The 144,179-nt window shown below is 42.9% G+C and overlaps 2 protein-coding genes and 1 pseudogene across 2 annotated transcripts; 1 reads left to right on the top strand and 2 right to left on the bottom strand.

The window, feature by feature from the left end:
* Positions 1-292: 292 nt before the first annotated feature.
* TXNDC17 (thioredoxin domain containing 17) lies at positions 293-14,251 on the bottom strand. Its single transcript, XM_077480454.1, has 5 exons — positions 14,016-14,251; positions 5,639-5,720; positions 3,999-4,074; positions 961-1,040; positions 293-446 (listed from the first exon to the last, which is right to left on the bottom strand). Exons 1-4 carry the CDS (start codon positions 14,158-14,160, stop codon positions 972-974), a joined length of 372 nt encoding a protein of 123 aa, XP_077336580.1. The 5' UTR covers positions 14,161-14,251; the 3' UTR covers positions 293-446; positions 961-971.
* An 816-nt stretch (positions 14,252-15,067) lies between these two features.
* Positions 15,068-77,986, top strand: KIAA0753 (KIAA0753 ortholog). Its single transcript, XM_077480455.1, has 17 exons — positions 15,068-15,204; positions 21,763-21,858; positions 26,874-27,558; positions 28,611-28,717; positions 30,204-30,266; positions 31,089-31,310; positions 35,085-35,292; positions 48,389-48,585; positions 50,224-50,381; positions 50,830-50,952; positions 53,962-54,051; positions 56,036-56,105; positions 58,375-58,524; positions 58,886-58,964; positions 59,069-59,189; positions 64,139-64,348; positions 73,808-77,986. The coding sequence occupies exons 2-17, from the start codon at positions 21,772-21,774 to the stop codon at positions 73,932-73,934; spliced, it is 2,697 nt and encodes an 898-aa protein (XP_077336581.1). The 5' UTR covers positions 15,068-15,204; positions 21,763-21,771; the 3' UTR covers positions 73,935-77,986.
* LOC143986366 (U2 spliceosomal RNA) lies at positions 16,706-16,838 on the bottom strand (annotated as a pseudogene).
* Positions 77,987-144,179: the final 66,193 nt, after the last annotated feature.

The following is a 144,179-nucleotide window of genomic DNA, read 5'->3' on the forward strand; positions in this document are numbered from 1 at the left end:
CCGCATAGGGCAGTGTGAACTGCCGGCGGGAGGTATGTGATGCGGGAAAACGCCGCGGATTTGCGGCGTACCCGCATCGCAGCAATGTGAACCTAGCCTTAGGCAGATTTAGTGAATGCTTTACTAATACTCTGTCAGCACATGGATTTTCAATGCCACAAAAGGGACTGACTGACACATCCCCATTTTTGTTCCTGTATATGCCTTCTAGTACATGGTATGCTCAGCAACAACCTATACAAGCTTAAAAATCCATTGGATTTGTTTTACTTCAGATTAATAAAGCAAAGAGTAAACTTTAATTAAACTTTATTTATGAGAAAAAAAAAAATATATATTTTAGGTATTCTCTTTTTTGAAATGGGTAACCTAGACAGAATGTACAGCTAGGAGTATAAAAAGTATATAAAGTTGCGTGGAATCCAGAAGCTCTTTATAAATTGATCCTATAAAACAAAAAGAAAAAGAAAAAAAAAAAAGAAGAAGAGTGAAATTTGCATTAATATAGGCACAGGTTATATTGCCCCCCCCCCCCCCAAAGGGAAAAATGAAATTCCGAGAGACTATGACCTCATGTACATGGACATTTAGCAGCTACTTTGAATGGAGGTGTAAAATCCCTGGCACTTTCTGGTGTCCAGGAAAGCACACACGCAGAGTACAGCAACCAATACAAGTGAATAGCTGTATGTGGCCGCACTTGGGTAAATGCTGAGATCTTTTGCATTAGTGTTTACCGGCATATGTGCACATGGTGCTTCTCCATGAACACGCCACTTCAGAGAGAAGCGGCATAAGCACACATGGGTAAAACGCTGATGCAGAAGCCATTGGCATGAGGCCTAAAACGTATGCAATGAAAGAAAGAACCAATGTACTTCAACCTTGGTAAAGCACACAATGGTTTTACTTGAATACATTCCTACTATAAGGCTATCAAATAGTTTCCCAAACACCCACTTTGCAAAAATTTATTCATCTGAAAACAGCATCTGGATTAGGTCGGGTTTAAAGCATTCTTCTTCTGTCAGTTTCTGTGCCTGGAAAAAAAAAAAAAAAAAAAAAAAAAAAAAAAAAAAAGGAGTTAAGAGATCAGCACAACACAGAACAGCAGCAGAGAAAAATCGAATTCTTCAGTGAGCGGTCTGATTTCAGATAAAAGTGGTCTCAGTGGTGGATTTGCCGAAAGATCACTTTTATTGGCTGTGGGAGAGGGCCCCCCCTGCCGCTCTCCGGAGCCCTCGGTAGCGGCAGAGGCAACTGGGTCCTCTCCCTGGCTTGGTATGGAGACGAGTGAAGGGAAGATGACCCCCACCCGTCTCCATGCCATTGCAGGGTGGAAGCGATGTCAAAACGTTGCTTCCGTCCATAGGTCTTAAAGCAACATTTTTTTTTGTTTGTTTGTCACACCGTATTTGCGTAGTAGTATTACAAGCACAGTGTTTTTGGAAAAAATAGACTTTTTTGAATAAATAAAAAAAAAAAAAAAAAAAAAAAAATTCTACAGCTTGCATGTTTTGAGTTACAGAAGAGGTCTAGGGCTAGAGTTATTGTTCGCGCTCTACCGATCACGGTGATACCTCATGTGTGGTTTGAACACCGTTTTCATATGCAGGTGCGTTCACTTCTGCATGCGAGCTCGGCAAAATGGGGCGTGTTAAAAAAAAAAAAAAAAAAAAAAAAAAAAAAAAAAACTATGTTTTTTCTTATTTTACCTTTCCTTTTACACTGTTTTTTTTTTTTTTTTTTAAATGTGTCACCTTTATTCCTTTTATGTAAACATCCCTTGTAATAGAAAAAAAAAAAAAAAGCATGGCAGAACCTCTTAAATATGAGATCTGGGATCAAAAATACCATAAACAAATATAAATAATTAAATAATAATAAAAAAAGTCCCTAGAGCTATGGGCGGAAGCAACATTTTGAGGTCGCTTCCACCCTGCAATGGTATGAAGACGGGTGGGAGCCATCTTCCCGTCAGTCATCTCCATACTCAGGAAGGAGAGGGATCCGAATGCCTCCAATAAGAGGCAGAGGGCACCAGAGAGCGGTGGGAGGGGGGAGTGGTCTCTGTGGTGAATCCGCTGCAGAGACCACTATTATCGGAAACCAGACCGCCCACTGAAGAAGAGGATACCGGGGTTATGGCAGCTAGCAGCGCCAATCAGACATTACCTCTTGCTGGGTATGGAGACGAGTGAGGGGGAAGATGGCCCCCACCCGTCTCCATACCATTGCAGGGCGGAAAAAAGGTGTCACTTCCGCCCATAGGTCTTCAAGGGCCATATTTTTAAATGACAAAATGTTGCATTTTAGTGTAAATATGAGATCTGAGGTCTTTTTGACCCCAAACCTCATATTTAAGAGGACCTGTCATGCTTTTTTTCCATTACAAGGGATGTTTACATGTAATAGGAATAAAAGTGACTTTTTTTTTTTAAAACAATGTAAAAATAAAAGGTAAAATAAATGAGGGGGGGAAAAAAAAAAAAAAAAAAAAAAAAACGACATTTTAAATGCACCCTGTCCCACCAAGCTTGCTTGCAGAAGCAAACGCATACGTGAGTAGGGCCCGCATACGGTATCAAAATGGTGTTTAAACCACACATGTGAGGCATCGCCGCAATCGTTAGAGCAATAATTCTAACCCTAGCCCTCCTCTGTAACTTAAAATATGCAACCTGTAGAATTTTTTTAATATTCCCTATGGAGAGTGTAAAAGTTTGTCGCCATTCCACGAGCGTGCGCAGTTTTGAAGGGTGACATGTTGGGTATCAATTTACTCGGCATAACATTATCTTTCACAATATATTAAAAAAATAAAATAAAAATTGGGCTTTCTTATTTTTTCATTTGAAAAAAAAAAAAAAGTCTATTTTTTCCCAAAAAAAGTGCACTTGTAAGACCGCTGCACAAATATGGTGCGACAGAAATTATTGCAACGGTCGCCCTTTTATTTTCTAGGAGAGATATAGATTATATACGGGGTGTGTGTATATATATATATTATATATATATATATATATATATATATATATATATATATATATATATATATATATATATATATATATATATATATATATATATATATATACACATACATACATACATACACACACATACATACACACACACACGATATTAAAACTGGCAGGATGTTGCACAACAGACCCACCTATCCTACATGTGAAGACCTTCTGACTTTGGCACAGCTCTAATATTTCCTGTTGGTTTTAGAAGGTTACTGATTGTTTTGACCGATTGCCTCAGACTGCTTTTTCAATATACACTATATTACCAAAAGTATTGGGATGTCTACCTGTATGAGAAGGCCTGGCTTGCAGTCTCCTCTCTAATTCATCCCAAAGGTGTTCTATTGGGTTGAGGTCAGGACTCTGTGCAGGCCAGTCAAGTTCCTCCACCCCAAACTTGCTCATTCATGTCTTTATGGACCTTGATTTGTGCACTGGTGCAAATCATTTGGTGGAGGGGAGATTATGGTGTGGAGTTGTTTATCAGGGGTTGGGCTTGGCCCTTATTTCCAGTGAAGGGAACTTATAAAAAGGTATCAGCATACCAAGACATTTTGGACAATTTCATGCTCCCAACTTTGTGAGAATAGTTTGGGGATGGCATCTTCCTGTTTCAACATGACTGGGCACCAGTGTACAAAACAAGGTCCATAAAGACATGGATGAGCGAGTTTGGGGGTGGAGGAACTTGACTGGCCTGCACAGAGTCCTGACCTCAACCCAAAAGAATGGCATTACAGTTCATGTAAAGACAGGTGTCCCAAAATTTTGACAATATACTATATATGCATATTTGTACACATGCAGGCTGAGTCCGCTGCTTAGCTTGCATCACACTATTAAAATCAACATGTCAGTGGGCATTACTTTTAAAAGAATAAAAAAGGGGGGGGGGAAGCATCTTGGCACAGTGCTTTCTGCTGTTCAAATGTAGAAATAAAAAATGAATGAGAACAAGCTTACCGTTCCAACTTTAAGAAGAGAGGGAACACCAGTAAGTTTCAGGATTTTTTTAAAATCATTATTTGGATCCTTCCAGCTGCATGAAAGAAACAGGCAGTACATTAATTATTGACAATATGGACAAAGACTTACAACACAAAGCCACAACAACAACTTTCATGTTGTAGGTAACAAAAAAACTGCTGAACGCTCATTTTAAAAATGCTAGTTGCCTGTAACCGATTCGCAGGCTTCAATACTTCAGCAGTCACTGACCTGGAAGGAGGTAATGCTGAATACATTGATCTGCAGGCATATGCCAGGCTTAAAAGTGTGAATAGCCCTCCATGCAAAAAGTGGTATTCCCCATCATACTTTTGTACTTACACTTTCATGCCAGACTTCTGTTTGTAGCCTCTCAATTTTTATCATTTAATTTCCTTTGAAAATATCACATCTGTCAGTTTCCCTGAATGGCCCTGCCGTCAGCGGAAGGAGACCAGACATGTCAGATCGCTGAGCGGCGATCTTACAAAATATACACAAAGTGACACCCTCTAGAAGGTTCACAAAAAAATGTTGCAAGTGCAACTTGATGGGTCTCCTTTACCATGAAGACAAAGTAGATCTGCCAGGAGTCATTTTTCTTGGGGACAGACAACTCTAAAATCTCAGATCAATTTTTCGCTCCATTGAATGAACTCTGCTGGATACTGAATAGTTTCATTAGATCCAAAGTTGGCAGTACCGAGATTGTATGGCCTCATTGTAAAGTGCGCGTTGAGCCTTAAGGCCCATACACACAATCAGACTTTTTGACAACAAACATGCAAATTAGTTGTTTTGGAGCAACATCCCACCGTGTGTACGCTCCATCGGACAAACTTTTTCAGTTTTCAGCGGACTTTTGTTGGCTGTGCGAACGGACAAACTTTCTGCCAACAAAAGTCCGATGGAGCAAAGTTTGATTGTGTGTACAGAAAACCATCGGACTTTTGTACAAGTTACAAACACGCATGCTCAGAACCAATGCAAAAGATCAGACAACAATACAGAAGTTGACCAAAGGTGGCAGTAAAGAGCAGAAAAACCACATGATTTGGTGAAAGTTGGCTGAAAAAGTCCTGCCGTGTGTATGCAATACAAGTTCTCGGCCGATGCCCTTTGTACAAAAATCCACAGGAAAGTTTGTACAAAGTCCGATCGTGTGTATGAGGCTTTAAGGCCCATACACATGATCAGACTTTTTGACAACAAACATGCAAATTAGCTGTTTTGGAGCAACATCCGACCGTGTGTACGCTCCATCGGACAAACTTTTTTGGTTTTCATCGGACTTTTGTTGGCTGTACGAACAGACAAACTTTCTGGCAACAAAAGTCCGATGGAGCAAAGTCTGATTGTGTGTACAGAAAACCATAGGACTTTTGTACAAAGTACAAACAGGCATGCTCAGAACCAATGCAAAAGATCAGACAACAATACAGAAGTTGACCAAAGGTGGCGGTAAAGAGTAGAAAAACCCCGTGATTTGGTGAAAGTTGGCTGAAAAAGTCCTGCTGTGTGTATGCAATACAAGTTCAGGGCCGACGCCCTTTGTACAAAAATCCAAGGGAAAGTTTGTACAAAGTCCTATCGTGTGTATGAGGCTTTACACTTACTATTGTCTCTCTCCAACGAAGCAGTATATGAAGACTGAGCCTTCTGGGAGGTGCTTCATTTCCCCACGAATGACTGGTTCAGCTACAGCAAAAGAAATAAAATGTACACAGGATGAGAAATATGATCGAATGATATTTTAATAGCTGTAGAATGTAACCATTACATATATTTACAATAGGAACTAGTTTTGATGTGCACTGCTAACATGACAGAACAGAAATTAAGACTTTAATGTTCTTTAACCACCTCAGTACAGTGCAGTTACACCCCCTTCCTGACCAGACCAATTTTCAGCTTTCAGCACTCTCACACTTTGAATGACAATTACTCAGTCATCCAACACAGTATCCATATGAAACTTGCGTCCTTTTTTCCACACAAATCGAGCTTTCTTTTAGTGGTATTTAATCACTAGTGGGTTTTTTATTTTTTGTGCTATAAATAAAATAAAACGTAAATTTTGTGAAAAAAATGCCTTTTTCTTCGTTTCTGTCATAAATTTTTGCTAATTAGTAATTTTTCTTCATAAATTTTGGCCAAAATTTATACTGCTACATATCTTTGGTAAAAATAACCCACATTAGTATATATTATTTGGTCTTTGTGAAAGTTATAGAGTCTACAATCTATGGTGCCAATCACTGAAAATTGATCACTTCTGATCAGGCCTTCAGTACATCAGGTGTATCTCATTTCTTGAGACTCTAACAAGTCAGGAAAGTACAAATACCCCCCAAATGACCCCTTTTTACAAAGTAGACATCCCAAGGTATTAAGTAAGTAGCATGGTGAGTTTTTTTAAGTTGTCATTTTTCCCCACAATTCTTTGCAAAATTAAGATTTTTTTTTTTTTTTTTTACTAAATTGTCATATTATCAGGTTATTTCTCACACACAGCATATGCATACAACAAATTACCCCCCAAAATACATTCTGCTACTCTTCCCGAGTACGGCGATACCACATGTGTGAGACTTTTACACAGCCTGGCCACATACAGAGCACTAACATTGATGTAGTACCTTCAGACGTTCTATGAGCAAAAATTACGCATCTCATTTCTCAACCACCCATTACACTTTTGAAGGCCCTGGAGTACCAGGACAATGGAATTTCCCATAAAATCACCCCATTTTGGAAAGCAAACACCCCAACGTATAATCTGTGAGGCATAATGAGTCTTTTGAACAGTTCATTTTTTTTCCAGAAGTTTTTGGAATATGTGGAAAAAAATTAAAACGCATTTTTTTTTTTACACAAAATTGTCAATTTATAAGATATTTCTAACACATAGCATGTATATAGCAAAAATTACACCCCAAAATACATTCTGCTACTCTTCCCGAGTACGGCGATACCACGTGTGTGAGACTTTTACACAGCCTGGCCACATACAGAGCACTAACATTGATGTAGTACCTTCAGACGTTCTATGAGCAAAAATTACGCATCTCATTTCTCAACCACCTATTACACTTTTGAAGGCCCTGGAGTACCAGGACAATGGAATTTCCCATAAAATCACCCCATTTTGGAAAGCAAACACCCCAACGTATAATCTGTGAGGCATAATGAGTCTTTTGAACGGTTCATTTTTTTCCAGAAGTTTTTGGAATATGTGGAAAAAAATTAAAACGCATTTTTTTTTTTTACACAAAATTGTCAATTTATAAGATATTTCTAACACATAGCATGTATATAGCAAAAATTACACCCCAAAATACATTCTGCTACTCTTCCCGAGTACGGCGATACCACGTGTGTGAGACTTTTACACAGCCTGGCCACATACAGAGCACTAACATTGATGTAGTACCTTCAGACGTTCTATGAGCAAAAATTACGCATCTCATTTCTCAACCACCTATTACACTTTTGAAGGCCCTGGAGTACCAGCACAATGGAATTTCCCATAAAATTACCCCATTTTGGAAAGCAAACACCCCAACGTATAATCTGTGAGGCATAATGAGTCTTTTGAACGGTTCATTTTTTTCCAGAAGTTTTTGGAATATGTGGAAAAAAATTAAAACGCATTTTTTTTTTTACACAAAATTGTCAATTTATAAGATATTTCTAACACATAACATGTATATAGCAAAAATTACACCCCAAAATACATTCTGCTACTCCTCCCGAGTATGGCGATACCACATGTGTAGGACTTTTACACAGCCTGGCCACATAGATGGGCCAAACATTGAAGTAGTACGTTCAGGCGTTCTAGGAGCATAAATGACACATCTTATTTCATTCCTACCCATCACACTTTTGAAGGTCCTGGACCACCAGGACAGTGAAATTACCCACAAAATGACCCCATTTTTGAAAGTAAACACCCCAACGTATATTCTATGAGACATGGGCTGCAAATAGGTACTCGGGTACTCTGATGGGCTGGAGATAGGTACTCGGGTACCCTGATGGGCCGGGACAGGTACTCGGGTACCCTGATGGGCCGGGACAGGTACTCGGGTACCCTGATGGGCCGGGACAGGTACTCGGGTACCCTGATGGGCCGGGACAGGTACTCGGGTACCCTGATGGGCCGGGACAGGTACTCGGGTACCCTGATGGGCCGGGACAGGTACTCGGGTACCCTGATGGGCCGGGACAGGTACTCGGGTACCCTGATGGGCCGGGACAGGTACTCGGGTACCCTGATGGGCCGGGACAGGTACTCGGGTACCCTGATGGGCCGGGACAGGTACTCGGGTACCCTGATGGGCCGGGACAGGTACTCGGGTACCCTGATGGGCCGGGACAGGTACTCGGGTACCCTGATGGGCCGGGACAGGTACTCGGGTACCCTGATGGGCCGGGACAGGTACTCGGGTACTCTGATGGGCCGGGACAGGTACTCTGATGGACTGTGATTGACAGGTACTATGAGGGGTGGTGACAGGTCCTCTTTATTGGGGGGGGCAATCAGTATGTTTGGTGTACACTGTATGCGGTAACGAGATGTTACCGCAATCTCCTCCTCACACACGATCGGTGTGTGAGGAGGAGAACCCGGTAACATCCCGTTACCGCGGTTTGTTTACATTTTAGTGATCGGCTGTGAAAGGATCACAGCCGATCACGTGGGTAAACAGCCAGCCAATGGCTGTTTACCAGTGTCGGTGACGAGCAGTGTTCCCGGGGAACACGCCGCCACCGACGTGCTCGCGCGCATGCGCCGTGCACGTAGGGGGTGTGACCATCTGTGATCGGTCGTGACTTCATCACGGCCGATCACGTGGTAAACAGCCATAACGAATGGCTGTTCACCCCCTTCGGTGGCGAGCGGTGTCTCCGTGACACGCCGCCACCGAAGAAACAGGGATGCGCGCGCATCCCTGTTTAAACGGGAGGCCGTCATATGACGGCCTCCCGCCACAATAGCTGCGCCGCCTGGCCGTCATTTGACGGCCGGCGGTCAGCAACTGGTTAAAATGCATCTAAACCTCAAAATAAAAAAGTTAAAGTGGGGTGCCCCCTAAAAATAAAAATGTAAAAGTCAGCAGCTACAAATACTGCAGCTGCTGACTTTTAATAAATCGGACACTTACCTGTCCCAGGGTCCAGCGATGCGCGGGGGGCGCGAGCGGCGCCGCACAGTCATCTGGGACACGTGACAGGTCCCAGATGACTGTGCGGCGTCCAGGGGAAGTTATGTCACCAGCCCGGCCACTGAAGGAGGCAGACTACGAGGGACCCCCTAGCAACAGGCATTTAGAGGCGAGTATAAAAAAAAAAAAATCCCCACTAAGCAGACAGATGACAAGTCCGTCTCCGCTCACTGTGCAGGGACGGACCTGTTAGAGCCCCGCTGTTCTCTATGGGAAGTTCAGATGAAAAGGGACAGCATGTCCCTTTTCATCCGATCCGCTGAACAGATGCAGATTGTATTGCCATCCTTCCGTTTTCAGTGGATCATGTCGGATCGGATGGCAGGTGGTTGTCAGCAGACATCTCCGTTGACATCTGCCTGCCCATACAAGTCAATTAGTGGCTCGCTCAGATCAGCCTAGAAAAAATAAATAAAAAATTGGAAAGGCGGATCTTTGCAGGCCAGTCGTGTGAAAGGGGCCCCAGGAGATAAAAAGAAACATATCTGTTTATTTACAGATCAAAGGGGATTAATTTTTGTCTGTAAATAAAGTCCATTCCCCTTCCCCCTCAGCCTATAGCAGATCAACATCTGCAAGGTGGCTCCATTATCCTGAATGGGCGTCATATGACGTCCAGCAGGATAAGCCACTCGCGCAAGCCCATGGGGGCTTGCAACGCGACGATTGGTGGTGCTGTGTCGCTCTGACGTAGGCTCTCAACCACACGATTAATCACACCGGTAACCAGGAAGTGCCGGTAAATCGGCTTTCCTCAGTTTGCAATGAGAAGGGAGAACCGATCGGTAGCTCTCTTGAAAAAGGGGGGGGGGGGTCTGATTATCAGCGCAGGCCCCATCAGAGGTACCCACCACAGATGCTACTCAGTAACACCTGTCAGTGCCCAGCACAGATGCCAACTAAACATTTTAGAACAGAAACAAAGAAACCCCCCCCCCCCCCAAATTTCGGTCTTTTTTTTTTCTCTTTCTGCTATACAAACCAGTGGTGATCAAATACCACCAAAAGAAAGCTCTATTTGTGAGAAGAAAATGATAAAAATTTAGTTTGGGTACAGTGTAGCATGACCGCGCAATTGTCATTCATAGTGCAACAGCGCTGAAAGCTGAAAATGGGCCTGGGCAGGAAGGGGGTAAAAGTGCCCTGTACTTAAATAAACATTGTCAAGTAAAAATAAATAAATATATATATATATATATATATATATATATATATATATATATATATATATATATATATATATATATATATATATTGAACTGTTCCTCTGTTTAACTCCTTATTAACCCTTAATGTACACTAATCAGCCTTATTAACTCCTTATTCTTCTTCTCCATTTATTATTTTCCTGGCGATTTTTTTTATTTTCTTATATTTTATAAACTATTAATAAATGAAACTTATTTTTTTTGTTTATTATTATTTTTTTTACATCTTTAAATTTACACATATTTACACATTTCAGATTGGAAAAAAAAAAAAAAGCACAAAATAAAAAAAACGTATTTCATTTGTATAAAAAAAAAAAAAACTTTGCTTTGTACTAAGGCTGACAGCTGAAGTGTAAACAAAAAAGTTGCGGTAGGTATCAGTAATTGGTATCAGCGAGTAAAAAAAAAAAAAAAAAAAAAAAAAAAAAGGGTAAAGAAGGAAGAAGAAAGAAGACCTTAAATCAACATTTAATGTTATTTTTAATCATTTCTTTAAATTTGATAGAAGCAAAGGGTTTTATGTCTTAGTATATTGCCATCTTGTTTGATAACCTAATGTTCAGGGGTTGTAAATCGTTTAAATAAAAAAAAAAATCTTTAGAATCTTTAATGCTAAGAAAAAAAAAAATATATATAGGATTCTCATTTTATCCAGAATCGTGCAGCTCTACAGCTTACCAGTCCTTGGATGTGGCGGCTGCATTCCTTTTCTTTTTCCCACCTTATGATCCTGTAACATTTCTCTTCCTAGGGTGACAATATTCATCTACCATGCTGTATCTATAGAGAAGTAGGGTTGTCACAGTAGGCTGCTCTGCTGATTTTGACTAAAAAAACCTCCTCCCTCTTCATTTTAATAACATAAGGTGGAGTTGTTGTGTAGTTCACTGAAGACTGGAAAGCTGATGGCATTGTTTGAGATTTCAGTTCAGTGAAAAAGAAGGCACTGGATATCTAGTATGAAACAACAGGTATTTATTCAGTACTTGCCGAAAATGTAATAGGCAGGGAAAAAAAAAAAAAAAAACGTGGCCACCACATCCAACAACTGGTAAACTGCTTTATATTACAATTTTGTTTTTGGGTTGAAATACACCTTAAAAGTAATTCTGTTCACTGCAAAACTGACGTGTTTCAGTAGGAAGAACGCCACTCAGCTCTAATGATTAATTTGGGAGATCTCTGAATAATTACGGGAACTTTGATACATTCCTCACCTCAAAAGGGACAAAGTCTGATGTTCATGTGGATTCGATCCAACCCACGTTGCTGGAATGTTTATATGCTGCATAACATCCGGCTGCATTTTATACAAACACTACAATCAGACAGCTGAATGTGTGCGGCTGCTGACGAGGATCAGTAGATTGTTGCTGGTGGTTGGAAATGTTGCAGCGACTGTCAGATTTGTACTCTGCACAAATCAAGGGCCGCACCGCTGCTTTTCACAGTCTTCTAGACCACTAATGTCTCCATAATGAGGACCTGTCATGCCTTACTTCTATCATAAGGGATGTGTTTACCTTTCTTGTGATAGGAATAAAAGTAATACATTTTTATTTTTATTTTTTTTACACTGTTCCATTTAAAAAAAAAAAAAAAAAAAAAAAAAAAAAAAAAAAAGTACGCGCCCTCGTCATGGCACTCGGGGCTGAAAGCAAATGTAGGTTGCACAAAAATATGTAAAATGGTGTTTGCACCATATATGTGAGATATTGCAGAAAACGTTATAGCGAGAGCAATAATTCCAACTTCCGACCTCCTATATGACACTAAACTGGTAGTGGGACTGCAACACTGTAGTGCACATATTGGACACCTAGCTGAAATTGACACTTTTGAGAACCAGTGACATTATTACAGTGATCAGTGCTAAAAATAAGCACTGATGTTGTACTAATGATACTGGCAGGGAAGGGGTTAACAACAGAGCCGATCAAGGGGTTGTGTTCCCTCACTGTGTTTCTAACTGTAGGGGGGAGATGGGCTGCCGGGGACACTACACAGATCCATCTTCCTGCATATCAGAAAGACAGGATCTGTGTGATCCCATCAGAACAGAGATCTGCCTCTGTGGGAAACGGTCGCGGGCGGAAATCGAGTCCACCGGACCTGATGATTGGCTCCCCCCATGGCCAATCAGCACGCACCCACAGAACCTTGCGCACGATCTGATGTACACCTATGGCGATTTGTGCAGCCTAACCAACTTGCCGCAGTATAACTGCAACAATCGGCAAGAGGTTTACGTTTTTTGGTTTGGAAGAAATACAAAGAAAAAATAAATAAAAAAAATGTGATGCGCAAATACCATGACACATCAAAAATTGCAATGACTGCCTATTCTCTGGGGTGTCTGGGAAAAAAAAAAAAAAAAAAGTATAATATATAGATATAGAGGATATTTTATAATATGTTTGGGGGTTCTGAGTCATTTTATAGCATAAAAATAAAAATACAGATTTTTACTTGTAGGAGAGAAACGTCAGAATTGACCTGGGTGGGAAGTGTAAATTGTACCACACTGCTAGTCACTGGACAAGCTCCGGTCACTCTCAGGCCCTGGCGGGTCAGGTCTAGATGTTGAAGATTAGACCCTGAAGACGGATGTACATGGTGAAGACATCACAGTACATGGCCATGAGAAAGTCGTGCACACAGGGTATGCTGGATGTGCCTGGGCACACCCTAATCACCTTGTGCACATTATCACTCTGTGCGCTGGCAGGGAGATGGGACAGATCTCCCTTATCAGTTTACACACTTTTCTTTCACTGTGCCCGTGTTCTATCAGATAGTTCCCGTTATCGAGATGTGCCCGGGACAAACAGCGCATGCGCAGCACAACAGCTGATTTTACGATCGACTGTTGAGACGACTGCGCCTGCGCACAATAGCTGTCGGGAAGAAATTTGTGTGTCAGATTGTGCCACGCGCTGCCGAGGCGTGTTCATGACGGTGAGGGGCGGATTAGTACATGATGGGGGCGGATTATTCAATGATGGGCAGTGCTGCTAAACACATCTTTTTCTGATATTCTTCCTGGAAACTTGCAGGTGTGTTTAGCCAACTGAAGGGTGGATTTTTCTATCAGAAAAATGTGTTTAGCAGCACTGCCCATCATTTAACAATCCGCCCCCATATCGTACTAATCCGCCCCTCACCGACATGAGCACACCTCGCCAGCGCGGGGCACAATCTGACACAAAAATTTGTGTCGGCTATTCTGCGCAGGCGCCGTCTCAAAAACGGATACTAAAACAAAAAAAAATTAAAAACAGCTGTTGTGCTGCTCCCTACGGGCAAATGCGCCGCTCGTCCCGGGCACTTCACGATAGTGGGCACCATCTTATAGAACACCGGCAGGGAGATCAATGTTCCGAGGTCACATACATGTAGAGACACACACACACACGTGTGTTGGAGCTCTGGGGGGCACACCCTAATCATGCAATAGGCTGGCACACCAATGGGCACCGATATGGGAATTACACTCACTACTGTCTTTATATGCCCATAAAATGGCAGAAATTCTGCAGAGGGTACAGTACCTTTAACACAGTCCGGGCACCAACTCACCCCCTCCTCATTCTTATCCCCACAGAACAGAGCGAATACCGTCCTCCCCCGGTAAGTCTCCACCTCCCTACAGTACTCCTCATAGCCGTGCACCTTCACCTCCGTATGGGCAGCCATGGCTGTGCGGTGCGGTGCGGTGCGGGACTATTCTATCACAGCTCAGCTGGAAGCCGCTTCACACCACGGACTCCCTTCACCTAAATGGGCGGGGTCATCACTTATCACGTGCAGATATCTTTTTATCACAACAAAACATCAAATAAACACCTTTAACTGATCTTTGCAGGTAGTAGCTAAAGCATGCGTCTAATTATTATATATTTGTATGTTTTGTAAAGCAACACTAACTGATTGAAGCGCAGATGGCCATCTTTAGTTAGGTACACGCTAGTTGAAAGCGTACTAAAACACGTGACACATTTAGCCAGCCTTTTTTCCCAGGTCGGCGATCACTTCACGCATGGGCAGAGGAGTTACAGCAGTGTTTCGTCAGATTCGGCGACCCATCCTAACGTGTAAGAGAAGTGACGTATGTCGTCGCCATATTACTACACCCCGCCCTCATCCACAGTAAGGATACAGAGAGAAGGGGGAAAGCGGACATCTTGTTACACCCACCGGAGTTTTGCATTTTACACGTATTTTTAACAGTAAAGTGAGTTTATATAGTGAAATACAGTAGTTAGAACTCCATCTGACTGTTAAATGTTGAATTTTAAAAGCAGCGGCAAGCCTGCTGATCTCACAGCTTTGTTAATCTGACAGAAGTTCGCTGCTTTTAAAATTCGACATCTAAACTGTCAGACGGAATTTTATGTACTGTATTTCACTACATAACCTCCGTTTACAGTTAAAAATAATTGTAAAATGCAAAACTCCCGTGGGTGTAACAAGATGTCCGCTTTCCCCTTTTCAGTGTATCCTTATTGAGCAGGAGTGCGGTGTATAGCAAGATGGCGGCGACGGAACGTCACTTCCGTTACACAGTCTGACAGGTCTCCAACGCTAATGAACCATCGACGGTCACCTTGCGCATGTGCAGAGGAGTTACAGCAGGTTTGGTCCATTGGTGGCCCCGTAGTTTCTGCCGGTTGTCATGACGCCGGATTTAGCGGTTGGCTGAGGTGAGGAAGATAAGGAAGGAGACGGCCGGGGATTCAGGTAATAGGCTGGTGTGGAGGTCACACATGGGAGGACTGAGCATCTAATTGGCGCTACTGTAGTCACAGCTTTGTGGTGGAGGACTGTACTGTGTCCATATCTCCTCCGGGTCCCTCCATTACTCTGTATTTGCATTGGACATTCTGTACAAAGGACCTCCTATGAGGAGCGTAGTGCACACAACTACAACATTGGATGTACGATCATCTCTGCAGTTTTATTTTTACCCACATGTAAGTTTATAATAAAGCTTATCTGTAGGTAAAATGAATATCTCCTAAACCCGGGGTCAGCAGCCCGTCAATCACAGCTATGTGATGGGTAGACTGGACATGCCCGCCAGCTCCTGCCACCTGTGTGATCTTTATGTGAAGCTGAGGAGGCTCTTTACCAAGATTGGTGGTGCTGTGTGTGAGACTGACACTCGCACCACCGATCGCCACACAGCGTGCCCCCTAGGGCACGTGATAGGGGCTTATCCTGCTAGATGTCATTTATTTTTATTGAAAAGCCTGTGGCGTGCAAAACACACCCAAAAACTTCCACCCGGTGCCAAAAAAAGTGCACACGCATAAAGAGTGTATCACAAAAACGTGCAACGGGTGTACCACTGTCCTCCACGAGGAAGGACCTTACCCTGATCCCCCAGGGCATTAGGCTCCAGACAGGGACTGAGGTACCATACTTGGTCCATCTGGCCGAAACCAGACAACCACCTTTCTCTGGAAGGTCTGCCAAAACAGACCCACCCAAGTACTTGGTTGGGGCTCCCCGAAGGGAGACCCCCAGAGAGAGAGGGCAAACCAAGCCAGAAGGCTTATGTACACCCCCTCCCAAGACTTTCAGGGTTGGCCCGAGGACCGACACCCTACTCATCACACAGTGACAAAACGTGACACAGGAAACAAAAAAATACAAAAAAGTGACAAACAAGGGCTAAATAAAAAGAAAGTGGGGAGAAGGAAGTGGGAGAGTAAGTGAAAGTGACCATTTTGAGATACAATGGCCGGCCCTCCGGCCAGGAATAAAAATTTTCCCTGGTCCTAGCCAAAAGGCCCGGCCCAAGAGGCAAGTGTGAAAAACGTGTGTTGTGGTGAAGTGACCTTGGTGCCAAACATCAAAAGTGATTTCTCACAGTGAAAGTACTGCCACTTCAGGGGCACATCACCACAGGCTTTTCAAAAGCATCCCTGACCCACAGCAGCCCCCACCCCAGGCAGAAAGGCATGGAGATCTAGGAGCTTAGTGAGAGCCCTTTGCCATCAGGCCTCACCCTCGCTCCCATCACTCCTACCTAATTACATTCGGGAAGTACTGGCAATTCCGCCAGTGGGAGAAAGGGGAACCAGCGTTCCGTCCCGAAAAACTGACCAGATCTAGAGCTGCCCCAATCCAGGCCAGAAGGCTAGGGTCCCCTCCCTTCGGTGCCGACCAGTGGTTCTCCATCCCCATCAGAAGGCTTCCCTTTCGGCTAGGAACCACTCAAGCTTACCTTCACGCCAGCAGGTTTTGCATAGCAACCGCCACCCCTGCTCCACCTCACCGTAGAGCAGGGACGGAAGCAAGCGCCACCTCCTGGTAACTGATAAGAACAGATACTACACTTGATCTTAGCCAAAAGGCAGAGAAGCAATATGACGCCCAGTCAGGATGACTCAACCAACGCCTGGACGTCATTTTGCTATAGGCCAGACGGGAAGGGGTTAAACTAAAGAAAACAGAGCTTAGTGTGAAATAATGTACAGGGTATCCCAAAAGTCTCCATATGTAGGAAAAATGTACAAACTCGCATAGCACCTCATTATGGTATCCATGTGCAGCGATGGTTGGATGAACAGTTTCCATGTTTGTGGATTGGGTGCACGGCCTTGTGGAATGGCCTGTGAGATCCCCTGATCTTTTCCCCATAATTTTTACTTGTGAGTCACTTAAAAGCCGTGGTGTACAAGGAAAAGATTAGAAACGTGGATCATTAAAAGGAACACATTCAAAATGCAATTACTTGCATAACAACAGACATCTTAGAACATGTTCACCATGAGTGGGGGAGAAGCAGCGGTGGAACTACCAGGGTCACAAAGGTTGCATTTGCAACTGGGCCCTGGAGTTCTACCACTGCGAGGGAGGGCTTGCTGCCCGAAGTTTCTTCTTTAGTTATGCTGGGGTCAGTACTCAGGAGATAGTACACTCCCCCCTGCCATTGTAACTGCACAGCAAACTGCTCACCCAGTCTCTCCCCCCATTCAATTTGTAGCTGCGGGCACATGGGGCATGCCGACGGGGAGTGGAAACTGGAGGACAGTCAGCTGACATGGTACAGTGAAGGGGGAGGAGATAGCTGTTATGTCACTGGAAACACATGGAGAGAGTCCACCCCCCACACCGGAGCCACTGATCCCATCAACCCCCCCAGCACTGCCACTGATCACACCCCAAAATGGCCATTTGGTGGGTATTTGTACTGTTCTGCCATGTTTGGGCTCCAAGAAATGAGAGGGAAAGAAATGTTGCAGAATAAAGTTTGGCCTAAACTTATGAAGAAAGATTATTTATTTGCAAACTTTTAGCACAGAAATCTAGAAAAACTTTTGTGTTTGTTTTTTTTTTTTTTTTTTTTATAAACTTTCAGTCTTTTTTGTTTAGCAAAAAAATAAATACCACCTGAAAGAAAACACTTTGCGTGAGAAAAATGATAAAAACCTCATATATGTACAGCGTTGCATGACCGCGCAATTGTCATTCAAAGTACAACCGCGCTGAAAATTGGCCTGGGCAGGAAGAGGGTGAAAATGCCCAGTATTGAAGTGGTAAAGTTCCAATCCTCAAATCAATATGAAAATAAACACGTGTAACACCCAACTGTGCAAAAAAAAAAAAAAAATCATAATATATAAAAGTCCACCGAAAGCATGTGTAAAAATCAGTGACTTTTTGAACTCCTCCATGAATCCCCTGGTGAGTTCCACCACCATTGCTACAATCGGCCTCTTACCTAACCGCAGAGACCCCAGATTACAGGAGGTCTTATCTCAATCATAGATGCCTGAGTTCTCTAGCAGCAACCCCATCAAAGGGATCGGGAACCACAGGATACACCAGCATGATTCTGGTAAGAGAACAAGTGACAAACACTTCATAGTGGAAAACCACCAGGTTTATCATTATATCAATGGAGAGATACTTGCAGAGATAAATAGGGAAGAGCACAGCAAAAAATTCTGCTGTCGCTTCCTCCGGTGATGTGATGATGCTACATGTATGCATTTTAATTAAACACACATCAATACAAGTCTATTGCTTTTTTTTTTGTGTGCCTTACAAGGATCTACACCACAGCCAATTTTCAAAACGCATAGCAATTTACCTAAGTATCGACCAATATTGTTTTTTTTGGTGCTGATACGATACCGATATTTCGGCCACCTCTCCTGCTAATATTTTTTTCCAATATTTTGTACATTTAAAAAAAAAAATAAAAAAAATTCACACTGTCATTTAATTTTTATTTTTTTTTATCACTGTTATTGCTGTCACAAGGAATGTAAACATCACATGTGACAGGTACTCTTTATGGAGCAATCAGGGGTCAATAAGACCCCAAACCTCTCCTCTGCACTTCAAAGTATTCAAAAATGTCAAGATCTGCATTTTTGAATACTTTATTTTTTTAACCGCTTGCCGACCGCCTCACACCGATATACGTCCGCAGAAGGGCTCGTACAGGTAAACTAACGTACCTGTACGTTGCCCTTTAAGAGGCAGCCTGCACGTGCGTGCTCCGTGGCAAGCTCCGTGAGTCGGGTCGCAGGTCCCGCAGACACTGAACACGAATCACTCCCCAGGACATACTTAACCCCTACACTGCCCCCTAGTGGTTAAGCCATTCACTGCCAGTGTCATTTACACAGGAATCAGTGCATTGCTATATAAATGACAATGGTCCCAAAAATGTGTCAAAAATGTCCGATGTGTCCACCATAATGTCGCAGTCATGATAAAAATCGATGATCGCCGCCATTACTAGTGAAAAAAAATCATTAATAAAAATTCCATAAAACTATCCCCTATTGTGTTAACGCTATAACTTTTGCGCAAACCAATCAAACGCTTAATGCAATTTTTTTTATTTTACCAAAAGTATGTAGAAGAATACATATCGGCCTAAACTGAGGGAAAAAAATGTTTTTTTAAAATATATTTTGGGGGTATATTTATTATAGCAAAATGTAAAAAATATGCGTTTTTTTTTTTTTTTCAAAAGTGTTGTTTTTTGTTTTTGTTTATAGCGCTAAAAATAAAAACTTCAGAGGTGATCAAATACCACCAAAAGAAAGCTCTATTTGTGGGAAAAAAAGGACGTAAATTTTGTTTGGGAGCCACGTCGCACGACCGCGCGATTGTCAGTTAAATCGACACAGTGCCGAATCGCAAAAAGTGCTCGGGTCTTTGGCCAGCAAAATAGTCCAGGGCTTAAGTGGTTAAAACTGGAAACTTTTTAAGATTCCGGTAATCCAGGAAGTGATGTCATGACATCGCTTCCAGATTACTACATCCGAGACCGACTCTGCCTCCTGAACAGGAGACCATAAAGCCTGTCCCTCCTGCTGGATCCCTTTTGTAGTGAATGGAGTAGAGTGGGATGCTGAATGAGGGAGCCTGGGATAGTACTAGTGCACACTGGAGGAGGGCTGCCATGGCTGGGCTCTGTGAGGGTTTTATAATTGGGTACTGGGAGGGCTTCATGGCAGTGATGTCATGAGGGGAGTCCACCCAATGACAGCCCGCAGGTTCTGTAATCTGTGGTGAATGACAGCGCTGGTCTTCATAGACCAGCACTGTGACACACAAATCAGTCTCCTTTCTAGCAGTGTCATTGGACAGCAGTGGAAAAACGGTCTAACTACACTACTTAGCATTGGCAGGAATAATGCTACATGTAGTTGGTACCCTGGGAGATTAAAGAATGAAATGTTATGTCCCTGTAAACCATTTTTCATGAAATAGTCACTGCACAAAGCACACTACACATCCCATAGTTTATCTCAGGACTAAGCAAGACGGGGTGGCTATGTTTCTACATACAGTGGAACCATGAAGAATGAACATGGCAACCTTCACAGCAAAAAAAAAAAAAATACATTTGGAGGAGGCCGAGAGCAATAGAAAGCACTTTTTTTTTATTTGGGTACTAAACCCTCCTTTACTTTACAGCCAAGGAAGCTGCCATCTAAGCCTGGCTGGTGTCATAGCTAATCACATGTGCAGCGCCATGGCAACTGCAGATCAAACAGAGGCAACGATGGCAGCTTTTTTGGGCTGAAAAGTATACAAGGGTTTAATTCCGCACTAAATAAAAGTGTAAAGGTTTTTGTGAAACATCTTCCTTAAACAGAACTAAACTCATCAATTTAACGGTTTCCCAAAACTGTTCCATTCAAGGCATGCCGTGAATGATAACTGTCACAGTTGCTTGTGCCCATAGTCAAACTATCAAGCCAACAAATGGCTGGTGTCACAACTGATCACATGTGCAGCACCATGGCAAATGTAGATCAAACAGAGGCTATGATGGCAGCTCCCTTTTGGCTGTAAAGGAGAGGATTTAGTTTCCGCTTTATTTAAATCCAAAATGTTTTTATTTTTTTATTTTTTATACCAGCTTTTCAGAATGAAAAATCTAATTTAAATGTTGGCTGGAAGGCTCAGCATAGTATAGGCTTGTTCAACACATGCATAAAAATGCTCAAAAAATGTATGTGCATTGCATTCTATTGACCGGTGTTGCGTGTTTATAAGCCGCAACAGATCGATCACACAGCCCATGCAGCACTGACTGATCATTTATGTTTGAGTGAATAAGCATCGCTCTCAGGACTGTGGTATAAAGCTGCTGGTGCCTTGTACGTTTACTAGAAGCCTGCAGCTGAATCACACAGCCCCACAGGGCTGATTGTTCATTCATAATAGAAAAATAAATGAAGCTTGGAGAGGGGAGCGGGAGCTAAGTGCTGGCTGTACTCACCCACAGGAATGCCCATAAATTGGGCTTTAGACTGGGGTGGAGCTAAAGACAGCATTAACATAAGGAAAAAAAGTTATATCCGCAATGCGGCCACCAATCAGAACAGGACCAAGTGGCGGAGCTGCTTTATCCGGTAAGAGCAACAATAAACCTTGCAGAATAGGTTAAAGAGGGGTGGTTCATATTTTGCAGGCAAAGAGGCTTTAATGAAAATCTCAACTCTTTGTAATTTGTAGATTAATGAACTAGTCCTGACCAGGAAACTATTTCCATAATATACCTACAGTTAAGGTTGTTAGGATTTGCCAGACACTGAACAAACTCCAAATCCAGCTGGAACCGATATCTGTCTCGCTCATCTAAAAGAAGATCTAATGGAAATGTCAGCATTACTTACATATGTGATTCCAATTTAAATAACTGGGGTGGGGTGTCTTTTGACTGTAGACAGTACACTGTGCTAAAAGCTTCCCCTCTTTCCCATTCCAAGTTAGGATGTTCTCTGTCTCACTGTAACATTTTTGTTATTTCTCTAGATTTTTAGGATGGCTCTGGACTCTCAGCCTGGACCATCAGATCTTTCTGGGGCTCAGCACTGCCTGCCATTCAGAAGTCATGTGAGAGAGACACAGGTGAGTAAACAAGTAATAGATTCAGGGTTTATACAGTGCCAACAATTTTTTAAGTGCTTTACAAAATAAAGGAAAACAGAATAGTTACAATACAATTTTATACAAGAGGATTAGGAGGCCCTGCTCATGGAGCTTACAATCTAAAAGAGAGAGGCAAGTGGTACAACAACCGTACTACTTAAAAAAGAAAAAACAGAGCTGATGAAAAAGATTGAAACACAGTTTTTAGGTGGAGGTGGGTAGGCTTCTCTGTAGAAATTAGTTTTTAGAGATTGCCTGAAGGGGGCAGAGTAGAAGATAACTGGACAGGCTGGGGTAGGGAGTTCCAAAGTATGGTAGAGGCTCTAGAGAAATCTTGGAGGCAAGCATGGGAAGAGGTGATGAGGGAGCTAAAGAACAGGAGGTCTTGGGAGGAGAGGTGTGGGTGATTGGAGTGATAATTCAAGGTGCGATTGGTGATATAGTTATGGACAGAGTTGTGGATGGCTTTGTATGTTGTAGTTCGTATTTTGATATGTGGAGAGGGACAGAGAGAGGCAGTAGCTGCAGATTGGTTAGCAAGGTGGACGGGTTTAGCAACAGCATTTATGATAAACTGAAGGGGGATAGTCTACATAGAGGTAGGCCAGCGAGAACGGAGTTGTAATAGTTGAGGCACGAGACAACCAGCGAGTGGATTGGTAATGCTTTGTAGTGTCGATAGAAATTTATGGAGGTTAAGGTGACAACATTTAGTCAGTGATTGGATGTGGGGCCTGAAGGAGAGGTCAAAGGATTGCATCTAGCACCTTGGCATGTGTGGGGAGGCTGATAGTTGTGCTATTGATTGGTTAAGTTAGGAGAGGGGGATCAGAGGAGGAAATATTACAGGCTCACTTTTTGAAAGACTCAGTTTGAGAAAGTGGTGTGACAGCCATACTGATATGTATTATTGGTAATACATGAGGAGTAAATACATTTGGGTGTCATCAGCAGCGAGATGGTATTGTAAGCTGTGGGAAGTTATCAAATGGCCCAGGGAAGTGTTGTTGTGAGAGTAAAAAAAATAAGGTCTGACGAGAGATCCTTGGGGGACCCCAACAGAAAGAGCAAGAGGAGATAGAGTTGTAGTTGACACTGAAGGTGCAATGAGGAGATAGGCAGGAGGAGAATCAAAAAGAGTCCTGGAGGCAAATTGAATGGGGTATTTTGAGGAGGAGTGGGTGGTCAACTGTATTAAGGAAGAGTACCAGTATACAGTAGTGGTCATTGGATTCAGCAGTTATTAAGTCGTTGCTGAGTTTTAGAAAAACTGTTTTAGTGGAATGTTGTGGGCAGAAGCTAGAATGTAGGGGGGTCAAGAAGGTTGTTATCATTGAGATAACGGCTCAGTCATTTGTGGGCAAGGTATCCAAGATGTTTGGAGGTAAATGGGAGCAGAGAGACAAGTCTTAAAGCGTAACTAAACCCTTTGATTTAACGGTTTCCCAAAACCGTTGCATTCAAGGTATGCTGACGGGCATTCCACAGGTATCCTTTTTACAAAATTTTCTCTTGCCTCTTACTTTCAGGACAACTTCAAAATTTTGGATTGCTCGTTGCTTTCTTTCTCAGTGACAGCAGTCACCAGTAAATAGGGGTGATTTTCCCAATGGAGACTAGGACAGGAATACAACTACGACAGAGGCTCTAACCCTTCCCCACTCTATCCAAAATAAATACACTTGGAGGCCTCATTCACACAGGTGGTGATATACAGTACATCCTATTATAAGTATTTATAGAACATTTCATTCACAATGCTTTTTTGTGCATTTAACTTCTATGCATTTAGAAAAATAAGAAATCTGTGCATCCAGAGGTATTTTTTTAATACCCTGAACACGTCTAAATGCATGATATAAGAGTTTTTGGATGGGAAAGGTTGTATGATTTTCACTACAGAGTGAGAGCTTCAAACTGCACCTTTAGTTTCCATAATATCGGTAAATCTTTATAAGGCTGTGTGTAGAATGTTGGTGCCATCAAATTTGAATGCGCACATGGTGTGTTCAGAATTCAGGACAGCTTGATGAGGTCTCAATGCAAAAGTACAAATGCTTCTTCAAATAGTTTCATAGTTAGGTTGAATAAAGACACCAGTCCATCCAGTTCAACCTGAGTGAGTGTCTACAATTATCCCTATACATTGCACACTCATGTTGGTCCCTACCCTCAAGGAGCCCAGAATCCAAGGTCCCCATTCATAAACTAGGGCCAATTTTGGACAGAAGCCAATTAACCTACCTGCATGTCTTTGGATTGTGGGAGGAAACCGGAGTACCTGGAGGAAACCCACGCAGGCACAGGGAGAACATGCAAACTCCAGGCAGGTATTGTCGTGGTTGGGATTTGAACCAGCGACCCTTCTTACTGCTAGGTGAGAGTGCTAACCACTACACCACTGTGCTGCCCTGAATGCAGTTGTGGTTTGCATAAAACATGGAAATACATATTTGTGTGTATATATACATGCATGGGGTGAACAATATTGCCAAAATATCTATTATAATATTAAAAGCAGAACAATATATTAGGTATCATATTGCAGTATCAGATTAGAGATACTTCTGCCATTTAATATGATTGTCTTTTCTGTAATCAGGTGTTTAAGAGTTATTTTAAACCGTGAGACCCATTCTGCTTCTTTTTAGTGAATAAAGTATATTGGTTTTATTCTGGTTCTGTTTGCTCCTTAGGAGGGGAGAAAGAAAGATATCTAGAATTTCAGATTATCTTGGTGTGGGGACAGTAGTGATTAGCTGCTAAAATCCAAATCATTTATTGACTTTTACCCAAGGGGGGTTGGCCAGGGGATTTTTGGGGGCGCTGCGGATTCTGCTTGGACATGTGATTGTTCCTATCCATAGTCGACTGTATCTGGAAAGACTGCAGATGTCCGCAGGCAGCATCACCCTTTTTAAAATTCAGAAGACTGATTCTATAGATCAGGGGTATTGAATTAAAAATTCATGGAGGTCCAGTGAGTAAAATTTTCTTCAAGCAGAGGTCCAAATCTAATTTTTTTTGTGATGATTCAGATCCTTCACATCACAGCCCTCTCCTCCTGTATCACAATCCTCTCCTCCTATATCGCAATCCTCTCCTCCTATATCGCAATCCTGTTCTTAGGGCTGCTTCACAGCAGAACGCAGTGCGAGAACGGCGTGTTCCATGCATGTTTTAAAAAGCACTGCCTGTGCAATCTGCAGTGGATGTCAGAATATTCTTAATGACATCCCAAGTGTAGGTCACAAACTCAGTATGTCTGCACCAGGCTGCATGGTAACGAAGTACCATGCCTTTTGGTGCGGTGTATTCTTGAAACGTAAAGCATGCACTTTTTTTGTGCAATTTGTTGTGATTTCAGCCTATTCAAATAATAGGACATACAATTGCATCACACTGAATCACACAGGTACTTGCTCCATTTTACTGTGCAATTCAGGTGTATACCTGCCCTCTCTGTCCTCATTCCCTCTTCACATCAAGATGCCCAACTTTACATCACAGTCCCACCATCACAGTACTATCCACTGCCGCCCCGCTTTAGTGTCTTCTGCCCCCCCCCATAGTAGTGACCCTCCCATTACAGTAGTATCCTGCACCCCCCCCCCCCCTTTCCTTCCCACAGCAGTATCCTCTGCCCCCTTTACTCTCCTCCTACCTTACACACATCAGAGCAGGGGGCTGGACAGTTCTGTTTGGAGGTTGGGATCTGGAGATGCCTGACTTAACTTTTTATATTACCAAAGTGGTGCTTGGTTGCTAGGACCGCTCTGCATCCTAGCAACCAATAACAAGATTGTTAATCTGGTGTCGGTGGTTACTTATCTGAGAGGCAGAAGATGCTAATTGCTCAAGGAACCCCTAGAAACCTCTGGAGGAACTCTAGGATTAAACGGAACCCTGTTTGCAAAAGGCTGGATTATAGAAATGCCCCAGACTCCCTCAGGCATTTGTCACTTTAATTCTCATATAAGACTGTATATAAAATATTATCCTATTTATGTGGGTGGGCTCTAACCAACAAGTCTTTAGACCAAGGGTCTCAAACTGGCGGCCCTCCAGCTGTTGAGGAACTACAAGTCGCATCATGCCTCTGCCTGTGGGAATCATGCTTGTAACTGTTAGGCCGCGTACACACGCGCGGACTGTTCGCCCAACCTTGTTCGTCAAACAGTTTCGGCAAACAGTCCGCTCAAAATTAGCATGGACGGACATGGCCACACACGACGAACGAACAGTTTGCTGAAACCGTGCGCGATGACGTGAACGGCACGTACGACGGGACGAAAAATACGACGTCCTATACACTGCATTATAACTTTCGGCGTGTAAATCCTTTCTGAGCATGCGCGGAACTTAGTTTGACGAACAAGCCTACACACGGGGGCGGACTGTTCGCTGAAACAAGGTTTCAGCGGACAGTTTTTCGGAAATTCCGTAAAACCTTGTTCGTCAAACTGTCCGCTGAAACTGTCCGCTGAAAGCCCACACACGAGCGGACTGTCCGCCCAAACACTGTTCAGCGGACAAAGTTGGGCGAACAGTCCGCCCGTGTGTACGCGGCCTCAGCCTTGCAATGCCTCATGGGACTTGTAGTTTCACAACAGCTGGAGAGCCGCCAGTTTGAGACCCCTGCTTTAGACCTCTGTGTGTGTCTCTTTTCTGCCAAGTCTACATGATTCTTATTAAGCTTGCATACTGGTCCAATAAAGAATACAAGTATAGTTGCAAAAATAAATCTAGGAGGTTTATTTATAAAGCAGTGAATGATATTCAACAAACATTCACTGAAGGTGTATTTTCCTGTTGCATGAATTTTAAATTTCAATGATTGATTTACCTGCAGTGAATGTTTGAATGTTACGTTTACTCCTTTATAAAAACGCCTCCTGTAAAAATGCATTACACATAATTAAAGAACTTGATATGTGCAGTTTTCTTTGCCTTCTTTATTTCCTTTTTTTTTTTTTTTTTTTTCTCTTTTGCAGCTGCGCTTTAATCTGGATGTTGATACTCATCCATCAAATCTGGCTACCCAGTTCTCAAATCCTTCTCCCATCATAATTGAGAAGATTTCAAGTCTTCAAAAGAAGCATTTACAAGATAAATTGGAGAGAAGACTGAAATCCCAGTTGTCAAACCCTTCTCCCATCACTATTGAAAAGATATCAAGTCTTCCAAATAAATCTTTAGAGAATTTAGCATCTTCCGATTTGCAGCGTAATTCCTCCCCCTCAATGGCTTTCTCTGCTGTATCGGAAGAACGATTGAACCTTGCTATCTGGCTCGTAAAGCGAGATCTGAAAGAAAAGCGATTACAGGAGAAGATGGAGGGTGAACTAAAATCGCAGCCAAACAAACCGCGTTCTCCTCCATTCAGAAGAGGAGTGATTATCGGCAGTCCTGAAAAGGCTAAAGCCAGAACTTTTGTAAAGGACAGGAAGCCTAACCGTTCAATAAAGCCTGAAATGACCAAATCAGGTGCTTTGGTATATGTGTATACACCTGACAAGAGTAGGAATAATGTAGAGGTGGCAGACTCCCCGCCTACCCATGACCCCGGGCCTGGTCTCATCCCAAAAACTGAAGCGGAACAGAATGAGCAAGAAGTAAGACGTCTGCAGAAAGAACTACATTCTTGCATGAGGAAAATTGAAGACCTGGCCAAGAAAGGTAAAGCTTGATGTTTGAAATGATATGTAATATATAAATATTATGTAATATTTAGTGAATGCACTCCTGCGCATGTGCAGCAGTGATGTCATACCATACAATGCTTTTGAGGCTGCTGAGACATAAAAAAAAAAAAAACACTTGTTCCCCCCTATAAATGTGTGTACTTTTTTTTTTTTTAAATCGCTTTAATATCGCTTTCAGTTTTCCTTGTTCCACGGTGTATTGTATGTTATTTTTACATCTGTCCTATGTTATGTGAACACAATCCTCTGACCATTCTCATGGAAACAATCATTTGGCTGTTGTTGCCTGCTTAACTGCTATAAACATTTGTATCCATACATGACTAGTCCCACAAACAGTTGCTGTGGTTAGATCTCTCTGTTTGTTAACATTAGTGTGGTACCCTAGGACCAGGGCTTTTTTTAGCGAGAACATGGGGGGAAGGCGAGGGAACACAGTTTTGGCACCTCCAGCACTGAGTGTATGTAATGGCAGGAAAAGCTGGGGTGTGCTGCTGGGTCTATTGATTGGGGGATCTCTTCTAGTTGGAGGGGGTCTATTTTTTCAGAGGGGTCTAATGTTGCTGGTGGGAGACCTATTGTTGCTGGGGGGGTCAGATGTTTCTGGGAGAGATCTACTGTTGAGCAATGGATCTATGGTTGTTGGGTGACAGAGAGTCTATTGATGCTGGCTGCGGGGAGATCTATTGTTGCTGCCGATAGTCTATTGTTAGTAGAGGGGATATTTTGTTGCGTATGGTCTATTGTTGCTGGCATGGGGTCTATTTTAGTGCTTTTCTTGCTATCATTACCAAATTCCATACAAATTACTGAGCACCACAAAATTTATATGTGGTTCTGTATTCTTTAAAAGGGGCGGTACTGGGAGCTGGGTAGGGGGTGGAACCAAGGGATAGGGCTCGGAGGTGGGTTAGGGTGGAGACAAGGGGTGACCCGGAAAGGGGGAGTTCCTGCACGTATTCTCTGAGGGGGAAAAAAAGCCCTGCCTAGGACAATTTAGATATCACTTTATTTTTTATTTTTTAGAATGCAATAGAGATACTTTGGATCCCTTAGAAGAGGCCAGGGGCCGAATACGCCAGCAGGAACGGGCAACCAGATTTAGCAGAATGCTTTATGTTCTGCGGCAACAGGTAAGAAATCTGGTTATTACTTAATGATCAGCTTCTCTTAAAGTGGGAGTAAACTCCCTTGTATGATTTTTACCTATAGGTAAGGCTTACCTATCGATACAGTAAATATCTCCTAAACCTGCACAGTTTAGTAGATATTTACTTTAGATGCAGCCGGTGACGTCCACCGGCGCATGCACTCTGAAGGAACACTATACCAGTGCCGTTCCTTTAAAGCCGTGCCATAAGCAGTCACTGCCAGCTATATACCATTCATATCGCCGAAGTCTGCAAACCCAGAAGGAAGACCTGGTGAAGATGGATGCTACTTCAGTGGTTATAGTGCACCCCTGGAGGGCTTTGTTTTCAGGTAAGTTTGTCCTACTGCATACTAGCACATTGTGACCTAATCTGCCTGGTGCCTTTTTTTTTTTTTTTTGATACAATTTACTACCTCTAACGTAATGTTTGCATTGCCCAAAGCAACAATCATATTCTTACTATTCAAAGTTGTGGTGGGGGAAAGAATTTTGTTTCACATGGGTGACACAGATAATGTTTGGGAAATTAGCTCATCTGTTAAAAAACATCAGTTGTAATTTTTTTTTCCTGCCCTGTATTAGTTCTTTATTAAAAACCCCTGTTCAGTGTTGCATTTAGGGAGGAAAGTTCCCAATTTTTAGTATTTCTTTGATTAAAGACTAATACCAATTTTGTTGAGGGGGGGGGGGGGTAGAAACTCCTCTGCGTGATCAGTGTAAATTGCAAGGATTTTAACAAACTTTGTAGGTTTCTGTTCTTTAAAGAAAACAAAAAAGTTCAACTATGTCCTTGGAGGTCTGGCTCCTGAATTTAGAGTCTCTATGTTCAATATAATCAGCTGATGCACTTACAATGTTCTAATGAGGAAAGTTGCAATCGATTAAGAATCGATTAACCAAAGTAATTCTGATTGCAGATGATACCTAAAGTTTTACTTGTATCTTAGTGCAGAAGTACCATGCAATTTGATTGTAGTGCGTTTTTAAAAGTAGTGCATGCATTACTTTTTGTGCGATTTCAGCCCATTCAAATGAATAGGCTGAAAATCTCATCACACTGAATTGCACAGGAACACAGAGTGGCAGCTGGCTGAACGAAAGAAAACAAACTAATTTCCCCCATCCACACAAGCGAGCCAGATGGAGGAATCCTCCTCACTGTGCTATTGTATTCTGACAGCAGGATCCTACGCTGTCCGAATATACTGATCAGTGCTGCAGCCGAATTCTGAAAGCTTCCCAGCAAGTTCATTCCACAGAAGTCGATCTACGATTCAGCTTCTGTCACACAGGGAGAGCCATACAAAGATCAAACTTCGGCCGGTCACTGCTGAACCATCCGAATTTCGATCTGTGTGTACCCACGTTTTTAGTTACAAACTGTAGCATTAGTAAAAAATGCGAGCATTTGTTTTAGGTTTTTAATATATATATATATATTTTTTTTTCTTCTTGATGCTAACCAGGTAAAAGAGATCCAAGAAGATCTAGAAAAGCTAAGCCCACGTAAAATAAAGCATACAAAGAAGGTAATGAAGAGAAGTTCTGTCTGTATATCTGTCAGTTGACTTGTGTGTGATGATAGCCAAACATTATTGGAACTTTTTTTTTTCTACTTCTTAGTATTTAGGTGTTTATGTAGCATCCAGGTTGTCATTAAAACTTTTATATAGAAGCTTACAGTCTAATGTCCCTGCTATATATTTATGCATACACATTTGACAGGCCATTTAGTGTGAACACCAGTTAATTATATTAAATGATTGTGGAAATACAGTACAACCAGAATACCGTCTGCATAATGTATACACTATATGGCTGATATACAGTAGGTCCCCTGATGGGTATTTCAGATTCTGAGCACTTCATGATTGTAGTGTTATGCCTCGTACACGCGAGGAGATTATCGGACGAAACATCGTCCGTTTTTCTTTTTCATTTTTTTTTTTTTTTGCATGCTAATCTCAAGTCGAATCTGATGAATTTACTAAAGTCACGAAAATTCTCATACGACAGAATAAAAATTGTGATGTAATGTGTTGTAATGCATTTGTATTGCATTTTTTCAACGACAGCTGTACTGATTAAAACGAAAATCACACAATCTGGTATCGTACGAAAAAAAATTCCGTGCATGTGCAATAGAATAATATCGGATGAACTGCCCCAATTGGCTCTGTACTAACGATCCCATTATCGTACGATCAATTCAAATGCAGCATTTTTCATATGATTTTCGGATCATGTGTACGGGGCATTAGCCAATGAGCTGCCTTAAAAAGTTACATTTTTGCTATTAGTCGTGGGTGTTTTTTTTCTTGTTGGTACTAATAATTATGTGTGTATGCCAGTCCCGAACCATGTCTAGATTGGCAGCAGTTCACCGAGGAGCAATTCGTGTTCTTCAGATGTTTATCACTCAGCTGAATGAACGTGGCGAGCAGCAGATACCGTCTCTCTACAAGGAGCTTGGTCATCTCATCCGCCAGCTTTCCCTGTGTTCTGCAAAGCTGGAGGCCGGAGGGGATCCAGCTGCTTCTGATATAATCATTTCAATTCTCCAACAAACTGAGGTACATAAATTCTTATTTTTTTTTTTTTTAATGGTGTATGACTGTAGAAAAATGTGTTACTAATCAGTGTCTCTAAAATAAAATGGCATCTGCTATTCTTGACTTGTTTTTAGGGGTGCCATCCATCACTACTTGTTGAGCCAATGTCTTGGAATAACCACATGTGTATCAGGTGTTTGCTTCTGGGTTATTAACTCGCTATATAATAAAGGTTGCGGATGGCAAGCCTAAAACTATAGAAGTTTCTATACTTTATTTTTTCTTAAATAGATATTTCTTTTAAAGCCAACACCATCCCAATATCAGCTGCTTCCAGATATGAGGGCACCTGATTCTCCCTGTAAAATAATTAGTACATATTTTTTCCTATTTATATTGCACCTTCATTGGGAAATGCATGATGACTAATGGGGTAAATCCCTGCATTCAGGAGATTTGACTCTTTTTTTTTTTTTTTTTTGTTCATACTGGTATACTTGGAACTGGTTCTGCTCCTAAATGCAGGCACTCTACTGTGATGAATTTCTTTTTTTATTTTCTAACTTGTTTAATAGCAAGCTGTTGAACATCGGATGTGTTACATTTTCTAGTTTATAATTTATAAATAGGTCTCGAATGCAAAGAAACCCTTTATTGTGTGCATTAGGCCCCTTTCAGATGGGCAGACTCTGCCAGTGGATCCACTTGCTCAGTGGGGAATCTGTCTACTGATCCCCCGCTGTGCAGACAGATGACAGGTCTGTGTCTGCTTTGCCGATGCAGAGTGGACACGGACACAGCCTGCTTTCCTCTATGGGCGGTCGGATGGAAATAGAACGCTTGTCCTCTTCCATCCAGTATGGGAAACAGATCCTCCATCCGTGTGTTTTGTAGCAGATAGGATCAGATGTCGGCAGGTGTCAATGAACACATGACGGTTGACATCCACGGCTTCTTAGAGAGCAGTGGATGGTCTGATCGGTTCCACCTAAAAAAAAAAAAAAAAAAAACTATCAGTCTGCTTGTATAAAAGGGGCCTCAGCCTGTTGGAGTCATTGGAACGCCGCACATCGTAAACACTGCCTGGACCCAGACTTTTTTTTTTGCTCATCTCTGCTTTTTGATGATAATTAAAAAAAAAAAAAAAAAAAAGATAAAAAAGTTGGTTGCAAGGAGTACTCGTTTTGCTGATACACAGAAGTTTACGACATGACAAGAGACTCTATTCACAAAACACCAGCCTAAGGCACTTTATTTTCAGTCATGTGACTGTAATTTTCAAATTTCATTGGGCTCAGCTGAAAATAACACTTATTGCAATTATACTTCTTGTTGTGTTTAGCTTTGTGAATTGAGCCTGTGTTGTTGTCTTTTTTGGACACCTTTTCATAGTTCCCAACTGTCCCTGATTTTGAGGGACTGTCCCTGATTTGGAGCAATGTCCCTCATTCCTCCTCATTTGTCCCTCATTTTTTTCTGATCCATATAGATGTATATAAAATGCACTTTTTATCTATCAGAAAGTGTTTTCCAGCGCTAAACATTTCATCTGATTTCTAAATTGCTGTGTTAGTAAAATCCAAAAGCCAATATAAAGGAATAGTAGTGGTAAAAAAAAGCACTTGTGGGTTTAACCAATCTTGTTTTTTTTTTGTTTTTTTTGTACAATTCTCCTTTTTAAAGGGGCGTGGCAAGGGGTGTGTCCTGTGCCTGCTTACTTTTGTTGATAGGTGTCCCTCATTCCCATCTCAAAAATTTGAGAGGTATGAAGTTTATTTATTTTCTTTCTGTAGCATTTGGTCCTCCTCGCCACTGGAGGAAGTGGGGAAACAAACTTTGTATTGGGATAAATAAGCAATCCATTTCTTGTTCCTCATTCAGCTCCCTCTAGTGGTGGCCAGAAGCAGCTAATGCAGGAAAAGTCCACACAAACTGCTTCCAGGCCAAGATCCTTGTTTTTGAACCTTCTGTTTATCACCAAGCAGCTACCCCTTGCAATTGCCTTTGTTTTAAGCAGGCTGATAAGACAAGAAATTTGTATAAGCATTGAAAGTAGTTTCATCCTTATAGTATAAATAGAGGCAAAAGTGTTTTTTTTTTTTTTTCATTTTGGATAGAGGGGAGATAAATTAGAACCCCTGTGCAGTTTTTTATTGCTGTCTGTGCCCCACATTAACGAGATTCACCCTCTCTAGTTCTCCTGTTTACCATTATCATTGAAAGTAAAAGAAAATCCCAAATGTTGGGTTATCCCCAGAAAAGTAAGAGAGGGGAAATCTTCCAATGGGGGACACTAGTTCTGGTGACTAGGGATAAGCCCAATGTTCAAGTTGAACGTACGTTTGACTCGAACATTGGGTGTTCGCCTGTTCGCCAAATAGCAAACAATTTGGGGTGTTCGCGGCAAATTTGAAAGCCTCGGAACACCCTTTAAAAGTCTATGGGAGAAATAAATAGTGCTAATTTTAAAGGCTTATAGGCATGGTATTGTCATAAAAAGTGTTTGGGGACCTGGCTCCTGCCCCAGGGGACATGTATCAATGCAAAAAAAAGTTTTAAAAACTGAAGTTTTTTCGGGAGCAGTGATTTTAATAATGCTTGAAGTGAAACAATAAAAGTGAAATATTCCTTTAAATTTCGTAACTGGGGGTGTCTATAACATGCCTGTAAAGTGGCGCATTTTTCCCATGTTTAGAACAGTCTCTGCACAAAATGACATTTCTAAAGGGAAAAAAAAGTAATTTAAAACTACTAGCGGCTATAATGCATTGTCGAGTCCCAGCAATACAGATAAGTCATTGAAACAAAACGGCATTGGATCCCCCCCAGTCCATTACCTTTGGGTCTGGTATGAATATTAATGGGAGCCCCGAACCAAAATAAAAAAATTGTGTGGGGGTCCCCCCAAATTCGGTCTGGTATGGATAGTAAGGGGAACCCTGCACTAATTCTTTTTTAGAAAATTGCGTAGGGGTCCCCCTCAAAATCCATACCAGACCCTTCAGGTCTGCTTTTGGTTTTAAAGGGAACCCCACAGCAAAATAAAAAATGGCATGAGGGTCCCCCCAAAAATCCATACCAGACCCTTATCCGAGCATGCAACCTGGCAGGCTGCAGGGAAAGGGGGGGGGGCGAGAGAGGGCCCCCCCAACCGTACCAGGCCACATGCCCTCAATATTGGGAGGGTGCTTTGGGGTAGCCAATAAGCTTCCCATCCGCAAACCCCCCACAACCACCAGGTAAGGGTTGTGGGGATGAGGCCCTTGTCCCCATCAACATGGGGACAAGGTGCTTTGAGGGGCTACCCCAAAGCACCTTCCCCATGTTGAGGGCATGTGGCTTGGTACGGTTCAGGAGGGAGGGGGGGCGCTCTATTGTCCTCCCCTCTTTTCCTGCGGCCTGCCAGGTTGCGTGCTCGGAGAAGGGTCTGGTATGGAATTTGAAGGAGACCCCTACGCCATTTTCTTAACCAGAATTGTCTCAGGGTTTGAGAGTGGGTTTACATCCGCTTTAACTGAGACAAATACAAACTATTGAGGGATATGGTTGGTTAATGTTCAGTGTCTGAGGTTTACAACCAGTTTAATGCTACTTTAGATTGAAGCCTAGTAGCATAAGCTATTGTAGTTTTTTTTTTTTCTGGTTTAAGTCTTTGTTGTAAATGGATATATCGTGCATGGGTCCATGGCACTAATTATTTTAATATGCTTTGCTTTGATGTATTTAATGTAGCTGACCATTGTTGCTCTGGGTCTGTGATCCTTTCATGTATGTCCTATACCATTGTGTGTTTAGAACTTAGATTTACTTCTTGAAGATAAAACGTCTTCTCATGCAAGGAAGGCATCCCCAAACGCGACAGCAAGTAGATCACCACACAACAGGAAGAATAATTATGATACGAGATCACCTGTTAGAGAGGGCCACCCTCCTCCACCTATCCTCAAGCAGAAAGTGTTGCCAGAACAGAATCAGAAACGTGTAAACAGGCGGCTTGTGGTTGGTAAGCACGTTTTTATCTTCCTTTAAAAAATGGTTTAGGCGAGCAATATCTTCTGTTTCCATGTAGGGACTCCTATTAGACTTATGTCAATATTAAAGCCTTCCAAGTAAGGACTTGGAGATTGGAGTCATAACCTTTTGTATTCAACATAAATATGGGATGTCCGAAGAAGCCACACACGTCACATTACATACTGTAAATACATTCACACACACACTGCTGCTGACAACAGAGACATCTTGTTTACTTAGGCCTATATTACTTTAATCACTTAATGACTCCCCACAGCAGATTTACTACTACAGGGCAGCCGTTCTGTGTAGAATCGCGTACATATGCGTGATTGTGCACTTCCTTGTAGGGGGCGAACACAGGATGAATCAGGGGGTTCTGGCATTGTAAGCAATGCAGGGTTCCATCCTGATGGGGAATGTGATGGATTTTCTTTCCCTGTGAAGGGAATGTGATGGATGTGTACATCTGTAATAAAATATAATATAAAAATCCTTAGATGGTTGTCTTTTGGGAAAAAAGGCCAAAAGGGGGGTAAAGAACACATGGTTTGAAAACCCCCTTTGAAAGGGGCGTCTTTTCCGGGAGCTGTGGTTGCAAGACTTGTATGCATGGCCCGTACAAAGCGACATCCAAGGACGCAGAATTCCCATCAGGACTGTCTGCAGGGTTTGACCATGAATGTGTCCTATGATTATCTTGAGGGACTGGCTAATAATAAATAAATGTGTATTAACATGTATAGCAAAACCCTATCGGTTAAGGTACAGGAAAAGTAAATAAATGTAACCAAGGTGGCGTAAGTGAATCCCAAGCCAGAAGGAGTGGGATAAAAATATACCAAAAAATGCTAAAAAAAAACACCCACTTAAAACGATGTAATTTTACATTCAACTATTCACATGGTAAGTGGGTGCTTGGTTTTTTATTTTTTTTGTTTTTTTTTTAGCATTTTTCGGTGTATATATATATTTTTTCCCACTCCCCGATCCTTCTGGCTTGGGATTCACTTAAGCCACCTTGGTTACTTTTATTTACTGTGAGTATGGTACATCATATCCAATGGGGGTTCCCCCCCCTCCTTTGGCCTTTTTTCCAAAAGACAACAATCTAAGGATTTTTATATTATATTTTATTACAGATGTACACATGCTTGCTCCTGAAGAGTGGATAAAATTCCATGAAACGCGTCAAGATTTTGTACCCATCATTTTTAAACTGATCATTTGTTTTTACTATCTGCTATTAGAATCATGTACCCTGTCTAAATAATATATGAATTTTGTGTATATTTTGGTATTTATTCCTAAAACTAATGGGAAGTTAAGGGGTGTTATACCCACAATCCTTCCCTATGGAAATGGGTCATTCATGCTTTTTATTGTATGTATATTGATTCAATATTGCCATAATAGACAGTACCATGTATTATTATTCAAATCTGAGACATAAAAATGGAAATAATTAATCATTGATATTTACTGCGTGCCTCATTTAAAGTCCCACCCTGCTTCTTTTCTCTTTCTTAAACCAAAACTTTTGTTTCATTTATTTTTACTATTCAAAGCAAACCCCCCCCTCCATCCATGTCTCCATGCTTTATTTTGTTGAGAAATCACTTTGAAAAATTCCCTAACATTCCTGGCTGTGTTCATCTTGAGTAAGTAAGGGTATATGGTTCAAGTTGCATTTACTTCCTGGAATCCATCTGCCCTTAGCGTAAGCATGCAGGCAGGGGGGTGTGCTTAGCTGAGAAAGCCCTGCATCCCCTTCTGAAGCCCCCTGGGATGTATGATATAATTTGTCTAGGCATGGAAGCCAGGAAGTGACTGAAGATATAAAAAAAAAAAAAGTTTAAAACCGATCCATATAATCTACTTTCTTATGCATTTACTAATGCTAGCAGTATAAAGGTTAAAAATAAATGATGGTGATTTAGATAGTGACGTTTCGCTTTAAGGAGTCTGGAGGTTTAACCACCGGGTACATTTATCCCCTCCTGCCCAGGCCAATTGTTAGCTTTCAGCACTATCTCACTGTGAATGACAATTGCGCGGTCATGCAACACTGTACCCAAACTAAATTTCTATAATTTTGTTCACACAAATCGAGCTATCTTTTGGTGGTATTTAATCACTACTGTTTTATTTTTTGCTAAATAAATGAAAAAATACAGAAAAATTTGAAATAAAACAAACTATTTGGCAGACAAATAATCTTTCTTCATGAATTTAGGCCAATGTGTATACTGCTACATTTTAAGTTTTTGGAAAATGTAAAAAAAAAAAAAAATATATATATTATAATATATATATGGGAAAATGAGAATCGCGATTCTTTTGCTTAGAATGAAGATCACGATTCTCAAAAAACTGTTTTATTTGAAAAATGTACAATCTCTGAGAACATTAGGTTATCAAACCCCAAATGGCAATAAAATAAGCCATACAGAAAAGGGAGATCATCACTATAACACTGGATAACACATGAATGTGATTTTGCATGTAGTGGCCACTGACCACATCACTGGATTGTATAGAACATACAAAGGACTGTTCCTCCCCCTTGGATGGGACTTTTAAGGCCACACACAAACACTGAAGTGCATTAGAAATTTGATTTATTTCACATATAGATCACAATGGTCAATGGTTAAAAAGAATAATTTGTTTTGCTTTGTTTGTCACATGTATTATACCACATCTAGTGGTTTATGCCTTTAACCATTGATCATTGTTGTATGATCTGTTTATGTAAAAATAAATCAATTTCTGACGCACTTCAGTGTTTGTGGCCTTAAAAGTTCCATCCAAGGGGGATTTGGAACAGTCCTTTGTTCTAAAATAACTTAAGCCATAATACTGGCTTCAATCAAACAAAATGTGAAATAAAGAAATTACAATTACTTAAAAAAACCTTCAAGTAACAGTTACTAACAGATCATCTTCACTGTCAGTGTCAGTGTTGCCTAAGAACAGATAAGAGTGTAAATCCAAGGAGACAAGCGTCCGAACGGTTCGGATTGTTGTTGCTGTGAGCCTGAAGCTGGAACTGGTGCCCCTTCGCTTTGTGCAGCTTTGAAAAAGCTACCCAAGGTTCAGGTTGTGAACGTACTGTAGTGGCCACATCCCTGGATTGTATAGAACAAAGGACTGTTCCTTCCCCCTTGGCCTTTGGATGGGACTTTTAATGCCACACTGAAGTGCAATTGATTTATTTTTTTATATAAAGATAGATCATCACATACAATGATCAATGGTTAAAAAGATAATTTGTTTTGCTTTGTTTGTCACATGTATTATTATGCCACATCTAGTGGTTATGCCGTTAAGTCTTTAACCATTGATCATTGATGTTGTGTGATCTCTCTTTTTATGTAAAAATAAATCAATTTTCTAACAAACTTCAGTCAGTGTTTGTGGCCTTAAAAGTCCCATCCAAGGGGGATTGGGGAACAGTCCTTTGTTCTAAAATAAGCCATAGTAGTACTCTGGCTTCAATCAAACACATTTTAAAGAAATGACAATGAATGTAATGAAAAAACAATGTGAAAGAAATTACAATTACATTCAAAAAACATTCAGGTAGGTAGTATCATCATGATACTACCTGAATGTTTTTGAATGTAATTGTAATGTCAGATAAAGATAACAGATTTAAAGATTTTTAGCTAGAAACACGAGCCTATCCACATTTTGTGGCTTCAGTGCAGAACGGCGACAAGTGACAATGTTGCCCCTGTGCTAAAAACCCTTTCTGAAGGGGAACTGGTTGCAGGAATGCAAAGGTATTTTCTGGCCAGTGCAGACAATCTCGTATACTGCTCCTTGTGAGTCTTCCACCAGACTAACGGATCATCTTCACTGTCAGTGTTGCCTAAGAACAGGTAAGAGTGTAGCTCCAAGGAAAAGCTTTCGGATTGTTGTTGGTGTGAGCCTGAGGCTGGATCTGGTGCCCCTTCACTGATTTGAAAAAGCTACCCAAGCTCTTTCGAGCCTTCTTTGCATGACATTGTCCACTAGGAGTTGTAGGGGGGCTTTCCTTAACTGTTGTTAATTTTGACATCTCCTCTTTTAGTCTGTTCTGGACAGCAGTTTTGTTATCTTCATTAACGTAAGTCATCTTAAATCTGGGATCGAGGGTATGTCGAGAAGGTCTTGTTCTTTTTTTGGTCCTGATATTTTTCCTCCAGATACCCCATTATCTTTGTGCAAATAAGATCAGAGTCATCTTTCTTAACAGCCAAAACAGAAGACTGAAACAGGTGTAGAGCAGGTTTCACAGAAGAGACACTGACATATTGCTCTCCTGAAAGAGCATCTGTGAAGTCTGCCAGTGGGGTGAGAGTCTTGTCCACAGCCTCCAGGATCTCTAGGGCTTGCCATGTTGGCAAGAGGTGCCTAGCCTTGCAGTCAGAAGAGAGGACATGGGTGAAGGCAGCTTGCTGCTCAAGTATCCTCCTCACCATAGCCTGCCTAGATCCCCACCTTGTTGGGCACTCTGTCTTGAGCTTGTGGTCTGGTAAACAGTTGTTTTTGTGCCTCAGAAAGCTCCCTCTTCCTCCTCCAACTATAGCTAAAACACCCGACAAGCTTTTTGCACAAACCCATAGCACGCTCAATTCGTGGGTCCTTCATTGCATTCTCTATTGCGAGATGAAGCCTATGGCCAAAACACTGCAATCGTGTCCAGTGATTTATGGCTATGGCCTTTAGGGCCGGTTCACACAGCGAGGCGATGCGAGGCGACACGGCTCGCCTCGCCTCGCTCCCGCAAGTCGCCCCCGTTCTGTACAATGGAACCGTTCTGAGAGGAGCGACTCGAGTCGCTCCGACTCAGAAAAAAGGTTCCTGTACTACTTCTGGGCGACTTCGGGGGCGACTTGCATTGACTTCTATACAGAAGTCCTCTGCAAGTCGCCGCTGAGGTCCCCGCAGGTCGCGGCGAGGCAAGTCGGAGACGCCTCGCCGCGCCTCGCTGTGTGAACCGGCCCTTACAATGTTGCTTCTGTTGTCTGTAGTGATGCACACAAGATTCTTCTCCTCCAATTTCCAGTTGATGAGAGCATCCTTTAATCCCTGTGCCAAAGCTTCGCCAGTGTGGTCCTCAGGGAAAAACCCAGTTTTTAGGCACCGACTTGTCATCTCAAAATCATCATTAATGAAATGGATTGTTAAACTCATGTATGGTTCCATTGCTCTGCTGGACCATAAATCTGAAGTTGCTGCAAAATTAACTACATCTTGCAATTCCGTTGTAACTCTTTCATGACATTTGACGTACAGACCAGGGATTGCAACATGTGAAAAATAAGTACGAGAGGGCAATTGAAAGGGCTTATCAAGGGTTTGAATTCATTTTTTAAACCCCTCTTTTTCAACAGTGGTCATGGGAGCCATGTCTTTAGCCAGGTGAAATGTGATTGCTTCTGTTATTTCTTTGCGTCTGAGAGAGTTTGTCGAGTATGGTGTTGCATTAAATAATGTTCCTTTAATTGACGTTTGTTTCGTATGCTTGCACTCCTTGCAGGTACTTTGCGATTGAGCAGTATTCTTTTTCCCTACCGTCTCATATTGTTGTATGTGATTACGTTTCAGGTGATTAAACAGATTGGTGATGTTACCCTTTGGTGCACAAACAACGGCTAAACATTGCTTGCAGTAGATGGTTTGCTGAGTCATCATCTGGTTTGAATCCGAAATAAGCCCACACGTGGGAATAAGCTCCTCTTTTTGGAACAAAAACATCTGGGTTTTTAATTTTATCAGACTCACTTGCGCATTGCTCTACCTCTGAGTCTGTGGCTGCGGCAGCCTCTGCACTGTCTGCATTGTCTGCACCGACCTCTGCTGCCTCACTCATTTTTCTACTGCAGGCGCCAGGCAGGCATCCCCAGTGATTTGTGCCGATACAGAAGACCCCACCTAGGCTAAAGAGTCCTGTGTATATTCTCCAAATTGCTAAGGTGCTGTTGCAGCTCTCTCTCTCTCTTTCCGTTATATTCAACTGGGTGTGATGTGGTGGACGGAAGCAGACAGATCTGTTGACAATGTTCTTGTTGTATGTACCTAGAGAAAACAAATTGAGAGAGCACACTGTCATTTGCCTTAGTTTGAAAACACTGTCTTAAGTTGCAGCTAGCTATATGCGCATTGCACATGCATGCACTATTGCACACAGCACTGACATTTAAAAGGCAACAAACAGTGTTTTTTTTTTTTTTTTTTTTTTTTTTTTTTTTTAAAGTCACACAACCTGGTGCTGTCATGGCTGGGCCCCAAACCGCTTGCAGATGACAGTCGGACAGGCTAGGCTATTAAAGAGGGGCATGTGAGGAGTGGACTTAAAATACTGGCAACAACCACTGTCCCTTAATATATTATGAATATTACCACAGTCAGTCAGCTACCCCCCCCAGAGGCCCAGACTAAGACTCTCTGGGTCGCACTAGCTGACTACTGTGGTAATATTCATAAATAGGGGGATATCTGGGGGTAGCTAAGGGGGTAATATGGGGGTAGCTAAGCTGACTCAGTCAGAGTCAGACTGTCACTGTGGTAATATTCATAATATGGGGTAGCATAGCTGACTCAGAATGTCACTGTTACTGTGTGTGTGCTGTGGTAATATTTATAATATGGGTAGCGTAGCTGACTCAGAATGTCACTGTGACAGTGAGTGTAACTGTGCTTGCTGCTGTGCTGTGGTAATAATAATCATAATAAGTGGCAGTGGTCCACTCCTTGCTCGGCTCAATCACTCACACACAGGCTCACACAATACATGAATATACAATATACATGTGGTGGAAGGAGGAATCGACACTCACGTGTTGGAATTGGAAATCAGATCCGCGGCGTGCACACACTGCTGTGCTGTGTTCATTTCCTGGCCACAGTGAGGGTACCGCCCATGCCCAGGCATCACGACTTCCAGTTCCACTCCAGCGGTGTGTGTGTGTGTGAACTGCTCCGCATCTCGCTCTCCAATGACTGACATCAGTTCCAGTTGCTGACGTCAGCGTTACACGGCGACGCTTACGTAGAACTCGCGGGAATATCAAAATGGCGGGTCATCCAGCCTGGAGATCGCGAGGGGGGGTGAATCGAGATTGCAATCTTATTATGATTAATCGTGCAGCTCTAATATATATATATATATATATATATATATACTGACAACAGTGTCGTCTTATGGCTGTGATCTGGGACACTAACTGGTGAAAGTACGAAGAAAGAAAAATGTATATATTTATATTGTCTTTTTTTTTTTTTTAACTCCCTTTGACCTGAGCAATATAATGTTACCATAGTAACATTGTACTACTCCGGGGAAGTGATTGGCCCAGTCTGTACCATGTGATCACATTGATCAATCACAACTAGCAACACAATTGTATACAGTGGATGGCTTGAAAGAAAACCATCCATTGTGTACAACTGTCATGTGACCTGCTGTGATTGGTTACAGCGGTCACATGGTACCGGCAGCAGGCTGGTGCAGTGATCTGTCATCGGCTTTGTCCAGTGGAAACATACGGTGACAGATCACGCTGCTGCGTGCAATCTGGGAGAATGTCATATGATGTCCACCCGCATCGATGAGAGGTTCCCACTGGTTAAAGGAGGCCGAGAGCAATAGAAGGTAGAGTATGGAAAAATACAGTCACCAGATATAGAGTGAACGGTCCCAAAAGCAGATTGAAGATTGCTCATACATTAGTAAACATTTGAAATGTAACAATGTTGCATGATTGCTAGAGATTGCTCAGCTTTTAGCATGTTTATAACTAGATATCAAAAGTATTCTATTTGATGATATATTAAGGTATCTGTGAAATATTTCTCCTTTTTTTTATAGTTTGCTCAGACAAGCTTTGCCCTCTGAAGAATGGGTTTCTTTCGGTGAATGCTACACTTGCTGAGAGCGACGTATATTTCCTGCTGCAGCTGTGGCATGTATACACCCATACCTGCTACCTCTGCAGCTAAAGTGGTTAGTGGTTGGGTGGCAATAAAAGTACAGCTTAACCTTTTATTCCAAGGGCTATAGTTATAAAAACAATATTTGCATAGCGGTTCGCCCTGTGAAAGTACATGTACAGTATCTCACAAAAGTGAGTACACCCCTCAAATTTTTGTAAATATTTTATTATATATATATAAAACACAATATCACAGTGGAAGTGATTCCCCCATCCACCTCAAATGAGTAGATTGGGGAATCGGCACATTTTTTTTTTTAGTATAGCCCTCTGGCTGAACAAAAAAGAATGTATAATATGTACAGTATTTCACAAAAGTAAGTATACCCCTCACATTTTAGAAATTTTTTTATTATATCTTTTCATGTGACAACACTGAAGAAATGACACTTCGCTACAATGTAAAGTAGTGGAGTGTACAGCTTGTATAACAATGTAAATCTGCTGTCCCCTCAAAATAACTCAACACACAGCCAACATGAAAAGATATATAATAAAATATTTACAAAAATGTGAGTGGTCTACTCGCTTTTATGAGATACTGTACACTAGTTCTGTGCAAAAGGGCATAAAAAACGAATGAATTTAGGCCACCTTCTTTGCTGGTTGAATATATTTATTGCTTTAACCACTTGTCTTCTAGAAGATTTACCCTTCTCCCCTTCATGACCAGGCCAGTTTTTTGTCTTTTTGGCACTGCGTCACTTTAACGGACAATTGCGCGGTCCTGCAACGCTGTACATAAATTTATTTTTGAAAAAAAATCACACAAATAGAGCTTTCTTTTGGCCGTATTTGATCACCTCTGGTTTGTTTTATTTTATTTATTTTTTGTTTTGTTCTTTTGCGCTATAAATGAAAAAAGACCAAAAGTTTTGAAAATTTTTTTTTTTTTTTCTGTAAACATTTTATTTGCACCCATTTGGACCTTTTCATGATTAAACCTTTTTTTTGAAACCCTTTTTTGAAAAGCTTTTTAAATCAATATGTTTTTATTGAATATTTCACAGAACATAAGTGAAAAACATATAGAAAAATAGTCACTCAGATATGCACTTCTTCAGCTTATGATACAGTCTTGATGATTATTCTATAACGGAGTCTAATAGACATGTAAACCAAGGTAAAAAATGTGATATATAAAGTACTATCTTGTTAGATCAAGAGTAAGGAACACCGCTCCCCTGACCAGGCACCCCAACTGGGAACACACTGTGCTCAGGAGGGGAGCAGCGACCCCAAACCCTCTTTGAGGGTTGTTGTGGTGTTTTCATTGTAAGGTAACGTTTCAGCGGACAATCCGCTCGTGTGTGGGCTTCAGCGGACTTTTTCAGCGGACAGTCTGGCGGACTAAGTCTTTCGGAATTTCCGTAATTTTGTCCGTCCAAACTTGGTTTCAGCGGACAGTCCGCTCGTGAGTAGGTAAGTTGGACGGACTAAGTATGGCGCTTGCTCAGAAAGGATTTACACGGCCGAAGGTTGCATTGCAGTGTATTGGACGTCGTATTTCTAGTCCCGTCGTACGTGCTGTACACGTCATCGCGCAAGCTTTCAGCGGACTGTCTGTTCGTCGTGTGTGGTCAAGTCCGTTCATTTAAAAGTTGGACGGAACTTAGTTGGGCAGACAATCCGCCCGTGTGTAAGCGGCCTAAGTCTAACACTAGACATTATCTAAGTAATATATGAAATAGACAATATAATTTATGGATACTGCTACAGTTCTGGACAAGGTCCATTGATCTACTAGGAATCGATAAATTTGTGAGTATGACCTGTGTGGTGAAGAAAAAAAAGTGAAGTCTTTCTCCTACATGAAGGCATCTCCAGGCGTCAAATAAATTTTGCTGATGTAGGGTGTTTTGAAACGTTTGGATTTCCTGATGGGGTAGAAGAAGAATCAAGTTGTGGGTTTGCGATAAGGTTGAAGTCCCCACATATCACCAGAGCTCCCTTTTGGTGGGACAGTATCTTCCGAAAAGCTCTGTTAAGAAAGCGTATTTGGTTGGAATTTGGGATGTAAAGGTTCGCAATAGTGTACGTTGAGGAGTTGATATCGCAAATTAATATTATGAACCGTCCTTGTGGGTCTGCAATTACTTCATGGAGTTGAGATGAGACATTGTCCCTTATTGCAATAAGGACTTTTTTTTTTTTTTTAATCTGCGTTTGCAGTAAAGATATGGGGAAACTGCTTATTTGTGCATGGGGGGGTGGGGGGAGACAAACTATTAAAATGCATTTCCTGAGCATATCATTTTTAAATTGTTGAGCTTCCTTCCATAATGATTTTACGCTTGACAGGATGGTTAAGTCCTTTGGTATTTATAGAAAGAAATGTCACCCCCATGAGGACAAAGTAGGTTTAAATGTTTGACATTCTGTGTTCATGTAAATTATTTTGTGAGTGGAGAGTGCCCTCAAGTGGTCAGAGCTGGTATAAATTATTTTGTTAGGTGCTAGTGCAGACCATAAATTTGTGCAGGCATCTTTCCAGCCTGGCTGTGCTGGTGAAGTCTCTTTGGAGGTGTTGACCTGGGAAACAGTAGTGACTTCCTTTGAGCACTGTAAAGTAAGCTGCAAGTCCTGACTGTGGTGGAAAAATATAACAAGAAGTAAAATAAAACTGACTGTGAACATAAAAACTTGAGATCTGAATAACATGTTTGAACTTTTCAAGTGAACTGTCCCTAAGCTTTTAATGCAAGCTAAAAATAATCTTTCTCTTGGAGAGTGCTACTGTATAAAATTAATCGACGAATATACCTGTCTTCGGGGATCCTGCTTGTTACAGATGTTTATTCTAAAATCAAAATCGATGTTACTAAAACTACAAGTCTCCTCCTGCTTGGTCCAAAGGTAGTGGTGGTAACTAAATGGTTAATTAAAGTAGCCCAGTGACAATCGCGCTCAAGCTGCTCACACCTAGATTGGGTCCGCTAGCTGGGAAATCTTTGTGCCAGGTGCACCTGAGAGTGGCATTGTTACGCAAGTGACAACATGGTGTGAGATTGGCCAGTCCTTTGTCACGAGTTAGCGAGGAGGGTAGGGCTCTGATACCCGCTTCTGTCACAGACTGTGCTAAAAATATGCACTGTCACTGTACTAATGACTCTGGCTGGGAAGAAGTTCAACATCTAGGGGTTAATGTGTGCCTAACCAGTGTTTGTGTGTACAGTGAGGTGTTTTGACTAAGGCATGTGCCCGTTTTTACTCCCTTTGCAGGAAAACAAAAACCAGAGGACACTAAGGATCATAGCCACTATCATTGGGAAAGCAGATTTGGGCGGTTCTTTCAGGAGTGCAGTGTAACTAAAGTTAGGCTGGCCATTCAGTGTACAATTGTCCTTTAGTTTTATCAAAATTATATGCTATGAAATTGAACACTTTCAATTTGTGTGCAATCAAACAGACCTTTGCACTATAGAGTTGAAGGTAAATCTAAAGAAAACTGAACAAAGTTGCACAATGTTGGACAGCTTTGGGCTGCTCCATCATCCAGTGCTGGCCACAAACAATAATATTGCACTCAATATACCTAAACTATAATTGGTGCAAATAAACAAATACTCTCTCATAATATATAAGTGACTATAAATGAAATAATCTAGTTGCTGCTCCTCATTCAAAAAGTGTTTTCAATCACTTCAGTTCAGAGAAGAAAATATGTATAGTGCAGCACAACTAGCAACAAACTAACCAGTGCTTAAGTGTATATATGTAAAAAAATGTGCAACAATTAATCCTAAAACATAGTGATTGCTACAATTATATAATAAACAGTGGAAATCAGTCCAAACAAAAAAAAAAGCAAACACTTGTAGTGACTCAGCAGTGCATTACGCTGTCAATTATAGCGTTTGTATACTTTAAGTATTCATTTTTACCTACAGGTAAGCCTATAATAAGGCTTAGCTGTAGGTAAAAGGAATATCTCCTAAACCTGTAATTTGCATGCAGCCGCTGACGTCAGCAGCCCATGAGCTGTGAATGGCGGGAAGAAAACTCTTGCGTGCATGCGTGGGAGTAACGTCATTGCGGCTCCGGCCACTCGGCGCTGGAGCTGCGAACCCGGAAGACACGCCGAGGGCAAAATGTCAGCTCCCTCGGCGTGGACCGGGATTAGATACCGAAGCCTTGTTCTAAGGAAAGTATTTCATAATTCTGCCATTTGCATTACAGGCAAAAAAAATAAAAACATTTTTCCCTGTGGGTATATAACCATTTTAAACAAGATGCTGTGATCTTCCATCTCTGTGTTATAAAATAATCTCGTGCTCATAAATAATCCTCCACCAGTGAATGGATGGCCACTCGCCTTATACTCTCCTTACACTCGGACCCCTGTTTTACCAACGGGTCCCAGTGAGCACTCCCCTAATAGGGGTAAGATCAGATGATTGCTTCTGCTCCGCTCTTTTAATCTCCAACACCTCCTGTCAGTGTGTCATGCTCTCGATCAGTGATATGTAAAAATGAATCGACATCTAGTGCTCTCTGTCACAATTTTAATGTAATAAAAAACAAAGGTAGCACACTCTCATAAGAGGCACTAAGCGGTGGCCGCGTATCTTACCGATATCGGGCTCCCTACGTGCTTCAGCATAGACGGTGGTAACCACAAGATAACTGAGGGTCTGGCTCCTCTAATATTATTGCACCGCTGTACATGCATAACTGGATACATTAATAGGCAAAAGCTGTGTACTATTGCAGCAGCTGAAAGCTAGTGTGATTAGCCAGGCAAAATAATATTTTCTATTACAGATTAAGACTGTGCTTCCTATGTAGGAGTACTACATGGTGATTGTGTTTCACTGCAAGTGTATGGCCTGCTTTGACCCACAAGGATTCGGTATGCTCTAGGTGGCCTGTTTTCTTACATACATACAACTGGTCACTTGACAGATAACCTAGAAATGTGTGTAAAATGTAGAAGCATGTGAATATGGCACAGCAGATTAATAGTCGATTTTTACAGTAAAAGCTCATAATCTACCCTCCTGAAAATCCTTGGTTTTAGTTTAGGTTTTGATGAATTGGTCTTTTTGTGTAACGTTTATGATGTTCTAAAACTGAATTATTATAAATTATGTTATGTAGATGATGTCCCAGAATCACTCAGTGCTGCCACACAGACTGACCCTGGGCCTGCACTAGAGACATCGCCACCAGAAAGGCAAGCAGTACTTCGGTCTGCTATAGAAACATTAATTCATTCTGGTCATCTGAAGGACCTGCCTAGAGCGGAGGCTGGACAGAACAAGAACAAGGGTGTGTTGATTCCTCAAAGACCAAAGGTTTGTGCTCCTAACCCAATATCCCTGTATAGTGTATGCTGTGATTATACAAATACACACAACAAACCAAGTCTAGCGCTGCCCCCACTATTCCTATTCCAACAGTAAACAGTCTGAATGTATTTGATCCGCTCTGGGTGTTGCAGCTCTCCCACAAGTCCACTGGGTGGTGGACATAAATCTGAAAATATATAGAACGAGAGAGCACACGTCAGCCCTAGCGTGTTATTGTTTAATTGTAAAGTTCAATATGTAAAAAACGAGGTTTGCACTCACAGACATCCGATGCATTGACAACTCCATAGTGACCTTCTCTCCTGGTCTGTAAGGATCAGTTCGCTCACTGAGACTTTGTTAAAGAGTAACAGCAAGCACAAGCCCCCTACTTCCTAGTATCACGCGCCGCTCAGGGCGCTCGCACTGACCAGCCGGCGCTGTGTGACGTCACTCGTGGCCAGGGGAGGAGATGCACAGTGATACGGCTGACTCCTCTCTTCAGCCATATCACTGTGCATTCCCTCTCCCGGCCACAAGTGACGTCACACAGTGTCGGCTGGTCCATGTGAGTGCCCTGAGCGGCGCGTGATACTAGGAAGTAGGGGGCTTGTGCTTGCTGTTACCCTTTACTATGCCGCAAGTCTCAGTGAGCCAACTGATCCTTACAGACCAGGAGAGGAGGTCACTATGGAGTTGTCAATGCTGTTTAACATCGGATGTCTGTGAGTGCAACCCTTGTTTTTTACATATTAAGCAATAACACGCTAGGGCTGACGTGTGCTCTCTCTTGTTCTATATATTTTCAGCTGTAATTATACAGGCTGCACAGAAGTGGGGGGCATTTATCAATTCTGTCGCACAATAAGGCAGTGCTAAATAGGAGAAGTAGGATGAATCATGAGACAAATTTTAGGAGGAGGTTACAGCCTTAGGCTGTCTATATACTAGTACATTTTCGAATGAATGTTTGTACGAACATTCGTATGGAATTTCTTTGTACTTTTCTATGGCTGGATAATTGTTTTTCTAAAGTATTTCAAACTTTCATTTGCTTTTAATGTTTGATTTTGGAATGACTATCATTTCCTAAGCTAAAGACATATTCCTTGTTAGACATTCATTGGTTTGCGAAGCGTTTTCCATCCTGATCCTCCGAATTTTCTCATCGTTGTGGTCAAAACTGAACATCAATTTGATCCCATGAATGTTCCTAACATGAATAATTTCAGACAAAATTCTACTAGCGTGTAGCCAGTTTTTGTCATAAGATTTTTTTTCTTTCCGCTGCTGTAAAGTTGCACTGCACGTGAATGAAACTTGACCCTTACTACTAACTTCTTTTAAAATTCAAATCTACTCCTCTTCAATATTCAGTTTGTCTCATAACTTTGGAAATCTGTGAAAGTTGACTGCCCAGGAATACAGGTGCAGGGGTCACAAATGTATTGTAAACCTGTCAAAGAGAATTTGCTAAGTGAGAGGCAGCCTGCTATTTGTCCCCTGTACTATGATTGCTGTCCTGTTTTTCCCCATTAATAGGCTGGCAGAAAACATACATTCCTGAACATTAATTCAGACTTCATAGACAGAGAGGGATATTTATTTATTTTTATGCAAAGTGTTCCCTTATGCTACTTGTAGGGATTCAGAATGCCTCGAAAGACTGGGCCCTCCCGACATGCACACTTCCAGGAAAAAACTGTGGCATTCAAGCTAAAGGAGAACCGCCCTGTTGTCAGAGAGAAGAAAACTCCTTGGGTGCCTCCGAACCCAACATCTCCACCAGCTTCTCCAAAAAGGTACAGTAGTAACCACTGGAAAATAATAAGTGACCTCATTCACTGTCTGATAAAATAGGATTAAGTCCAAAAGTTCGTAATACACTATACAATATGCATATTGTTGGATCTACCAATATTTATGCATTTTAAAGGTCTGCACAAATGGATTATTTAGGTTTGCCTTCATATTTTACTGTTCTGTTAAATTTATTGGAGCTTGCACAATAATCTTGCAATCAGGTTGTAGTGTGTATGGCCACACTGAAAGTTTCTGTTCTTGGCTCATTGGATAACTTGTCCTCCTGCTAGAGTCATATAAGGAAATCCGATAATATGAAGAGTATTACAAGTATGCTAATGGCTACCAAATACAGCCCATTATCATTTATAGTATTTTTTTGTGAGTTTACTTTTGAATAAAATCTTATAAGTAGTTTATCCTTTTAACTTTATACTGTCCAATTAGATTAAACTGGAGCACGGAACAGAAAAGACTGCATGGCTCTCAATCTAGATTATGTAATGAAATCGAGTCCGTAAAGGAAAATGAAAATGAAAAGGAAGACCTCAAGAAAAAGGATACTTCAAGGTATTTAACCACTTGAGGACCGGAATGTTAAACCCCCTTTCTGTCCAGGCCATTTTTCAGTTTTCAGCACTGTGATTCTTTGACTGACAATAACTAAGTCATTTAACATTGTACCCACATTCATTTTATATCATTTTTCTGAGACCGAGATCTTTCTTCTGGAGGTATGTAATCACCGGGGGGGGGGGGGGGGGGTTCTACTCTATAAAAAAAAAAAAAAAAAAACCCTGTTACTTTTGGTTTCTGTTATAAAACTTAAAATACTTTTTTCTTTATAAATTTAGGCCAGAATATATAGTCTACAAACTACCGTATATACTCGAGTATAAGCCGAGATTTTCAGCCTCTTTTTTGAGGCTGAAAGTGCCCCCCTCGGCTTATACTCGAGTCATCGCTGTCTGCCTGCTCGATCAGCGTGTCGAGCAGACAGACAGCGGCCATTCTATTCTAATTCAAAAGCCGCGCCTCCGGCTCCGCCTTCGCCTGTGATAGGCGGAACACTGAATTTCCCAGCAGCCTGTGTTCCGCCTATCACGGACATCCGCTCATCCTCGTACTACGGACGAGGATGAAAGGATGGCCGTGATAGGCGGAACACAGACTGCTGGGAAATTGTGTTCCGCCTATCACAGACAGGGAGGCGCGGCATTTGAACAGGAAAATGGGCGCCGACGAAGAGCGGTGATCCTGGGACGGGACCGGACGGAGGCTCGGCTCGGCTCGGGACGGGACGGGACCGGACGGAGTCTCGGGACGGGACGGGACCGGACCGGACGGAGGCTCGGCTCGGGACGGGACGGGACCGGACGGAGGCTCGGGACCGGACGGAGGCTGGGGACACAGGTAGGCTGGACACACAAGGCCACACACACACACACACACACACACACACACACACACACACGGATGGACACACACACAGGGATGGATGGATGGATGGACACACACACAGGGATGGACAGGCATATCTCACCCTCGGCTTATACACGAGTCAATAGGTTTCCCAGTTTTTTGGGGGTAAATTGGGGGCCTCGGCTTATACTCGGGTCGGCCTATACTCGAGTATATACGGTATGTTATATATGATTTAAATGAAATGACCCTGATATTCTGACTGCTGGCCTCATTTCTCGAGGTTCTAAAATGCCAGAATAATACAAACACTCACAAATTCACCCTTTGAAAATACACACCCCAATGTATTTAGTAAGAGGCTTGCTGAGTTTTTTTGAAGTTGTAATTTTTGCCACAATTTTTTTTTTTTTTTTTGTGAAAAAGGACAGTTAAAGTGGTTGTAATCCTAACAAAAAAACAAACAAAAAAAAAAAAAAACAAATCCTGTTCCCTCATGGGAGATTAAACAGCACAGTGCTTGTGCTGTCTAACCTGTCCCTCTGTAAGCTGTAAAAAAAACCAAAAAAAAAAAACCTGTCTGATCCTGCCTGGTTCTGCCCTCCCTTCTGTCAACTGACCACGGTTTATCAAGGCTGCTGAGCCCTGACACTGTGGTCAGTTTACATACCTTCATCATCCACTGTGTCTCTTCTCTTCCCCTCAACCCTCCCTCCCTGCTTGTCATTTACTGGGAGCCGTCTCCACCCTCCCCCTGCTGTTGCTATTAGTGCTAAAAGAAACTTTATGAATTGTCACTGCCAGCCCCTCTCTTTTATCCAGCCATAAAACATAGTGTAAGCGTTTTTAAAAAAAACAAAGCCTCTAAATACCTTTTCCAGAGATCTTCAGGCTGGTCTTGTGACTCCCAGCCGCTCCCAGCTGGAGGGGCTGAGCAGCCAGCAGCACAGTCACGTGACCTCCCTGGCTGATGTCAGATCGAGATCCTGGATTTTTAAGGTCACAACCACTTTAATACATTTTGAAAGAGTTATTTCTCATACACAACACAGGCATACTTACAATTGGACCCTAAAGTAGTGTTTTACTCTTCTGAGAATGGAACTGTCGCATACTTGAGACTTTATCACTGCCTAAATGCATAGAGGGGCCCATAACTCCTTCAGGCTTTTGAGGGGCAAAAATTATATATATATATATATATATATATATATATATATATATATATATATATATATATATATATATATATATATTTCCTAACTTGATTTTCAGATTTTTTTCACCAGAATGGTACTGCACAGTTGGTGCTTGCCAGCTGAAGTTCAGTAGGCTTTTCAGTGCTTGTTGACCTATTACACCTGACTCTTTTAGCAGGTACCCCTCCATTTTCTGAATCAGAGGTGGCTGTCAATGAACCTCTGCTTTGCTTAGGTTCATACTCTGATTCTAAATCTGACTGTGAGGTCTCCCTACTGTTATAAGTCATACTCAGAATTTGAACAGCGTTCTCCTTAGTGTCCATTTTCAACATTTTTGTCAGTGACTGTACTGGTACCCGATAACACTGTTAATGATGCTAGATGGTGACCTGGACACTGGCTCATTGATTCTGTACCTTACTTTGTGATTTGCCATGTCCAACGGACAAAAGGATAACAGAGCATGCTCATACATGCTCTAGACTGACTACTGAGTTGGTCATTTTAAAATGGCCTTCCTCTCCTAGGAAGCAGTTTTCTGGCCATTTTTATACAACAGCCAGATGGCAAGTGGTGAAACATGAATGTAAATCTGTAAGGTGTGCTGTCAAAAATGCAGACAGAGGACAAAGGACTAGCTATGAGGAAGTTTACTGCTTTTATTAAGTAGGAATTCCAGAAAAAAAAAATCATGTTAAGTTCCATGTAGTATGCAAGTGATACACCCTGCTGATGATCAGATCTGACACAGATGGTGGATCATAGATATCATGATTTTCTGTCTAGAATTAGACATTTTCCTGCTTTGAAAAACATTAATATTTGAGATACAAAGATGACATGTAAAGTATGTGAGGTCTGTTCGTTGTTGTGAATGCACAAACATCTAAATAGAACAAACAAAATGTATTTAGTAGATGAGAGTCTGTATTTGAGAGTATTTGTTTCTTGGAAGGTTGGCTTGGTTGGATTCCGAAATGGCAAAAAGGATGCATCAGCTGGATAATCTATACAGGAATCAAATTGCTCATTTTCAGGATCTAAGGTAAGAAGGTAGAAAAGTTTTTTAAGACTCAGAGCTTGACAGCAATGATATGCTGTAAAGGAAGCAGGTAAGAAAGGAAAACATGTTTATTTTTGTTCTGGACTCTGTTGGAGAGATTTTCCCATGCTTTATCTCTTAGTAAAAGATAGTTACTGGGACAGTGAGAGAGATGACATCTTAGCAGGTACACAACAATACAAACTTGGCCAAGGTTTGAGGAGATTTACCCCACTGCCTGTTTGGTCACAAAGATAGAAAGTGAGGGGAAATCTCCCCACCAGGGGACAGCTATTAAAGCGGAGTTCCAGGCTTTTTTAATAAAAAAAATAAAAAAAAGTCAGCAGCTACAAAAAGTTTATCTGCTGACTTTTAATAAACAGACACTTGCCTGTTCCACGGTCCAGCGATGCGCCCGCACGGAACCCCGCTTCTCTCCCCCTCCTCTCCTCTGCGCCTCCATTGATACTGTGGGCACCCGGCCATGACAGCTTGCAGTTTCACGGCCGGGTGCACACTGTGCATGCTCTCCCAGTGGACAGGCAATCTTCTGGTTTTCTTTCACATGACTTTTCTTGATTTTGTTTATTTTATTTAAAAAAAAATATAGAAAGTGTTCAATAGGGTAATATGCATAGCAGTTCTTTGCAGTGTACTGTGTCTGTATGTATGTATATATATGTATGTGTATATGTATGTATGTGTGTATATATATATATATATATATATATATATATATATATATATAATGTGTAACATAGTTTTAATGTCTGAAGCTTGAGATATATATACTGGTAGAAAAAAAAGGAACATTTGAAGGAAGAAAAAGTGAATAAGATCAAAACCCCACATTCCTATCTCCTCCGCTTGTGGGAACAGATTATAGTGTAATAAATGAAGGTATAAGAGTAAAAATCCGAAATAATTGGTAGGATAAGTATAAATGATCCAGGTTTGCCAATCAATTGGGGGGGGGGGTCCACTATAGAATACAAATATGTTATATTATATTTGGTTGCATTTGGAGTAACCTTCTAACATTTGAAAAACTGCAAGAAAATCATAAATACACACAGGACTAGAGAATGTACTAAAAAATAGCATAATAAGCAACCAGGTTACAATGTCAATCTACTCCAACCACCGTCTCGCTGCATTTTTTTTCCTATTCTGTCCAAACCAAAAAAGTGTTTTGTCTACACATAAGATTTGTAGGGTTTTTAGGTTTATTCTCAAAAAGCATTCTAAGATTGATGGTGTCTGGGACTCGATTAAAAGGTGGAAGCAAATAAAACAAATACTGGGGTTATTGGATGTTAAAGTGCAGAATCATATTTTATGCCTTGCGCTTTGTATTTAATACTGCTGCACACTGAATAGTAGTAAATTGATCAGCTTTCTGGCTCTCTAAAGTCCCAAAATATTGTTGGCAGCCTAGTATGTAAAGTGGACCTTCCACCTCTGTGAACAGCCCCCCCCCTTCCCCAAAACTCCATTAAAAGTACCAGTTGGGGGGGGGGGGGGGAGTAGCTAGCATACTCGCCTTTCCTTAAGGGGGTCACCTCATTCTCCTGCGGCTAAGATCCTCTGGGCAATGTGGAATAGCCAAAATTGCATGTCAAGTCTCTGCAAAACCGTGCAGGATTGTCTTCTCTTGAGATCTGGGTTTCTCAACATTCAAAGAGTCCAGGAGGCAGATATCACCCTTGGCTAGATGCTGCAGGAGGAAGTGAGGTAAAGGTAAGCATATGATCTGCTTATTTTTCTACCACAGAGGTACTTTTTATGCAGTGTTTTAGGGAAAGGGCAAAACTTGAATAGTGATGTGAGATAATGTGACCTTCCCACTGAGGTGGAAATTATGCTTAGAGATATTTAGTATGGGGTAGCTGAATTGATTGTGCATGTATTACTGAACAGTGTGCTCTACAGTACATGTATGTTATGGTACTAGGGGAGTCAGCATACTTTTTGTTTTGCAATTCAGGGAAGAAGTTCATGCAGTAAAAGAGTTGGTGGAGGACGATCTTGAAGAAAGGAATGCATCAAGACAACAGGTAAAAACTAAAAATGGAATAAAGGTTAAAATACCATATACAGTTGCTTTAATGCCGGCTACACACAGGCAGAATATCAGCCGAAATCAGCTGGTACAGTAGAAACCGGCCAACATTCGACCCATTTGTACAGCTGCCTTACTTCTGTTGGACAAGCATGCTGGTAAATCCGCAGCTGATCAGCCTTTGATCAGCTCTCTCCACCAATGGCTGCGAGCGCTGACCAGTGTTTTCTGGCTATGGACCGGTCCCCACCATAGCACAGCGGGGGAGATCGCTGTACTAACATTGCTTGTGTTAGTACATCGATATCTCCGTGTTTTTGTCCATTCAGCAAGCTGGGTGTTAGTGTGTACCAGGCTTAAGACATACTTTTTTGAGTGGTCATTTACAGAACTGGTGGTAAACCTATTCAATTGAAATATAATAATTCCTTCTTTGTGTTACAAAACTGAATTTTGAAGTTGAGCTCCAGGCAGATATCTAAATAATGAAATGCATATTAGGAAGCTATGTTGCCTGCCAACCGTTAAGGAATATAGTGGTGTAGGCAAACCATCCCCAGCCTACTGGTTGAACAGTGAAGAAGTAGCAGCAGACTGATGGAGTCATCTCAACTTTTTCCTTCTGTCAGCTTGTCCTGATTATAAAGTGTGAGCTGGCGATTGGCTTCAATTTGTTATTGTATTTAAAGCGGGAGTCCACCGGGACTCCGCGTTTTTTTTTTTTTTTTAAAAGCCAGCAGCTACAAATACTGCAGCTGCTGACTTTTAAATAGTGACACTTACCTGTCCAGCGCGCCCGCGATGTCGGCACCCGAAGCCGATCGCTCGCTCGGCTGCCGGGTCCCGCCGCCATCTTGGGTATGGGAATCAGGAAATGGAGCCTTTCGGCTTCATTTCACGGTTCCCTACTGCGCATGCGCGAGCCGCGCGGCGCAATCCGGACGGTCCCCGCTGCCTCTGGGAGCTGTGTGTTTCCCAGCAGGCAGCGGGGCACTTGCTGAAGGGGGCGGGCGCTTGCGGAACGGGGCGTAACGTACGCCCCGTTCCGCAGAGAGCTAGCCCGGAAGTGGGTGCAGTTACCTGGATTATCCAGGTAACTGCACCCCCCTCCCCCCTGAAAGGTGCCGATTGTGGCGCCGGAGGGGGGGGGTATTCCGATGAGCGGAGGTCCATTTTAGGGTGGACCTCCGCTTTAACACTCCCCTACCCCATTTGGACAATGCTGCTGTCTGCTGTGCTCTTTGTGCTCCTTCATCCAGCGTGGGGTCACTAATATAGAAAGTGGCCAGATGACTAGGTGACAATGGAGGAAAGAAAACAAATGCAGCCATAATGATTGATAAGCTGCAATATATTACATATTTGGTTTTGGGTTTAATATATTGTTAATAAAGTTTGCTAGAAAGTGATGTCATCAGTGTGTGGCCCGATGTTTGTACAGAGACAGTGCATGGAGAGGAAATGAGTTCCCTTTAACCTGCCCCCGATTCATTGAAAAGTCAGGATCTAGGAGGATCAGTGGAGCTTTGGAGCAGTACTAACATCTTTAAATGTCAAAAAACGGCTCTAATATCTTGCTTAGCTCAGCTAAATTGCACACCAACAGCCTTCCTAGCTTCAGAATTTTTTTTTGGAGTTCACCTTTTATTGTGAGCCTAATTTTGCATGATGACAGACCTTCCTTGAGGGTGTGTCCATGATGGGGAAGGTTCTCAAGAAGTGATTTGGATGAGGCTGTGTGTCTTTCAACCTGGAGGATGACTTGGAGAGGAGGGGAGTATGGCAGCATGTTGGGTGATAGTGTTTTTTTTTTTGTTTTTTTTTTAAAAAGGTTGAGTTGGGCTTTAAAGTTTCAGAACCAGAAAGACAAAGTAAATGGAGAATTTGGTCAGCTATAACCTTCACAGCTTGTTCTGCTGTTGGCAATAGTTTGGGAATGGTAGATAATTTATGTTGGATTTCTCTGAGTGAGACATTAAAGTATCCTATTTGCAGAACAGCAACTATTCATTAATACAATCATCTTTCTGGATACCATGCATACCTAATAATCTGTGATCTTGGCGAACAGGTTAAATACATTGAGCTTTTTTAATATCCATTTTACTACTCGAACATCTTAACTGATTGCTATTTATTTTGGGATTAGCACTGTGGTAGCGTTCCAATATATTTTAGAAGTTATCTGGGGGGGGGGGGGGGGCGTTATAAACGAACTGCTCAGGGGAATTTACTTATTGGTGACGTCTGCTGTGTTTTTTTAGCCCAAGAGACAAAAGGATGCCTTATTGGAAAAGCAGAGGGATGAGAGTCTACGGAAACTAGATTTATTTGAAAGAAATGAGTATCCCAACATTATCCCACAAGATGATATCAACTTGGAGGCCATGCTTGAGAGAGTAGAGGAAATAGAAGTAAGATTTAAGAGCCCATATTACTGTTATAGGAATCACTGTTTGAATACTATCAATTTTAGTAATACAGAAAATATTTGCATAATATATTTACATTAATTTTGCTTAACTTTCTTATTCCAAGCTCATTTTTACTTCTGAATTGTATTAATCCAGACTGGACACTCACAGCATGAGTGGAATATGAAATATGTCTGTGTATAGCTCGGACACCACACCATAATAAGCGTCATCATACTGAGTTTTCTCCAAATTATAGTCTGACCAGCAGAATCCATTTTCTCTATGTGACTTTGCTTAAGATTTCAGAACATACTCTCTAACTGTTCTAACTATTTGTGTTGTTTCTGGGGTATCTTAGAAATACCAGGAATCAGTTCGTCAGAGGTATACCAAGATAGTCTATTCAGACCCAGATTTTTGGGCACAAGAAGAAAAGGGTAAATATAAATTAAATCATTTGTGGTTCACATACAGTATTCACACAAATTTAAATTTTCCTTTGGTTATATATTGCCTTTATTAGGATGGTCTCTCATTACAGAAAGAATACATGCCAACATGGACAAAAATCCTAGCTCTCCCCATCCCATTATAATCACAAAGCCTACAGAGAAAAGGGAACCTATGGTGGAATTTTTTCTGGAGGAACCTGTAGAAGGAGAGTAAGTAGAAGATAATTTCACTAAAACAGCTTTTATTTATTTTTGTCATTTGTATGCTCTAGTCTCCCAGTGCTACCTCCATCTCTTGAAGGCCAACTCCAGCTGATATTTTAGTTCTGCACGGTTAAATCACACCATCAATATAAGACCTTTTTCAACATATTAGATTGAATCATAGAAGTGTGTCCAGAATATAATATGAATGAAGTTACTATGCTCCAGAAGGGCTCTGTGAAGGGAGACACTTGCCAAGGTCACTTGGGGTGGGGTGCCAGCCAGAACACTGAACAGTTGCATTGCAGCCTTGTCAGTCAACGTCTTCTTCTTATGACACTCTGTTCAACTGCTTCGTATTAATAAAAATGCAAGGGAGTTTGGAACAGCTGTACACGATAAGCATTTGTGTGAAATTGGGTAAACATGCATCAGAAATTTTGGAAATTGTACTGTACTGTACTGGTGGCACAAGAATTTCTAGGAAGGACGAAGGTGTTGAAGACAAAAAAAATGATCAGGATGCCCCTCTTTCTCAAAAACGTAATATAATGTGGATGCAGTGAGGTCTGTTCTCAACCGTGACCAATGGCACACTATCAGAATGATTACAGAGGAAACAGGATATACCAAGTCAATTGTTCATGAAATCACGACTCAGGGTTTGAACATGCAAAAAAGTGTGTGCAAAACTTGTCACCTGATCAGAAGGAACACCATCAACTTCTTTGCCAAGACCTGTTGGCCTGTTCGGAAAGAGAGCCTGATTTATTTATTTTTTGAGTCAGGTGATCACAGGAGATGTATTCCTGGGTGCTTGAGTATGATCCTAAGATGAAGAAACAAAGTTCACAATAGCACACACTAGAGCTGCACAATTAATCGTTAAAAAATTGTGATCTCGATTCACCCCCTCTGACATCTCTCCTGCAGAGGTTGCCTATTCTTTCATACAAACAAGTGGAGAAACTTTCTGCTCACTCAGCTGTCAAAAGAAAACATCTGGGCAGTCTGCCAAGTTTTTTGAACTTGCAACATTGTAACTAAACTTCCTTCTTAGATCAAAGGGATAGAACTTCTGTGTAAATAAATAATCCCAGGCAGACTGCCAAATTTTCAACAAGGTGTAAATGCAGGAAGTTTAACCACTTAAAGCGGGGTTCCACCCTAAAGTGGAACTTCCGCTGATCGGAACCCCCCCCCCCCCTCCGGTGTCACAATTGGCACCTTTCAAAGAGAGGTATTTACACCCACTTCCGGGCATAGACTCCCGTGGGAGTCTATGCCTCTTCCTGTCCTGCCGCGTTGTCTGCGGGGACACACACGGGTCCCAGAGACAGGGCGGACAATTCCTATTGCGCTGCGTGACTCGCGCATGTGCAGTAGGGAACCGGGAAGTGAAGCCGATTCGCTTCACTTCCTGATTCCCTCACCTAGAATGGTGGTGGCAGCAGCCGAGAGCCGAGCGATCGATCGGCCTCGGCTGCCGGCATCGCTGGACCCCGGGACAGGTGAGTGTCCATTTATTAAAAGTCAGCAGCTGTAGTATTTATAGCTGCTGGCTTTTAATATTTTTTTCCCCAGTACAGTCCTGCTTTAAAGTCTATATCTTTTTCTGACACTTCTTTCTTAAGTTAAAATCAATATTTTTGCTAGAAAATTACTTGGAACCCCCAAACATTATATATATTTAAGCAGAGACCCTAGGGAATAAAATGGCAATTGCTGCAATATTTTATGTCACACTGTATTTGCCCAGCGGTCTTTCAAATGCAATTTTTTGGGAAAAAAATTCACTTCAATGAATAAAAAAAAAAAAGAAACTGTAAAGTTAGCCCAATTTTTTTTGTTTTAATTTAAGAGATCATGTTACGCCGCAAGAATCGTGAGAGAATCGTGATCTATCTTCTAAGCAAAAAAATCGTGATTCTCATTTTAGCCAGAATCGTGCAGCTCTAGCACACACCCACGTTGTCTCTCCCCGAGCAAGCTCAAATGAGCAAATCAATGGTCATTGTCATTGTGTTTTTTTTTTTTTTGATTCACGTGTAATTGTCCAGAAGGAATTTGTACCTACTGGTCAAACTGTGAATCAAATATCTTACCTGGAATTTCTTGGTCACTTGAGACAGTTTTTCATGGATCCTTATCACAAAAATTCACAGAGTCTCAGTGCATTGGCTGTTAGAATTTTTGGCTGAAAAACACATCACCGTGCTCCCCCATCCACCCTACAGCCCCAACTTTGCTCCTTGTGATTTTTTTCATATTCTCAAAAATTAAGAAGGGTTTGAAAGGACACCATTTTGGTAGTGTGCATCACGTCCAAAGATCCACTATGCAGACTCTGAATGCCATCCCACTGAAGACTTCCAAGGAAGCTATGGAAGAATGGAAAAATAGCTGGGAGTGTCATGTACACTCACAAGGTGCATACTTTGAAGGAGACAGTGTTCAATTGTAACATTTTTCAGCAAAATTTTTTTTTAAAAATAATCATGCTAATTACTTTTTGGACACACCTTGTATCTCGTATATGTATTATATCTATTTAGCAATTTTTGTTATTTATTTTTAAACCTTATATGTAGAATACATGTGTATGTAGGTTTCTGGATACATGACTTATTTACTTTAAAAAAAAATTCTACCGATATCTACAGAATTATTAATGCTTCTGTCTGTCTACCATGCAAAGATGTGGCCAGAATATACCTTCTGGCAGCCTGTGTAGCAAGGTCACCTTAAAAACTTTAAACTGTTTTTGGGTCACTCTTGCTTTAAATGTCAGCTACCATTTTTTATAAGTTATTTACTTCCATATCTGAAGTTATAGACAGTGTCCTGTACATCAGGACAGGTTTACTGGCCATCCTGCCAGCATGCTTCACAGCTGAAATGAGAGAGGTTACTTGAGCGGTTTCATTTCACACATTTACATGCGGATCAAATTGCCCGTAACCTCCCTGGTGGTATGATTATGTCAGATTTTTGCATCTCAAATCGATACATTATTTTGCATGGAAATTTGGTGGTGGTTTATATTTTAGGCCTGTAATTATTATAATTAACTCGCTTAAATCTGTCCAAAACGAGTCTAGTAGACAGCCCGGGTATGATAACATTTGAAAAATAAAATCATAAATTATAATATCATAACTATAAATAACTATAATAAAATGTATTCAATAATCAAATCAAAAACACTGAAATTTGCTCAGTTGCAGAATTGTTGCTGCCATCACTTTCAGTGTCTGATGAAGAATTTGCCCACAAATAACTATTGCTCAGTTCTGCAAGCGTTTTAATTTTGTAACTGTGTTTTCTAGCTGGTATAAAACCGCTTTTGACACTTTTTGGATGACATGGACATTCTCAAGTTTCCAGGCAGAAAGAATAGTATATATAATATAAAACTGCATGCAGGGCACTAGACAAAGCATTAGGGACAAAAGGGATGTGAAATAATTTGATACAGTACACTAATCTGTAAGATTAAATTACTGTATGTGTTTTTTTATGTCGTGACGCTCACAGGGAAACGGAGCCTGGCACAGTGATGAATCGAGAGGAGTACACAGTCCGCAGACACAGCGGGAGGACATTTCAGTAACAGAGGCAGTGCTGGACAAGGTGTAGCCAGGTGCTGACTGACAAGCTATAGGCTTGTGCATCAGTGGTGGCAATGCTGATAGCCAAGCCACCCTGAAACATTTTTTCCCCACTGTACTGCAAGCAGACATAGCCCACATGAAAGTGGCACCTCTACTCCTGAATTCAGGAGCAGTGAAGCATTGTTGTCACACTGTCGCAGGAAGTGGTGCATTAGGTGGACTTTAGTGGCAGGATCAACAAGTATCTGTGTGACTATACAGGAGGACTAAGAGAAAACTGTAAGGCCTGATTCACACTTGTGCAGGTTGCAGTTTGCATATTGCAGGTGCATTTTGCGTTTTTCAATACATGGTTTTCGTCCATTGAAGTCTATGGAACCAAAAACCCAAAAAAGTCCCTGGCCCTTTCCATAAAATGCACAGATGTGAACTACATCCATAGGAAACCATGTTACATGGACTGTAGCGTGTTTCTGCAAAACTGAAAACGTGCTAAAACATGCATAGCTGTGAACCAGGCATAAGTGCACATGATTTAGAATATTGTGCTGCAGCACATATTTGTTTAAACGAATGTAGTAATTTATGTAGTATGTCATCAGTGTAGTATTTTGTATATTAGAGGTCCTTTTAAACACATTCCAGATGTTTTTATTTTTCTTTAGATCATAGTTATCACTTTGTATAAATTGGTTTGAAGTGACCAGTATGATCTCAAAATGGCCACATTTTTTTCTTCTAAACAGAGGATTAGTGCCTAACTATTGACTATAAAAGCAGTTCTATCAGAACATGTGGACTTATTTCATTCCCTTTTCCCCCATAAGACAGACTCCTTTCACACTGAGGCAGTTTTCAGTGCAATGAGTGCTTTCACACCCAGGCTGTGCGCTTGCGGGACGTTAGAAAAAGTCCTGCAAGCAGCATCTTTGGGGTGGTTTGGGAGTGTTGTATACAGTGCTAACAAAATACCCCTGCCCATCACAATGAATGGGCGGGGCTTCTGAAGTGACTGAAAAGCGCTTCGGAATTGTCGCAACACAGTTTTTTTAACCCCTTCTTTGGGGTTAAAATCGGCCGACAAGAACAGCTTAAACAGTGGTAAAGTGCCGCTAAAACAAGCTCCACTTTATCGCGAACACATGGATGGCCCCAGTGTCAAAGGGGTCTTAGTAACTTGAAGATAAGAGCTTTGTTGGTGCTCTTATATGTTGTGCATAAAGTGCTCTAAAACTGAGATTCCACTTTTTCTTGTTAAAGTGGACAACTCCTTTAATGAACTGTGAATATTGTCTCCTATTCAATACACAAGAACCAGTAATTGTGTTTTCTCTATCGTAGTTCACTCCAGATAAATAAAGAAGAGCTATCTCGATCCCCACCACTCCATTTTATTCAGCTTCCACCATCACAAGATAAAGGACTCAGGATCTCTGTTCCTCATCAGATGCTACAAAGTATTCAAAATTATAGAGAAAGGTTTGACAGACACCTTCGGCTGACATCTCATGAGGAAGTGGGTGCATTCAACCCATGGCACATTGCTGAGAAGTAAGTGATTAGTGTAGTAAATCACTGTAAGTAATTGGTAGGAAAGCTATAAGTTATATTTCTGAATATGTGGCCATTCAACAGTTCTCTGACACTCTGTTATGTCATCTCAGGGAACACCTAATAATTATTATATTTACAGATTGTGGTACATTATACCTATAGGTACTTTGTTGATGTATATAAAATGAGTAAACTTGGTGTTTTTCCCTTACCTGCACAAAGGTATAAATTATACTATTATAATTTTTAGGGGTTGCTCATTGTGAGGTTGAAAACCCCACTAGAAAGAAAAATGTGATGAACTACTATTTAATACAGCAGACAGTAAAGTGTGTGGGGGCAGAGTACATTACTGTTGGGTGGGGCAGGTGAAGTGAAGGGAGCACACTACTGTGATGGTGGGACTGTGATGTAAAGTTGGGTATCTTGATGTGAAAGGAGACTGAACACAGTGAGGGCTGAGTCACACCTGGGTCACACAGGAACGCGGAGCGATTTTCTATGCGATTCAGTGCGATGCGATTTTCAGCCCATTTATTTGAAAATGCATGCAATACTTTTCAAAAATGCACACCGAATTGCAGTCTGGTGCAGACAAACACACTGCGTTTGTGATCTGCAGTGGGTGGGGGGGTCATTATGAATATTCTGACACCCACTGAAGTGTGGTGTGGGAAACACGCACACACAGAACACGCCTTTCCCACACTGTGTTCTGGCGTGAACCTGCCCTAAAAACAGGATTGCGATATGAGGGGAGGGCTATGACGTGAAAGATCTGAATCATCGCACAAAAACGCGATTCAGACCTCTGCTTGAAGAAATTTTACCTATCAGACCTCCATGAATTTTAAAGTATGACCAAAGAAAAAACATTTTTCTCAAATCTCCTTCCAGGATGGCACCCTGAGAGATGACTGGTCCCACCCGACAGGAAATACAATCAACAAAGAGGTTAAACCCCCCCCAACCCCACCCCTCCCTGTACTCCACTGTTCTTGATTGTGTTTCCCCACAGCGAAACAGTTTTTTTTTTTCCCGAAAAAGACCCGAAACCTGGGGCTGATGGTCTCCCCTTGGGAGCTGGATCACAAGTTTGTGAAGTTTTCGGTCCGGTAGGATGTCTTTCCTTCCTGGGGGGGTCTCCCTTTCTCTCAGGTGGGCAGCAGATTTGGAAGAGCCCCCTGAGTACTGAAGGACCCTGTGTACAGTGGGGTACCCAGAACTTCAGGGACCAATTTCCTTCTCCCTCCCCCTTGCCTAAGTGGGCGTCCGTTCAATAGGGGGGCTGACAGTCAGTTTTCTCATGGGGAACGCCAGAATACAGCGATGGCTCTCACGGCATTTCCTGACTCCTGAAGGCTTCTGCTTGATCACCTGGGTGGATGTCAGTGAGGAGATTGCGCTGGTCGCAGGTTTCCTACAGAGGTGTGGAGCCCGGCACCATTCATCCGGCGTTTGGAAGAGGAAGGACGTGGCTTTCTCTCCAGCTCCAGAAATGGTGTGTCCGCGTCACTTCTGGCTTCCCGGGCTTCAGGAAAATTGCGTTTTTCATCCAGGTGTGGAGGTCTGACTGGCAGAGGAACAGGCGTCCACATCCTGCTCTCGCCACTCTGGTTAATACCTGCCCACTTGAGGACGCAGGCGATATGACAGTGAGAGGAGAGGCCCACAGCGGCTAAAGCTGTGGAGGAGACCAAAGGGGGTGAGTTGGCCTAGCTGGCAGGGGATATGATGGGGGAGGGCTCCCGACTCTTACCCCTGTGGGACACAGCTTTGCGCTTATTGTAAGCTACCTTGTGTGTCTTTTTACAGGAGAGGACGTCACTGCCCAGGGGGTTGCCAGCCGTCCTATAAAGGCTCCTTTCCGCTCTAAAAGATGCGGCTATTGTAATAAGTTACCCCAGGACCATTCTAAACTCTTTTAGTACAAATGTATTCATAAGTTAGTGGAGAAGGAAACATCTCAGGTCATGAGGGACTTTCTCTCTGTACAGACAGAGATGTTTTCAAGGCCTTCCAAGCATCCCTTAAGTCTAAAGAGCCAGAACCCCACACTAGCAGAGAGGATTCTTCCTCCCAGGAGGGGCTCCCCTTCTAACAGGGCAGAGGGCAGTAGAAGGCTCCCTGAACCCCTGAGGCCGCGTACACACGGGCGGACTGTTCGCCCAACTTTGTCCGCTGAACAGTGTTTGGGCGGACAGTCCGCTCGTGTGTGGGCTTTCAGCGGACAGTTTCAGCGGACAGTTTGACGAACAAGGTTTTTCGGAAATTCCGTAAAACTGTCCGCTGAAACCTTGTTTGAGCGAACAGTCCGCCCGTGTGTAGGCTTGTTCGTCAAACTAAGTTCCGCGCATGCTCAGAAAGGATTTACACGCCGAAAGTTATAATGCAGTGTATAGGACGTCGTATTTTTCGTCCCGTCGTACGTGCCGTTCACGTCATCGCGCACGGTTTCAGCAAACTGTTCGTTCGTCGTGTGTGGGCATGTCCGTCCATGCTAATTTTGAGCGGACTGTTTGCCGAAACTGTTGGACGGACAAAGTTGGGCGAACAGTCCGCGCGTGTGTACGCGGCCTGAGATCTCGTCCGTATCAGGATTCTTAGGAGGAAGATGAGGCTAAGGGTCCTGACCGCAGTTGTTCTGATGAGGGCTTAGTAGACAGTCAGGAGGAGGAGGAAGAGGACTCCAGACATGGCAGACATCTTTTTTGGCCAACGACATGGAGGGCATCCTTAGGTCAGTATATGCATCAGAGGAAATGCAGGAACCCGCAGCCCAGGTGTCTGCCCAGGACAGAATGTATAGAGGTTTGGTTAAGCCCCAGTCCAAAGTTCTCCCGGTTCACCAGGCCCTCAAGGATATCATCCTGTGGAAGTGGAAGAAGCCTGAAAGAAAACTTTTAAAGTTTAAAACGTGGAAACGTAGGTGTCCCTTTAAGGAGGAAGAAGAAGAAAGGTTCTTTAAAACACCTAGACTAGATGCTTTCGAGGCGCAGGTGTCCAAGCAGTCTCACCTGTCTTTTTAGGATGCAGGCAACATCAGAGACCAGATGGACCGAAGAGCCGAAACCCTCTTGCACAGGGCCTGGGAAGCCAATGCAGCGTCTATGAGCCCTGCATTGGCTTCCGCTTGTGTGGTGAGGAACGCAGACACGTGGGTTGCCATTGGCTAATGGTTCATGTGTCACAAACCTCCAAGTCCAAACAGGTCTTGGACTCTTTGGAGGTGATAGGTAGGGCACTAGCCTACCTGATAGACGCGGCAATCGAGAGTGCATACTACCACCAAGACTGGTGCCCTGTTAAATTCCATAAGGCGAGCTTTGTGGGTCAAGACATGGGATGGGAACAAATCTTCTAAGACTCTGTTGTGTGGTCTTCCATTTGAAGGTTCCCTGCTTTTTGTCATGGGGTTGGATCAGGCCCTTTCTAGGCCTACAGAGAAAGGCAAGAAGTTTCCCATTAAACCTAAAAAGGACAGGGGGAATTTTTTTTTTAGGCCCCCAGGCTAAGAAGTGGTTTGGAGATAAAAAGGGTACCGTTAACATTCGTGGGGGGGAGGCAAGCAGAAGGGAGGGCTCCTCTTCCCCAGCCAGAAGTCTGCCAACAAGGACACCAAGTGACGCAAGGGTTAGGGGGAAGACTTTCCCACATCCTCTCTCAGTGGGAAAGGATTACTCATCCTCCAGATTGTAAGAGAGGGCTACAGGCTGGCGTTTCTTTACTCTCCTCCCCTAAGTTTCCTTTTAGCCCACTTTCCCAAGGATCCTCTCAAGGCAGCGGGTATCTTGCACAGTGTCAGAGAGCTGGCAGAACAGGAGGTCATAGTGCCAGTCCCAGCAGGACAGTGCAGCCAGGGATTCTACTCACACATCTTCATAGTCCCAAAGCCCCCGGGAAGGTACCTCTTCATAATAAATCTAAAGAGGCTAAATACGTTCCTGCGGTACAAAAGGTTCCACATGGAAAGCATTTATACTCTCAGGAAGCACCTTCTCAAGGACATATTTATGGTAACGGTAGACTTGAAGGATGCCTATCTTCACTTCCCTATCTTTACAGAACACCAGGCTTTTCTAAGGTTCGCAATCCCCTCTGAGCAGGAGTGCAGCACTGGCAGTTCTCTGCCCTACCCTTCGGACTGGCAGCCAGTCCGGGAGTGTTTACAAAGATTCTGGTAGAGGTGGTTGCTTTCCTTTATCGTCAGGGTGTAACGCTGATTCCCTATCTCAACGACTTTCTGGTTTACAACCAGAATTGAGATCTCTTCTCTCCGACCTAGCCAAGGTAGGCAGTACCCTGGAGTCTCTGGGGTGGATCATCAGCCAGGAGAAGTCCTCGCTGGTTCCTGCCCTGAACAAGGCCTATCTAGGATTCCTAGTGTATTCAACAGCACAGAAGCTTGTTTTATCCCAGGGTAAGGTAGAGGGCCTCATTACAGCGGTAACATACCTTCTAGAATTAGAGGAGGTCTCTTGCAGAGGGATCATGAGAGTACTTGGACTGTTGGCATCCTGTATCCCAGCGGTTCCATGGGCTCGGCTCCATTCCAGGATTTTCCAGCAATTCCTCCTATCCTCCTGGGATGGGGAGAGAGGAGTGCTGGACAACAGGGTTCACGTTCTAGCAGCAGTAAGGGAGTCTATACAGTGGTGGCTCTACTCTCATAGACTGCAGGAGGGCCACCTTTTGGGGTCCACTCCAACCTCTCAGGACAATGGATGCAAGCACCTGGGGCTGGGGGGCCCACTTAGAGGAACTTCGAGCCCAGGGTGCCTGGAACCAGGGTCAGAGGAGCACTTCTTCCAACTTCCGAGAACTCTTGGCGGTCAGAGAGACCTTAAGGGCCTTCGAGGAAAGAATCAGGAGCCGAGAGGTTCAGATCCTTTCCGACAATGTAACCACGGTAGCGTTCCTGATTCTCGCGCTCTTCTGAACCTGGCTCTGGAAATCCTCGGGTGGGCAGACCAACAAATCCCCTCTATTTCATATAAAAGGGGCATACAACGTTGAAGCGGACTATATTAGTCGGTAGCCGATTCACCAGGGGGAGTGGGAATTGAACCTCAAAAATGTTCTCCCTTGTGTGCCCAGGGATCGAACCTCCTCGTCCACAGAAGGAACAGAAGAGGGAAGAGATTCAGAGGGGGTAGACGCACTGGCCCAAGTTTGGGACTTCCGCTTAGCATATGCCTTTGCCCCTTAGTTCTAATCCCGAGGGCAGACTGATTCTGATCAGCCCATGGTGGCCCAAGAGGACCTGGTTCCCTTCCCTGGGAAATTGGTCCATAGCTCCCCCTCAGCAGCTTCCAGTTTGGCATCTGCCACCCAGATCCCAGCTTCTTAAAGCTGACGGCTTGGCTCTTGAAAGGGAGAACCTATGAAAAAGGGGGTGCTCTGAGAAAGTAATCAACACACTTTTAAGGAATCCGGTTACCAGGCATATTTTACGCAAAAGTCTGGGGTGTCGTCTCACGCTGGTGCCAGGCGAAGGGAACTTCCCACCGAGAGATCCCTGGCACCCTAGACTTTCTCCATTATGGCGCGGATTAGGGTCTGGCGAACAAGACACTTAACGTTCAGGTTGCAGCTTTGTCCTGTTTTCTGGACAGGAGATTGGCTCAAGACCCCCTGATTAATAAGTTTTTGTCGGTCAGCGATAGACTGTCCCCGGTGCAGATGAGCAGATTTCTGCCCTGGGACCTTACTTTAGTTTTGGAAGCGCTAACCAGGGCACCATCTGAACTGTTAGCTCTTATCCCTCTTAAGTTGCTTACCTTTAAAAATAGCTTTCCTGCTGGTGGTTACAATGACCAGGAGGATAAGTGACATTCAGGCTCTGTCAATAAAATAGCCCTTTTTTCTATTATTTGATGACAGAGTTGTAATCAGGCAGGGCCCCCTGTATCTGCCGAAGGTAGCCTCAAAGTTCCACAGAACTCAAGAGATTGTCCTTCCTTCTTTTTGCACTAATCCTCAGAACGAGAGAGAAAGTTATTTTCATTGTTTAGATGTCAGACGTTGTCTGTTGGCTTATTTAGATAAAGTAAGAGTTTTAGAGGTCCAGCCATTTATTCGTTAATTTTTCTGGCCAGAAGAGGAGTCAGCAAGCGTCTAGAGCATCCATAGCAAGATGGATCAAGCAGACTATTTCTTTAGCTTATGATCAGGCTGGTAGGGCAGCCCCGAGTGACCTTAAAGCACACTCCACTCAGTCTCTGGCCACTTCTTGGGCAGAAAGGGCCAGAGCATTGGTGGAGCAGGTATGTACAGTGCCTTGCGAAAGTATTCGGCCCCCTTGAACTTTTCAACCTTTTGCCACATTTCAGGCTTCAAACATAAAGATATAAAAATTTTATTTTTTCTGAAGAATCACCAACAAGTGGGACACAATTGTGAAGTGGAACGAAATCTATTGAATTTTTGAAACTTTTTTAACTAATAAAAAAATGAAAAGTGGGACGTGCAAAATTATTCGGCCCCCTTGCGTTAATACTTTGTAGAGCCACCTTTTGCTGCGATTACAGCTGCAAGTCGCTTGGGGTATGTCTCTATCAGTTTTGCACATCGAGAGACTGAAATTCTTGCCCGTTCTTCCTTGCAAAACAGCTCGAGCTCAGTGAGGTTGGATGGAGAGCGTTTGTGAACAGCAGTTTTCAGCTCTTTCCACAGATTCTCGATTGGATTCAGGTCTGGACTTTGACTTGGCCATTCTAACACCTGGATACGTTTATTTGTGAACCATTCCTTTGTAGATTTTGCTGTATGTTTGGTATCATTGTCTTGTTGGAAGATAAATCTCCGTCCCAGTTTCAGGTCTTTTTCCGACTCCAACAGGTTTTCATCCAGAATGGTCCTGTATTTGGCTGCATCCATCTTCCCCTCAATTTTAACCATCTTCCCTGTCCCTGCTGAAGAAAAGCAGGCCCAAACCATGTTGCTGCCACCACCATGTTTGACAGTGGGGATGGTGTGTTGAGGGTGATGAGCTGTGTTGCTTTTATGCCAAACATATCGTTTTGCATTGTGGGCAAAAAGTTTGATTTTGGTTTCATCTGACCAGAGCACCTTCTTCCACATGTTTGGTGTGTCTCCCAGGTGGCTTGTGGCAAACTTTAGATTAGACTTTTTATGGATATCTTTGAGAAATGGCTTTCTTCTTGCCACTCTTCCATAAAGGCCAGATTTGTGCAGTGTACGACTGATTGTTGTCCTATGGACAGACTCTCCCACCTCAGCTGTAGTTCTCTGCAGTTCATCCAGAGTGATCATGGGCCTCTTGGCTGCATCTCTGATCAGTCTTCTCCTTGTCTGAGGTGAAAGTTTAGAGGGACGGCCAGGTCTTGGTAGATTTGCAATGGTCTGATACTCCTTCCATTTCAAAATGATCGCTTGCACAGTGCTCCTTGGGATGTTTAAAGCTTGGGAAATCTTTTTGTATCCAAATCCGGCTTTAAACTTCTCCACAACAGTATTACGGACCTGCCTGGTGTGTTCCTTGGTCTTCATGATGCTCTCTGCGCTTTCAACAGAACCCTGAGACTATCACAGAGCAGGTGCATTTATACAGAGACTTGATTACACACAGGTGGATTCTATTTATCACCATCAGTCATTTAGGACCACATTGGATCATTCAGAGATCCTCGCTGAACTTCTGGAGTGAGTTTGCTGCACTGAAAGTAAAGGGGCCGAATAATTTTGCACGCACCACTTTTCAGTTTTTTATTTGCTAAAAAAGTTTAAAATATCCAATAGATTTCGTTCCACTTCACAATTGTGTCCCACTTGTTGGTGATTCTTCACAAAAAATTAAAATTTAATATTTTTATGTTTGAAGCCTGAAATGTGGCAAAAGGTTGAAAAGTTCAAGGGGGCCGAATACTTTCGCAAGGCACTGTAGAACAGCTACATGGACAAGCCAGAGCACCTTCCTGAGACATTACAGGGGGAAGTTGCTGTCACCTCAGGATCTGACATTTGGTAGGAAGGTCCTACAAGCTGTTGTCCTGCCCTAAGCTAGGCCTGAGCTACTTGCTCTTCTCTGAGTGCCGTCCTGGAGGACAACTTGAGAAAATGACCAGTTACACTTACCGGTAACGGTGTTTCTGGGAAGTCTTTCAGGACGGCAGGCCTACTTCCCACCCACTCTTTTTGGTATGTTGGTTTTATATGGAGTTTTGAGGTTTTTCACTCTTGTGCACTGGTGTGGATCAATACTTTTTTACAACTGAGGAGCGCAGGGAGGGGCAGGGGTTTTAACCTCTTTGTTGATTGTGTTTCCTGTCAAGTGGGACTAGTCATCTCTCGGGGTGCCGTCCTGGAAGACTTCCCAGAAACACAGTTACCAGTAAGTGTATTTGGTAATTTTTTTGTTTTTTGAATGGAACGGAGAGAGATTAATCAGTCATTATTACTGTCTGTGCCCCCATTAAGATTCACTTAATGAAACTGTCCCCAGAAAAATAATAGAGGGGAAATCTTTCAATGGGGACACTAGTTTTGGTGACCTGGAGGTCCCCAATGCTTTTCCTTTAATTGCAGGGATTTTCTCTCACTTCCTGTTTTGGCTATGGGACAGGAAGTGAAGGGAAATCTCTGCAATGGGGCATAGATGGCGGAATTTTTTTTTTCCTATAGTTCTTTAATTCAATACCCCTGCTCCAGAGGAACCCAATGGTTTTATGGAACCCTTGCTGAGGAAGATGTCTCTGAAGTATTGTAGCCAGGTAGCTAGTGTTTTCACTAGGAGGCCATCAGTAGCAGCTTACATGCTTTTCCCATGCATTGTTCACTTTATGGCCCTTTTGCAGCTCTGTGCTTCATCTATTTCAATATGCATTTGTTTGCATTTAGTATTTGCTGCAGTGTTGTTGTTTTTTTTATATATATATATATACAGTAAGACCCCTTACTGTATACACCACTCCTTCACCGCTCCAAAGCTTACAGGAGTTTTTTTTAGTGTCCTGCAAGCGCACCACTACAGCGCTAAATATGGCGCCTGCCCTTGGGCTTTCACACTGGAGACACAGCAGTGGCTGTTTGAGGGCGCTTTGCAGGCGCTATATTTAGCGCTGTAGCGCCTGCAAAGTGCCCCAGTGTGAAAGGGGTCTAAACGTATATAGTGCATAGTCATTCTGTGGATATATATGCTTACTGGAAACTGCTTTATAGGTTAACAGAAAGGATTTAAAAAAAGCTAAAATGCAGTTTTTGCGAATAAAGATAACTGTCCCCTTGTGCCGTAGATGATGAAGTTTACAGTGCATTAAAATGCCTGCAGTGTGAAAGGGCTCTTATGTGCTTGTAAAAGTTTTTTTACTTGAACTGTGTAAATATTAATGTGTAAATTGTATTTTCTTTAGCCACCTACCTTACTTTATCTTCACTAATCCCATGGATGGAATTATGACACTCTCCTGTAATTCTCTTTTATTCAATTTTTTACAGCTTGGCAGAAGAGCTCATGAATGATGCCTTAGGGGAAGTAGCAGCAGAGCTGCATGACCTCTGTGATGAGTACGCTGAAGCTGTCTTCACTTCGGAGTTTATGGAACCTGCAGAAAACAACCACTAATTTAACTGGTTATTTTGTTGTCTTAATGATGTAGTTCACTACAGTGTGTGTATACAATACTACCCCTCTGCAAACCAAATGAAAAAAATGAAAGGGGTTCTCTTGTTGGCTTTAGCAGCTTGTAATGGCTTATGTACCAGCTTTGGGGTAAAGAACAGTTTGGAGGTAAGAGAATCATTCTATTAGCATCTTAGTGCAGAGGCACCATGTAGTGCCTGGGCAAGTCTTTTATGAGTGAGGAAAAAAAAACTTCTATGAGTGCCAAACGTTCTTTGGTTCAAATTTTGTGTTTGAATTTAGAAGTCCAATTCCCCTTGGCATCACAGTCCAGCGTAGGTACCTCAGTAACAAATAGAGGGGGACTCTTAAGCATCTATGGTTGGTTGGTTGTGGGATAACAGGTGCTTTAGGGACTGTACTTGGAGCTTAGATATTGAGCATTATGCATGATTGGTGGTATGTGTGTGTAATCTGTGCATGATCTAAAGTAACACTATTAGTTAAAGTGGCTCTGTCCAAAAAACAAAACATTTTTTTATAATATGTATATATGGATGTATGTGTGTGATTTTTTTTTTTTTTTTTTTTTTTTTAGATATATAAATATCCATCTTTTTTTTTTTTTCTTCAAAACGCCTCCTGCAAAAAAAGATTAATACTTACTAGTCTTCTGTGACCAAAACATTTCCTGGGGTGTTGGATCTGGTCCCATTCTGCATGTTGTATTTCCTTCTGCTAGCTAGAGGATGAAGCTGCAGCACTCAGCTGTCAGTCATGCAACACACCCAGAAGGTTGTCAGATGCTGAAGGATCCTCAGGGACTTTAGCGCTTTAAGAGAGTGAAGATACACTTACTGCTGGACAAATAAGTATTTCATGATTTGTTTTGCAGGGGTCAGAACTGTTGTACACAGGTTCATGTGGCATGACAAGTCACATTTAAAATGTTGCCATCATTTAACTGTGAAAAATACTTTATTATTTTAGAGAAATTTGCCATTTCTCCTATCTTTAATTTTGAAATATTGTTAAAGGAGGTTTATTTTATTTTTTTACACTTGTTTTTAAGCTAGGACTGCTGCTGTTTTGTAATTTTGTATCCTTCTACTTTTTATGTATGATCTACTCTATAAATGCTACCTCATCAGCTATAGGTTTTCTATTTATTTTTGTATTTGGTGTTCTAGCAGCCATGATTACCGTGGTCCGCACACAGAACAGGCAGGATCAACCAGGTATATTTCATACAATGGGACAATTAACACAGCACAAGCCCTATGTGGTTTAACATGCTTTAAAGGAACAGAATCTTTTTTTATTTTGGGGGTTACAACCTCTTTAAGATTAGTGGAGTGCCCATTATTTTTAAATGTCACACCAGGATCATGTCTTAGCTGCCTCAACAGTGTACATATCTAATTATTCATCTATAAAGTTCCATTTACAGTAAGGGCCACCCCTTGAAAACCTAAAACTCATGAACATTAAGCCCCAACCCCTTTAGAAAATTCAAATTTAAGGCTTTCTTCTATTTTGTATTCATGTACATTTCCCAGTCCTTGTATTTGTCACAGTAAATAATCCAGCTAGGAATGAGAATTGCAAATACAACTGGCAGGGAACTAAGACATTATTTGAAGGTGAAATCTTATTGCCAGAGTTCCGAAGAAATACAGAGCTGTTGGGTGTAGTAACTTTCTGTTATTTATACAAATCTGAAATATTAGGCTTTTTCTAGTGTATTTTTTTGCATAATAAAGTCTCTGGATCACATGATTTCTGCGTCGGGAGGAAGTAATCCATCCCATAAACGTAGCGACTATGACATGGCAAATATGAATATGAAAATCTTTTATTTTTTTTTTATTTTTTTTGTTTAGCCCTTGGGGTGAAGGATCAGTCCACCTAAAATTTGGGATTTTTGTATAGGTCCTAAAATATTTTTCTTGGAGTCCATTGAGATAATATCAGATTGGTGCAGTGCTTACTACTAACCAATAAATAGTACCTGCTATAAATTCATATATACCATCATATAAATATCATTACATGTGAATATAAAGTAACCTAAAATTGTTATCCAACTGTACTAAATGTGCAAATCTAAGAGTTTCTACGTAGAAACCATTCCACTGGTGCTTAAAGCCTAACTCCACTTTTGTTGAGAAAAAAACATCCCCCCGGGTGATTATGTACATTGCAAGGATTATAATAACTTTTGTTGCAGATTCCTAACTTATTTTTTTTATTTTGATGCAATCCATATGTGTTTGTCTGTGCCTCTGTTCTGAGCGGGTCTAATGGGAGTTGTTTCATAATTATCAGTCAGCCGTGCACCTGCAGGGCACTAATGAGGAAAGCTGCTGGGCCTGCATCACTTTAGACCCCTTTCACATTGGGGCGCTTTGCAGGTTCTACAGAGCTAAAAATAGTGCCTGCAAAGTGCCCTGAAAGACCCGCTCCAATCACTCCATTGTGAAAGCCCAAGGGCTCTCACATTGGAGCGGTGCGCTGGCAGGACGGTAAAAAAAATCCTGCTAGCAGCATCTTTGGAGCGGTGTGTATACCGCTCCTGCCCATTGAAATCAACGGGGCAGCGTAGCTATACCGACCGCATAGCGCTGCTGCAGCAGGGCTTTGCGGGTGGTTTTAACCCGTTTTCGTCCGCTAGCAGGGTTTAGAAGCGCTAGCGGCTGAATACCTCCACAAATACGATGGTAAAGCTTTACTGTCGACCCCGTCCCAGTGTGAAAGGGGCCTTTAGATGTGTTCCTATTGGAAATATCTCACCAAAAATACATTTTTTGTTACAGGGGATGCCGGAAATCTGACTTGTATCTTAGGCAGACTTCTGGGAAAATTGGTGAGCCAATCGCACAAGCAGGAAATTATGTTTCTGGGGAGTGCCCAGTACACACTCTGTGTACAGAACACCTCCATGTAGCCATATTGCATTGCATTTATAGAAAATTACAGCGGCTGCAGATTAAAAGGGAAAGGCAATTGTTAATAACATTCAATCACAAGGACTTGTATCGCAATTGTACACGCTATATTATTTTTTTCTTTATTTGCTATTTTTTTTCCCCCCATGAAAGTGGAGTTACCCTTTAAATAAAAGCGACTGGTGCTCAGAACTTCACATTCTACTATAATCGATTTGTGCAATTCACTCTGTGCTCCTATCCTTTTCCACCACACACATCAGAAGTATAGTGACCCCTTATGTGCCATAAGTAGGTCATAGGTTGCCATAAGTAGGTCTCAAGCACACTTTTTAATGGGTACTCTCTCTGCTCCACTGGATCCGATATCCCCACTCTATAGGAAGGTTGTCGCATGGTTTCTCTTGGTTATGCATGTAAGGGAAAGGAGGCAGCCTCCAATAGCGTAATTCAAACAGCTCCGCTCCAACACGAGGTAATCAAGATGGTGACTTCTTGATTACTTCGTGTTGGAGCAGAGCTGTTCCAATTTGCACATATAGTACAGTTGGATAAAGATTTCATGGCACTTTACATTCACGTATGGTTTGGCTAGTAGATAGCACTACACCAATCTGATATTGACTTAAAGTGGGATGCCCCTAAAAAAAAAATAAAAAAAAATTAAAAGTCAGCAGCTACAAATACTGCAGCTGCTGACTTTTAATAATCGGACACTTACCTGTCCCAGGGTCCAGTGATGCGGGGGAACGAAGCCCCCCCCCCCATTCCCTGTCCGCTACGCCGCACAGTCACCTGGGACACGTGACGGGTCCCAGATGACTGTGCGGTGCGAGGGGAGATGATGTCACCAGCCTGGGCAAGGAAGAAGGCAGACTATGAGGGACCCCCTAGCAACAGGTATTTAGAGGTGAGTAAAAAAAAATATTTTTCCAATTATTTTTTTTATTTTTTTATTTTTTAAAGAATTTTTTATTTTTTGGTGGCAACACCACTTTAAGATTTTATCCTCTGATGGGAATAATAAAGGTGCAAGCAGCTACATAGAGCTAAGTTTTGATACACCATAGCGTGAAGTGTGTGTGTGTACAGTTGCAAAAAAAGAGCATGTGAACCCTTTTGGAATGATATGGATTTCTGCACAAATTGGTCATAAAATGTGATCTGATCTTCATCTAAGTCACAACAATAGACAATCACAGTCTGCTTAAATTAATAACACACAAAGAATTAAATGTTACTATGTTTTTATTGAACACACCATGTAAACATTCACAGTGCAGGTGGAAAAAGTAGGTGAACCCCTAGACTAATGAGATCTCCAAGAGCTAATTGGAGTGAGGTGTCAGCCAACTGGAGTCCAATCAATGAGATGAGATTGGAGGTGTTGGTTACAGCTGCCCTGCCCTATAAAAAACACACACCAGTTCTGGGCTTGCTTTTCACAAGAAGCATTGCCTGATGTGAATGATGCCTCACACAAAAGAGCTCTCAGAAGACTTACAATTAAGAATTGTTGACTTGCATAAAGCTGGAAAGGGTTATAAAAGTATTTCCAAAAGCCTTGCTGTTCATCAGTCCACAGTAAGACAAATTGTCTATAAATGGAGAAAGTTCAGCACTGCTGCTACTCTCCCTAGGAGTGGGTGTGCTGCAAAGATGACTGCAAGAGCACAGCGCAGAATGCTCAATGAGGTGAAGACGAATCCTAGAGTGTCAGCTAAAGACTTTCAAAAGTCTCTGGCATATGCTAACATCCCTGTTAGCGAATCTACGATACGTAAAAAACACTAAACAAGAATGGATTTCATGGGAGGATACCACAGAGGAAGCCACTGCTGTCCAAAAAAATAATGCTGCACGTGTACAGCTTGCACAAGAGCACCTGGACCCACCAGAGCAGTACTGGCAAAATATTCTGTGGACAGATGAAACCAAGGTTGAGTTGTTTGGAAGAAACACACAACACTATGTGTGAAGAAAAAGAGGCACAGCACACCAACATCAAAACATCATCCCAACTGTGTATGTATGGTGGTGGGGGCATCGTGGTTTGGGGCTGCATCAGGGCCTGGATGGATTGATATCACCGAAGGAATAATGAATTCCCAAGTTTATCAAGACATTTTGCAGGAGAACTTAAGGCCATCTCTCCACCAGCTGAAGCTCAACAGAAGATGGGTGTTGCAACAGGACAATGACTGAAGGAAGCATAGAAGTAAATCAACAGAATGGCTTAAACAGAAGAAAATACGCCTTCTGGAGTGGCCCAGTCAGTGTCCTGACCTCAACCCGATTGAGATGCTGTGGCATGACCTCAAGAAAGCGATTCACACAAGACATCCCAAGAATATTGCTGAACTGAAACAGTTCTGTAAAGAGGAATGGTCAAGAATTACTCCTGACCATTGTGCACGTCTGATCTGCAACTACAGGAAACATTTGGTTGAAGTTATTGCTGCCAAAGGAGGTTCAACCAGTTATGAAATCCAAGGTTTCACATACTTTTCCACCTGCACTGTGAATGTTTACATGGTGTGTTCAATAAAAACATGGTAACATTTAATTCTTTGTGTGTTATTAGTTTAAGCAGACTGTGATTGTCTATTGTGTTTTGACTTGTGCCGCGTACACACGGGCGGACTGTATGACGTACTTAGTCCGTCGAAACACATTTCAGCGGACAGTCCGCTCGTGTGTGGGCTTCAGCGGACTTTTTCAGTGTGCAGTCTGGCGTACTAAGTATTTCGGATTTTCCGAAATTCTGTCCGTCGTACTTTGGTTTCAGCGGACAATCCGCTCGTCAGTAGGCTAGTTCGACGGACTAAGAATGGCGCATGCCCAGAAAGGATTTACACTGCGGGAAGGGTGCTTTGCTGTGTATTGGACTTCCTATTTCTAGTCCCGTCGTACGTGCTGTACACGTCATCGCGCAAGCTTTCGACGGACTGTTTGGGTATCCGTGTGTGGTCAAGTCTGTTCAGTCGAAAGTATGACCGACTGTCCGTCGGATTGTATGACGGACTAAGTACGCCATACAGTCCGCTCGTGTGTACGCGGCATTGGATGAAGATCAGTTCACATTTTATGACCAATTTGTGCAGAAATCCATATCATTCCAAAGGGGTTCACATATTTTTTTTTTTTTACAACTGTATATGTATACATTATATAATTTAATATATTTTTTAGGATTTCAGATACTGATGGTTTATAGTGCACCCCTGCAGGAGGATTTAACAGGGTCCTCACAAACCTTCACAGTGTTTTCAGTCCAAATATATAATGCCTCAAATAGGGGTGTAGTAGAAAGGTCTTTGCAGTTTGAAAGACCCCATTCTGGAGACAGCAGGACGGCTCTCCAGGGTGGTACGTGCTGCATAAATAAGGTCTGAAAATGGCCCTTGTAATTCTGAGGTGACAGAAGGAGACTGAGGTGCCTCAAAAACATGCTCTTCAGAGATGGACTGTTGGCCCTCTGAGACAAAGATGATCACAGCAACCAGTGGTCTGGCCTATACCAAGGCCTCAGATGGTCAAAGATAGACTATGCAGGAGATGGAGCTGGGGCATGCTTAGAGCCACATTTACTCAGTATCTCAAGAATACTGACTGCAGTTGCAGTAGATGCTTCTGACAGCAGGGAGGGGGGGGGGGGGGTGCAAAGTCTTACCCTCTTGAGCTGAGGGAGCCTCCAGTGATGCAGACCCTAAAATGACAGGCTTGCCAGATTGCAAAGTAGTACCATTGTTCAGAGTCCGACATAAGGCAAACACTGAAGGAATGCCACTGCTCTGGAAAGTACTCCATGGCTAACTTCAAGTATATGGACTTCTGAAATGTACCACATTGCAGAGCCCAGTGACTGAAGGTCACATTCCAGGCTAGCCCTGCATGTTCAGTCTAATGTGGTTTGGGTATGGCATTCCAATGTCAGAATTAGGAAAGACCAGCTTAAGCAGCAATGTGGTGTGGAATCTTGATTGAAGTTGATGGAAAAATTAAAGCAATGAAAAAAATTGCCAGCAAAGAATGGGGTTAGACTTCTCAGCAGAGTGGAGAAAAAAAGTTGTGTTGGGCAGGAAAAAGGGTTGTCCTGGGGCTGGCCTACAATTTTTGTGCTTGACGGCATCCAATCCTGTAGACAGCAGTATAACCCAATATTTTTGGTTTCCCTCAAAAAAACTGCAACAAAACAATTTTAAAGGAGTAGATCTTTTATCCCAGGGGTTCAGAAAAACATTTGATTTGTGCATTTGGGCGTGTCATGGCCGCTACTTCTAAGGGGTGGGCATGCAGAAATCATGTGATCCAGAAACTTGACTTTTCAAAAAAGTCAAGAGTTTCTAATCATCTTCTAACAAGATGCAAACTTTTGTAAGGGAACATTGTTTTGTAAAAAATGATTAAGCTTATATTTATAAAATAACTTATTTCACAAACATGCTGGTGTGTGTGTGTGTTTTTTTTTTTTTTTCAGAATTGTCACCTTTTTATTAATGTGATTTGTCATTTCATCAATGCATTATATGACAGTTAGACCCCTTTCACACTGTAGCGTGGCCGCGTTAGTGGTAAAGCGTCACTAGTTTTACCGGCGCTTCGAAAAGTACAGCTGCCGAAGTGCTTTGCAGGCACTTTGGCAGCACTGCTCATTGATTTCAATGGCAGGGCAGTGTGTACACCGCTCCCGCACAGCCCCAAAGTTGCTGCTTGCAGGACCTTTTTTTCCGCTAAAGCACCTGAAAAGCGTCGTCAGTGTGAAAAGGGTCTTAGGGAAGGTGTTCTGGACTGGTTTGTGGAAACATGTTGCCCAGAGCAAGAATTTAGATCCATTTTTGGTTTTAGGTATACTATGTGAACGGGATGCATAATAAACACAGAGGGGTTTTCTCAAAATTAATTGTAGAATTACTTTTAAAAAGTGAATCCCTATCCATTTTTATTCTTTTTACTAGTAGGGAATGATTAAAACGCCTGTCAGTTTTGTTTCTTACTGTCTGTGTCCCATCTACAAGGTTTCTCTCTCCCTCAGGTTAGGGGCAATCTCCTCTGACAGTTATCACCAGACATGGGGTCTCCATTGGCAGTCTGTCCTCACCTTCTGTTCTGGTGACAACCATAACATTTTGGATCACTTTTTCCCAATGACAAAGATCAATGAGACACGCAGAACAAATCTCTCCAGTGGGGACAAAGACAGCCATGAAACCTGATAGAGGATCCAATATTTCCCCACTGTATTCAAACAAATTGTTTTGGTTAGAAATATAATGCTGTTTGCATAATGGCTAAAAACCACTAGGTGTCACTAAAGAACTGGCAAATGTTTTTTGTTTTTTTTGTTCTTCGTACCGGTTATAGCAGGGGGCGCCCTACCTTTTGAAGAGCAAGGGCCACTTAAACGACTTAGTAACCAGGCGCGGGCCACGATGAGCAGAAGACAGTTCTGCGTCCACTCTGTGTAAGCAAAACGGACACAGACACAGCCCACTCTACTCTATGGGCCCTCTCATCGGATCAAATGGAAGGGGATGGATCCACGTTTTTTTTAGCAGATCGGATTGGAAGGAGGCAGGTGTAAATGGACACCTGTTAAAGGGGCCTAAGGCTTCTTTTACACTGATGGTCTGTGGTCTACCTGTGGCTTTCCTGCAGGTTAGCTGTACTTTGCCATAAAATTCTATCATATCCTGCAGGTTTGGAGCACTTTCTGAAAGTGCACCAAACCCACAGGTAAAATCAGAAGTCTATAGCTCAGTGCAGGTAAGCCGCGGGTACACTGTGCTACACCTGTGGATCAGTTTAAAAGCAGCCCAGTAACCACTGCAGAACAGATATGTCCATATATACACTGTGATTTTAGTAATAAACTTGTTGTCCCAGGCAGAGTGCATTTGGTATCACTCCACCTATGACAGGAGTCAGTTCTATTCCATTAAATATTGGCTTAAGCGGCTCTGCTCCGCAACTGCTTGTTTCCTCTACTTCTGGCTTCATTCACAACACTGATGCTCTGGCATGGCGGGTAGGCAATCTGGGCTTGCCAACCCACCATCACAGAGCAGGAGGTCGCGGGCCACATCAGAGAGCTCTGCGGGCCACATGTGGCTCCCGGGCCATTGGTTGGGCGCCCCTGGGTTATAGTCTTCTAAGTGTTTTAGAGCTCATTCACACCACAATGTACACAATAACACTCATACACCGACATGCATTTACATCTGCTTAACACTGTATTACAGTGCATACTCTTGTTTTGTTTTCTGTTTAGACTTCTCCTTCCAACACACATTGCAGTGTGTTGAAATGTATGGTGCCTCACTTCAACCAGTCCAAATTTCAGTTCAATTCCAGTTCAAATTTTGTTAACTATCACGATTGAAGAAAAACTTGATTTTTGTACTTACAGTTAAATCCTTTCTTCCAATCTCTTGCGGGACAAAGCTGGATAGTAACAAACTTTGGGTTATACTGATGCCTACAGGAGAAATAGACATTAGGCATAAAGAAACTGAAGGCAAGCACCTAGGAAAGACATGGGGGGTGGTCATAAAAATGACTTCTACAATGCTCCTGCGCACTTTTTGCAGTGGGGGGGGGGGGTTCAGTGAAACTTCACAGGCATGCATAACACAACGTCATCAGCCCTGCCATCTTCTGTGCTGTGAGTGCTGTCACCTCTAACCTGACCCGTAACATTTTCCCTAGAAAAGCTAAGGGAGGCTCTAAAATTACTTGTAGACAGGGTTTTTTCAGAGGGAACGTAGTTTCGGAACCTCCAGCACTGGATGTATGTAATGGCAAGGAGTTCCGGGGTGTGCTGGAGGGTCTATTGATGCTGGCTGCTAGGAGATTTATTGTCACTGGTGGGATCTTTTTTTTTTTTTTGTGGGAGGGTATAATGTTTCTGGTAGGGATCTACTATTGAAGGAGAGATCTATTGTTACTGGCTGCTGGAGGGTCTATTGGTGCTGGTCGCTGGGAAATCTGTTGTTGCTGCTGGGGGTCTAATGTTGCTGTGGTGAATCTTTTGTTGCTGGGGGGTGGTATTATGTTGATGGTCCATTGTGTGTTTGTGGGGGCAAGGTCTATTGTTGTGTAGCGGAACTTTTGTTGCTGGGGTCCATTGGGATCTATTGTTGCTGGCTCCAGGGGATCTACTTTTACTGCTTTTCTGATTATTAGGCAAGAACAAATTCCCTACAAATTATTTAACACCACAAAATAATACTTGGGGCAGTGCTGGGAGGTGGTTAGGGGGACAGTGTCAGAGGAGGGTAGGGCGCAGAGACAAGGTAGAACTTATGCACCGTACACACGCAGAGACACAGAAATTCGGCCAGCAAAAGACCGATGATGAGAGCTTTTGGTCGGAAAATCCGACCATGTGTATGCTCCATCATACTTTTGTTGGCCAAATTCCCGCCAGCAAAAGATTGAGAGCAGGTTCTCTATTTTTCAGTCGGAAAAAGTTACGATCGGAAATTCCGATCGTCTGTACAAATTCTGACATGCAAAATCCCTACGCATGTTCGGAAACAATTCAACGCATGCTCGGAAGCATTGAACTTAATTTTCTCGGCTCGTCGTAGTGTTTTGTACGTCACCGCGTTCTTGACAGTCGAAAGTTCAGAGAACTTTTGTGTGACTGTGTGTATGCAAGCCAAGCTTGAGCGGAATTCTGTCAGAAAAACCATCCAAGTTATTTCCAACGGAAAATCTGTTGGTGTGTACGGGGCGTTAGAGGGAGAGAGTTCCTGCACCAATTCCCTGCTTTGTAGATAACCTTTTTTAGGGCATGTCCTCAAAAAGCAGTAAGAAATTAAAGTGGAGGTAAACCCTCCTATCGTTTTCAGCCAAGGAAGCTGCCATCTTCGCCTCAGTTTAATCTACAACTGCCATGATGCAGCACATGTCATCAGTTATGACACCAGCCATTGGATGGTTTGACAGTCTGAGAGCACAACCAATGGGAGGGTTACATTCTCAGCACGTGCTAGAAATTTTACTTATTTGAAATGGTTAAATGGATTATTATAGTATGAACCTTCCATTGTACATTCAAGACAAACCCACAAAATAAATAAATAAACTGTCTAAGGCCAGCAATAGACATGGCAAATTTCTTTTGGGTTGCAGGAAAGAAATTCACAGGATTCCCCCATCAACACAGACAATGCTAATAGAAGAATCCCTCCTGCTGAGAAATTGTATGCTCGCAGTGGGGTGGGGGAAGCTGTCCCTGCCAGGTAAAGACAGTAATTATTGCTAGCAGCTATAGCACCCACGAACGATAATCGTAAGGTAATCCAGGAGGCTCGTTATACCCAATTTGATCGATTGATCAACTTGGTACATTCAGCCTGCTCACACACGGTTCAAATCTCGGCAGGTTCCTGATGAACCGGCAAATATTCTGACCATCTTTGGCCGACCTCAGAAGCATATAAAAAAAATTGCACATCACCTACCTCAGGGCTCTATTTACAGTAAGTCTTTTCACTGCACACTAATAGATCCAAAGGGGTCATAAAGCTGTGACTGTATATAATATAAAAATAACACACAAAGATATCTGGGCCAAGATGTCCAAAACATACCGTATATACTCGAGTATAGGCCGACCCGAATATAAGCCGAGGCCCCCAATTTACCCCCAAAAAAACTGGCAAACTTATTGACTCGTGTATAAGCCGAGGGTGAGACATGCCTGTCCATCCCTGTGTGTGTGTCCGTCCATCCCTGTGTGTCCGTCCATCCCTGTGTGTGTGTGTGTCCATCCATCCGTCCATCCCTGTGTGTGTGTGTGTCCATCCATCCATCCATCCCTGTGTGTGTGTGTGTCCATCCATCCATCCATCCCTGTGTGTGTGTGTGTCCATCCATCCATCCCTGTGTGTGTGTGTCTCCATCCATCCATCCATCCCTGTGTGTGTGTGTCTCCATCCATCCATCCATCCCTGTGTGTGTGTGTGTGTGTGTGTGTGTGTCCAGCCTACCTGTGTCCCGAGCCTCCGTCCCGTGCCTTGCCTCCTTGCCGTGCCTTGCCTCCGTCCCGTGTCGTGCCTTGCCTCCGTCCCGTCCCGTGCCTTGCCTCCGTCCCGTGCCTTGCCAGGATCGCCGCTCTTCGTCGGCGCCTCGGCGGACATAATACAATTCGAAAGCCGCGCCTCCGCCTCCGCCTTCGCCTGTGATAGGCGGAACACTGAATTTCCCAGCAGCCTGTGTTCCGCCTATCACGGACATCGTCTCATCCTCGTACTACGGACGAGGATGAGACGATGTCCGTGATAGGCGGAACACAGGCTGCTGGGAAATTCAGTGTTCCGCCTATCACAGGCGGAGGCGGAGGCGCGGCTTTCAAATTGTAGTATGTCCGCCGTCTGTCTGCTCGATACGCTGATCGAGCAGTCAGACGGCGATGACTCGAGTATAAGCCGAGGGGGGCACTTTCAGCCTCAAAAAAGAGGCTGAAAATCTCGACTTATACTCGAGTATATACGGTAACTTCTAAACTAAGAAAATAAAATATGGTGTGACAATTGCAATTCCCCTATACAACAACGTAAATAAATTCCCTTCAGGGACACCATATACATAGCACTGTACTACAATGCACCTCCCTCAGTCACGTCCTTAAATAAAGTTCAGTGCATAGATTGGTAAACTGTATAAATCATTAACACACAATCTTTCAATATATACATGTGCAATTTACATGCACTTAAGCTAATTTAAGGACGTAACTAAAGGAGGTGCATTGTAGTACAGTGCTATGTGTATGGTGTCACTCGAGGTTAAGTGCATGACACCGACACTGACACCGCCCCCCTACCCACCTCCCAGTTCTGCATACATACGGTCACACAAAAGTTCTCTGAATGTTCGACCGTCAAGAACGCGGTGATGTACAACACTACGACTAGCCGAGAAAATGAAGTTCAATGCTTCCGAGCATGCGCCGAATTGTTTCCGAGCATGCGTAGGAATTTTGCATGTCGGAATTTGTACAGCCGATCGGAATTTCCACATTTACAAAATGGTGCGTCGGTAACAGAGCTCGAATCCCCCATTTACTATTGCGATCTTGGCACACGGGCGCATGCAATCTGTGCGCCACTATGGTCATGGCGCACGGCATCTCCAAATCAATATTGACAGAAGATTTTGGTGCCAGTATTATGGGATGATGTGAGGAAGTTTAGTAACAATTGCTCAAGTAACAAATATGCCCAAAATAGAATGAGAAAGTAACCTTTTCAGAGACAACCTGCTGTGCCCAAAAGTAGGTTTAGAACTGCATGAGACCAATGTAAGCACTGCGCATGCGCAAGCGGCTGTTGTGCTCGTTCACTGCGCGGCCAAAATCTTAGTGAATGTTAAGCAACGTACATGCAATTGCATGGGTTGAACAGGCACACCTCTAAACTTGACACTTTTTTACGCTGGTTCACCTTTATGTATACTCCATTCTCCAATGCTCTTGTCTCCCCCCCTCTAACCCCTTTAAATTTCCATGGGCTAACTTTTTCTTTTAAATGGGAACTCCACACTCCACTCCATTCTCAAAAGGCTGTGAGCTGCTTTCACCAATTCAAACCACATCCTTTTTCAGAGCATACAACAGGGCCAGCTAGGAAAGGGGCAAGAAGAGCGATTGCCCCAACCCCCTCCTGGACCATACAAGGCCACATCCACTCAACATAGCTGGCTGCCTTTGGGGCATGTTGGGCTCAACCCAATACCAACCACAAAGCACCTTGTACCCACTAGTTTAAAGGGGTTTTCCACATTCCGTTAAGCCCCCTGTCTGAAGCCACCCCACAACCCCAGCCTAGAAAAAACTCGCCACCGCCCTCATCTATAGATGGCTATAGCAGTAAGCGGCATTGGAAGGCTAAATCAGATAACAACAAGGCCTGGGGAATGCCCAGGAAAAACCCAAGCCTACTTACTACCATCTCGCAGACAACCAAATTAAACTGTCTAACAGTACGTTAAAAACAGGGGTTTAGTCCGCATACATTTGCAAACGCATGCGCAAGCCACAGAGCTTTGTCAAGGCACCCTTTTATCTGTGGTCCTAACACTAAAATATGAGTGTCCCTACAGTGGAGGCACATGCATTCTAATGGATAGATGAGGTCAGGTGGTCTGAAGGGGAGCCCACCCCTTCTTAAAGGTACATGCAGCACACCAAACACCCAGCATGTAGCACAATGGCTGCAAAGGTGTTGGTGCATTGCTGGACCAATACAAATATGATAAAAATTTGCCACCGCCCTCATCTATAGCTGGCTATAGCAGTTAGTGGCATTGGAAGGCTAAATCAGATAACAAGGGTAGGGTAGGGTTGTGTGGAAGAGGCCCTTGTCCCCCTGAATATGGGAACAAGGTGGTTGACCTTTGGGGTGCCCGAGCCCCTCCTGGCCCCCAAGCATCCACCCCCTCTTTCATGGGCTGGCTTGCTGTGTTTGGCTTTTTGTGTGTGGACAGCACTTGGATGTTTCTGGGCATGCTCAGAGAGTGTGTTTTTGGGTTAGTAATTTAAGGACATCCTTAACAAGGTGTACCCACTTTGAAGTTCTGTCTCTACATTGGGGGAACTTGCATTTTGTGTGTTTTCAATTGCCTCAATAGCACGCAATCCTATGTTATATGAAGCTTGCAGATACACCTCTTTTCAGGGCAAGGTAAAGAATTGTGTGTAGCACATCATTTTCTATTTGTATTTTGTTTGTCCTGTTTTTGCAAAACAGATGTGTTTTAGGGTAAGTATTTTTTACTTTTGTTTCTTTTTTTGGAGGGGAGGGGGGGGGGTTCACTGAAATATTTTTGATGCTGTCAATGTTTGTCGGGTTGTCCGTTTCACTTTGATTTAATTGTCTGTGCTGCATTATTTTGCAAAATCTTCCTCAAGCTGTTGTCACTAAAACGTTTAAATCCTTAACCAGTTCCCTACCACCGTATTGTAAAATGACAGCGGCAGGAACTGTTCCTCCCTCTGGGTGGGCGTCATGACGTCCTCTGCTTCCCGACATTGTGGAGAGCGTGCGCTCGCTGGGGACCCGGTGCCCGGTGGCCACGATGTCTGCCGGGCCCCACGATTGCCCGGTAACAGAACAGAGAGTTTACACACACAGATCCACCTCCTGTCAGGGGAGAGAAGAACTAATCGGATGTTCCTTATACAGAGGAACACCGATCGCTCTCCTCCCCTCATCAGTCCCATCCCCCCACAGGTAGATTCACTCCCTAGGACACACATTTAAACCCTGCAGCGCCCCCTAGTGTTAACCCCTTCCCTGCCAGTCACATTTATACAGTAATCTGTGCATTTTTTATTGCACCGACCGCTTTATAAATGTGAATGGTCCCAAAATAGTGTCAAAAGTGTCCAATGTCACGGTCACGATAAAAATCGCAGAACGCCGCCATTAGTAGTAAAAAAATAATAATAATACCAATAAAAAATGACAAATCCATCCCCTATTTTGTAGACGCTATAACTTTTGCGCAAACTGATCAATAAACACTTATTGGGATTTTTTTTTTACCAAAAATATGTAGAAGAATATGTATCGGTCTAAACTGAGGGAAAAAATCGTTTTTTTTTTTTAAATGGGATATTTGTTATAGCAAAAAGTAATAAATATTGTCTTTTTATTTTTTTCAAAATTTACGCTCTTTGTTTATAGCGCAAAAAATAAAAAACGCATAGGTGATCAAATACAACCAAAAGAAAGCTCTATTTGTGGGGGCAAAAATTATCAAAATTTAATTTGGGTACAACATCGCATGACTGCGCAATTGTCATTCAAAATGTGACAACGCTGAAAGCTGAAAATCGGCCTGGGCAGGAATGGGGTGAAAATGCCCTGTATGGAAGTGGTTAAGAGACTGCGCAGTTCTTTTAATTCCTGTTCATTTCCTCTGAAAAATGGTCAGACCTTCTGTTAGTGTCGCAAATTAACATACATGTGTTTCTTGCTTTCCTTGCTCTTTTCCAAGTCCTGTTTTTTTTTTTTTTTTTTTTTACCAATAAAATTTGTATGCAACAGATTTCTCAGCTGCAGCTTAACTAGGCTGCTTGGCATAGCAAAACAAAAAAGGTGTGATTTGTCTAAAAACTACTTTCCTGGTGCCTTCATGGTAGCATATACATGGATAGGCACCAGGAAGGGAAAATTACTGAGTGGCAAGTATTCACTTTTCCATTTTAGCACAGTGGTTCTCAGCCTCAGTCCTCTAGTACACCCAACAAGACATGTTTTGGGAATCTATCTTAGCTAAAATAGCTGTCCAGAATACCAAGCCATTGACTGTGATTTAAAGCACCTCTGCAAGATGAAGGTAAACCCGGAAACGTGGAATGTTGGGGGTACTTGAGGACAGGGCTAAGAACCACCGATTTAGAGCACTGAGCAAAAATCAAGCTCAAGAAAATCCTATTCTAATTGTGGGAATTTGAGGGAAACAAAGTGAGTGTTAGAACCCCTGCTTGTCTTTTTTTAGGTTGGGCTTTGTGTCCCTTTTCTGAAAATTGGCTTCATTTCCTGTCACATAGCCAAACAGGAAATGAGGGTAAAACCCTACCGATGTCTTTCCTTGGGGACACATAGGTCAATCAAACTAGCGTCCCCATTGGCAAATTGCACTATAGCACTTTATGTACACCCCAAATTATTAGGTCTTTTGGGGTTTATTAAAGGCAAATCCACTCTGCAATACAAGTGTATTCAATGTAAATCAGAGGGGAAACACTGGTGATTTTATCATTCAATCATGTAGAAGCAAAGATGCTGTTTTTTTTGTTTTCTTTCCTTGCATGTCCCCTTAGGATCTCCAGCAACTGCACTTATAGTGCAAAGTGGATTTGCCTTTAGTAAACCCCAAAGTCCAAGACACCTAATAATTTGGGGTGTACACAGCAAAACGCTAGAGTACAATTTACCTAATGGGGAAACTAGTTAGATTGACCTGTGTGTCCCCAAGGAAAGACATTGGTAGGGTTTTACACTTACTTCCCATTTGGCTATGTGGCGGGAAGGGAATAAATTTGAAGGAGAAACTGGCAAAATTTAGGAGGTGTCTTCACCCTATCAGGGTTGCAGACATCCCCAAAAACTGACAAGACTTCTAATCCCTCTGCACTCTATCACCAAGCAAAAATAAGAAAGGATTTCTTTTGGTTTAACTTTGCAAAGACACATTCCTTAGTTCATCTGTGATGCATGTCAATGGCCCATTTAGACCTTGTTTAATAGACAACACCAGTTGCCTTTCACTAGAAACATTTGTTAGTCTAGTCCTGGAAATCTGCATCTGCTTTACTATTAATTTCCATAAAAATTGGGTTCCTGCAGTTGGATGCGCCAAATGCATCTAGATAAGTGACTGCTGTGTATGTGGAGATATGTACCCGTGTCGCATATCTGGTTCCCGGAAGTGGTGGCCAGCACACAGGAATGACATCACGCCCCTACAGGAAGTTGCTTGTACTGCTGCTAATTTCTTCCCACCACCATGCTCCACGCACTGTTCTCTGAGGAACAGATGATCCTTATTTGCAAAGTAAAATCATTTTTTATTTATATTTACATGGGGAGGTGCTTGTGTGGTTCATGTATGTATGTCTAAATGATTTGGCCTCAAAACACACACATACTTCCTGTTTTTATTATTATATTGCTTCCTGCATAATTTATATTTGATATCTAGATGTAGGTTCTTGTGTTCACCAGCAGGGAGAAGTTGAGTAGATGCCACACTCCCAATTCTGGAGGCATAATAATGATCTAGCACAGGGGTCTTCAAACTATGGCCCTCCAGTTGTTCAGGAACTACAATTCCCATCATGCCTAGTCATGTCTGTGAATGTCAGAGTTTTACAATGCCTCATGGGATGTGTAGTTCTGCAACAGCTGGAGAGCCGTAGTTTGAAGATTCCTGATCACTCTAGTCTTGGAAAAAAAAGTGGTTTCTCATGTGCCTTGTATAATGTCCAAGAAATATCATTTGGAAAATACAAGTGGGTCATGGCACATCTACTTTACAAACTTGGCACTTAAGAGGGTCATGCAATATGCTATCTGATTGGCCAATCTCTGTACAACTCGATATTTAGGCAAAATAAGTAATAGGAAGACGCATATGAACAATTAATTCAAATTATAGGAAATCAAACAGGCTCTTGTACTAAATCTAATTTATTTAAGATCTAACTGATTGCAGTGTATGGTCACTGATCAAGTTCTGAAAATATAAATTTATTGGGTTTAGAAACACTTCTCTGTTCTTTGTAATGTATTGAAAGATTTGGGTAAAATAAGAAAAAAAAAAAAAAAATTTCAAAGATATATTAGAAATAATAGGAATGAGATTAGCATCAAAGGGGTTAATTAACTGAGAACAGCTACTAATTGCCTAAAAAGACACATCCAATGAGATGAAATTAACCAATTGTATTGGCCGTGCGCTATTATCAATGAAAAAAAACGCAGTTACCCTAGCGCCAGTTTTCATATGCAGGTATTTATTATCGTTATTTGCGCTTCAATTGTGTGCCGGTTCGCACATTCAGTTAGCCGCTTCCCAACCGCCTCAACTGCCTAGCAACAGTGACACTGATCTCTGCTCCCTGTGATTGGAGCAGAGATCAGTGATCTGTAAAACACAGCCATGCCCCCCACAGTTAGCAACACGCCCCTAGGACACACTTAACCCCTACACTGCCACCTAGTGGTTAACCCCTTCACTGCCAGTGTCATTTACACAGGAATTTGTGCATTTGTATAGCACTGATTGCTGTATAAATGACAATGGTCCCAAAAATGTCCGATGTGTCCACCATAATGCCGCAGTCACAATAAAAATTGCTGATCCCCGCCATTTAAAAAAAAATATATATAAATATATATATATATATATATATATATATATATATATATGAATAAAAATGTCATAAAACTATCCGCTATTTTGTAAACGCTATAACTTTTGCGCAAACCAATCAAACCAATCGCTTATTGCGACTTTTTTTTTTTTTTTTCTTTAACAAAAGTATGTAGAAGAATACGTATCGGCCTAAACTGAGGAACATTTTTTAAATATATTTTTTGGGGATATTTATTATAGCAAAAAGTAAAAAAGAATGCTTTTTTTCAAAAAATTTTAAATCCTTAACCAGTTACTTACCGCCGTATTGTAAAATGACTGCGGCAGGAACTGTTCCTCCCTCTGGGTGGGCATCATATGACGTCCTTTGCTTCCCGGCATTGTGGGGAGCGAGCGCTCGCTGCATCACTGGGTGACCCGGTGCACGCGCCGGCGGCCGCAAAGTCTGCCGGGCCCTGCGATTGCCCGGTAACAGAACAGAGAGTTTACACACACAGATCCACCTCCTGTCAGGGAAGAGAAGAACTAATTGGATGTTCCTTGTACAGAGGAACACCGATCGGTCTCCTCCCCTCATCAGTCCCATCCCCCCACAGTTAGATACACTCCCTAGGACACACATTTAAACCCTGCAGCGCCCCCTAGTGTTAACCCCTTCCCTGCCAGTCACATTTATACAGTAATCTGTGCATTTTTTATTGCACCGACCGCTTTATAAATGTGAATGGTCCCAAAATAGTGTCAAAAGTGTCTGATGTGTCCGCCGCAATATCACAGTCACGATAAAGATCGCCGCCATTAGTAGTAAAAAAATAATACTAATAAAAATTACAAATCTATCTCCCATTTTGTAGACGCTCTAACTTTTGCACAAACCGATCAATAAACGCTTATTGGGATTTTTTTTTACCAAAAATATGTAGAAGAATATGTATCGATCAAATTCCACCAAAAGAAAGCTTTATTTGTGGGAAAAAAAGGATGTTAATTTTGTTTGGGAGCCATGTTGCATGACCGCGCAATTGTCAGTTAAAGTGACGCAGTGTCGAATCGCAAAAAAAGTGCTCTGGTCAGGAAGGGGGTAAATTCCTCCGGGGCTGCAGTGGTTTATGACTTTTCTGGCGCACCAATTAATGTATGAACTAGTGCAGTGCCTTCTTAGTAAATCACCCCTCCAAAAAAAAAAACCAACAGTTTAAAAATGATCAAATTAATACATTTAATCGAGACATAAAAAAAAACAAAAAAAAAAAAACAGGTAAACAAAACAGTGTGACAATCCAACACATGATAATTTTATAGTTTAACCACTTAACAACCGCCCATTGCCGATTAACGGCTTCAGTGTGGTTGTTTAACTCTGAGAGGCCGTTAATTAACGGCCTCCCAGAATTCTGCTCTTGCGCGCCCCCTGGGGCGCGCACACGAGAGCATCCGTGACCGCCGGGTCCAGTGGACCCGGCGCATCACGGATCACCGTAAACGTCCACTCATCGCTCCGTCAACAAACAAACAAACCGATCGGTACAGCGGAGGGGGAAGAGATCGGTGTCAGCAGCGCTGTGGGCTGCATCTGCGGTGTCAGCAGCGCTGTGGGCTGCATCTGCAGTGCCCACATCGCTGCTCACCGAAATGTAACCGCTCAATTCCCTGCCATTACTCTGCAATACCCTGCAACACTCTGCAATGCTCTGCAACACCCGCCAATACCCTGCAACACTCTGCAATGCTCTGCAACACCCGCCAATACCCTGCAACACTCTGCAATGCTCTGCAACACCCGCCAATACCCTGCAATGCTCTGCAACACCCGCCAATACCCTGCAACACTCTGCAATGCTCTGCAACACCCGCCAATACCCTGAAGCACTCTGCAATGCTCTGCAATACCCTGCAACACTCTGCAACACCCGTCAATACCCTGTAACACTCTGAAATGCTCTGCAACACCCGCCAATACCCTGCAACACTCTGCAATGCCCTGCAACACCCGCCAATACCCTGCAATGCTTTTCAACACCCGCCAATACCCTGCAACACTCTGCAATGCTCTGCAACACCCGCCAATACCCTGAAACACTCTGCAATGCTCTGCAACACCCGCCAATACCCTGCAATACTCTGCAACGCAATACTCTGCAACGCCATACTCTGAGATACCCAGCCATACTCTGAGATACCCAGCCATACTCAAAGATACCCAGCCATAGTCGGTGATACCCTGCAATACCCAGCCATAGACATCCCCCCCGCCGCCCTCCGGTGCTTCTACCGACTCGCCAATACGATCAAAGCCAGAATTCTTTATTTTTTTCGGACTTTCCAGCTTAGAGGTGAGATGTGGGGTCTTATTGACCCCATATCTCACTGTAAAGAGGACCTGTCATGCCATATTCCTATTACAAGGGATGTTAACATTCCTTGTAATAGGAATAAAAGTGATCCAAAAAATTTTTTGGGGGGGAAAAAAATGTCAAACTAAAATAAATAAAGTAAAATGAACAATACATTTTTTTTTATTTTAAAGCGCCCCTGTCCCCATGTGCTCGCATGCAGAAGCGAACGCATACGTAAGTCCCGCCCACATATGAAAACAGTGTTCAAACCACACATGTGAGGTATCGCTGCGAACGTTAGAGCGAGAGCAATAATTCTAGCCCTAGACCTCCTCTGCAACTCAAAACATATAACCAGTAAAAAAAATGAAATCGTCACCTATGGGGATTTTTAAGTAGCGATGTTTAGCGCCATTCCACGAGTGTGTGCAATTTTGAAGAGTGACATGTTAGGTATCTATTTACTCAGCGTAACTTCATCTTTCACATTATGCAAAAATTGGGCTAACTTTACTGTGTTTTTTTTTTTTTTTAACCACAAAACTGTTTTTTTTCCAAAAAAAAGCATTCGAAAAATTGCTGCGCAAATACCGTGCGAGATAAAAAGTTGCAACGACCACCATTGTATTCTCCAGAGTGTTTTCTAAAAAAATATATTTAATGTTTTGGGGTTCTATGTAATTTTCTAGCAAATAAATGATGATTTTTACATGTAGGAGAGAAATGTCAGAATTGTCCTGGGTGCTCCAGAACGCCTGATGGCGCTCCCTGCATGTTGGGCCTCTGTATGTGGCCACACTGTGTAAAAGTCTCACACATGTGGTATCGCCATACTCGGGAGTAATAGCAGAATGTGTTTTGGGGTTTGTTTTGTTATACGCATATGCTGTGTGTGAGAAATAAACTGATAATATGACAATTTTGTGAAAAAAAAAGTTAAAAAAATCTTGATTTTGAATTGTGGGAAAAAATGACAACTTCAAAAAACTCATCATGCCTCTTACTAAATACCTTGGAATGTCTTCTTTCCAAAAAGGGGTCATTTGGTGGGTATTTGTACTTTTCTGGCATGTTTGGGTCTCAAGAATTTAAATAGGCCGCCAGTACTTCAGGTGTGATCAATTTTCAGATATTGGCACCATAGCTTGTGGACTCTATAACTTTCACAAAGACCAAATAATATCCACCAATTTGTACTTATTTTTACCAAAGATATGTAGTAGTATAAATTTTGGCCAAAATTTATGAAGAAAAAATTACTAATCTGCTAAATTTTATAACAGAAACAAAGAAAAATTCATTTTTTTACAGAATTTTCTGTATTTTTTCTTTTATAGCACAAAAAAATAAAAAACCCAGCGGTGATTAAATACCACCAAAAGAAAGCTCCATTTGTGTGAAAAAAAGGACAAAAATTTCATATAGGTCCAGTGTTGCATGACTGAGTAATTGTCATTCAAAATGTGAGAGCACCGAAAGCTGAAAATTGGTCTGGTTATTAAGGGTGTTTAAGTGCCCAGTGGTCAAGTGGTTAAAAAAAAAAAATTAAAAAAAATTTCCTAATTTATAATGAATTTTACATTCCAGTTCTAGCAATTTTCTGCTGTTCAGTGTGTAGGATTACAGTTTGATTTGTAATCTGGTGGTTACACCTGGTGGACATTTTTACAGCTGCAAGCTTTTTCATAATATCAGTTCATTTCTAATACAACATTGACATCTAGTGGGTATTTTGTTTGTTGGCTCTTTTCTTTTTAAGAAGGAGCTCATTTTCATGTCTTTTACAACTTTATTTACATAGCTAACATATTAATTTCATGCATTTCTGCATTCCACATTTTCCTTCATATTTTATATATTTAAAAAAAAATGCTATTTTGCTTGTGTTTTAAATATGAGAAAAAGGACTAAAAATATTAAATAAAATAATGAAAAGAAAGGTAGAATTTTTTTTTATCCTGGCCTTCGCCACAGCCAAAGTGAAGGGTAGGGTCCTGTTCATTGCCTGGAGGGCTGTGTCAGTGATCTATTACACTTATAGGTCCCTTGGGGAGTCTACTGCCAAATTAGGAAAAGCGTCATCCTAAGCACACCTCAAGTCAGGTCCAGAAGCGAGCGTGGTGTGGAAAGATGACTCTGTGCGCACAAGCGAAACGGGAGTGAATCGAGGGCAGCTCTCGGCTCGCCAAGTCATCATTCCATACCGTAGGTGTCGCAGTTCACAGAATGTGCTGGTGTGATCTTAAAACTAGTTGCAGCCCCTGTCCCCCCCACCTCCACTGTTATTTGTTTTATGGTAATGAGGCCTACACATGTTTGGCACTAATGTGCTTTGAGTGGAGATGCTGTAGCGGGATAGCCCTCCGTCCTTCTTTCTTGGGGGACGCTGGGGTACCCATCTGTTTTGTCTCCCCTGTTGGGGTGGAGGCTGGGAAACTTGTGGGAGATGGAGGGCGGGGGGAGCCCTCAGTCGCAGCAAGATCCCTTTTGGGGTGGCTGGGGAGGTCTCCCGTTGTCTGCTCTGCCGTGAAGATTAGGGGGCGGGTGGGGTGTGCTACTTCCCCCCTGGTCGCGCCCCCTCTATGTCCCCCTCCGCCCCTAACACTCCCCATACGGTCTGATAGTTAACACTTATGACATGGTTTTCTCCGACTTACCTGCTCAAGCAGTTTACTTATGTCTTCAATCCAGCTTCTCCTATGTGCGACCTTCTTGATGTACCGGGTAACTTTTGGCCCCACGGACTATTTGTATAATCTTGTACTTTTCTCGTTTACCAAGTTAACTCTGTTCATTACTGTATCCGACACTGTTTTGTACTTTTGTGTATACAAAAAGAAAAACTAGTCGCAGAAAAATCGCATCCCTGTTCTATAGACATACTCAGGATATTGGTGACCATCCTGCTTTGCACTGTGCAGAATAACAGCATGGTGGCAAGTGCTGAAACTCTCTGTATTGCATGACCCAGCATTAAAGTTGTTAAAGCGGGAGTCCGCCGGGACTCCGCGTTTTTTTTTTTTTTTTAAAGCCAGCAGCTACAAATACTGCAGCTGCTGACTTTTAAAATAGTGACACTTACCTGTCCAGCGCGCCCGCGATGTCGGCACCCGAAGCCGATCTGTAGATCGTTTCTCGGGTGCTGCCGCCGCCATCTTGGGTATGGGAATCAGGAAATGGAGCCTTTCGGCTTCATTTCCCGGTTCCCTACTGCGCATGCGCGAGCCGCGTTGCTCAATAAGGACGGTCCCCGCTGCCTCTGGGATCTGTGTGTTTTCCCAGCAGGCAGCGGGGCACTTGCGGAAAGGGGCGGGCACTTGTGGAAAGGGGCGTAATATACGCCCCTTTCCGCAGAGAGCTATCCCAGAAGTGGGTGCAGATACCTGTACTGTACAGGTATCTGCACCCCCCTCCCCCCTGAAAGGTGCCAATTATGGCACCGGAGGGGGGGAGGGTTCCGATGAGCGGAAGGTCCACTTTAGGGTGGACCTCCGCTTTAAAGTAGTAGTCTACTGCCTGACAGCAATAGTAAAGTTTTGATTAACCTCTAGGCCCTTGCTCCTGGGTATGTCAAGTTTTGATGGCAAAACACGTAGGCTGGTACTTTAGATGACATCGCATCTGGAACCAGAAACGTGCAGTGGCCATCATTGGTGAGGGTGCTTTCCAAGTTTTAAAGGAAGATGAAGGTTTTAATTGACGTAAGTGCAGTATATGTAATTATTTGAGGAATAAAAACATTACTTTACTATGTGGGGTTCCTCTTCTTCCTTATGCATATAATGTGGAGAATAAGTTGTGAGCTGTATTTAGAGATGACTGTCCACTTATTATAAAGAGCTGGAGGATGATCTATGGGAGAATTTGAGCTGCATTTTGACTCATTAACACAACAGGTCAAAACCATCTGGTGAGTGTTGTGTGAAATCCAAGTGGTTTGTCTCTCTTGGAGTTTCAAAACTTTGGAGCACTTTTTCCTGCAGCACTACCATGTGCCACTGTTTGGAACAGTCACTAAACACAGACACTTAGAGTGGACTCTCTTATATTTTTTTGTTATATTTATGGTTATACGTATAATATAAATTGAGAAATATAAGGTAGCACTTTTTACCCTTCGGTATTGGGGTATTCATTATAAGGTGCAGTAAATGATTGCGCTACCCTGGAAAGGAAAATAAGCCGCTACATAGAAATGTGACAAGGGTCCTTTTACGGCTTAGTGGCTGTCTCCACCATCACGATTCCATTGAGAGAGTACCTGACCTTTGAGAATTGCTTGGATTGTCTTCCCCTGTACCGTGGTTCTGGATATCCATGCCTTTCTGACCTGGTGTCGCTGACATCCAGGTCCATTGGTTCTGGTAAGAGTACCCATTTTATTTGATTATAGATGTCATTACTCTACGGATGCTATACCACTCGGCTGGTGCTTCTGTTCCTATATGAACAGTCCTTTTGTTTGATGTCATCCGCCACTCATTGGGACTGACTCATTTGGGACTTATTTGTTTGATTCTCACACTGTTGGGACGTATTTATTCATATACCTATGCACATGTTTATTTATGTATTTGCACAGTTTATTATCACTGTTTATTCACTAGCGTTGCATTTCCACCCACCATTGGGGTATTCATATTTGGTATACTCAGAGGTGTTAATGACACAGTACAACAGAAGCCGCCTAATTTTTTAATTTGTATTTATTTTACAGTAGTTCATGGTAAGTTCTGTCTCCATTAAGCAGTGGGAAGAAAACATCAGTCACGTTAGCCAGAGACCAGGTCCCATACTCCAGTACAAGTGTTTGTATAGTAGATCGTCCTCTGAAAGGTGCAGCACAGTGTTGATCTGCTAGGTTATGTGTTGTTTCCCATACCGGAGGTCTGCAGTAAATTTGTTTTGTCTCTCCCTTTAGAAATTGGTGCTGAGCATAAGAACCTCCATGTGACATGCCGGGTTCAAGCCAACCGTGCCCCTGTGAAATGATGAACATGTCAAATATATTTTGTGATTTCAACAGATACCCTCCTTTCCTTAAAGCACAGCTGACATAAGAACAATATGGAGTCTGCCATAGCTGGTCTCTTGGAAATGCTAGTTGCCTGGCTGTGCTTGGGCTCAGTGCTTCTGATTTGGCACAAACTTACAGCAAGTGAAGGACAAAGTCAGAATTCCTCTCTGTTTTGGATCATTACAGTATTGCAGCTTTAGCATCAACATGACCACAAGGCGACACACACTTTCAGGAAAGGTCAGCAATTGCAGATAACCTGATTTGCTCAGTATAGGAGGAACTGTCATTGCTGACCCTTTCCTGATATTGTTGGTTGCCTGGTTTTATATGCTGATCCAATGGCTTCAGTACTTTCTGAGTCACTGATCCAGAACAGACAGGAATTTAGCCATCATACTAAATACAAATGATAGGTTTGTACTAGTAAGCTAAATATTTACTTTATAATAAGGTAAGCATTGAAAAGCACCAGCATGCTTATGTACTGAACAGAGGCTGGTTGAGTTATGCCATCTAGAGCAGTGGTCCCCTAACTTTTTGGCACCGGAGCTAGTTTTGTGAAAGAAAATGTTGTCAAGGGCCAGCAGGAAGGGGGAGGTTGGGCGGTAGGGGTGTGACGGATAAAAAAACTCACAAATCAGATCGTTCCTCGGATCAGAGTCACGGATCGGATCATTTTTCGGATCAGCAAATAATAATTGAATTTGCAAAAACCTGTGAAAATTCCACCACCATATAGTCCCCACTGAAATATACATCTCCCCCACTGTAATATTGGCTGAGCATGGCTGGGTATCGCCGAGTATGGTTGGGTACAGCTGGGTATCGCCGAGTATGGCTGGGTATCGCAGAGTATGGCTGGATATTACCGTGTATTGGCAGGGTATGGCAGAGTATTGGCGGGGTATTGGTGGGGTATTGCAGAGTATTGGCAGAATATGGAGGGGTGGCTGTGACTACACTTGTCACAGAGCAGTGTTGTGGGCTCCGATCTCTCCCCTCCACTGTACAGATCTGTACACAGAGGGGAGAGAGGAACCGGCATCATCATGACGCTGGTTTGTTTACAAGTGATCGCTCCGTCATTTGACAGAGTGATCACATTGTAAATGCCGATGGGTGCACCAAGATGACCGCCGCTTTGGAATTAGGCTGAAGCCGCGGCCTTTCCTAAGGCCGAGACCGCTGAGCGCTCCGCGGATCACAGAGTGTGCCGATCCGAATGGGGTGACCCGTTCGGATCATGGATCGGTGACTTTGCACCCCTATTGGGCGGGCTCCACAGCCAATTTGCCGGGGCAGTAGTTGGCGTTGGTGCTTCAATCCCGACAACTTGGTTTATATGGTGCCAGGATAATTGAAGCACATTATTCCTATTATTACATTGTAAAATAAAATGAAATCACCATAATGCAGAATTAGTGGGAGCCCTGGGTGTGTCACTTTCCACCGTCGCCTGCCACCAGATATAGCTTGTCACTTGCCATGCCACCTGCCACCTGATGTAGCTTGGCACTTGTAAAGTCGCCTGCCACCAGATGCATCTTGTCATTTGCCACTGTAGCCTGCCATCAGATGTAGCTTGTCACTTGCCATGTCACCTGCCACCAGATTCATCTTCTCACTTGCCATGTCGCATGCCACCAGATGCATCTTGTTACTTGCCATGTTGCCTGCCACCAGATGCAGCATGTCACTTGCCACCAATTACTGGGTCCTATCCTAGAGTTTACACCTTTTCAGTGCAGCCTTTGCTGACCGGATGTGAGGGCAAATCAGCGGTGATGCAGGACGGGCAGTGAGAGATGATGTAATTTCTCTGTTCACCTGCTGCACCTCTTACTGTGCAGCCTTGATGGTCTGGCTGTGAGGGTGAATCAGCGTTCATGCAGGCCGAGCGGTGAGAGATGATGACATCTCTCTGCTCGCCTGCCACCCCTCTTATGCCGTGTACACTGGCAGAAAAGGTGAGACGGAATCATTCCGTCAGATATTCCGATCGTGTGTGGGCTTCATCTGACTTTTTTTGCCAAAAATTCAGACCGACCTAAAAATGGAACATGTTTCAAATCTGTCCGTCGGAATCAATTTCTATCGGGAAAACCGTTTGTCTGTATGCTGGTCCGACAGACCAAATACAACGCAGGGGGCAGCTATTGGCTACTGGCTATTGAACTTTCTTTTCTAGTCCTGTCGTACGTCATCACTTTCAAAACGAACAGACTTTTGTCCGTTCGTGTATGGTCAAGTCCGTTTGGGCAGAACTCCTTCGGGAAGACCGTCACAGCTTTTCTGCCAGAAAGTCAGGTCGTGTATACGTGGAATTACAGTGCAGCCTTCGTGGCTTGGCTCAAAGAGGCCAAGGACCCCAACCGTCTGCAGCCCAGGGGTTTAAGGCACAATTTATTGCTATTATCACCCATGTTCCTCAGTAGCTCTCCCACCGGCTTGAAAATGTTACAAACTCCCATATTCCTACTTTGTTCCCCAGGGGGCTTAGCTCCTGGGAGAACCACCACTAACCACTCAAGTGAAAGCACTGACTCTTCTAAAGACACCCTGACCTGCCTAGTGGCTGTGTCTTTTTATTTTATTTATTTTTTATACCTACCCTCAACCATTGACTTGCAATATACCGCAAATCTAGGGTGAGTGGGTAGAGGAAACAGAAAATTGTATCAAATACTTGCTCTAGTTTTCAGTATGCTGTCATGTTGGGTCAGGAAAATCCATGGCAGCATTGTGACCACATGTACGCTGCCGTGTTGGCACCTGAAAACTTTTTTGCTTGAACTTTCCCAAATGAATACCTAGTATCCTTCTCATGAAAAACCCTTGTGGCCCCACCCTACCCATCTGACCCTCAGACATCAATCCAATAAGACCTAAACCCCTCCACATTGAACTTACATTTGTAACCCTTTTCTGACCTGTTCCTCCCCTTAGTGATGGTGGACCCACTGTCTATTTGCTCCTCTCCAAGTCTCATTATACAGCTGATTCTTTAATGCAGCATAAAGCATAAATGTGAAAGCATATATGCTGTGGTGGGGAAAAATTGGTCAGCTATGTTGTTTGGTGCCTAGACAATGGACGCAAACCATGGGAAATGAATGGGCAGGAGCAATGCAACACACATTGATGCATAAAAAATGCATGTCAATGTACTCTATAACAAATGGGGCAAAGTTGGGCCCTTTATCTAACATTGTCACTTCTCATGACAAATAACAAATACAGGGCTTGACAAATTTGCTTTGAATCTAGGAGCCAGCTAAAAAAAAGTTAGTAGCCATGTTTTTTTTTTTTAGAGTAGCGTGGGTTGTCAGCCCCGGGGGCAAGGCAAGTAATTTGCGCCCCCTAACCCTAACTTACTTACAGCAAAGCAGCCAGCCAATAACCCTGACATAACGTCATTATGTCAGGGTTATAGGTTGGCCAGAAAGTATGACAATAAAAACCTGTTATGGGGGAAACGACACTCTGTTAGGCCCCGTTCACCCCTTGGGAGTTTTGGGATTGCAGCAGAATCGCTGCGATTCTGCCCGCAATCTCCAAACACGCTACAATCACAAAATGCAGGTTCAGGTGCCATTATTTTGAATAGCACCTAAAACGCAGTGCGATTGTCCCATGTACACAGTCGAATGTACTAACATCCCAAAAATCCAGGGATTTCCCCAAAGAGGAGTATGGGGGGACCATTAACCAGGGTGACCTGCCATGTACTCTTCCTGTTGGCTTCCCTACTTTTATAGCTACTGGTCTCCAAGCCTGACCCCTGACTGTGACAACAGAACACCTTTAAGATAACTTAAAGGTGTTCTGTTGTCACAGTTATCCAATATAAGTACCGAACTTTATAAATGGGCACAGATTCCCACAAACACCCTCAAAAATCTTATGGAAAGTCTACCCAGAAAACTAGAGGCTGGTATAGGGGATGCCAGGAAGAGGGGAGGGATTGAAATCTATATTGGGTTCATGGTTCTAGAATGGTAGGTCCAAAATACACAATATTGCCAAACGTATTGGAACACCATGGGACGACGACAAAGCTTTCTAACCGATTGTTAGAACAATGTCCCCTAATATGGATACCAACCGAATTGCATGAAGCTTGTCACCCAGAGAGGAGCAGGAGCTTCTTTTGTACGACAAGCTTCACAAGATGCGATTTGCCACGTGACAATCGTGGAAAAACCACACCACATTTTAGGTGCTATTGAAAATAATGGCACCTTAACCTGTGTTTTTCAATCACTAGCAGAATCGCAGTGATTCTGCTGCAATCCCAAAATGCCCAGGAGTGAATAGAGCCACCCTGCTTCAGACATATGCAATTCTGGATGCGTTTTCAAACTCCCAGATACACATGACAGACTAGATATTATGCGTTTCTACTGATGTGGTGTACATAGATGCGATCCACAGGCATTGCGCTTTGAGTGCCATTACAAAAAGAGTACTATGCGAGTTTTGTAGCGGTGCCTTCCGGACCCGCAAGTAATAGAGTGGCATGCAGGGATAAGTGTTCACATAGCTATAGCATAGATTGCTATTGACAGGAGTTTTTGCGTTGAAGTCAATGGGAGGCATTATTGCATTGAAGTTTTGCACTGATGTCAATGGGAGGTGATTTTGCATTGAAATCAATGGGACACGGTTTTGCATTTAAGGAAATGGGATGCAATTTTGCATTGAAGTCAATGGGTAGCGTTTTTGCATTGAAGATGTGGGAGGCGATTTTGCATTGAAAAGTGTAGGAGGCGATTTTTGCATTAAAGACCCTGGGAGGCGATTTTTGCATTGAGGACCGTGGGAGGCGATTTTTGCATTGAGGACTGTGGGAGGCGATTTTTGCATTGAGGACTGTGAGAGGCGATTTTTGCATTGAGGACCATGGGAGGCGATTTTTGCATTGAGGACCGTTGGAGGCGATTTTTGCATTGAGGACCGTGGGAGGCGATTTTTGCATTGAAGTCAATGGGAGGCATTATTGCACTGAAGTCGATGGAAGGCGATTTTGCATTGAAATCAATGTGACATGGTTTTGCATTTAAGGAAATGGGATGCAATTTTGCATTGAAGTCAATGAGTATCGTTTTGCATTGAAGTTAATGGGAGGCAAGTTTGCATTGAAGACCGTGGGAGGCAATTTTTGCATTGAAGACCGTTGGAGGTGATTTTTGCATTGAAAACCGTGGGAGGCGATTTTTGCATTGAAGACTGTGGGAGGCGATTTTGCATTGAAGTAAAAAAAAAAGGCATTTTGCATTGAAGTCAGCGGGAGGCGTTTTTGTATTGAAGTCAATGGGAGGCGATTTTGCATTGAACGCTCAGAAACTGGAATGAGATTGCGATTTCAGTGCAGGTGTGAACCCAGGCGACAGGATGCAATTTCTAGTCGCCGTGGCAACCTGGCGCCTGGGATTTGTCAAGCCCTGAACTAATAACACATTCATAAAACCTACACCTCAGTGTATTATACGTTGCAGGAACGGGGCAGGCTTGGCTTGTATCACATAGTGTTGTAGTCCACACTCTCATACTGTTGCATATATTAGACAGATAGTTTCATATGTGTGAGATGTAGTTGGCAGTCCCCTGGGAAGATGTGAATTCTCGGCTATGGTTTTGTCACATAGGATGCATTGTTTAATCACAGTTTGACGTTTTACCTGTCAAGTGCTTGTAGCGTCATTGTTATGTAGAATCATTCACCATTGCGGTTTCGTTGTAGACAAATTACACCAACAGCTTTTTTTTTATTTTTTTTGCTTGATATTGAAATCTGATAATTAAATAGAGCTTACGTTTTCAGTATGACTGTAAAATAGAGAAAGTTGGAAACCTGACAGCTGCAAGTGTAATTCAGACAGCACGCAGACCATGTACAGGAAGGTAGAGGTAAGTGATCAATTGGGACCGTGTCCTTGTGAATTTGACAGTGCTTCATCCATATTACAGCATCTCCACCCAACATTACCGTGTTCATTCATAATTAAGATTCCTTAATGAAGGGTCATTTGCACTGAGTGTCCTTTTTTTTTTTTTTCTTAAACTCCAATAGTTAAAATCTCTTTAATTTCGTTATCGTCTTATAGAAATGCAGCTCACATCCTCTCCATCTGCATCATGAATGAATTGTAGGTCCCACTGGAACTACACGGCTTTAAGGAAGCCTGGATATAATTGGGGAATAATAATTGTAGTGACGCATTATCGGAAAAGAGGATTTTTAAGATCTAAAGGGAATATAAAATTTACATTTATTAGTACCAACCATGATAACAATGTTTGGGTTTCTGTAAAGATTTTTTATTTTTTTTTTCAGTCTGTAAGAAGTTAATGAAACTGCTGTGCTTCAATCCCACCGTCATTACACGCACTTGGCTGTCACCCCACCCTCTGCGGCATCACTTGCTGCATGGTGAATATTTAGGGTTCTAAAAATAGAAGCAGGCAGGAGAATGCCAAGCTTTGTCCCTGAACATTCTGACAATCCAATGCCTGTGGATTTCAGTTTCTGTAATAAGCACTGTTTTAAAGCATAGCTCCACTTTTACCCCAAAAAAGGGGTTAAATTTGCCCACCAGCCTGTGAGAATGAACTTTGAAAATATATCTATGAATATTTTTTTAATCCAATTTTCTGAATGCACTGTTTGATAGACTAAATATAAGTAGTGTCTATACTGGTGGTTATGTTCTTTCTTTAAACAAAACCGTGGATATAGATTTGGACACCATCTATGCATAGTCCTCCTTTGTTTCAATATATTTATTTTGAGAGGGGCAAATTTTATCTTTACTCACCCTATTATACTGTATGTCAGTAGGAGGACCATTAGAAAAGCCAGGAAGGGTGACCTCAATAAACCTCCCTACACTACAGAGAGTAGCATTTCCTGCATACAATATACTTTTAATATATATAATAATATAAAAAATAAATTTGATATATATATATATATATATATATATATATATATATATATATATATATATATATATATATATATATATATATATATATATATATATATAAAATAATTTTATATATATATAAAATAATTTTATATATATATATACACACACACACACACACACACACACACACACTATTGCCAAAAGTATTGCATTTGCATTTACTCGTACATAAACTTTAAAGTCGTTTCTAAACCCATTTAAAAACAAAAAAAACAAAAACTAACACCTGCAAGATAAAGGCATAATGCATAGCATACTAGATCATTATGTAATACTCACCTGAGATCGAAACCCTCGCTGCGGTGCCTGTACACAGCACCAGCCGGCGACATCACTCTGGGTATCGCGGCTTTAGCGCTGTGATTGGCCAGAGCCGTGATGACGTCACTTCTGCGCATGCGTGTGGGGACGGCAAACTCACTGAAGCAACGGCACATACGTTGTAAAAAACATACGTGCCATTGTTTCAGTTTGTGTCAGTGCGCATGTGCCAATGACGTCGGGCCATGCAAATACAGGGGATATCTCCTAAACCGTGTAGGTTTAGGTGATATCCTGGGTAGCTACAGGTAAGCCTTATTATAGGCTTACCTGTACCAAAAAGTGGTCTGTAAGGGTTTACAGCCACTTTAATGGCATCCCAGTCTTAGCCAATGGGGTTCAATATTGTGTTGGCCCACCCTTTGCCGCTATAACAGCTACAACAGCAAGGTTTAGGAGTGTCTATGGAAATGTTTGACCATTCTTCCAAAGGTCACTTGTGAGGTCAGGCACTGATATTGGAGGAGAAGGCCTGACTCGCAGTCTCCACTTTAACTCATCCCAAAGATGTTCTATCAGGATAAGGTCAGAACTCTGTGCAAGCCAGTGAAGTTCCTTCACCCCAAACTTGCTTATCCATGTCTTTTTGGACCTTGCTTTGTGCACTGGTGCCCAGTCATGTTGGAACCGGAAGGGGCCATCCCCAAACTGTTCCCACAAAGTTAGGAGCATGAAATTGTCCAAAATGTCTTGGTATGCTGATGCCTTAAGGGACCAAGCCCAACCCCCCCACCACCAAATGATTTGGAACAGTGCACAAAGCAAGGTCCATAAAGACATGGAATGAGACATTGGGGGTTATTTATGAGAGGCAAATCCACTTTGCACTACAAGTGCAAAGTGTGCTTGAAAGTGCACTTGGAAGTGCAGTCACTGTAAATCTGAGGGGTAGATCTGAAATGAGGGGAAGCTCTGCTGATTTTATCATCCAATCGTGCGCAAGCTAAAATGCTGTTTTTCTATTTTCCTTTCATGTCCCCCTCGGATCTACAGCGACTGCACTTCCAAATGTACTTTCAGTTTGCACTTGTAGTGCAAAGTGGATGTGCCTTTTGTAAATAACCCCCATTGTTTTTTTAATATATTTTTGGGGGATAATTATTATAGCAAAAAGTAAAGAATATTGCTTTTTTTTCAAAATTGTCGCTCTTTTTTTGTTTATAGCGCAAAAAAATAAAAACCTCAGAGGTGAACAAATACCAACAAAAGAAAGCTCTATTTGTGGGGAAAAAAAATACGTCAATTTTGTTTGGATACAATGTCCCACGAGCGTGCAATTGTCAGTTAAAGCGACACATCTGGGACATATCTCCGCTCCATTTTCTTGTTTTTAATATTCCAAGTGGAATGTGTTGCATATGATAGTCTTTGTAAACATGTAAGTATATGTGTCACACGCATACTCATATGAATAATGTACACTACTATTTTGTTATATTTCTGCATATATATACTTAAACTGTTTGTTAATTATAGATTGATTGATTCTCTTGCGTACCCTCGAAGAAGGAGATGGAAAAACTCAGAAACGTGTTGGGTGAACCATGAGACAACAGTATCAATCATTGTGGTGATTGTTTCAAATCATATGCATGTCTGTCTAAACATTCCGCCATTTTTATGTTTTTATTCTGTATTCTTTTGATATATGTATGTTACCAATAAAATATTTATATTTTTCAATCTATACTTACTCGAGTGCCTTAAAAGTCCAGTTAGGGGTCAATTCCCATTTTTGTCTAGATATTTTGGATGTGGCAAATTGTAGAGACATTTTCCAAATCTTGTTAAAGCAACACAGTGCCGTATCGCAAAAAAGGGCTTGGTCAGGAAGAGGGTAAATCCTTCCGAGGCTGAAGTGGATAATGTCTAAACCACTGGCAGCAAAAGTAAGTACACCCCTAAGTGAAAATGTCAAAATTGGGCCCAAAGTGTCAATATTTTGTGTGGTCACCATTATTTTCCAGCACCGCCTTTATCCTCTTGGGCATGGAGTTCACCAGAGCTTCACAGGTTGCCACTGGAGTCCTCCTCCACTGCTCCATAAAGACATCATGGAGTTGGTGGATGTTAGAGACCTTGCGCTCCTCCACCTTCCATTTGAGGATGCCCCACCGATGATTAATAGGGTTAAGGTCTGGAGACATGCTAGACCAGTCCATCCCCTTTACCCTCAGCTGCTTTAGCAAGGCAGTGGTCGTCTTGGAGGTGTTTTTGAGGTCGTTATGTTGGAATACTGCCCTGCCATCCAGTTTCCCAAGGGAGTGGATCATGCTTGCCTTCAGTATGTCACAGTACATGTGGGCATTCAGGGTTCCCTCAATGAACTGTAGCTCCCCAATGCCAGCAGCACTCATGCAGCCCCATACCACGACACTCCCACCACCATGATTGTAGGCAAGACACACTTGTCTTTGTACTCCTCACCTGGTTGCCGCCACAAATGATTGGCACCATCTAAACCAAATATGTTTATCTTGGTCTCATCAGACCACTGGACGTCTTCAGTAGGGATGAGCTTCCAACACAGGTGCGTTACATCAGAAGGGGGCGGGGTCACCCATACGACACTGGGGAACCCCATGGCTTCCCTCATCAGCGTCAGAGGGGGCGGGGTCAGGTGACGGGTGGCCCCGCCCTCCTAATATAAGAAACGTCAGACACCCTCTTTGTGAAATGGTACGGGTACTTTTGTAGTATATTTGACACGGGGTTCCCCTTAATATCCATACCAGACCTGAAGGGCTTGGTAATTGAATTTAGGAGAACCCCCACACTTTATTTATTTATTTATTTATTTTTATCAATGAATGAATTGTCGGCTAATACAGAGAACACTCATTGAGTGTTCTCTGTATTACGGGAGCTGAAGTAACTGATCAATACAATCAATTATTATTATCATCAGTTATGTATTCCTTTGTCTAGTCCCTATAGTTCAGCTAGTCTATCAATACGCCAAGCACATGTTATCGTTAATATCACAATGCTATGAAATCAATACATGGTCTAAGATCAATTAAATCTCATTTATTTCCCAAGGAAATAAGAAAGCGTGCATAAGGTATCAATATAAGTTACAATAATACATAGCATACAATCAAAGTACAATATAAGCCATACTTATCAGACCTTCGCAGCTAAGCCTCATGATGGAAGTAAGAGAGAGACCAAACTCATTGTTGCAACCCTTTTTGTTAAACATACCTCAGCCATACCACACCCCATAGTCCACCCTGCTTTTCCCGTGGACCAATCAGCGTCTCTGGGGCGTTTCCTCCCCCAGGCTAATCACCTCGGACAGTCCTGCCATACTTGGCCTCTGGAGGGCAGTGTCTGCCCATGAATTGCAACTGCTCCGACTGGGTTCCCATCTTGTGGTTCGATCTCGGACGCCCCCTCCCGCTCACGAACTATCTTCTTTGTTCTTGCAGACAGGCCGGCACCATATTTTCTTTGAAGTTCAGTACATTCCAGGTGGGCTGAATAGAACTCATTCTGCTATTCAAATTGTGTCTTGGTGTCACATTCCTTGCTTTTAAACATGTGAGACTGCATGGTATCAATATGGCTGAGTTCAGCTGTACAAACAGCTGTGTAGATGTATAATATTAATTCCTGTCTGATTCCAACAGGAGCCAACAATGGAAAGTGATTTTAAAAGACTTTTTTTCCTTGCGAAATGACACTTTGTGCAGGGACAGTTCTAAGCATGGGAAACATGCACCCCTTCCCAGGCATACTATAGACACCCCCCAGGTACGAAATTTAAAGGAATATTACACTTTTATTGTTTCACTTTAATCATTATTAAAATCACTGCTCCTGAAAAAAACAGCCGTTTTTAAAACTTTTTTTTGCATTGATCCATGTTCCCTGGGGCAGGATCCGGGTCCCCAAACACTTTTTAGGACAGTAATTTGCATATTAGCCTTTAAAATTAGCACTTTAGATTGTGAATGTTCGAGTTCCATAGACTTTAATAGGGTTGTAAAGTTCACACGAAGTTTAGGTCTGTTCGCAGGTTCTGGTGCGAACTGAACAGGGGGGTGTTCGGCTCATCCTTAGTCTTCAGAAAACTTTTTGCAAGCTTTCTTGTGCATCATCTTTAGAAGAGGCCTCCTTCTGGGGCGACAGCCATACAGACCAATTTGATGCAGCGTGCGGCATATGGTCTGAGCCCTGACAGGCTGACCCCCCCCCCCCACCCCTTCAACCTTTGCAGCAATGCTGGCAGCACTCATACCTCTATTTCCCAAAGAAAACCTCTGGATATGAAGCTGAGAATGTGCCCTCAACTTCTTTTGGTCAACCATGGTGAGTATGAGTCCTGTTCTGATTGGAACCTGTCCTGTTAAACTGCTGTATGGTCTTGGCCACTGTGCTGCAGCTCAGTTAAAGGGTCCTGCCAATCTTCTTATAACCTAGGCCATCTTTAGAGCAACAATTCTTTTTTTCAGATGCTCAAAGAGTTCTTAGCCATGAGGCGCCATGTTGAACTTCCCGTGACCAGTATGAGAGAGTGAGAACAATAACACCAAATTGAACACGCCTGCTCCCCTTTCACACCTGAGACCTTGTAACACTAACAAGTCACATGACATCTGGGAGGGAAAATGGCTTAGGCCCAATTTGGACATTTTCACTTAGGGGTGTACTCCCTTTTGTTGCCATTGGTTTAGACATTATCCACTTCAGTCCCGGAAGGATTTACCCCCTTCCCGACCCCCTTTACACTGTTATACTACGTTGCATTGTAGCAAAGTGTAATTTCTTCAGTGTTGTCACATGAAAAGAGATAATAAAATATTTACAAAAATGTGAGGGGTTTACTGACTTCTGTGTGTGTGTGTGTGTGTGATATATATATAATGTTGCCATCCTTCAGTATTTTTACTGGCAGCCAGTAAAAAACAGGCACTCTTCTCCTGCCACAGGAGCCGGTCGAGAACATCCGAGTGTCTGCTACAGTGTGTTCGGGCGGTGGGTCTAAGGAGGCGGTGCCTGAGCGTGTCATGTGATGTCCTGGTGCAAGGGAGCAGAAGGGAATGGCTGGAGCCTCCTATGTGGGTATGTGGGATAGGAGCAAGGCAAGCCCGAGAGTAGGACTGTCAGTGCTGTTTGGACTGGAGTGGACTGAAAGGACCATCTGGTCTGGTGACTTTATCATCTCCTGAGTCCCTGTCTCCTGCACAGCCATTGGCTCCCACTGCTGTCAATCAAATTAAATTGACCCGGGGCGGGGCTGAGTCCTGCATTCCACCTTTATGAACACTGAATGCTGGACTCTGGAGCTTGCCCGCAAGGTAATCCCCCGGGAGATCGCTTCTCCCTCTGGGTTATCTGATGTGGGGAGGAGGCGCGAGCGCTGCTGGGTGACCCCAGAAGAGCAGGTTTGGGGGCCACTCTGTGCAAAATGAGCTGCACAGTGGAGGTAAGTATGATATGTTTTTTAGTTAAAAAAAAATATACCCATACAATCACTTTAAAGGCGAATCCACTCTGCAATACAAGTGTACTTGCTGTAAATCTGAGGGGAAGCACTGATGCTTTTATCATCCAATCATGTAGAAGCAGAGATGCTGTTTTTTTATTTTCCCTGCATGTCCCCCTCAGATCTCCAGCAACTGCACTTCCTAGTGCACTTGTAGTGCAAAGTGGATTTGCCTTTAATAGACCCCAAAGTTTAAGATACCTAATAATAATTTGGGGTGTACACCAAATGCTAGAGTGCAATTTACCTGATGTGGAAACTATTTAGATTGGCCTGTGTGTCCCCAAGGAAAGACATTATTAGGGTTTTGCCTTAACTTCGCGTTTGGCTATGTGACAGGAAGTGAATACATTTAAAAGTGAATAAATTTAAAGGAGAAACTGGCAAAATTTGGGAGGTGTCTTCACCCTACCAGAGGTGCAGACATCCCCAAAAACTGACAAGACTTCTAATTCCTCTCCCTTTGGATTTCATTTAGTTTAACTTTGCAAAGACACATTCCTTAGTTCATGTGTGATGCATGTCCATGGCCCATTTAGACCTTGTTTAATAGAAAACACCAGTTGCCTTTCACTATAAACATTTGCTAGTCCAGTCCTGGAAATCTGCATCTGCTTTACTATTCCCTAAAAATTGGGTTCCTGCAGCTAGATGCGCAATTGCTGTATGCACAGAGGTATGTACCCTTGGCGCATATCTGGTTCCTGGAAGCTGTGGCCAGCACAAAGGAATGACATCACGCCCCTACAGGAAGTTGCTAATTTCTTTCCACCACCATGTCACGATCACTGTTCTCTGAGGAAGAGATGATCCTTATTTGCAAATTAAGATAATTTTTAATTTATTTTTACATGGGGTGGTAACCAGAGTACCTGGAGGAAACCCACACAGGCACAGGGAGAACATGCAGACTCCAGGCAAATGGTGTTGTGGGTGGTATTCGAACCAGGGACCCTTTTTACTGCTAGGTGGAAGTGCTAACCACTACACCACTGTACTGCCCAAATATAGATCTATAGATGTAGGTTCTTGTGTCCACCAGAAGAGAGAAGTTGGGTAGATATCACACTCCCAATTCTGGAGGCATAATAATGATCTAGCACAGGGGTCTTCAAACTACGACCCTCCAGTTGTTCAGGAACTACAATTCCCATCATGCCTAGTCATGTCTGTAAATGTCAGAGTTTTACAATGCCTCATGGGATGTGTAGTTTAGCAACAGCTGAATACTCTAGCATTCCTGATCACTCGCATTTCTTGGAAAAAAGGTGGCTTCTCATGTGCCTTGTATGCCCTAGAAATCTTGTTAGGAAAATACAAGTGGGTCATGGCACATCTACATTCTAAATTTGGCACTTAAGATGGTCATGCACTATGCAACCTGATTGGCCAATCTCTGTTCCACACGATATTTAGGCAAAATAGGTAATAGGAAGACGCACTTGAACAATTAAATCAAATTATAGGAAATCAGTCAGGTTCTTGCACTAAATCTAATTTATTTAAGATCTAACTGATTGCAGTGTATGGTCACCTTTAAAGATCGGGATCTGAAAATATACATTTATTGGGTTTAGAAACACTTCTCTGTTCTGTGTAATGTATTGAAAGATTTAGGTAAAAAAATAATAATAATTTCAGAGATCTATTAGAAGTGATAGGAATGAGATTAGCATCAAAAGGGTTAATTGAGAACCTACTAATTGCCTAACAAGACACATCCAATGAGATGAAATTAACCAATTGGATTGGGTGTGCGCTATTGTCAATGAGAAAACCGCAGTTACCCTAGCAACAGTTGCAGTTTACGTACACGGGTATTTCTTATCGTTATTTGCGCTTCAAAGTACTTTGGTTCACATGTTCAATTAATGACTTTTTCAGCACACCAATTAATGTATGAACTGGTGCAGCACATTTTTCTTAGTAAATCACCCCCTACTGTACGCAAAAAATTACCCCCCCCCCCCCCCACACTGTTTAAAAAGATATCTGAGGAATTGCAGGTCTGGTCCTCCAACCTTCCCTCTTGGTTCAGTTTATTGTACTAAAAAAAAATTTTTTTTATCTCGATTATTATATAGTTTTCAAACTCTTCTGATTTTCCTCCATATCTCTGATCTGAAAAGAGTTTAAACAAAAACTGGTACAGTATGGGGGAACAAGAACCCTGGGTGAACAGGAGTACACTGTATAAATTATGGGGTGGTCTGAGGATGCCAGATCTTCTTAGATATCAGTAGACTGCAAAACTGGTCCATCTTTCACGCTTTTACAACTGAATACTGACTACAGTCTCTAAGCCTGGGGAGCAACCCTAGAGGGCCTCACAGCTCAGGGGATATGGTCAAGGGCAGAGCCTGCCCATCAACATCCTGGAGTTACGGGCAGTATGTCTGTCACTACGGTCCTGGATGGTGGAGCTTCAGGACTGTCCCATCAGGGTTCAGTCCGACAATGCCACTGCAGTGGCCTATATCAACCCCCAGGGTGGTACCAGGAGCCATTCAACTCAGGAGGAGGTGAACCACATATTAACTTGGGCAGAGGTGCCGGTTCTATTGGCGGTCCATATCCCGGAAGTAGAGAACTGGAATGCAGATTATCTCAGCCGCCAGAAGATCTGCCCAGGGGAATAGTCCCTACACCCAAACGTGTTTGGAGAAATCTGCCAGCGTTGGGGATGGCCAGAGGTCAATCTATTGGCATCCAGGTTCAACAACAAGCTGCAGCAATTTGTGTCCCGAACAAGGGATCTCCTGGCAATTGGAGTAGATGCTCTAGTAGTTCCATGGAACCAGTTCTCCCTGGTTTATGTTTTCCCCCTGATCCCTCTCCTTCCACATTTTGTTGCGCAGGATTTGGAGAGAGGGGGTTCCAGTCATCCGGGTGGCACCAGTCTGGCCCAGAAGGCCCTGGTTCCCAGAGATCGTGAGATTGGCAATCGATGGGCCATGGACGCTTCCATGCTGCCCCAATCTAATGTCTCAAGGTCTTATATTTCACCCCAATTTACAGTCTCTAAATTTGATGGCATGGCTATTGAAGCCAGGGTGTTAAAGGATCATGGCATCTCCGGACCGGTGGTGTCTATCCAAGTGAACACCAGAAAAACGGTCACTAGAAAGATCTATTGTAAGGTCTGGAAGACTTATATTGCTTGTTGCGAAGCCAGAAAATGGCATCCTCGGAAATACGTGATTATGAGAATTCTCTCTTTTCTATAGTCGGCTGTGGAAATCAGGCTTTGAGTACAATCGGGTCACATTTCGGCCTTGTCAGTATTCTTCCAAAGGCCCTTAGCCTCCTATTCACTGATCCAAACCTTTATTCAGGGGGTAACTTGTTTGCTTCCCCCATTAGGTCACCTATGTGTCCTTGGGACTTAAATTTGGTGCTGTCTGTGTTATAGAAACAACCATTTGGCAGCCCTTTTGTGCAGGGAACCATACTTGATCCTTCACCATGACAGGGTTGTGTTATGACCTGTTCCATGCTTTTTGCCAAAAGTGATGTCGGCCTTTGATTTGAATCAGGACATTATTTCGCCTTTTTTTTTCTCTCAGCCTCATACGGTGGAAGAGCGATGACTGCATTCTTTGGATGTAGTGCAAACAGTCAGATTTTATTTGTTAAGATCTTTGGAGATCCGAGGATCAGACTCCATTTTTGTTTTACCAGAAGGACCCAAGAAGGGGTAGGCAGCTTCTAAAGCTTCCATCGCCAGTTGGTCATTCAGGCCTGTGGTCTAAAATATAGAGCTCCTCCCTTTAGAGCTCATTCTACCAGGGGTGTAGGAACCTCCTTGGCTTTTTGCCATCTGTATCTGCATCTGTATCTGTGGCTCAGATTTGTAATGCTACCTGGTCTTCAGTGCATACATTCACAGAATTTTATCAGGTGGATGTTCGAGCAGCCGAGGATTTGGCTTTCGGCCGCAGTGTACTGCGAGCTGCCGTATAGGTCTAATGGCTATTGTTTGGCAGGGTGTCTCCCTCCCCTCAAGGCTATTGCTCTGGGACGTCCCAGTAGGTAATGAATATTAGCCTAACTCTGTGTCCCATGATGTATGATAAAGAAAATAGTATTTTTTTTTCATCATACTTACCTGTAAAATCCTTTTCTTTTCTTTGAGTACATCAGGGGACATGGGTCCCTCCCTTCTTTTTGAGTATTAAGTGCTTGCTACAAAACTGAAGTACTTCCTGTATGGGAGGGGTTATATAGGGGATCACTTCCTGTCTACCAGTGTCCATTCACCTGGAGATGAAGTATAACCCAGTAGGTAATTATGTACTCAAAGATATTGATTTTACAGGTAAGTATGACCAAAAAATCCTATTTTTACACTCGTCATTTGTTCTTTTGACTAGACAATTTGATTTATACAGGGCCACTTGTGGATGGGCATGTAGCACCCTCTACTTAGGTAGGTGAGATTTTTGTGAGAGCAGGTAAATTTAGGTAGGCCCAGCTGGAAGCTAGGCCTGTTTGTTTTGATCTGTTAGGGCCGGGAGTTGCTCAGAGTAGGCTGGTGACTCACAGGTAGCATCATCTTTTGGTTACCTCCCTCTGGCTTCTAGAGGATTCTAGAAGAGAGGAGGGGAAGAGAGGTGAAGCTGACTGAAGGTGTCTCAGGGAGACCTGCCCCATCTCCAACTAGGATTGGCAGGGGGCAGGCCTCCTTGGTATACCCAGGGTCAGCCCAGCTGGGGAGGAGTTGGGTGGAAGAACTGGAGTGCTGTGAACAAGGCTTATCACCCAAACTAGTCTGCTGCTGACTGTACTCACTGCGAAGGCTTGAAAATAAATACGATTGATGGTATGGAGTTGCCGGTTGCTTTTGTTCGATGGCCGTTTGTCTATTGGTGTGTGGGAGGACACCTCAGCTTGGACACCCTGACTGCAAACTTCCAAAGTAAGACTTTATTTCCCACTGCTCGGAGCCATACAATCTTTGATCGAAGAACTGGAGATGTCAGGGCCTTTGAGGGTGCTCTCCAGTCTGGGGGGGTGACCTTGGGCCTGAGGGTTTTGGTGCAGGACAGAGACTTTCTCAGCAAGTGGAGAGGATCTGGACAGGAGCCACAGAAAGGAACCAAAGAAGACAGCAGGAGCTAGTCTTGCCAGGCAAGTCTTCAGGAGGGATCCCCCAGTAGCAGCCAGGATGGCTGGTGAGTGACAGTCACAGTTGGGAGAGCTGGGAGGCATGCCAGAGCGGACTAGGAGTGTGCAGTCTGAGATGGTTGTAGAGCCAGCAGAAAGGACTGTGATGTTATGGGCAGTGGATTTGGGCAGATGCAGCCAGGAAGGTTGGCAGGGCCTGACGAGGGATTACTAAGAGCAGTAGTCCACCATAGGTCAGATAGCACACAAAGACTTTCTATTTTTTCTGCTACATTTGTCACGGTCCCTGACTGCAAATGGCAAGTTCCAGGGCCTGACTGAGTCAGTATTGGGCCTAACCGTGTGCCACCGTCATCTGCCAGCAGATGTGGATTGTCACTTGCCACTGTTGCCTGGTGCCAGATGTGGATTTTCACTTGCCACCGTCGCCTGTCACCAGGTGCAGCTTGTTACTTGCCAATGAAACCTGGCACCAGATGTGAATTGTCACTTGCCACCGTCACCTACCACCAGATGTCGATTGTCACCTGCCACCAGATGTGGATTGTCATTCACCTACCACTAGATGTGTTTGGATTGTCACTTGCCACCGTCGCCTGCCACCTGATGTGGATTGTCACATGCCTTGTCACCTGCCACCATTTGCAGATTGTCGCGTCACCTGCAACCCAATGTGGATTGTCACTTGCCACTGTCGCCTGGCACCAGATGTGGATTGTTACTTGTCACCGTCACCTGCCACCGGATGTGGATGATCGCCTACCATTATTTGCGGATTGTCGCTGCCATACCAGCCAGTGCCACCAAATGTGAATTGTCGCTGCATTGGTAGCAGGCTGGCAGCACTGGTCCATTTAGTGAGGGCAGGAGAGCAGTAATGCAGGGCGGGCAGTGAGAGATGATGTCTTCTCGTTGTTCCCCGTCACACCTCTGACATGAAGAGGCTCATGCTGTGAGGACGGAAGAGCGGTGATGCAGGGCAGGGGGAAAGAGATGATGTTATTTCTGCTCATCCGCCCACTCGCTTCTGTCATCCACCTGCCTGGTTCTCTCATGCAGCCCACCGCACACATGGCCCAGCTGCAGAGAGGCCATGGCCTGCTGGTTAGGCAGGGACCCCTGTGGCAAGAGACTCTGGGCCCCAGATTCGGAGCTGCCCTGTAGTAGTAAATCTGTTATGGGGTGGCCGTAAAGTGGTTAAAGCCCCTGTGTTTTTAGCTTAAAATAATGGCACAATAAAAGAAACATTTTCCAAATTAACAATTATGAATTCTTACCCCAGCATTTTAAGTTCACAAGCTTCAATTTTGCTGGCTCCTGCTCTGTGCTAGCTGTTTCCCTGAACTTCCGGTCTTCACAAGAAAGAGTTAACCGTGGGCAGTGCAGTTTCCAGTCAGTTTGTTCGGAGAAGCTGGGGTAGGAGCAGGGGAGTGCTTTGTCATTCCAATCTATAGGGCTGGGTGTTTTTATTGATGTACATAGTGCTGCAAGACATGATTCTAGTCTCTGCATGCAAGCGTGGCTTCATAGGACACTCCAAAAGAAAGGTGCCACCCTGAAACAGGAAACCTGGGACAGCAGTCATCACACCAACTTCATCTAGAACATTGGCAAGGATTAAAAGATAAAGAAGCTGTATACTTAGTAAATTGTCTGCTGAAAGTACTTGTGCAGTCTACAGGTGCAGTCTACTTTTTCCACTGCAGGTGGCTCTCTTTTGCAGCAGCATTGCAGTTGGAGAGGAAGTCAAGAGGAATACAGTTCCTCTATGGTTTCCTGGGTCACTGGGGAAGCATCCAATCACCTCATGGGACTCTGGCAACCATCTTAGGTCAGGCAGAGGCTATTAAAGACCTTGACTCCCAGGTGGCACACATTTGCGAGTAGGGACAGGTACCCCGCTTGTTTGGGACAGAATTAGCAGCAGTAAAGGTTCTTGATGAGGAGGGGAAGCATAGGGCTTGCAACTTCTCTGGACACCCGCCTGTTGGGCACAAGACGACCAGGCTGCATTCGTAACCTCTCTACAGATGTTGACAGTTTGGCTACATTCTGCTTTCTATACGCTGCTGGAACTGTGAGTATTCCTGATTGGACTGCTTTCCCTACTGGTTATTTGTGAACTGTTTCTGCATTATATATGTAGCTCCAGTAAGCAATTGATTGTCATAGCAATCCTCACCACCAGGGGGCGATCACCATTATTTCAATACAAGTTCTTTCATTGCACTGGGCGAAGTGTGTTATTCCGCCATTATTTGGGTACAGTGTCGCATGACCACGCAATTGTCAGTTAAAGTTATGCAGTGCCGTATTGTAAAAAATGTCCTGGTTGTGAAGGGGGGGGGGGGTAAATCTTCCTGGGGTCAAGTTTAATATGATTTTTATTCTAACACAGGCTGATTTGCTATCATGTCTGTGGTAACATATAAAATATGAACTACATTATACCAAGCCTTGCTTACAACATTTCCTGGTATCAGGTACATTAAGACAATGATGATGATAAAATATAATAATAGTGTTGATATTGTAAGTAAGCATGGATGACTGGGAAAGCTCCTCCACCACTGCCCCCAAAAAATGATCTCATGTGTTTTCACCCCTTAATGAATAGCACTATGAAAATAGCAACAAAATCATGTTGCTGTACTTTTTATATAACAAAGATACAAAAATAAACAGAAAAAGAAATCAATGGCTATGCACTTAGCTTGTACACTGTGGGAATTGAGGAATGTGATGTTTTTCATAAAGCTTTGGAATGTAAAGTCATAGTGATGGATGTTCATAATAAAGCTTTGTCTCTCGTCGATGGTATTCACTTGCAGGACCAGCACACTTTACACTTTATGGTTGCTGTGTACACTCCAGGGATGAATTTACAAAAACTGGAGCAGACAGAATCTAAAACAGCTGTGCACAGTAACCAATCAGCTTCTATCTTCAGCTTCGAAAAACACCTTGTGCATTACCATAGACAGATTTATTTCAACACACAAGACAAATGGATACTCAGACAGTTAAAATCGATAAGCTTGAATCACAAATGCTTTAGCCAAACACGACGTGCCTGTCATAAGACCAAACCGTATTGGATGGCTGACGTGTTTTGGGGGACAAACCCCCTTTCTCAGAGCTGACTAGCTAGCTCTGAGGAAGGGGGTCTGTCCCCCAAAACGCATCAGCCATCCAATGGGGTTTGGTCTTATGACAGGCACATTGCGTTCGGCTAATGCATTTGTGATTGAACTTATTGATTTTAACTGTGAGTATTCATTTGTCTTGTGTATTGAAGACAAATCTGTCTATGGTTTGCACGAGGCGTTTGTGCCCTCCTGTGTGTATTTGTGCAGTTTTTTGAAGATTCCCCAGTCTGAGGAGGGTTGCACACCAAAGAGTGATTGTGCATCAAAGCACTGTGAACATGAAAATCCCTGGATCTAGTGCTGGAGTGTTTTTTAGAGAGCTTTTGTTTTCTATCTTAAGCTTGTTCAGCTGAACTTTGGAAATTAAAGCCAGAAGAAGGAATAGTGCCCCACATTTGGTGTCAATGTGAGGAATAAAGACCCATTTCTGGTGTCAGTGGAAGGAATAGTGCCCCATTGTTTGTGTCAGTAGGAGGAACAGTGTTCCATTGGTGGTGTCAGTGGGAGGTATTATGCCCCATTGTTGGTGTCAGTGGAAATCAGGGTCCTGTCATGTTGCCTCATTGGTGGTGTCAGTGGGATTTATTATGCTCCATTTTTAGTGTCAGTGGAAATCAGGGTCCCGTCATGGTGCCTCATTGGTGGTGTCAGTGGGAGGTATTATGCCCCATTGTTGGTGTCAGTGGAAATCAGGGTCCCGTCAGGGTGCCTCATTCGTGGTGTCAGTGGGAAGAACAGTGCCTCAGGCCAGTTACAGACAAGCAAAAGCCACATCCACCCCCCAAACAGACATTTGGAAACCTCCTTGCACATTAATTGTTTAACCACTTCAATACAGGGCATTTTATTTTTTGCTTCTTACTATAATATCCTAATTAAAAAGAAAAAACATTTCCTCAGTTTAGGCCGATATGTATTCTTTTACATACCGGTACTTTTGTTAAAAAAATATATTATATATATATATATTGTATAGATTGGTTTGCGCAAGAGTTATAGCGTCTACAAAATAGGGGATAGATTTATGGCCTTTTTATTATTATTATTTTTTTTTTATACTAGTAATGGCGGCGATCTGCGATTTTTATCATGACTGTGACATTGTGGCGGACACATCGGCCACTTTTGACACTATTTTGGGACCATTCACATTTATACAGCGATCGGTGCTATAAAAATGCACTGATTATTGTATAAATGTCACTGGCAGGGAAGGGGTTAACACTAGGGGCGATCAAGGGGTTAAATGTGTTACCTAGGGAGTGACTCTAACTGTAGGAGGAGGGGAGGAGACCAATCAGTGTACTGGGGGCACACGATTGGTCTCCTCTCCCCTGATAGAATGTGGATCTGTGTTTACACACACAGATCCACATCCTGGCTCTGTTACCAGCAATCGCGGGTGACCGGCAGGCATTGCGGCCGCCGGGCACACGCACCGGCTCCCAAGTGACGCAGCAGGCCCTTAGACGGCCGGGAAGCCCAGGACGTCATATGACACCCGCCCAGGATGGGAGATCCCTCCTGCAGACGTCATTTGACTATGGGCGGGGTAGGAAGCGGTTAACAATTGTTATCATCTCAGCCACACAAGGAATACATTGTTTTCATTAAGTCAGCAGACTCATAGCCTTGCATTGTGGCAAAGGCATTGCAGTAAAACCTTTGTGTAGCCCTGAAAACCAGGAAATGGAACCTGCATATGTATATTTTGATAGCGCTGAGAATGAATAAAACCCCTGCCAGATTTATTTTGATGTCTGTGTCTCATTCAGGAGACCTCTGTTTACTTTCTGCCTCGAAGACACAACGGTAAGGCAGCCCATACACTAGTCCGTTTTTTTGTTCAATCAATGGGAGGAATGAAAAAAACTGCCGGATTCCCCCATCCACACGTTCAGCTATTGTATTCTGACAGTGGGGAGCCATCAGAATACACAGATCAGTTTTCCAGGCTGTAGCCTGCGGTGCTGATTGAGTGGAGAACATTTGACACGACAGGTGCACAGAAATCGATTGGTAGATCGACTTCTGTACAATCACAATGGCCATCCATGGATCAAAATTTGTCTGGTCTCTGCTGAACCAGCCATATTTAGATCCACGTTAGGCCAGCGTAACCACTTAAGGGCCGATCCTCTTTCTGAGATTTGGTGTTTACAAGTTAAAAACTGTTTTTTTTTGTTGCTAGAAAATTACTAGAAAAAAAACATATATAATGTTTGGGGGTTCTAAAATAAAATGGCGGTCATTGCAATACTTTCTGTCACACCGTATTTGCACAGCGGTCTTATAAGTGCACTTTTTTTTGGAAAAAATACACTTTTTTGAATTAAAAAATAAGACAACAGTAAAGTTAGCAATTTTTTTTTTATATTGTGAAAGATAATGTTACGCCTAGTAAATTGATACCTGACATGTCACGCTTGAAAATTGTGGAATGGCGACAAACTTTTACCCTTAAAAATCTCCATAGGCGACATTTAAAAATTCTACAGGTTGCATGTTTAGAGTTATAGCGGAGATCTAGAATTATTGTTCTCGCTCTAAGGATTGCGGCGATACCTTACATGTGTGGTTTGAACACTGTTTTCATATGCGGGCGCTATTCACATATGCTCACGCTTCTGCATGTGAGCTCTTATTTATTTTGCCTTAAATTTTTTATTTTTACGCTGTTCTTTTAAAAAATAAATATTTGTGTGACTTTTTACAAGGAATGTAAACATCCCTTGTAATAGAAAAAAAGCATGACAGGACCTCTTAAATATGAGATCTGAGGTCATAAAGACCTCAGATCTCATATTTACACTAAAATGCAATAAAAAAATAAATAATGAAATGTCATTTGAAAAAAAATGCCATTTTAAAAGCTGCGTTTTGACGTTGCTTCCATCCTGCAGTGGTATGGAGACGGATGGGGGCCATTTTCCCGTTACTCATCTCCGTACCACAGACGTGACAGGACCTGATCACCTCGGCCGCTACCGATGGCTCCGGTAAGTGGAGGAGGGCACCGAAGCTCGGCAGGAGGGGCCCCCTCCCACCACCAATTATAAGTGATCTCGTGGCGCTCACTGTATAAATGTCAATGGTCCCAAAAATGTGTCAAAAGTGTCCGATCTGTCCGCCGCAATGTCACAGTCCTGATAAAAAAAATTGCTGATCATCGCCATTACTATTAAAAAATAAATAAAAATGCCATAAATCTTTCCCATAGTTTGTAGACGCTATAACTTTTGTGCAAACCAATCAATATACGCTTATTGCAATTTTTTTTTTTTTTAATCCAAAACTATGTAGAAGAATATATATTGGCCTAAACTGATGAAGACGTTTTTTTTTAGAATATTTATTATAGCAAAAATTTAAAAACATAGTTTTTTTTTTTTCAAAATTGTCGCTCTCTCTTTTTTTATAGTTCAAAAAATAAAAAGCGCACAGGCGATCAAATACCGCCAAAAGAAAGCTCTATTTTTTGGGTACCACAACCGCAAAATTGGCAGGTAAAGCGGCACAGTGCCGTATTGCAAAAAATTGGCCTGGTCATTAAGGGGGCAAATCCTTCCGGGGGTGCAGAGGTTAAGAGATATTTCTTTAACCTACAGGTAAACTTTATTTTAAGCTTACCTGTAGGTACAAGTGTCCCAGCGATGTTTACTACTGCTAAGTGAGAAGATATCTCTCCAATGTGACAGGGGATCCCCTTTTAGACAGTTGGTACCAGAACAGGTGTACCAATTGGAAGATCTCCTTTTCCTTTCCATTTGTTTTGATTACTATAACATTTTGAGTTTTCCATCACTTCATTAAGGACGCATACAGCGCTAAAAACTTGACAGAGGTCCTAACTTTTCTGTACTCTGGCCAAAACTTGATTAAAAACACACGTTGGAGTTAATTTACTATATGAGTAGAACACGTTCAATTTGCAATGTGAATTTTACCATAGTGGTTCATTTTCTTTCCACATGACTGGGTACTCTTTGCCAACTTGTTGTTCACTTGTGATGTGAAAATTTGCTCATATGTTTTAGTGAATCATATCCACTGAGATATATATATATACTGTGTGTGTGCCTGTGTGTATATATATATATATATATATATATATATATATATATATATACATATACATACACTTTTTTTTTTTAAAGACTATGCTAAAACAAGATAAGATATAAAAAAGTATTTTGATCATTACCTCTTGCAAAAGCAGGCAGTAAGTAAATCCTAACAATACAATTCTCTTATTCGGTCCCTTTTGATATGTTCAATTTACCTTTATAAATGTTTTCTTATATCTGTTCAATACGTGTAGAAAAAAATATGAATTGATCCTTCCAGAAATCTAGTGAACTGAAAACTTCCTGTGCTCTCTACCTTTGCTGATTCTTATTAGTTAGTTAGCATTGTTACCAGTTCTCTCTGTTGTCTACAGAACATCCCCCTTTGTTATGGAGAGGATGAAATGGGAGGTGTTCTGTAGTTCTAACACACTTTCTATCCTAGGTTGACAACATTCCTTAGATACAGTACAGTAAATGACTGTTGCCCCTCTAGCACAGGAAGTATGTTGTTGGAAGAATCACAAAGTGAAAATAACTGAAAAAGCCAACAAAAAAAATCGAATGCATTTATTACATCTAAGGACTGATGAGCTGAAATATACATTATTTTTCTTGGGTTTAGATACGCTTTAAACCACATGTGAAATATAAATAAGACATAAGCTGGCAGTTTTAAATACTTTAAACAATTGAATGATTTCATCTTCATCATTGTATATCTAAATAATTCAGTGTATGGTGACAAAGGGTAGTACATGTTTGTTCCATTCATCTGTATTCTGGTAGTTATTATATCTTCCTCATTTATGTCTTTAGGGTATCTGTATATTTAATTACATTTCTTTTTGCCCATTGAAGCTGTTAACAGATTATCAACAGTTATGTAATAGAGAATGTAATTTACATAAGGGATAAGGCCAATTTTAGGATTTTCTTGATCGGCTCATTTTTACAATATTTTAGCAGCACTGAGTAATACTGTTATTAGTATGTAGAAGTGTTTTCATTGTCCTCTGAGTATGTACAGACTAATAAAAACAAAATCAGTAAAGTTTACCTTATGCCAATTAGCATTGCACACAATGCAATTTATTTATTAGCAACCCCATCTCACCTTAAGGCTCGGTTCACACAGGGGTCAACTTGTCCAGGCGACTTCGCCGCCTGACAAGTCGCGCTCCGTTCTGTACTATGGAACCGTTCTAATAGGAGCGACTCAAGTCGCTCCAACTTAGAAAAAAGGTTCCTGTACTACTTTGGGGCGACTTCAGGCAACTTGCATTGACTTCTATACAGAAGTCGTTTTGCAAGTCGCCGCTGATCGTGTGCAGGTCGCGGCGCTGCAAGTCGTACCGCCCCTGTGTGAACCGAGCCTTAGGAAACAACTGTAGCAAACTTTACTGAGGGTATTGCTACTACACCTCACACCAAAAAAGGCAACAAGTGCACAGCATGGGAATTTATTTCATGGTGATTTTACCTGCCTTGTAGTATTTTTTTCAATAGAAGAACATAGCAAAGTATAGGAGAACTTTCCTATGTTCTAGAACCAGAATGTAGGCAGGTGCAGAATGGGAAGGAAGTTGTGAGGAACTTGGTTCCTCTTTGACTTCCTGCAGTCACTAGGGAGATAGCTGTCCCATTGGATGTTCGCACCCACGTGACCTCTGCGGCTATCTTGGGTTAGGGAAAAGTCTATTTAAGACTCCGGCTTGTGGGTTTGGCTTGCTTTATGCAAGTGGCTAGCAGGACTGGTACAAAGATTTTTGGCACCCTAGGTGGCACCTCACTTTGAAGCCTCACCCCCCCCCCCCCCCCATTGGCTCAGCCCCTCACTGAGATTTTTGCCGAGCCTCTTCACCTATTTCTTGAGCCGTGGTCTACAGGCCTGCACATGCGCCTCTGGACCTGGCCTGAAGACAAATAGTGGCGGCACCGGGTCGCTTCCTCACGCCAGCCGTGGTCCGCAGGTATACGGACAGGCTAGGGCAGTATACGGACAGGCTAGGACAATATATAGACAGGCTAACTGTGTAATTGCCTGTCTGTATGAGCAGACAGATACACTGACAATGCTTTACAGGCTCCTAGTAAAAATAATATTAAATGCATTTTTCTTTTACCTGCAAAAAGACCTGCATTTATTATTTTTTACAAAGGTGGACTTGAACCTCCACACCTCAAATCACCCCAATTACTTTCAGGTCTCAGATCACCCCAAATCCTCTATCTTCACCCCTTGGATCACCCCATCACTGTATCACCCTGAACGCCTGTTCCCCACTGCACCCCCTCCCCAACTCTGTTCCCCACTGTATCCCACCCACACATCTGTTCCCCTCAAACCTCTCACACACACACACACACACACATCAGTTCCTCTCTGTACCCCCCTGCACATCTGCCCCCCCCCCACACATACTTATCAGTTCCTCCCTGTACCCCCCTGCACATCTATTCCCCCCCCCCCCCACAAACATCAGTTCCTCTCTGTACTCCCTGCACATCTGTCCCCCCCATGCACACATATCTCGAGTCAGTCAGGTCCATAAATATTGGGACATCGACACAATTCTAATCTTTTTGGCTCTATACACCACCACAATGGAACAAGATGTGCTTTAACTGCAGACTTTTCTGCTTTAATTTGAGGGTATTTACATCCAAATCAGGTGATTGGGGTAGGAATTACAACAGTTTGTATATGTGCCTCCCACTTTTTAAGGGACCAAAAGTAATGGGACAGATTAACAATCATCCATCAAACTTGCACTTTTTAATACATGGTTGTGTGACGGACTGGGGTTTATATGGTCACAAAACAGACACCCCAAAGCAAAGTACATATTCATTTTTTTAATTTTATTTCTAAATATGTCCCTTCTATTCTTTTAATAACCAGTAGATGGCAGAGAAGGTACACAAACAGAGTCTATATAAGGCCACACACCATGTGACTGGAAATTAAGCTACTTCCAGCCATAAAGTCAGTGGTCATATCTCATGCTGTTTGTGTGATTCTTTGCAGGTATGTACTCTAAATTGTTCCTAATCTGTATTAACCTGTGATAGAAAGATTCCTAAACATCTTGAGCAGATGCAGAAAAAGTCTCAGCAGATTTTATGCTATAGTTTTGCTGTAATTAGAAGTTTAGAACAGCATGTGTGAGAAACAAGTGAAAAGGGCATAAAAACATGAAAATACTGCATTAGTCAGAACAAACGTCTATTATCAGCACTAAACCGTTCTAAATAGGTATATTTAAACCTGATTTATTGAAAATTGCATAGATTAGAAAGCACATGGTTTCTGTTATTAATATAGAAAAAAAACTATTGTATGTAAAGCTTATGCATTGCGTCATAGAGACATGCAATGTGCACCATCTAGTGGTTAAAAAAGACTACTACCATGATAATATTTGTATTAAAGCAATGCATTGCCAGTATGATTATTGCACACTTTAAGTGTACCAGAGAGATAAAGATAATTATCTATAACACTGAATAACATGGATATATATGTTATTAAAATATAGTAATGTTCATTGTTGTAACTATGTTTTAAAATATTGTAGTTAAAATCTGTATTGTATATTGTTAATGGTTATAAAAACGTGACTATAAAAATGTAAAAGATGTATTGTTATGTCAAAATTAAACTACTTCCAGCCATAAAGTCAGTGGTCATATCTCATGCTGTTTGTGTGATTCTTTGCAGTCCACGCCAAGCTGATCACCTTATCTCATTGCGTCTACAATCATCGGCTCTCTTAATTCACATTTTGAGGCCGGTAACAGTTGCAAATCCTCTGCAGTCAATTACAGCCTGAAGTCTGGAATGCATAGACATCCCCAGACGCTGGGTTTCATCCCTGGTGATGCTCCGCCAGGCCTCTACTGCAACTGTCTTCAGTTCCTGCATGTTCTTGGGGCATTTTCCCTACAGTTTTGTCTTCAGCAAGTGAAATGCATGCTCAATCGGTTTCAGATCAGGTGATTGACTTGGCCATTGCATAACATTCCACTTCTTTCCCTTAAAAAACTCTTTAGTTGCTTTCGTAGTATGCTTCGGCTCATTGTCCATCTGCACTGTGAAGCGCCGTCCAATGAGTTCTGAAGCATTTTGCTGAATATGAGCAGATAATATTGCACGAAACACTTCAGAATTCATCCTGCTGCTTTTGTCAGCAGTCACATCATCAATAAATACAAGAGAACCAGTTCCACTGGCAGCCATACATGCCCACACCATGACACTACCACCATCATGCTTTACTTATGAGGTGGTATACTTTGGATCATGAGCAGTTCCCCTTTCCTTCTCCATACTCTTCTCTTCCCATCACTCTGGTACAAGTTGATCTTGGTCTGATCTGTGCATAGAATGTTGTTCCAGAACTGTGAAGGCTTTTTTAGATACAAGATATATATATGTGTAGTGGCCGCTCCTGAAGTTATGCCTGAACTGCAGCTTGGTTTGGGTACAATTGTCTAAATTTAGACTTCAGCATCAGTCTAATTGGACTGTGAGATGTTCAGCCTGGCCACAGGGGGGCACTGTCTCTTCTGGCAGGCATGGAACTATGGTCTGATTAGGTGCTTAAGTTACTCTCTCTTGGAGCCCACCCAGTGGGAGTGGTGCTCTTGCTGTGCTTTCTGGGAGAGGATATTTAAGATGCGGATGGGGTTCCGGTCCAGAATGATGTACTGACGTCATGGTCCTGGTCCTCCTGACCAGAACCCAGGAAGGCTATGTGGCCATGCACACATATGCATTTACTCTTGGGTAGCTGGGGATAATACAATAACAGTTCCACCCAGAAAAACATTTTTTTTATTTTTACAGGCCATTATGTGTATTAAAAAATATTTGGAGTAAAACTATTTTTTTAACTCACCATAAATGCTCTGTTGCTATGTGGTGGCTACCAATCTGCCACTTTCAGTCCGCAGCGCTCCACATCACGTCACCGTTTCCTTCACCTCTTACTGTGCGTGCGCGAGAACAGGCAGTGCATGCTGGTAATACAGCAGCACCATATCCCGGAAGTATATGCTTCTAAAACTAAACTATGCACTAAAATGGGAATGCCCAAGCAGGAATATTATAAGGTAACTTTTAGAATAAAATAGTAATAAAAGCAATGCTATTTTCAATACTAAACGATGTTAACCACTTTCTTACTGGGCACTTAAACATCCTTCCTGCCCAGACCATTTTTCAGCTTTCGGTGCTCTCACACTTTGAATGACAATTACTCAGTCATGCAACACTGTACCCAAATGAATTGTTTGTCCTTTTTTTCCCACAAATAGAGCTTTCTTTTGGTGGTATTTGATCACCTCTGGGGTTTTTATATTTTGCGCTATAAATGAAAAAAGACCGAAAATTTTGAAAAAAAAACCCGCATATTTCTTTGTTTCTGTGACAGAATTATGCAAATGATTAATTTTTCTTCATAAATTTTGGCCACAATTTATACTGCTACATATCTTTGGTAAAAATAACCCAAATTAGTGGATATTATTTGGTCTTTGTGAAAGTCAGAGAGTCTACAAGCTGTGGTGTGAATCGCACAAAATTGATCACATCTGATGTACTGGTGGCCTATCTCGCTTCTTGTGACCCGAACAAGTCAGGAAAGTACAAATACCCCCCAAATGACCCCTTTTTGGAAAGCAGACATTCCAAGGTATTTAGTAAGAGGCATGGTGAGCTTTTTGATGTCATTTTTTTTCCACAATTCTTTGCAAAATTAAGATTTTTCATTTTTTTTATTTTTTTCCACAAAATTGTCATTGTAATAGGTTATTTCTCTCACATGGCATGTGTATACCACAAATGACACCCCCCAAAAAATTCTGCTACTCCTCCTGAGTATTACAATACCACATGTGTGGGACTTTTCCACAGCCTGGCCACATAGAGAGGCCCAACATGCAGGGAGCGCCATCATGTGTTCTAGGAGCATAAATTACACATCTAACTTGTTGACTACCTATTACACTTTTGAAGGCCCTGGAGCACCAGGACAATGACACGTGGCACTGATGACAGATGGCACTGATACGTGGCAATGATGACACTTATACGTGGCACTGATGACAGATGGCACTAATATGTGGCACTGATGACACGTGACACTTATACGTGGCACTGGTGACACGTGGCACTAATACGTGGCACTGATGACAGATGGCACTAATACATGGCACTGATGACAGATAGCACTAATACGTGCCACTGATGACAGAGGGCACTAATACGTGGCACCGATGACGCGTGACACTGATGACAGATGGCACTGATAAGTGGCATTGATGACACGTGACACTGACAACAGATGGCACGTGACACTGACAGGTGGCACTGATACGTGGCACTGATGACAGATGGCACTAATATGTGGCACTGATGACAGGTGGCACTATGTGGCACTGATGACAGATGGCACTGGGGATAAATGGCACTGACAACAGGTGGCACTGGGGACAGACAGCACTAACAGGTGGCACTGGGGACAGATGGCACTAACAGGTGGCACTGGGGACAGGTAGCACTGGGGTGGATGGCACTGGGGTGGGTGGCACTGGGACAGGATGGCACTGGGGTGGATGGCACTGGAACAGGATGGCACTTTTTTTTACACTTACGGCCGCTGCAGCCGTTCATCTCTCCCTTCTCACATGCTGTCTGTGTGAGGAGGGAGAGCGGCACTGAGAGATGATCTCATATGTTTACATATGAGATCATCCCACATTGGACACGCCGATCATGCTGTAAACCGCCGCTGTGATTGGCCGTTTACAGCGATCTGTGTTTGCCGGTCTCCGGGGGACACAGCAAACACAGAACTTCCCCGATGCGCGCCCGTGGCGGCGCGCATTGCGGAAGTAAACAACAGCACGTCCAGGGTCAGCCTCCCGGACGAAAGCACCTGCTCTATAGCCATCATTCGGCTATAGGGCGGGTGGGAAGAGGTTAGTTAAACAATATATGATAGAAAGATGTAGATTTAAAAAAACAAACGAAAAAAAACATATATGTGGGTGAAACTCTGCTTTAAAGGTCGGCAGTGATTCTGAGAACAGAGGTACTGGAAGCCCCCACAGGGATACAGAGAGTACCATAACACATTACAAACATGGGATGAAACTGATTGGCTGGCCTAGTTTTCCATGTCCCCATTCATACAGTGTTCCTCCCCTAATTCTTGGCATCATTATATTTAGTCAGTATATAACAAATACTCTTAACCCCAAATTAGGAGGATGATACATTTTCCAGCAGTCCTTCATGGCATTCAATAGATGTTGATCATGTGATGATAAATGTCCTAATTGGCTGTCATAGGTAATCATTTTTAATGAGGGCCAGTTCACACCAGATGCAGTTCTGTGTGCTTTTTTTCTGCACTAAAAATGCATGCACAGTGTTTTCCATGTATTCCAATGGCTCTAGTTCACACTAATGCAGCCAGTTTCTGCATCAGAAACTGACTGCACTGGTGTGAACTAGAGCCATTGCAATACATGGAAAAACTGTGCATGCATTTTTAGGGCCAGTTCACACCACAAAAATGCACTCCAGATACGTTCCGGATCAGTTTTTGCTTACAATTTGATACAATTTGCTAGACTCCAGCACAGTTCTGTGCAGAAAAAATGCAGCACGCTTGACTTTTTTTCTGCACTGGAAACTGACCGGAACCTGACTACACTGGTGTGAACTAAAGCCATTTGAATACATGGAAAACACTGCATGCATTTTTAGTGCAGAAAAAAAGTGCATGGAACTGCATCTCGTGTGAACTAGCGCAGAAAAAAATCGTAATGAAATGCATCTTGTGGGAACTAGCACAGGCTATTCTTTTTTTGGAGAGGTCTTTCAAAACTTATTACTGTGAATTTACTTGTCAAGAGGTTTCTAAATGAAAGAAAATAAATTACATTTAATGTGTGCAACTTGTATAAAGTTAAAATAATCCTTATGATCATAAGTAGGGATGGATGAACGGTTCTCGGGCCGAACTTTCGCTGTTCGGACGTTCGACGAACATCCGAACAAACGGTTCATTCAACCGTTTGTTCACCCCCTCGAACCAACCACAATGCATTGCAGTGCTGAACAGTGCATTGCAAGCCCTGATTGGCTGAAGCAGTGAAAGCTTCAGCCAAGCAGGGCACAGAGCACAGAGCACTGTCAGAGTCATGACTGGACACTGTCATCATGACTTTATCCAATCATGGCTCATTCCTGCCCCACAGTATAAAAATATTCTTTCAATGGCAGTCATTTTTAGTGGGATTTCGACGTGGAGAGAGTTAGAACAGGGCTCTGTTCAGTGCTATTTATGCCACATACACACGATCAGACTATCTGACTTAGTCCTGTGGGCAAACTGCCGGACTTTGCAGCGGAGATCCGTTGGACTTTCCGAACGAGCGGACCTGTCCACACACGACCGGACTTTTCCGGACAAACCGCCGGACTATACAAAAAAAATGGCCTTCTGCGATTCGCATAGCCGGTACCCCAGGGGATATTTGAGATATACCAAGCAGTGAAACAGTGTAATATAAATAAATTTATTAATCAGAAAAGTGTGTTTGATACATAACAAAAAAACATATACTGGCAATACATAAACTGGCAATACATAAACAAGTTGCTAAACCAATTAGAAATGGTGTCAATAGTAAACTAAAGCCGCGTACACACGGGCGGACTGTCTGGCCTACTTAGTCCGCCGAAACACATTTCAGCGGACAGTCCGCTCGTGTGTGGGCTTCAGCGGACTTTTTCAGCGTGCAGTCTGGCGGACTAAGTATTTCGGAATTTCCGTAATACTGTCCGTCGGACTCGCATTTCGGCGGACAATCCGCCCGTGTGTGTGCCAGTCCGCCGTACTTTTGAAATGAGCGGACTTTTCCCGCCCGGAGAAAAGTCCGCTCATTTCGAGCGGGTATCCAGGTAGGCGGGGCCCGCGAAGGAGACGTCGCTGGCCCCGCCGCCTGGTATGGACTTAAAGGGGAACCCCAACGCCGAAAAAAATCGGCGTGGGGGTCCCCCCCAAGTCCACAACAGACCCTTGTCCAAACACGCTACCCGGCCGGCCAGGAAAGGGGGGCGAGCGCCCCCCCTCCTGAGCCGTACCAGGCCGCGTGCCCTCAACATGGGGGGTGCCTTGGGGAAGGGGGGGCTGCGCGGCCCCCCCACCCCAAAGCACCTTCTCCCCATGTTGATGAGGACAAGGGCCTCTTCCCGACAACCCTGGCCGTTGGTTGTCGGGGTCTGCGGGCGGGGGGCTTATCGGAATCCGGGAGCCCCCTTTAATAAGGGGGCCCCCGGATACCGGCCCCCCACCCTATGTGAATGAGTATGGGGTACAATGTACCCCTACCCATTCACCTGTAAAATAAAAGTACCAAAAAAAACACAACACACGAGATAAAATACTTTATTGCACAGCTCCGGGGGTCTTCCGTCTTCGGGGGTCTTCTCGCCGGACTCCTCCGCTATCTTCTTGTAGCTCTTTTGCTAGCGGAGGAGTCCGGCTTTCTTCCTCGCCGCCGGCCTCTTCTCCCGACTTGGGGGGTCTTGTCCCCCTCTTCGGTTCTTCTGCCGGGCCACCGCGCCTTCTTATAGCTCTTTTACAGGCGGTGGCCCGGTCTTCTGTCGCCGCCGTCGCCTTCCGTTCTTCTTCTTCTCCAGGAGATGTTGCCTCGACGAGCTCTCCAGCCACAATGCCAGGGCCGCGCTGCGCGGCCACTTATATAGGGACAAATGGGCGGTGTCACATGGCTTTATGTCACATGGGTTGGTCACATGGGTTGGTCACATGGGTTGATGTCACATGGGGACTATGACATCGTGAGGGGGGGGTCACCATGTGACACCAACCCATGTGACATAAAGCCATGTGACACCGCCCCTTGTCCCTATATAAGTGGCCGCGCAGTGCGTCCCTGGCATTCCGGCCGGAGAGATCGTCGAGGCAACATCTCCTGGAGAAGAAGAAGAAGAAGAACGGAAGGCGGCGGCGACGGCGGCGACAGAAGACCGGGCCACCGCCTGTAAAAGAGAAGAAGGCGCGGTGGCCCGGCAGAAGAACCGAAGAGGGGGACAAGACCCCCGAAGTCGGAAGAAGAGGCCGGCGGCGAGGAAGAAAGCCGGACTCCTCCACTAGCAAAAGAGCTACAAGAAGATAGCGGAGGTGTCCGACGAGAAGACCCCCGAAGACGGAAGACCCCCGGAGCTGTGCAATAAAGTATTTTATCTCGTGTGTTGTGTTTTTTTTGGTACTTTTATTTTACAGGTGAATGGGTAGGGGTACATTGTACCCCATACTCATTCACATAGGGTGGGGGGCCGGTATCCGGGGGCCCCCTTATTAAAGGGGGCTCCCGGATTCCAATGAGCCCCCCGCCCGCAGACCCCGACATCCAACGGCCAGGGTTGTCTGGAAGAGGCCCTTGTCTTCATCAACATGGGGACAAGGTGCTTTGGGGTGGGGGGGCCGCGCGGCTCGCCCCCCTTTCCTGGCCGGCCGGGTAGCGTGCTCGGACAAGGGTCTGTTGTGGACTTGGGGGGGACCCCCACGCCGATTTTTTTTCGGCGTTGGGGTTCCCCTTTAAGTCCATACCAGGCGGCGGGGCCAGCGACATCTCCTTCGCGGGCCCCGCCTACCTGGAGACGCGCTCGAAATGAGCGGACTTTCCTCCGCGTGTGTGGGCGAGTCCGTTCATTTCAAAAGTAGGGCGGATAGTATGGCGGACTTAGTACGCCGTATTAGTCCGCTCAAAAAGTGGTGTGTGTGGTTAAGTCCGTTCATTCGAAAGTATGACGGACTGTCCGTCGGATTAAGTTGGCCAGACAGTCCGCCCCGTGTGTACGCGGCTTTAAGCAACTTAAGTAGCTTTGGAGAAAAATGCCAACATGTTTCAGACCAACCGTCCTTTTTCATAGGCATATAATTTATCTCGTGTGTACAGAGTCTAAAAGTACAAATGTGATTGAAATTAGTACAGCAAAATCTAAATTTAAATGTACAAAAAGCTTGCAAAAAAATTGTACATAGTAAACTATTTGATACATACCAGCCAAGCATTAAAACCAATAAATACCAGCAAGGGGTGCGAGTATAGTACTGTTGATGATTGCCACAATAATTAAGGCAGTGCCTGATGTCAAATAAGCGCTTTGATGGGATGGTATTAGAATTGGGCCAAAAATGGCAGAAGCCGCAATGGAAACAAGCTCTCTCAGCTAGGAAGGTATGGGAAAACCTAACCCAGCACAGACACCAGCATAAAGCAGCATTGGTGGATAGTCTAGACAAAAGAAAATATTAATAAAATAAGTATATGGGAACAAATTGTCCCCAAGCATAAGTATAACAGATACTCCCCGGGTTTTACTATGAGTAGGGTACAATCACTCACCAAATGTTACACAGTATATAGATCCAAATCGGCATGCGGCAGGCAGCATACTAACTGCAGCCTGTGCATGCCTTATATCACCCAGTGAGGTGACATGGATCAGCCGTGAGTGGGAGGAGGAGCTACACCACAATCACAGCTGATGCTGGTGGGGCCGGTGGGAGTGCCTGTTGGCACATAACTCAGCGGCCGCATAGGGAGCTCTGACAGGACAGCGCAGGGCGTGGCCCCATTACACATAGTGGGCGGGGGTCGCGTCCCGCGTCATGATGTCACTGGCACGCGGGTAGCCCTGGATGCAGCGCTCCGTGCTGGAGCGCAAGCGTACCATGGCGGAGTAAAACTACCCCACCAATTGGGCTATAAGACTGAGCGCCACCCACTGACGATGGGGGGCGCGCATGTCTCCCGCGCGTCGGGTACCACAGCAGCTGTTATGGACAAAATGTGCAAGAGGGAGGTAAAAACAGAGCAGAATAGAAATGCAAAACGATGGGATTACAAAGTGAGCAGTCTACGCAGGCGCCACCTAATGGACCATGGCGGTAGTATCAATCAAACGGGGAAATGCTAGCCAACTGCCAATATAGATGTGTGTATGATGGCAGTATATATATTTTCAACAACCCCTTGGTGGCATTGGGTGATGCTGATGGCCGGAAAAAACATGATGTTTGGATATATAACTGCCGGACTATGGACTTTTGAAATGAACGGACTTGCCCACACACACAGAAAAGTCCGCTCATTTTGAACACGGCTCCAGGTACATGGGACTAGCAAAGGAGGTCAATGTCGCCGCCTCCATCGGTGAGATTGACACCTCGTTGGCCCCATCACCTGTTATGGACTTAAAGGGGAAGCCCTACACCGGAAAAATGGCATGGGGGTCCCCCCAAAGTCCATATCAGACCCTTATCCGAGCACGCAACCTGGCCAGTCAGGAAAGGGGATGGGGACCAGCGAGCGCCCCCCCCCCCCCCTCCTGAGCCGTACCAACCCCAAAGCACCTTGCCCCCATGTTGATAAGGACAAGGGCCTCTTCCCGTCAACCCTGGCCGTTGGTTGTCGGGGTCTGCGGGCAGGGGGCCCCAGATATCGCCCCCCCCACCCTATGTGAATGAGTATTGGGGTACCATGTACCCCTACCCATTCACCTGGTGAAAAAAAGTGTAAAGAAAAAAATACAACACATGTTTTTAAAATAATTTATTGGACAGCTCTGGTGGTCTTCCATCTTGGGGGGTCGTCTCACCAGACTCCTCTGCTATCTTCTGCTCTTTTGCTAGCTCTTTTACCCGTAGGAGCCCGGCTTTCTTCCTCGTCGTTGCCGCCACCGTCCGTGGGGTCTTCTTGCGACTTTGGGGGTCTTGTCCCCCTCTTCAGTTCTTCTTGCCGGGCCTCCACTATATTCTTATAGCTCTTTTACTAGCGGTGGCCCGGTCTTCTGTCACCTTCTTCTCACCTTGGGGGTCTTGTCCCCCTCTTTGGTTCTTCTTGCCGGGCCTCCGCTTTCTTCTTCCAGCTCTTTTACTAGCGATGGCCCGGTCTTCTGTCGCCGCTGCTTTCTCTTCTTCTTCCTTGAGATGTTGACTCAAAGCCAGTTTTCAATCCATATTCCTATGGATTCTCACCCTATGGTCCATGCCAATGGACCTTATTTTGTACAGTAAATGTTTATGGGGAACTGTGTCAAATACTTTTGCAAAATCCAGATATACCACATCTACGGGCCTTCCTTTATCTAGATGGCAACTCACCTCCTCATAGAAGGTTAATAGGGTAATAGATTGGTTTGGCAAGAACGATTCTTCATGAATCCATGCTGATTACTGCTAATGATACTGTTCTCATTACTAAAATCTTGTATATATAGTGTCTTATCAGCCCCTCCAAGAGTTTACCTACTATTGATGTTAGGCTAACTGCTCTGTAATTCCCAGGGATGTATTTTGGCCACTTTTTAAATATTGGTGCTAAATTGGCTTTTCTCCAATCAGCTGGTACCATTCCAGTCAGCAGACTGTCAGTAAAAATTAGGAACAATGGTCTGTCAATTACTTGACTGAATTCCCTAAGTATCCTCGGGTGCAAGCTATCTGGTCCCGGTGATTTATTAATGTTAAGTTTCCCAAGTCTGTCCTCTGTTAACCATGGAGGTTCTTCCTGTGATGTGTCATGAGGATAAACACTGCAGTTTTGGTTACTGAAGCCCCCCGATTCCCTCGTAAAGACTGAGAAGAAGAATAAATTCAATACCTTCGCCATCTTCCCATCCTTTGTAAACAGATGTCCTTCCTCATTCTTTATGGGGCCAATATGGTCTGTCCTCCCTTTTTTACTGTTTACATGCTTAAAGAAATTCTTGGTATTTTTTATTTTTTTCTCTCCTCCGCTATGTGTCTTTCATGTTCTATCTTAGCCGTCCTTATTGCACCCTTACATTTCTTGTTGCATTCTTTAAAATATCTGATGATGACCCCTTAACATTGTATTTTTTGAAGGCCTCCTCCTTTGCTTTTATATGCATTTTTACATTGGAGTTAAGCCATCCAGGACTTTTGTTCGCTCTTTTAAATTTATTACCCAATGGGATGCATTGGCTATTGCCCTTATTTAATGTGCTCTTAAAACAAACCCATCTCTCCTCCGTATGCCTTCTAGCAAGGTTTGTAGTTTATTGAAGTTGGTTCTTTTGAAATTCAGTGTCTTTGTATTCCCCTTATGTTTCTTATTTGTGTGATTTATACTGAAGCCAATTGACCTGTGATCGCTGTTACCTAAATTGCCCCATATCTCCACATCCGTGATCAGGTCTGTATTGTTGGTAATCAGTAGATCCAGTAACGCTTTATTTCTAGTTGATGCATCTACCATCTGACCCATAAAATTGTCCTGCAAGACATTTAGGAACTGGCGAGCCTTAGATGAATGCTCGGTCTCCTCCGTCCAGTCTATGTCTGGATAGTTAAATTCCCCCATTATGATAACACTTCCCATTCTTGCTACTAATCCAAATTGTGATAGGAGATCTGTCTCCCCTTCCTCCTTCAGGTAAGGGGGCCTATAGCATACTCCTAGTATTATTTTCCTCCCTAGCTCCTTTAGTGATGTCATCTCTCACATTCACTTGTACATTATTCTTGAGATATAGGCATTCCCCTCATTGCAATTTTTTACAGCAAGGCCCATTCTTGCTTTCATCAATAGTACCTCTTTAGAATTATGGTAGGAAGGCACCACCGACACGCAAAGACCAATTTTTATGCACCTGTTACTTCTATACAAAGTGAAAGTGACACCAGAATGTATCCAAAAAAAAATCTCTAAACTTGTTCCCAGTGCGCTACATTTTGGCCTCATCATACACACTGTCTCCCCAGCTGTTGCTTAGCAAAATAAAGGCAGCTTGCAGGGAAAATGTCTTTTTTTGGGCTTCATGAATACAATTATTGCTGCAGCAGATTCTAGACATGGTACAGATCTGCCACTTTACAGGTAGACTAATGCCCCATACACACTATCAGATTTTCTGCTGATTTTTTCCTTCAGGTTTACCAAAGCCATGTAGTGCAAGGGCCTGCCTGATTGCATACAAATTGAAACTCCAAAGGTTTGACCTCATATTATATGGTTTTGGTAAATCTGAAGGAAGAACTCAGCAGCAGAAAAACTGATAGTGTGTATGGGGCTTAAGGGGACCGCCCAGACGCTATATTGTAAGGAATTTTTCATTTTAAGGCTTTCACTTTAAAAATCAAAAAATCACTGCTCATTTAAAAAAAGGAGTTTTTCACAACCTTTTTTTTATTGATACATGTCTCCCAGGGCAGGGCCCGGACCCCTATAACCATTTTATGCCCAATTACTTGCATATACTGTAAGCCTTCCAAATGTGTCCTTTTGATTTTTGATGTTCGGGGTCCCTTTGACTTTAATGGGGTTCGTTATTCGGGTCCAAACTTTCGCAGTGTTTGGAAGTTCTGGTGCGAACCGAACAGGGGTCTATTCGGTCCATCCCTAATCATAAGGATGATCATATTCATTGTATGAATGGGTCATAAAATGCAGTTCGTGGTATGGAGTAATACTGCATGCAATATCCAGCCTCCATTATAACTGGGCCATGTTTTTTTTTTTTTTGGGTTGTACTAGAGTGTCACTATATTTGATTTAGAACAACATGCACTTTCTAGCAATCTAGTGACTTTTTTTTACATTTATGATGAAAAAAATACTCAATTATTGTAGGTTTGCTGTACTTCTACTAGCACGAGCTTTACATTTCTCAGTGGCAGTTCCAAAGGTTCTGCTAACAAATATTGTTCCTAGCTGGATAGATTTTTATTTTCCTTGTTTGAAGTCAATAGGGATAACAGACAATGAGGTTTTGTAGACATTTCAGAATAAGAGCTGCAGCAAAAGATCACGCTAACAATGAACATTGTACAATAAGGATCATTTTAACTTCTATGTTTGCTTTTTACAAATTGCACACACAAAATGTAATTGGTTTTTTCTCATCTAGGAACATCTTGACAGGTAAAAGCACTGTTATAAGTTTTGAAAGACCTCTTCAGAAAAGAATAGCCTAAAGCTTTCCTCAAAAATGATTAACTTTGACAGCCAATTATGCCATTTATCATCACATGATCAACATCTATTGAATGTCATCAAGGACTGCTGGAAAATGTATCATCCTCCTAATTTGCGGTCAAGAGTATTTGTTATATACTGGTTATGGCAAGAATCTGGGGAGGAACACTGTATGAATGGGAACATGGAAAACTAGGCCAGCCAATCAGTTGCATCTCTTGTTTGTAACGTGTTATAATACTCTCGGTATCCCTATCGGGGCTTCCAGTACCTCTGTTCTCAGAATTCCTGCCAACCTTGTGTAGCCGTGTATTATCACCAGCTACCTGAGAGCTAAAAAGCTACAGTACTTACCTGCTTTTTGCCTGCTCAGATTGATCCGACTACTTTTTTGTCTGCTGCCTGTGTTGAACTTTGCCTGGACCTGACTACTCTCTTGCCTGCCACCACCCATGACCCCTGCCTGAAACTGACTACTCACTTAGCTGTCTTCTGCCATGACCCAACTACTGTCTACTGCTCTGTGTGTAGGCTGGAGAAAGCTGCATACCAGGGATAATAACTATGTTAGTAATCCAGCTGTCCAGGTTAAGGATGGGTTAATGCTAGCTCTGCTGTTCCCACTTTTATGCAGGGCTTTGCCCTCCTTCTTGTGTTATATAAAAAGGGGGAAGGCTTTGCCCAGGCAAACTCCAGCCACATGGGAGGAGAAGCAGGAGGCTCACAGAAGAAGATGTAACCCTTTTACAACCAGCATCATCCTCCTGGAGGGAGAGAGGAGCCTGCATGGGAAGCTTCTGTGGGGCTGCTGCACATTGTAGTCCCACAAAAGACTGGAGCAACACCTTTCATGGACTTTCAACCTTACCAGCAGGGCTCAAGTCCTGTGGGAACGCATGGGAACGGAGTTCCTGTACTTTTTCCACAACAGGAACTCAGTTCCCGTTGGCAGCCACGTTCTGCAAGACTTTGAAGTATGCGAGCTGTGTGGCAGGTGCTACACCAGCAGCCACTGACACAGCTCGCAATAGTAAGTGCCGCACACCAGGTGCGGACTGACCATTCAGGCATTGCCAGTAGGGGGCCCCATGACAGCTTCCGCTTCGATCTACCTGTCAATCACAGCTAGCTGACGGGTAGATCAGGTCCCTGTTGCTGAGATTGTATTTAGCCAGACCTCTCATGATGCGCTCCTCCTCGCCAGCCCCTCCTGATTTTCTGTCTCCTCATCTCCCCCCCCCCCCCGTCTCCTGCATACTTGCTCTGTGTGTCCCGCTGAATCCCCCCCTCCTCTATCTTCAGGGTCATATGATGAGAGAATCCAGAGGAGGAGCACAGCTATTCTGCTCATAGGACATGCAGGGAGAGAGGTGAGCTGAGGGAGGAACATCAGTTTGGGGTGGTAAGCTGAGCACAATACCTGGTAAAGTTTAATGCCAGGAGGGAAGTTTATGTGGAAATATGTGAAGGATTGGAATAGCAGTGAGTGTGTGTTAGAGCCCCCCAAGCTAACATACATCTCCTAAGCAGGAACACATCATTATCTCCCCAAGCATTCTGTCCAGATAATGTGCAGTTCATTTATGACCTTTCCGTTTAACCCTGTGTTATCCACACTCTTTTCAATGAAAAGTGTAAACTCACCACATAAACAATCTATATATAAAAAAAACATTCCCCAATAAAGATCAGAACATGGTGTTCACATTTGCATGGAAGCACAATTGAATGAATTCTGATTATTCAGAGAATTACCATATTTATGTTTATTGAGGATTGTTTTTTTTTATGTACTAACAGTTAAGCTTCATACACACAATAAGAAAATTTGATAAAAAATACCACTTTTGAAGCGCTAGTGCATATGAGCGTATCATTTTTTATTTTTTTGGTGGGGGAGTGGATCTTGGGTGGGAGTTCCCACACTTTTTTCCCCAGGACTTGACCCCTGCTTACAAGGTATGCCTGGGCAGCCACAATCAGATTAGTTAGTGAGGGATTCATTGGACTGTGTTTTGCAATTGAATTGTAATGCTGCAGAGGACATTCAGTAAAGTTTGTTAATCCTGATCTGAAGTTATTAAAGGGGTGCATGTCGGCTCTGGCTTATCCAAAAGAAACAGAAACACAAGATCTAGGGCTTGCGAACATTCAGTGACTGAAGATGTTTTAAAGGCCAAACTTCAATATATAGCCAATCCTACTATAGAAACACAACAAAAGCGGGTACAAAAACAACAGATATATGCTGATATCTCTCATAAAAAAGCAGAACATAAACGCTTCTGAAACGGTACAAACTACATTGGAGAATTCATAAGTGTTTGTTGATTTCTATAAAAAAAACTTGTATAGTAGTAAAGTATCCTATAAGGAGGCTAAATTGCAACTTTTCCTTAATTCTATTATGTTAACAGAACTATCAGTGGCTGATAGGGAGATGTTGGATCAGCCCTTGACATTGAAGGAACTCCAATTTGCCTCGGCTAGCCTGCCTTATAATAAGGCTCCAGGTGTAGATGGGTTACCGGGGGAAGTCTATAAGGTATATGGAACTGAATTGCTGCCAGAATTATTGGAGGTATTTAATACAGCATTGGAAAGTGGTCATCTTCCACCTTCTATGAATGAAGCAATTATAGTTTTGTTAAAACCAGATAAAAATCCTAATAATCCTGAATCATACCGTCCAATATCACTACTTACGTATGTGAAGTTATTGGCAAAAGTGTTAGCCGTCAGATTGGCGAAAGTAATATCTAAGACAGTGCATATACAGTAGATTAATCTGGTTTTATTCCAAATAGATCTATTGCAGTGAGTATAAGGTGTCTATTTCTTAACTTGCAG

The sequence above is a fragment of the Lithobates pipiens genome, unplaced genomic scaffold (genome assembly GCF_037356315.1).
Source record: "Lithobates pipiens isolate NorthernLeopardFrog02 unplaced genomic scaffold, aLitPip1_a1.2 Scaffold_16, whole genome shotgun sequence".
Taxonomy (NCBI): domain Eukaryota; kingdom Metazoa; phylum Chordata; class Amphibia; order Anura; family Ranidae; genus Lithobates; species Lithobates pipiens.

Bases quoted from the DNA above. Each gene is read 5' to 3' on its own strand.
- TXNDC17 (XM_077480454.1), bottom strand. From the start codon at position 14,160: ATGGCTGCCCATACGGAGGTGAAGGTGCACGGCTATGAGGAGTACTGT. The intron at 5,721-14,015 runs GTACTGTACCCT...CTTTTGCTGTAG, and splicing joins GTGCCCGGACTGTGTTAAAG to CTGAACCAGTCATTCGTGGG. The intron at 4,075-5,638 runs GTAAGTGTAAAG...TCTTTCATGCAG, and splicing joins TTCGTTGGAGAGAGACAATA to CTGGAAGGATCCAAATAATG.
- KIAA0753 (XM_077480455.1), top strand. From the start codon at position 21,772: ATGGCTCTGGACTCTCAGCCTGGACCATCAGATCTTTCTGGGGCTCAG. The intron at 35,293-48,388 runs GTAAGCACGTTT...TATGTTATGTAG, and splicing joins AAACAGGCGGCTTGTGGTTG to ATGATGTCCCAGAATCACTC. The intron at 59,190-64,138 runs GTAAGTAGAAGA...TCTCTATCGTAG, and splicing joins GAGGAACCTGTAGAAGGAGA to TTCACTCCAGATAAATAAAG.